Source organism: Onychomys torridus, chromosome 16, assembly GCF_903995425.1.
Source record: "Onychomys torridus chromosome 16, mOncTor1.1, whole genome shotgun sequence".
Lineage (NCBI taxonomy): Eukaryota > Metazoa > Chordata > Mammalia > Rodentia > Cricetidae > Onychomys > Onychomys torridus.
Window position 1 is genome coordinate 44,775,667 of NC_050458.1, and position 140,122 is coordinate 44,915,788.

At 49.3% G+C, this 140,122-nt stretch overlaps 6 protein-coding genes across 8 annotated transcripts in view; 3 read left to right on the forward strand and 3 right to left on the reverse strand.

Moving 5' to 3' along the window:
- Nucleotides 1-5,852: 5,852 nt before the first annotated feature.
- On the reverse strand, nt 5,853-63,052 carry Fam227a (family with sequence similarity 227 member A). The gene is made up of 18 exons (XM_036209115.1): nt 62,776-63,052; nt 53,439-53,598; nt 50,403-50,485; nt 44,804-44,873; nt 44,157-44,236; nt 41,874-42,020; nt 39,869-39,970; nt 38,503-38,607; nt 35,467-35,590; nt 33,204-33,311; nt 29,887-29,972; nt 26,596-26,716; nt 21,392-21,486; nt 18,209-18,366; nt 16,011-16,163; nt 14,511-14,651; nt 10,271-10,399; nt 5,853-6,119 (listed from the first exon to the last, which is right to left on the reverse strand). The coding sequence occupies exons 2-18, from the start codon at nt 53,578-53,580 to the stop codon at nt 6,047-6,049; spliced, it is 1,917 nt and encodes a 638-aa protein (XP_036065008.1). The 5' UTR covers nt 53,581-53,598; nt 62,776-63,052; the 3' UTR covers nt 5,853-6,046.
- A 234-nt stretch (nt 63,053-63,286) lies between these two features.
- Cby1 (chibby family member 1, beta catenin antagonist) lies at nt 63,287-69,316 on the forward strand. The gene is made up of 5 exons (XM_036209114.1): nt 63,287-63,377; nt 65,864-65,978; nt 67,286-67,391; nt 67,472-67,590; nt 68,646-69,316. The coding sequence occupies exons 1-5, from the start codon at nt 63,316-63,318 to the stop codon at nt 68,724-68,726; spliced, it is 483 nt and encodes a 160-aa protein (XP_036065007.1). The 5' UTR covers nt 63,287-63,315; the 3' UTR covers nt 68,727-69,316.
- A 6,198-nt stretch (nt 69,317-75,514) lies between these two features.
- Nucleotides 75,515-77,536, forward strand: Tomm22 (translocase of outer mitochondrial membrane 22). Its single transcript, XM_036208309.1, has 4 exons — nt 75,515-75,674; nt 75,839-75,957; nt 76,365-76,482; nt 76,842-77,536. Exons 1-4 carry the CDS (start codon nt 75,558-75,560, stop codon nt 76,914-76,916), a joined length of 429 nt encoding a protein of 142 aa, XP_036064202.1. The 5' UTR covers nt 75,515-75,557; the 3' UTR covers nt 76,917-77,536.
- Nucleotides 77,537-79,000: 1,464 nt separating this feature from the next.
- Nucleotides 79,001-93,125, reverse strand: Josd1 (Josephin domain containing 1). Of its 2 annotated transcripts, none has more exons than XM_036208945.1 (4): nt 91,955-93,125; nt 82,654-82,782; nt 82,363-82,557; nt 79,001-80,979 (listed from the first exon to the last, which is right to left on the reverse strand). In XM_036208945.1, the coding sequence occupies exons 1-4, from the start codon at nt 92,137-92,139 to the stop codon at nt 80,880-80,882; spliced, it is 609 nt and encodes a 202-aa protein (XP_036064838.1). In that variant the 5' UTR covers nt 92,140-93,125; the 3' UTR covers nt 79,001-80,879. The 2 variants fall into 2 exon arrangements, with proteins under 2 accessions (XP_036064838.1, XP_036064839.1); XM_036208946.1 differs by having other exon boundaries at nt 80,912-80,979; nt 82,373-82,557.
- A 7,758-nt stretch (nt 93,126-100,883) lies between these two features.
- Nucleotides 100,884-122,549, forward strand: Gtpbp1 (GTP binding protein 1). Its single transcript, XM_036208942.1, has 12 exons — nt 100,884-101,109; nt 104,136-104,247; nt 110,940-111,120; nt 111,645-111,993; nt 115,088-115,211; nt 115,926-116,040; nt 117,695-117,839; nt 117,938-118,120; nt 118,807-118,942; nt 119,440-119,618; nt 120,672-120,872; nt 121,716-122,549. Exons 1-12 carry the CDS (start codon nt 100,918-100,920, stop codon nt 121,806-121,808), a joined length of 2,010 nt encoding a protein of 669 aa, XP_036064835.1. The 5' UTR covers nt 100,884-100,917; the 3' UTR covers nt 121,809-122,549.
- Nucleotides 122,550-125,116: 2,567 nt separating this feature from the next.
- The window catches only part of Sun2 (Sad1 and UNC84 domain containing 2), a 17,425-nt gene continuing 2,419 nt past the window's right edge, over nt 125,117-140,122 (reverse strand). The window contains exons 2-18 of one of the 2 annotated variants that reach the window (XM_036208484.1): nt 139,812-139,967; nt 138,877-139,064; nt 138,621-138,761; nt 137,736-137,831; nt 137,329-137,422; nt 136,157-136,230; nt 134,121-134,248; nt 131,136-131,393; nt 130,529-130,606; nt 130,122-130,165; nt 129,521-129,686; nt 128,990-129,211; nt 128,634-128,718; nt 128,108-128,223; nt 127,833-128,000; nt 127,522-127,614; nt 125,117-126,594 (exon numbers count right to left, since the gene is read on the reverse strand). In XM_036208484.1, the coding sequence (XP_036064377.1) occupies nt 126,481-126,594; nt 127,522-127,614; nt 127,833-128,000; nt 128,108-128,223; nt 128,634-128,718; nt 128,990-129,211; nt 129,521-129,686; nt 130,122-130,165; nt 130,529-130,606; nt 131,136-131,393; nt 134,121-134,248; nt 136,157-136,230; nt 137,329-137,422; nt 137,736-137,831; nt 138,621-138,761; nt 138,877-139,064; nt 139,812-139,933 (2,187 nt within the window). In that variant the 5' untranslated portion in view covers nt 139,934-139,967 and the 3' untranslated portion in view covers nt 125,117-126,480. Of the gene's footprint in view, nt 126,595-127,521; nt 127,615-127,832; nt 128,001-128,107; nt 128,224-128,633; nt 128,719-128,989; nt 129,212-129,520; nt 129,687-130,121; nt 130,166-130,528; nt 130,607-131,135; nt 131,394-134,120; nt 134,249-136,156; nt 136,237-137,328; nt 137,423-137,735; nt 137,832-138,620; nt 138,762-138,876; nt 139,065-139,811; nt 139,968-140,122 lie in introns of both variants that reach the window. The other variant, XM_036208483.1, reaches the window with a different exon arrangement.

Sequence of the window (140,122 nt, forward strand, 5' to 3'; positions counted from 1 at the left end):
GGGCTTGGCTTACAGTTCAGAGGCTTAGTCCATTGTCAGCATGGCAGGAAGTAAGGTGGCATGCAGGCAGACATGGTGCTGAGGGAGGAGCTGAGAGTTATACATCAGGATCCACAGGCAGCAGGAAGAGAGAGCAGCTGGGGCTAGCTAGAGCATTTGAAGCCCCCAAGCCACTCCCAGTGACACACTTCCTCCAGCAAGGCCACACCTTCTAGCCCCTGTCAAGTAGTGCCACTCCCCAAGGACCAGACATTCAAATATAGGAGCCTTTGGGGACCATTCCTATTCAAACCACCACAGGCAGTAATTTGAAAATATAGTTGGGCATGGCGGTGTAAGCCTGTAATCCTGGCACTCAGGAGAGGGAGGCAGAAGTGGAAGTCTGAGCCCAGCCTGGGCTACCTAATAAGAGCCTGTTTGAAAAGCAACAACAAAAAGTTAGAGGGTTGGAGATTTAGCTCAGTGGTAGAGTGCTTGCCTAGCAAGCACAAGGCCCTGAGTTCGATCCTCAACTCAAAAAAAAAAAAAAAAGGTTAGGCAGTGGTGGCGCACGCCTTTAATGCCTTTAATCCCAGAACTCAGGAGGCAGAGGGGAATCTCTGAGTTCAAGGCCAGCTTGGTCTACAGAGTGAGTTCCAGGATAGCCAGGGCTACACAGAGATACCCTGTCTTCAAACACCTCCCCCCCAAAAGACCCCAGAAATATCAAAATGAAAATACTGAAAAAGGCCGGAGAGATGGCTCAGCAGTCAAGAGTCTTACTTAAGTCCTCTCACAGGAGACTAGAGTGGCGTTCAGCAGCCACAGATGGGACTGTGCCCAGCTCTCACAGCTCAGGCATAGGGATGAGAAGTTCCTCAAGGCTCCGGAAATTGAGAATAAAGTCCACAGGCTGGAAAGATGGCTCAGAGGTTAAGAACACTGACTGCTCACCTGGCCATGGTGGCGCACGCCTTTAACCCCAGCACTTGGGAGTCAGAAGCTCGTGGATCTCTGTGAGTTCAAGGCCAGCCTGGTGTTAATATTCTGACTTGCCCCTTGAAATCCTGCCCCAAGGTTGGGTATTTAGCTCAGTGGTAGAGCACTTGCCTAGCAAGCACAAGGCCCTGGGTTCGGTCCTCAGCTCTGAAAGAAAGAGAAAGAGAAAGAAAGAAAGAAAGAAAGAAAGAGAGAGAGAGAGAGAGAGAGAGAGAGAAAGAGAAAGAAAGAAAGAAAGAAAGAAAGAAAGAAAGAAAGAAAGAAAGAAAAAAAGAAAAGAAATCCTGCCCCTTGGTGCCATCCTGCATCCTGACATAAAAACCTCAGTTTGCCGGGCAGTGGTGGCACATACCTTTAATTCCTTTAATTCCAGCACTCGGGAGGCAGAGCCAGGCGGATCTCTGTGAGTTCGAGGCCAACCTGGGCTACCAAGTGAGTTCCAGGAAAGGTGCAAAGCTACACACAGAAACCCTGTCTCAAAAAAAAACCAAAACCAAAACCAAAACAAAACAAAAAAAACCCACCTCATTTTAAGGAAAAACCCCTCCCCTTCCTCCCTCTTCTGCTTTTCCTCCACAAGGTGTGCACCCTTGACCGCCTCTCTCTCTTCCTCTCTTTCTCTCTTCTCTCCCTCTTTCCTATCTTTCTCTTCGTCTATTATAATAAGCCATTTCCTCTCAGATGCAGCATCTGGGTTGTGAATTTGACTGTCAGCCGCTGCCCCACTGCCATGCCCACATGGCATGGGTCACCTGCCAGCCCAGTATGCCAGCATGTTTCCCTGCACACGAGGGATACCCTCAGGTCCCCCGTGCAATATATCGTAACTCCTGGTCTACAGAGTGAGTTCCAGGACAGCCAGAGCTGTTACACAGAGAAACTCTGTCTAGAAAAACAAAATAAAACAAGAACACTGACTGCTCTTCCAGAGGACCTGATTTCAATTCCCGGCATTCACATGGTGGCTAATAACTGTCTAACTTGAGCCCAGGGGATCTGACACCCTCTTCTGGCCTCTATGCACATGTAGTGCACTGAAATGCAGGGGAAACACTCAATACACATAAAAATAATCCGTAATTTTTTTTAAGTTTGGTTTTTCCAACAGGGTTTCTCTGTGTAGCCCTAGCTGTCCTGGAATTTGCTCTCAAACTCAGAAATCCATCTGCCTCTGCATACCAAGGGCTGGGCTTAAAGACACATACCACTATGCCCAGCCATAAAAAAAAAATGCCTTAAAAAGAATAAGGCACATATAAATAAATATCCCAAATGAGAAAGACATCTGGTGACAGCAGATCCTGGAGTGACACCATTAAGTTTACTGATAGGACTGGAGAGAGGGCTCTCCCAAGAGACTTGGGGGTTAAGCAGTACCTTAGAGAGCCATCTGGAGCCAGCTCATTGAGAACACTTGCTGCTCTTACACAGGACCCAGGTTTAGTTCCCAGTACCCACGTGACAACTTATAACCATCCTCAATGCCAATTCTATGGGATCTGACTCCCTCTTCTGGCTCCTCGTGCACCTGTGTATACATACAGACATGTCAGAAAGATACAGATACACATAAGTTTTTGAGACAGGGTCTTGTTGCAGAATATTTGTTTACTCTGTAAAGATGTGAGGGACCTGCCTCCACTTTTACCCTAGGTACTCTTGAGGAGAGAGGGATAAGAAAATATCAGGTAGAATGATAAGCCTAGCCGATGAGAGGAAAGACAGAAACACAGGATAGTTTTGGGAGGACCTGGGTCAATACCCAACAGCCCAGAACTTTATTCAAAGGTACTTTTTATAACAATGCCAAGGGGTGAGGCAAAAGACCTCCCCCTTGCTAGATACAGCCAAGTGTAGGCCCTTCCAAACACCCGGTAACCATACGCGTGGTCAAATCATCCCCTTATGCAACCCTGCTGGGTAAAGCAAGCTCAGATTCTCTGACCCTGAGTAATTTGGGCCTCTACATAAAGATGTCTCTGCCTAAGAGGCTAATAATAATAAAGGGCTAATAGCCAATAGCTAGGCAGGAGAGATAGCAAGATTTCCGGGAGGAGAGAGGAGGAAGAGATAATCAAGGCACACGAGACGCCATCAAGATGTGGAAGTGGAAGGAGTCTGACATGCAGAATGGAAGAGAGGTGAAAGTCACGTGATAGAATGTGGATTAATAAAAATATGGGTCAATTTAAGTTATGAGAGCTAGTGGGACAAGCCTAAGCTAATGGCCAAGCTTTTATAATTAATACGCCTGCATTGTTGTTATTTGCGGGCAGATGGTCTCAACAAGAAAGCGTATTACAATGTTTCACTATGTAGCTCTGACTGGCCTGGAGCTTGCTGTATAGACCAGACTGGCCTCAAACTCAAGAGATCCACCTGCTTGAGTACTGGGACTAAAGACATGTACCACTATACCTAGCATTCCATTTTTGAAAAATGTTTCTGAGGCTGGTGAGATGGCTCAGCAGGTAAAGGTACATGCTGCCCAGGCTGGTGACCTGGGTCAACCCCTGCGGCTCACATGGTGGGAGGAGAGAATCCACTCCCACAAGTTGTCCTCTCTATGCTGTTACTTGTGCTTGAATCCCCTCCCCCCACACTTGCATGTTAAAAACAATGTATCCAGCTTAAAGGAAATGTAAAATGTGTCATAAGATAATGTTAATTGGACAAGGTAGGGGAATTGAAAGCGGGTTTTGTGTAGCCCAGGCTATGCAGCTGAGACTGTTCTTGAACTCCTAATCATCCTACCTACTCCTCCTAAGTGCTGGTAACATTGTAGGTGTGGTCACCACTCACAGCTAAACATTAACTTTAATCAACTATCTAACATATGTACATTTTATACTCTAGTGTTTCAATAAAATCTGTTGCTCCCATTAGCCTTGAGGGACAATATGGTGAATAAAGGGGTAGAAGAAAACCTGTTCCCATCAGCCTCTGCAACAATGTCTAGAGAAATGTACTGTGCACCAGTGAGAACCAGGAGAAGGAGACAGATCCAGAGGCCTAAGGGGGAGTTAGGGAATATTACCGAACTTCCAAGGATAGTTTAGAAAGAGTGTGAAGATTTCCACTTTCCAGAATATACTATATAGTGAACATGGTGGTGCAGGCCCTTAATGTCAGCCTTCAGGAGGCAGAGGCCAGCAGATCTACATGAGTTTCAGAATAGCCAAGTCTACCTAGTGAGACCCCTGTCTCAAAAGCAAGCAAACAAACAAAAACATAAGACACACTAGGGGAAGCAAATTATTAATCAAGGGGGGATGTGGGCTGATTGTGTGTGTGGGTGGTTGTGTGCATGCACGTGTGTGTCTAGAACAGACTGTTACAGAGCAGTGGTTCTTAACCTGTGGGTCGAGACCCCTTTGGCAAACCCTTATCTTCAAAACTATTTACAGTTTGCAACGGTAGCAAAATTAGTTATGAAGTAGAAATAAAAATAATTTTGTGGTTAGGGGGTCACAACATGAGGAACTGTATTAAAGGGTCACAGGGTTGAGAACCTTAGTTGAGAACATCTAGAGCATCTCAGCCCTGGATCACCATACCTCAGTTCTTAATGGGTGACTGGTCACCTGTGCATAGTTTCTTCTTCTCTTCTTTTTGTTTGTTTACTGAAATAGGGTTTCTCTGTGTAGCCCTGGCTGTCCTAGAACTCACTTTGTAGACCAGGCTGGCCTTGAACTCAGAGACCCACCTGCCTCTGCCTCCCAAGTCCTGGGATTAAACGCGTGTGCCACTGCTGCAAGGCTACCTGTACATAGTTTCTACCACTAAAAGAACCTCAAAGGATGAGACCTGGAGTTCAGATAGCATAGCTGTGTCTGCCCTTCCTCCCCTCTGGACAGGAAGGACCCTGACTCTCTTAGGAGGGAATGAAAGGGCCTTTGCTTTCTCAGTCCTGGAACAGTAAGAGAAGAGTTTTTGATGGCTTTCTGTGTGCTAGCAAATGGCCTCAGAGAAAAGACATTTCTAAATTGCTCTCCAAAGTGACTCGATTTCTGGTTTCTAAAAATGCTTTTTAGTCACAAGGTTCACGTTCTGCAGAAAGATGAAACTATTCATGGAAAATTATGCAACAGAGAGGCAGACGAGGGTTATGTCCTACCGTAGCATCATGACTACATTCTTTTATCTCGGCCCTTAATAGTATTGATACCTTGTCCTTGAACCTCTACCACCAAATATCTAGTGCAGTGCCTGGCACACAATAGGAAATCAATGTCCACTATCTAAATGCATTAAGTGTTTAAGGGAAGATCTGCCTGGTCAGTTATTTGGGGTTATGTATGTGTGATGAACCTTTTTTCCTTAGTTCTTTATCAAAGTATTTCTCAAATTTGTGCTCTTGAAACTCCAAGAATATACATTCACAGACACCTGCTGTGAAGATCCCCAGATTGGAACCAGAGCCTCTATTTGGCTATAAGGTGATTGTCCACAGAGGGGCAGTACAGTGCAATGGTTTGAATCACAGGTCCTGCTCTGAATCCCATTGCCTGTTTTTCTTTCTTTTTTTTTGGGGGGGAGGGGGTTTCGAGGCAGGGTTTCTCTGTGTCGCTTTGCACCTTTCCTGGAACTCGCTTTGGAGACCAGGCTGGCCTTGAACTTACAAAGATCTGCCTGGCTCTGCCTCCCGAGTGCTGGGATTAAAGGTGTGCGTCACCATGGCCCGGCACCATTGCCTGTTTTCTTATTTCATTTCATTATTTTATTTCTTCTTCTCCTCCTCCTCCTCCTTTCTCTGTCTCTCTCTCTGTCTCTCTCTGTCTCTCTCTGTCTCTCTCTCTCTCTTTCCCCCTTTGTTTTTTTGAGACAGGATGTCTCCGTGTAGCCAAATCACATGTCTGAATGCATGAAGCGAATCACTTTCTCAGCCCTCACTTTGGCTCGTGGTAGATGTGACCTTTAATTGTCTTCGTCCTGTGGACTGGGGAAGACTCGGCATGCTCCTGGCTGCAGATGTGCTCTCGTTTGCCATCACTGACTCCATTTTCCATCCTATTCGACAACAGGCGCAGACACCCCCACTGCAGTCCGAGCCTGTGCTTGGGCAAGTTCACTCCATGGAAGACGGCGAGAGTCTAAAGAGCATGTCCTGTGTGGCTTTGGAAACCTTGGTAACGTGTTCACTGCGGAGGGATGAAAAGACACAGACAGAAATGATGGGAACTTTGAATGGCCAAGATGTCAGCAGGCTAGAATCAAGCACCTTAGGGAAGCAGATCGAAAGGCCAGCAAATGACAGGTGATGTGGAGGGTCTGAATGCGGAGGGGGGGGGCATGTATACAACCAAGGAAGAATCTGGGGGTGGACAGCAGTAAATACACAAGGGAAAACATATCAAGAAAACAAGCAGGCCGGGCGGTGGTGGTGCACGGCTGTAATCCCAGCACTCAGAGGCAGAGGCAGGTGGATCTCTGTGAGTTCGAGGCCAGCCTGGTCTACAGAGCTAGTCCAGGACAGGCTCCAAAGCTACAGAGAAACCCTGTCTCGAAAAACAAACAAACAAAAAGAAAACAAGCAAATTAAAATAGATATCTAAGCTTAGCTCTCAGGATAACCAAAGTGTTCTAGGGAACCACGAACAGAGTCCTGGCTCGTTGATAACAGTGTTGAATGAAACACAATCCTATTAGTTACCAGAGAAGTGACGGGATCAGCCCACAGGCATTGGAAAGATGAGGAAGTAGCCCCAGTAGCCTGCCCGCCCGCCCGATGTTGGATATTCCAGGGGGTAGGGCAACAAGCTGCTGGAAAATGGGAAAGGGGCACAGAGCAGCAGTGTCTTACAGTGAGCTGTGGACAACATTCACTGCTCACACTTCAGGAGCACTAGGGCAGAGCCCAGTGGCACACACTGTAATCCAGCACTCAGGAAGCCGAGGCAGCAGGCTCTTCAGTTTGAGACTACTCTGGGATACACAGTGAGACCCTGTCTCCAACAGCAATGTTAACAATGACGACGACGACGACGACGACGACGACGATGACACACTTCTGTTCTGTCTACTTCGCTTGTATCAGGCACTGTGTTCTGTGAGTTACAAAGAGCTGACCAGTCATTCTGCACATCAACCCTAAGCCATACACACTGTCATCATTCCCATTTTACAGAGGAAGAGGCCTCAAGATAAGAGCCACTAGGAACCTGCATGGGACCGAACTAGGCCCGCTGAATGTGGGTGACAGCTATGTGACTCGATCTGTTTGTGGGGTCCCTGGCAGCAGGACCAGGACTTATCCCAGGTGCATGAACTGGCTTTTTGGAGCCCATTCCCTGTGGTGGGATACCTTGCTCAGCCTTGATACAATGGAGAGGGGCTAGGCTCTCCTTCAACTGGTATGCCAGACTTTGTTGACTACCATGGGAGGCCTTACCCACTCTGAGGAGTGGATGGGGGCAGAGTGGGAGGGAGGTGAGGAGGCGGGAGAAGGGGAGGGAGGGGGAACTGGGGTTGGTATGTAAAATGAAAAAAATTTTAATGAATAAACATATTTAATAAAAAAAAAGAAAAAAAAAGAGCCACATAAGGCCACAGAACCAAGGGGTCCTGAGGGAGCTGATGTTAAAAGCTCAGTGATCAAGACTGCTGTCTCTATTTAGCCCTTAAAAGACGACTATGTCAAGCCTGGCAGTGGTGGCACACGCCTTTCATCCCAGCACTTGGGAGGCAGAGGCAGGCAGATCTCTGAGTTCGAGGCCAGCCTGGTCTCTAGAGCAAGTTCCAGCAGTCAGGGCTATACAGAGAAACCCTGTCTCAAAAAACCAAATAGACAGAGAGATGACTCAGCCTTGCTTCACCTTACTTCAATTAAAATAACAATTACATTTTCCTTTTCTTAGGCTTTATTTATTTTATGTGTGTGAGTGTTTTGCGGGCACATAGATAGCCAGAAGAGGGCATTCGATCCCCTGGAACTAGAATTACAGATGGCTATGAGCTGTCCTTGAGTTCTGAGAATTTAACCCAGGTGCAGGGCCCAGCAAAAAGGAGTCCTTTCGGGTGGAACCTGGCAGGACTCCCAGCCAGGCATGCTCCAGGCCTTCCTGACTTAAGGGGCACAGTAAGGACCACATAAGCAACAACAATGAAAGCTGATGATTACCTGTGGTTCTAACATTTCTACAGTTTCCAAACCTTGACCTTTTCTGTGGGGTAAACCAAAAGGGAGCCTGCTGGCTTGGTTAACCCTTACCTGGGGCCCCTAGGGAGCAGTCAGATGACGCAGGTGTTTATACCATCCTTTTGTGTGTGTGCACATGTGTATGATATTTGTGGGGTCACACGCGTACCATGGCGCATGTGAGTCCACCAGAGGACGACCTTGGGTGTCCTTGCTTCTACCTTCTGTTGTTGTTTACAAGATTAGCTAGCTCACAAGCTTGCAGGGCTCTCCCATCTCCACTTCCACAGCCCTCTCACTGCAGGATTACAGGTGCACATTGGGTCCTAGTCATCAGGTCCTCACGCCTGTGTGGCCTCAGTGTGTGTGTGTGTGTGTGTGTGTGTGTGTGTGTGTGTGTACACACGCGTGTGACGTGTGATCCTTTTATTTTATTTTTTTAAGCTTTTTTTTTTTTTTGGTTTTTTTTTTTTGTTTTGTTTTGTTTTGTTTTGTTTTTTGAGACAGGGTTTCTCTGTGTAGCTGTCCTGGACTAGCTCTGTAGACCAGGCTGGCCTCAAACTCACAGAGATCCACTTGGCTCTGTCTCCCGAGTGCTGGGATTAAAGGTGTTCGCCGCCACCACCACCTGGCTGTGTGTGATTCTTTTAAAATTCTGATTTCTTTTCCATATATTTCACAGCACACACAGTACACACACACACACACACACACACACACACACACACACACACACACACACGTTTCTTTGAGACCTCCAGAATTGTAAGCTAAATAAATCTCTTTTTGTCATGAACACTCACCCTTGGATGTTTCATTACGGCAACAAAAAGAACTAATTCACCAGTTAGATACCAAGGTACTTGTTCTTTTAAAATTGTTTTGCTAGGGTCTAGAGAGATGGCTCAGAGGTTAAGAGCACTGACTGCCTTTCCAGAGGTCCTGAGTTCAATTCCCAGCACCCACATGGTGGCTCACAACCATCTGTAATGAGATCTGGTGCCCTCTTCTGGCCTGCAGTCTTATATGCTGTATACATAATAAATAAATAAATCTTTAAAAAAAATCCTTTTGCCTCAGCCTCCTAAGTGCTGAGATTATAGCCCCATGCCATTTTCTGCTTGTAAATGGTTTCTTAATTAGTAACATGTTATTAAGGACTAGTTTCTGAAATATTTTTCTGAGCCAAGATTGAGACAGTCTGGGGATTCCTGACTGAGAGGTATAGACAGGTACCAAGTACAGACAAGGATTTGTGGGATCTTTTACAAGTTCTGCAGATGTGAACACCAAAACCTGCTATTGGCTTTCTGAAAAGCCAAATCTAATCTAATCAGTGATGCCCTTACTGACCACCTTCCAGCAGTCCCCATAACAGAAAACAAAGGGCTTCATAAAAACCTCGTTTGTCCAGTCTATGAGCATGCCCCCCCCCCCCCCACGTGGTGGCCTCTCCCCTCAACTCCCCTGGCTTCAGTTCACCCCTGACTCTGCCCTCCTCCCATGTGGTGCTCCCCACCATCTGAGCTTCTCCCCACCAGCGGCTCTGCCCTCCTCCCATGTGGTGCTCCCCACCATCAGAGCTTCTCACCACCCCTGGCTCTGCTCTCCTAGCTGCTACCTCTTTCACATCCCCCCTCCTTCTGCCAGGAAACTTTGTCATCTGTGCCACTCAGTGACATCACTCCTGGACCCCTGCTCCATCTTCCCAAGATCCCCGGTACTGCGGGCATTGAATTTGCCTATGTATTTGCTGCCCGGCACCAGCTGCTTGTCCACGGGGGCTGTGGGTGCCTACTCCTGCATCCCCACAGGTGCCTGCAGCAGTAGGCTTTAACCCGTGTCTATCCTTGGGATACTGTGTCTAGTTTCTGCCTCAGGAGAGCTTAACTTTCCTGTGAGGTCATGTTTGTGCCGGGCTTATTTTCTTCACGTTCAGCGCAGGATAAACCATTGGTAAATGGAGCTATCATGGTCACCACAATGAAGTACTATGATGGCAATACTTCAGATAGCGAGAAGTAAAATGTCTGAAAAGACGCAGTGGCCCTGTACAAAGCTCCCCAGCCAGGTCTCTCTGGCAAACCCTGAGGGAGCTGGGCTGGAGGGTGATGCTTCCTAGTTCCCGGTCCTCCCCCTCTTGGGCCACCTCACCTGCTACTGGAAGGAGACCCGATCCTGTAGGGGCTTTTCAGGCCCAGGGTATAGGTGTCCATGGGGCTCTGCAATGAGAAAGGGGACTGGAAAGCCTTCAGTTTCTCTTCTATCTCCCTCTTTTTCTTCCTGTGGGGAAGCAAAATGGATGTCGATGAAACCAGATCAGGAACTCGGTGTGGTTCCAGGGTTTTCTCCAGAAGCAGATATGAGTTGGCCAGGCCGGTGAAGGGACTGGAGGTAGAGGGCAGGCCAACACAAGGCCACTCCCTCTGATTAGTCTTCCAGTAGCAGCTCAAAGAGGGCCAAGACTGCAACTTCTCTGGAAATGACCCTGACCTTGAGGTTGAGCACACTGTGTTTAGGGTCAGGTGAAGAAACAAGGTAGTCAGGTCTGAGGGAGTTAGGCTGAGGTGATAAAGTCTGTTAAGCGATGCTCCCCCATGATCCCTACTGTCCACTGCTCAAGCTAAAACTGCTATAACTTTAAAAGTCAAAACCTTCTCTCTCTCTCTTTTTTAAGATTTATTTATTTATTATGTATACAGAAGAGGGCGCCAGATCTCATTACAGATGGTTGTGAGCCACTATGTGGGTGCTGGGAATTGAACTCAGGTCCTCTGGAAGAGCAGCTGGTGCTCTTAACCTCTGAGCCATCTCTCCAGCCCGCCTTTTCTCAATTCAGAGAAAAATTTAAATCCGAAGGTTTGATAAGATAGGCTGCCACTCTGGAGTCTGGGTAAGTGCTTTTCCTTCATCTCTAAAATAGAGACTGCCACTACCTGTCAGTGCTGGGGACGGTCACCAACCATCCCATCATTCACCCTGGCAATGGATCCAGTTTGGAGATGGAAATAGTCTTAATTTTAAAATCACATTTCCCAAGATCCTTTGCCATAATCACCATGTGACTATCAGGCCCCTGAAATAAAGTGGTAATATCATGGTATCTTCAGGAAAGGTCCTTTTAAAACACAGAAAGTAATGGGAATCTATTGTAAATGAGTGTGACAGACCTTCACAGAGGAGGAAAAAGTTAAAAAACTAGACTGTGGTCACTGGTGCTCATCCTTAAAATGACAGGTGTCATTCAAATCATCAAAATCATCAAATTTCAATGATTTTCGGAAACATTGAATTGTGCACCAAAGCAGTAAGGGAGAAAATGTTATATCCTTATTATACTACCAATGAGAATACGGGGAAGGCAACTGGGACCTCTGGGAAGAAGGCTAAAAATGAGTAAGATTAGCCTTCTTGGGTTGCTGGCTTGGAAGACAGACTTAATGAATACCTGCAACTCCAGCAGCAACGTGGGACCTTGAGGAACCCAAAGGACAAGGTGGTGGACCCTGGTCTCCTGAAGGCCCTGGAACCCCCACCAGGCCTAGACTGTCCACCTCCAGGGATTAAAGTGTACCACTGTTATTTATTTTTTCTGTGATGCACATCTAGATATAATCCTAATTTATATAGTGATTCAAACTGTCACGGGAATTAAAGGTTTTTATTTCCTAGAGAAACCCAAAAAAAGAGGCTGATGACACAAGACCAAAAGAAAATAAAGAGAACTGAGTGGTTATTTAAATGTAGGGGCGCCTGCTCCACCGCTTTTCCCATTTCTGGAATGCAGCCAGCCAGGCATCAGCCCATAAAGACAGGCTCTTCCCTCCCCAGGCTCAGGGTGGGCCTGAGAAAAGTGGCGGCTGATGCTTGGGGCCTCCCTCTGCAGATGGCTTGCTTCCCTGTCCCAAGGGAGGAGCCACAGCCACCAGGGAGCCTCTTGGAGCTTTCCCCGAACTATGAAGAGAGCCCAGGTCACAGGGACTATAGAGGCAAAAGATCAAAGAATGAAAACCAGCAAACAGAAGCCCGAGGACGACGCCTCAGGGAGACGGAAGCAGAATGAGATCAGAAGAAAACCAGCAGTGTGTGGAGGATGAATGAATAACCTCAGCAAGGGCTGGAAATATATCCATAAGAGGATGAGGATGCTATCTCATACTACCTTCTTTTAATCTCTTCCACCACTGGATTCTGCCTTAAAAATTATTATTTTGTATTTTATCACATTCTCAATATATAACCATCAGTATGTGGCTCCCCCCCCTCCAGATAAGAGTCTCACTATGTAGACCAGGCTGGCTTCAAACTCACAGAGATCCACCTGCCTCTGCCTCCCGAGTGATGGGATTAAAGGCGTGTGCATCTGTTTTTTTTTTTTGTTTTTGTTTTTTTTTGTTTGTTGTTGTTGTTGTTGTTTGGTTGGTTGGTTTTATTTTGTTTTGTTTTTAACAGTGCAAGGAATCACACTGCAGGGAATAAGTTATACAAGAACGGCTCTCCAGGAGTGAGCATAGCTGTAGCTTTCCTGGCTCTGGCCCTTTCTGGGACCATGGGTGAGTGCGACCATGTTATCATTATTTAGACTTTGTAGTTTCAATTTTGTAAAATTGATGTCTTTCATGATATATTCAAACAAAACTTTCTATGATGCGGGATCACAGCCACCTCCTACTGTAGGGCATCCAAAGGTTCATCTCCAACCAACAGAAAGATGGAGCTGCAAACTGCGGGGTTATTTTGTTTCTGATCTAACAAGTAAAGCTTGCCTGAAGGTCAGAGTGCAGAGCTAAGCCACTAGAGTTAGCCACAGAGGCAGACGGAGCTCTGAATTCAAGGTCACGCTGGGCTACACAAGACTGATCCAGTTTAAAAGAGAAACAGAATCAGCTGTGGCACACACCTTTAATCCCAGCACTTGGGATCTCACGCCTTTGCTGCCCTTACTTGGGAGACACACGCGCCTTTAATCCCAGCACTAGGAAGGTTGAGACAAGAAGTGATATGGCTGGGCAGAGAAAGGAATATAAGGCAGGAGGAGAAAGGAGCTCAGTCTCCTTCAGGCTGAAGATTCGGTAGAGGTAAGAACTCTAGTGGCTGGCTGCTCTGCTTCTCTGATCTTTCAGCTTTCACCCTGATATCTGACTCTAGGTTTTTAATATAAGTCCAATATTAGGATTCGTGTAACAGTAAACAACTGATCCCTGGGGCTGGAGAGATGGGTCAGCAGTCAAGAGCACTGGCTGCACTACAGAGGACCCGGGTTCAGTTCCCAGCACCCATATGACAGCTCACAATGGTCTGTAACTCCAGTTCCAGGGTTTCTGACACCCTCTTCTGACATTCTTGGGCTCCTGCATGAATGGGGTACACATATCTGCATGCAGTCACATACACACAGAATTAAAATTTTATTTTAGTCCCTCAACCTCCAATAAAACTTCTGGGACCAGGTTGGGGATTTAGCTCAGTGTTAGAGTGCTTGCCCAGCAAGCACAAGGCCCTGGGTTCGATCCTCAGCTCAAAAACAAAAACAAAACAAAACAAAACAACAACAACAAAAAACTTCTGGGACCACAAGTTCCAAGAAAAAGTTGTGGGGCTGGAGAGACGGCTCAGCAGTTAAGAGCACTGGCTGCTGTTCCAGAGGTCCTGAGTTCAATTCCCAGCAACCCACATGGTGGCTCACAACTGTCTGTAATGAGATCTGGCGCCCTCTTCTGGCCTGCAGGCATACATGCAGGCAGAACACGTATACATCATAAATAAATAAACCTTTTTTTTTAAAAAAAAGATGATTCGAGGCCAGCCTGGGCTACCAAGTGAGTTCCAGGAAAGGTGCAAAGCTACACAGAGAAACCCTGTCTCGAAAAACCAAAAAAAAGAAAAAAAAAAAAAAAAAGAAAAAGAAAAAGAAAAAGTTGTGGCAGGAGAGTGGGAGATAGAGAGAAGTATTGAGATGAATGATGAGGGGCTGGAGAGAGGGTGAGCAAGTGCATGAACAGACGAGGGAAGCCAGCACAAAGACTGGAAGACCCTCCTGACAACAGTCACAGGCAACAGAACAGAGCACACAGGAGAAGAGCCCCAGGATCCCTGGTGGAAGAAGGTGGCGCTGTGAGTGACCCCGAGTGACATCTGAGGCTTCTGCCTCTCAGCCCCGTCCTAGCTCTCCAGCCCACCTCCGCCTTCAGAATCGGCCTTTTTTTCTTAATAAACTTAATAAACTCACGATCCATGTATCCCTAGTCCAATTCTCTGTTCCAAGACACAGGAATGAGGAGAGTTCAGTGGGTGTCCTCTGGACCCAGACATCAACCTGCATACCTTCCCCACGTGGCGAGAATTTTCCCATCATTCACACTAGATATTTTCTACAGCTTCTGTTTGAACAAACCTTGAGAGAAAAGCTGTTTCTTTGTGGGGGGTTCCTCTGGACTTCTTGAAGAACAAGTCATCAAATAGTAATGAAGAAGAAACATGGTCATGGTTGGCCTTTCTTTTTTCTGCTACTTTTTGATCGATAATCTTCACCTCCCTGGGGATAAAATGACAAGAGACGTACTGAAAAAGGATGAGAGAGTCAATGTGATCTTTTATTTTTCTTTCTCTCTCCCTTTCTTTTTCTTTCTTTCTTTCTTTCTTTCTTTCTTTCTTTCTTTCTTTCTTTCTTTCTCTCTTTATTTCCTTTTATTTTTTACATAGGGTTTCTCTGTGTAGCCCTGGCTTTCCTGGAACTCACTCTATAGACCAGGCTGGCCTTGAACTCAGAGAGCCACCTGCCTCTGTATCCCACATACTGTGATTAAAGGCATGGGCCACTGCCATCGCCCAGCGCAATGTGATCTTGTCAGACAGACATCTACATTAGTCTGCCAGCCTGCAACATTGTCTGTGTAGCCCTGACCACACAGGAGTCACCACATCCCAGATGCAGACTCCTGGGGTTTTAGGATGGACATAAAATGTGTCCGCCATCTTAAAAGAGGGCTGGTGTATGTATAGTCTCAAAAGGAAGAGGAGTCCACTGGGGCTCTGCTGCTTGCTGTGTGACCTGGGGAAAATGACTTCACTTCTCTGTGCTAGTGTGTTCACATGATTCACTAGGTCTGTGGTGAGGTGTGAGTTAGTGTTGGTCAAATGCTTAACAGTGCCAGGTAGACAGGAAATGCTCAGGAAGTGTTGGCAGCTGGGCCACTGGAAGCTTTCAGTAGAGGTGTTCACAGGGGACACACCCAGTGCCTTGCTGAACTGGATAACCTTCAGTTGTCTTTTGAAATGCAAGTAGACAATTACTTGATGAGGAATCAGGTTATGAGTATTCAAGGTCAACAAAATGATCATTAATATATGTTTGTGTGAATTAAAATGTTGCCATGAGGAGCTAGATTTCAGCAGTTAAGTGGCTACTCCTGGAGAGGACCCACACCCAGTCCACAGCACCCACATGGCAGGTGGCTCACAACCATCTGGAATGCCAATTCCAGGAGATTCAACAACCTCTTTTGACTTCTATATAGGCACCAGGCATTAAGGTGTACACATACATACAGGCAGGCAAGACACTCACACACATAAAATAAAATAAAATAATTTTTTAAAAAAGATGATGCCATAAGCTGGGTTGGCAGTACATACTCAACTATTCAGCATGCTGATGCAGGAGGATAACACACACACACACACACACACACACACACACACACACACACACACACACAGAGGAAAGGAGCTAGGCTCTGTGAATGAGCTGTTTCTAATCTGGCCACAGGAAAGCTGATGGTGCTCAGTGAAGGTGGAGAGCGAGCTAGCCGCCCCAGCCCACTCCAGCTCACCCTTGCTGGCTGCTGCAGTGGACAGGTGTCCATGCGAGGCTTTCACCCGCCGCCCCTCCTACCTCTCGAAATTCTCTTGCAGTTCCGTTAGATAGCTGTTAAAATAGGCCCACTCGTTCTCATGCAGCCGGTCCAGCTGCCTGAGCCGTTTCTTCCGAGTCTCCATGTTCTTCGTGACCAGGTGGATAATGTCAGCATAGGTCATGACAGAGTCAGTGGATTCTGCGGTCAAGGAAAGGCCCCTGTGTTGCCCTCATGCACTGTTAGTGGCCGAGCCTTGACCATGGAAAGGGGAGGGGGGCGTGGACTGTACAAGGACAATGTTTGGTTCTCTGGGGTACTGGAGGTGGTACCCCAAATCCACACAGTGAGCTTCTGAGGCTGGCTAGGGCTAGCCTGGGAATAAAGACAGCTGTCCTCTCTGTGGCCAGGCAGTGTCCACCTTGTCATAAAGCCCCCTTTGGCCCTGTCCACAGTAGGGAGGCAGAAACTACTTCTTTAGACTGTCTGCAGGAGAAAGATGGCAGCATCCGCTGCTGGGCAGTGCTGTGCTGTTTCCAGAGGGTTCCCCAGCTTCACCACAGCACACCAGCTTAGCAGTTGGGCTTGGAGTCTTTCATCACAATGGGGAAGGGGATGGGACTCCAACATCCTTCTCCTTGTAGGCCTGATCTTACTGTGTAGGCCAGGCTGGCCTCGAACTCACAGAGATCCTCCTGCCTCTGCCTCCCGAGTGCTAGGACTAAAGGTGTGCACATCAAGCCCAGCTGGATTTGGTTTTCCGAAACAGGATACAGCAACGTAGTCTCAAGTTAATAGTCAGGCTCCTGCCCCACCCTCCTGAGTGCTGGCATTACAGGTATATAACAGCACACTCAGCTTCCTTTGTCCATTTCAAGTATAACACTGGGAAAAAGTATAACACTGAAACGGCCCCTCTTTCAGTCTTGTGTGGTGATGCACATCTGTGATCCAGGCACTTGGGAAATGGAACTAGGAGAATCAAGTTCAAGGACACAGGGAGTTCCAGGCCAGCCAGAGCTGCAGGAGACACTGTCTCAAAACACCAAACAAACACCACCTTTCTCTTCTGCTGTACTCCCACCCTTGGTTAGAACATTGGCTGTGTTTGTGACGAGCCATGGGACTTCCTCTGTCACCTACGACTCCACTTATCTATCCTTATTTATTTATTTATTTATTTATTGTTTTTTGAGACAGGGTTTCTCTGTGTAGCTTTTGTGCCTTTCCTGGAACTCACTTGGTAGACCAGGCTGGCCTCGAACTCACAGAGATCGCCTCGCTCTGACTCCCGAGTGCTGGGGTTAAAGGTGTGCGCCACTGCTGCCTGGCTCCACTTACCTATTTTCGAAAGGAAATAAAAGCCAGGCCTGGTGATTTAAACCTGTAATCTCAGCACGCATGAGGCCAAGGCAGGAGGATTGCCCTGAAAAGAAGAGATGCTCGTCCTTTAGGGGACGGTGACACAACAATGGTGGCTCTCTCTACAGTGGCAGTCATACCACCACAGCTCGGCAGGACAGCTTCACTTTGGGAGCTCAGGTGAGGCTGCCTGATCTACATACACAGTGAGTTCCAGGCCAGCCAGGGCTACACAGACAGACTTTGCCTCAGAAAACAAACAACACCCCTGAGGCAGAAACCCTAATTTTGATTTCACAGATGAAAGAAGTGATGCCTACAGAGACACTGGAATGTTCCCGAAGTCACTTGGCTGGTTACTGTGGCATTAGTTCCAGAGTCTGGAGCTATTTGGACAAACAGAGCAAACTGACTCCCAGTAGAACCCATGTTCTAGCTCCAAGGCATGTTGCTAAGGCTCAGGATACCAACACATGCTGCACCTGTTTCCCAAGAGCTGAGCTTTTTACCAACTCCAAATGGAGCTGGGGCAGAGGAGGTTAGATGAAACTCTCACATGGACGCCAAAACTGATGGTCCATACACTCTGGGGCCATGAGCATCAGGGAGGCCATGGTACCTAAGTTCATGCTCAAAGATGAGAGAAGGTGGTTCTGTACCTGGGGGATTTCAACATGCTCAGGGTCTACTGGCCAGTACCCCAGGCCTACACTTGAGGTTCCCCTTAGCACACGAGCAAGACTGGACCACTGAGGTACATACCATGGCTGCTCCTACCAAGTACCCACTGTGTGTCAGGCTATGCACTAAAGCCTGGATGATTCTCCTCAAGCCCCACTTCTGCAAAGAGGTGGCAGGAGCCTGGTGACAAGGATATGGGATGACCTTGGTCTTTTCTCTTCGGCTGATCAGCAGATCCTGGCCTTTAAGCGGCAGCTTGGAGTAGTTGAGGAAGTAGTACATAATTAGCGGACTCTTCCCATAAAGGTTGAATTGGCTTACAGTCAACTTGGGGCTTGTGCAGGCAGGGTGGGACTAAGTGGGAGAGAGAAGGAGAAAGAAAAGATGTTGTCATGAAGATGAGGAATGTCGTCAACTTGACAGGAATTAGACCCCTCAAGGAGTAAGTCTCCAAACATACGTGAGGGGTTCATTACTTAGCTTCTGGGCATAGCTATGGGGATATATTTTTTTTTCACCTTGATTGATTAAACATCTATCTTCACTGTGGGTGGGGCCATTCCTGTGTAGGGATCCTAGACTGTCTGGCTTGGAGACCAGGAGCTCAGAATCAGCATTTATGGCTCTCTGCTTCCTGAGTGCGGACACAATGTGACCGCCTGCCTCAGGCTCCTGCCGCTGGCACCTCCCTGCCTTGATGGTCTGTTACCATGAGACCAAACAAAGTCTCTCCCCCTTAGGTTTTTCTTCTCAGGTTATCTTACCACAGCAATAGGAAAGGTAACTGACACTCTGTTTCCAGCACCTATGCCTCTGACCCAGTAACTCCAGCTTTGTTTATTTATTTTTGAGCTGAGGATCAAACCCAGGGCCTTGTGCTTGCTAGGCAAGTGCTCTACCACTGAGCTAATCCCCATCCAATAACATTTTTTTTTTTTTTTTTTTTGAGACAGGGTTTCTCTGTGTAGCTTTGGAGCCTGTCCTGAAACTCACTTTGTAGACCAAGCTGGCCTCGAACTCACAGAGATCCACTGGCCTCTGTTTCCCGAGTGCTGGGATTGAAGGCGTGTGCCACCACCGCCTGGCTTGTACTATTTTCTTGTGGAACAATCTAAAATGTATTTTGCTCTAGTAATTTCATTTTTGTAAGTTTTCTCTCCATGTACATTTGTACATGTGTAAGCCAACACACACACACACACACACACACACACACACACACACACACACACACAATTTAACAAAAACTTTAAAGACTGTTTGAATTTTTCACCAAGGGCAAAGATTATCATTCTAATTAGTAAGCAGGCTGTTAGAAAAAGGAGCTCAGTGTGGTAGTGTGTGGTGATATTTTGTCCCCCAATATATTGTGTACCCTAATAAACTTATCTGGGTTCAGAGAACAGAACAGCCACTAGATAGACATAGAGGCCAAAAAATGGTGGCACACATGCCTTTAATCCTAGCCTTCTGGAGGCAGAGATCCATCTAGATCTCTGTGAGTTCAAAGCCACACTGGACACAACCAGGCATGGTGACACACACCTTCAATCCCAGGAAGTGATGGCAGGAAGCAGAAAGGTATATAAGGTGTGAGGACCAGGAACTAGAGGGTTTTAAGCTTTTAGGTTTTTAGCAGCAGTTCAGCTGAGATTCCTTCAGATGAGGACATAAGAGGTTTCAAGTTTGAGGAAACAAGACCAGCTGAGGAGTCGGTGAGGTGAGGTTGGATTTGGCTTGTTCTGTTCCTTTGATCTTTCAGCACCCTAATACCTGGCTCCAGGTTTGTTTGTTTGTTTGTTTGTTTGTTTTTAAAGGTTTATTTATTTATTATTTATACAGCATGTATGACCAGAAGAGGGCACCAGACCTTATTACAGATGGTTGTGAGCCACCCTGTGGTTGCTGGGAATTGAACTCAGGACTTGTGGAAGAGCAGTCAATGCTCTTAACCTCTAAGCCATTTCTCCAGCCGCCCCTCCCCCAAGGTTTGTTTTTCTTTTTCTTTTTTTTTTTTTTTTTTTAATGTGGAGCTGAGGATCAAACCCAGGGCCTTGCGCTTGCTAGGCAAGCATTCTACCACTGAGCTAAATCCCCAACCCCTGGTTTGTTTTTCTTAATAAGACTGTTTAAGATTCTTGTTACAGTGGTGCACAGTCAGCAGTTGGGAGGCTAAGTCAGGGGGATCTGCATTTCTTTCTTTTTTTTTTTTTTTTTTTTTTTTTTGAGATAGGGTTTCTCTGTAGCTTTGGAGCCTGTCCTGGACTAGCTCTTGTAGACCAGGCTGGGTCTCGAACTCACAGAGATCCACCTGCCTCTGCCTCCAGAGTGCTGGGATTAAAGGTGTGCACGACCACCATCCAGCAGCCACTGTATTTCTTAAAGTGATGAGATCACATGCCTCTTTGGCCACAACTACCCATCGAGACCTTTTGGCTGAGCCGGCTGGTTTCTGCACTTCTTCCCATCATGCCTGCAGGTTCTCAGGTGTCCCATTTGTCATCACTGTTAAGATCTGTCACTATCCAGTCTAACCCAGACAGTCTACAGAGTAGGTCATGATCGCTCCACTCCTTCCTTCCGTCTGTAGAGCAGATTCAGCAGCTCTTAGCACCAGGGACCAAAGATGTCCAGAACTGGTTTTCTGTTTTCCAGACAAAAGCCGTTGGCTTTAGGCTTGCACAGAAGTGAGGGGCAGCACCAAGGTCTGAACCACTGAGAAGGAGTATTTATTTATTTCCATAACAGAAAAGGAAGCAGGCTCACACAGCTCTCCTCCTGTTACACATGGGGGTCTGAGTTTTAAGTAGAAAAAAATACATTGTTTACGCCTTCAGAGAACAAGGTCTGACTCTGTAGCCCAGGATAGCCTAGAACTTGCTCTGTAGCTCAGGCTGGCTAGAATGCTTAGCAATCTTCCCACGTCAGCCTCCTAAGTGCTGGTATTACAGGTGTGAGCTACCACATCTGGTTCCAGCAGGGAATTTAAATACAGACAAAACACTCCGACAGTGGGTGTCCTCTTAACCCAGGAGTCATCCTTAGGAGATCTGCTGGCATCATCTGGCTGTAACCAGAAACACCCCAGCTCTTACCTGACACCTGCGTAAGATGAAGATGCTTTGGCTGCGTCTCCTTTAAATCACCTCTGCTCTTAAGTCACTGATCAGTTAAAAATGTTTGCTGCTCTTCCAGAGGATACAAATTTGGTTCCCAGTGACCATGTCAGGTGACTCACAACAGCCTATCTATAACTCCAGCTCCAGGGGATCAGACACCCACTTCTGGCCTCTGAGGACACCTGCACTCACATGCACACACACACTCACACAAATTAAAAACAATGAAATAGTTCTTAAATTTCCAATATTATGCTCACCTTTTTCAGTAACAAACTCATGCATGCTCTGGCTTCTGATATCCTCTTGACTTGCTGTGTGGGTTTCCTGGTGAACAGGGCTGTTACAGGGTGTTCTGTCAATGTGATATAGCAAAAAGGTGATCATGGGTATTTGCCCAGGGAAAAGGAAGAGTTTGGGGTGGGTCTCAGCTTCCTGCTAGAATGAAAATGCCCTAGTGTGTTGGTATTGGTGCAAGATGTCAGTCCTCTGGAGTCATCTGGCTCCGCTTGCTTTATAGCCAGGCAAATAGCTGTAAGCCATGTTGGCCCATCTATCTGTCTGTCCTTTGTTCTATGCCACAAATAGTCACTGAACATCTGTTCCATACCAGGTTCATGTTGGATGCTAGAATTAAGTTATCTTCAAGGGCCTCCCAGTTTACTGAGAAAAGAAAGAACATGTAAATAATAAGTGTCACACTAACCCAGGAACATCGTGGTCACAGAATAAGGAAAGACCCAAAGCTTTTTTTTTCCCCCTGAGACAGGGTTTCTCTGTGTAGCTTTGGAGCCTGTCCTGGATCTCGTTCTGTAGACCAGGCTAGCCTTGAACTCACAGAGATCCATCTGCCTCTGCCTCCAGAGTGTTGGAATTCCTGATAAAAAGCTGAATGGCCAGAAGGTAGGCAGGAGAGAGACAGGCAGGGCTGGCAGGCACAGAGAATAAATAGGAGACAGGGTTTCTCTGTGTAGCCTTAGCTGTTCTGGAACTCAATCTGTAGCCCAGGCTGGCCTCAAACTCAGAGATCCGCCTGCCTCTGCCTCCCAAGTGCTGGGATTAAAGGCATGTGCCACCACTGTCCGGCTTTCTCTCTCCCTTCTCATGTCCCTATAATTTGTCACCACCGGCCAGTGACCCAAAGCTTTTTAAAATGCCACACAGCAACAGAATGGATGTTGTAGCTATAAGACAAAAAAGCAATCCAGCTTCTGCACAGAACTGTGGTTTCCTGTAGGAGGTCGGCAGAGAATGCTTGAAGACAAGCAAAAACGTAACAGGTCACCCGAAAACAGACCAGTAGCATGGCTGCCATGCTCTCCATGGGAGCACTGGAAGGCAGGGAACAGTGGAACCAAATCACCAACACACCAAGAGAAACAGCCCATTAGTCTCGGGCGGGGATGTAGCTCAGTGGTAGAGCGCTTGACTAACATGCACTTGACTACCAAGGTCGTAGGTTTAGTCCCCAGCAGCAGAAAGGAAGAAAGGCTCAGGCTAGAGAGATGGTTCTTAGGTTAAGAACACATGTTGCTCTTCCAGAGGACCAGAGTTCCACAGCAGGAAGCTTATAATGGCCTTTAACTTCAGCTCCAGGGGATCTGATGGCCTCTTCTGGTCTCCATGGGTATCCAAAACCTGTGGCATGCACTTACAAAAATGTACACATATATACATAATATTGAATAAATATAAAAATAAATCCAGGGGCTGGAGAGATGGCTCAGCGGTTAAGAGCACTGACTGCTCTTCCAGAGGTCCTGAGTTCAATTCCCAGAGACCACATGGTGGCTCACAACCATCTGTAATGAGATCTGGCTCCCTCTTCTGGCCTGCAGGCTGAAAACTCACTGTATACATAATAAATAAATCTTTAAAAAAAAAAAAGAAAGAAAAAAGAAAAAAAAGCTATTTAAAATAAATAAATAAATAAACAAAAATAAATCCAGGACTGTAGAGAAGACTCAGTCAGCAGTTAAGAGCACTCACTGAGCTTGCAGAGGAACAGGGTTTGGTTCTGAGCACGCACATGGCAGCTCACGGCTGTCTATAATTCTAGTTCCAGGGGACCCAATATCCTCTTTTGGCTTGTCTAGGTACCAGGCACCCACATGGTGCACATGCACACTGCTTAATAGCAGTTAAGGCCTGAATGTTAAGGCAAAACACCCCCACACATAAAATAATAAGTAAAATCTTATATATATATATATTTCAAAGCTGTAAATTGAAGTAGGATAAGACAAATTATGGGGACATGAGAAGGGAGAGGAAGCTGAGCGGTGGGGGTGCATGCCTTTAATCCCAGCACTTGGGAGGCAGAGGCAGGCGGATCTCTGAGTTCGAGGCCAGCCTGGGCTACAGAGTGAGTTCCAGAACAGCCAGGGCTACACGGAGAAACCCTGTCTCGAAAACCTGGGTTGGGAGGGGGATTCCAATCAGACCCTGGGGTCTGATTAATATCTTGCCAGCTAAGAAGCAAGGAATCCGGCACAATTAACCACATCTGTGGGAAAGGCTGGTAACAGTAACCTTTCATATGCAGGCACTTTCTGTTAAAACAGCAGTTAAGGCCTGAATGGATATGACCCTGGGCAGGGCCTCATTCCCAGTAAAAAGCTGAACGGCCAATGAGTAGGCAGGAGAGGGACAGGCAGGGCTGGCGGGCAGAGAGAATACGTAGGAGGACTCTAGGCTCAGGAAGAAGAGAGGAAGGGCGAAGAGAATGAGGGAGGAAGAGAGGGACACACCGGGGCCAGAAGCCAGGCAGCTGCCAGCCAGGCAGCCAGGAGATGCCGTGAGAGTAAGCTGTACAGAGCAGGAAAGGTAAAAGCCCCAAGGCAAAAGGTAGATGAAGAGAAGCGGTTTAAGTGGAGAGGAGCGAGGCAGCAACGTGCCTCAGCAAGGCTGAGCACTCAAAACTAATCAGAAGTCTCCGTGGCATGATTTGGGAGCTGGTTGGTGGCCTGGAAGAAAAAGGCTGGTCCAGCACCTCACTTGGAGAAGCCCACACGCAGGCTCTCAGGTAGACTTCATTTTCCTCTGCGTCCCTCCTTTCTCCTGATCCTTGCACGTAAACCTGGTAAAATATCTGCAGTGGCTGGAGAGATGGCTCCATGATAAGAGTGTTGGCTGCTCTTCCAGAGGACCTGAGTTTGGTTCCCAGCACCTTTCTACAGTGGCTCACAACTGCCTGGAACTCCAGCTCCAGGGATCTGATGCTCTCTTCTGGGCCTCCGAGGGCATCTGCACATATGTGGCATACACACAGGTAAATAAAATAAAATAATCATGTGTGTGTGTGTGTGATGTGTGTGTGATGTGTGTGTGTGTGATGTGTGTGTGTGTGATGTGTGTGTTATGTGTGTGTGTGTGTGTGATGTGTGTGTGATGTGTTGTGTGTGATGTGTGTGTGTGATGTGTGTGTGTGATGTGTGTGATGTGTGTGATGTGTGTGTGTGTGTGATGTGTGTGTGTGTGATGTGTGTGATGTGTGTGTGTGTGTGTGTGTGTGTGATGTGTGTGTGTGATGTGTGTGTGATGTGTGTGTGTGTGATGTGTGTGTGATGTGTGTGATGTGTTGTGTGTGATGTGTGTGTGTGTGATGTGTGTGTGTGTGATGTGTGTGTGTGATGTTGTGATGTGTGTGATGTGTGTGTGTGTGATGTGTGTGATGTGTGTGTGTGATGTGTGTGATGTGTGTGTGTGTGTGTGTGTGTGTGTGTGTGTGTCTTTAATGAAATCTCTACCTCTGCTCTGCTCTACTGACGGGCCCTGGAATTCTTCTCAGCATGGAAGCCATGAATACTGGTTTGGATGGAGTAAAGGTCCCCGGAACTCTAGGGACCCCTCGGCTGCTAAGGATGGCAGTGTGGCGCTGCAGCCTGTGAAGCTGACGTAAGGAACAGGGTCAGGAGCCCTGGCACTCGTGGCCCTTGAGGGTTCTTTGCAGTAGACTATTATCTTAGGATGTGTCACTTTTTGTTCATGTTGTGTTTGTTTAACTCTGAGGCTGCGTTACTGTGCCTGTCTAAAGCACCTGATGGTCTAATAAAGACCTGAACAGCCAATGGCAAGGCAGGAGAGAGGATAGGCAGGGCTAGCAGGCAGAGAGACTCTATAGAAAGAGAAATCTGGGAGGAGAGAAGAAGTAACCAGAGGAGGAGGATGCTAGGGGCCAGCCACCCAGCCACCCAGCCACCCAGCCACTCAGCCACCCAGCCACACAGCCACCCAGCCACCCAGCCACCCAGCCACCCAGCCACACAGCCACCCAGCCACCCAGCCACACAGCCAGCCAGCCACCCAGCCACACAGCCACACAGCCACCCAGCCACCCAGCCACCCAGCCACCCAGCCACCCAGCCACCCAGCCACACAGCCACACAGCCACTCAGCCACCCAGCCACACAGCCAGCCAGCCACCCAGCCACACAGCCAGCCAGTCACCCAGCCACACAGCCACACAGCCACCCAGCCACCCAGCCACACAGCCAGCCAGTCACCCAGCCACACAGCCACACAGCCACACAGCCACACAGCCACACAGCCAGCCAGTCACCCAGTCACCCAGCCACACAGCCACACAGTCACCCAGCCACACAGCCAGCCAGTCACCCAGCCACACAGCCAGCCAGCCACACAGCCAGCCAGCCACACAGCCAGCCAGCCACACAGCCAGCCAGCCACCCAGCCACACAGCCAGCCAGCCACACAGCCAGCCAGCCACACAGCCAGCCAGCCAGCCAGCCAGCCAGCCAGCCACACAGCCAGCCAGCCACACAGCCAGCCAGCCACACAGCCAGCCAGCCACACAGCCAGCCAGCCACACAGCCACACAGCCACACAGCCACACAGCCAGCCACGGAGTAAGAGTGAAAGTAAGATTACAGAAGTAAGAAAAGGAAAAAGTCCAGAGGTGAAAGACAGACAGGATAATGTAAAGTGAAAAAAAGCTGGCAAGAAACAAGCCAAGCTAAACCAGGCATTCATAATTAAGAATAAGTCTCCACGGGCTGGAGAGATGGCTCAGAGGTTAAGAGCACTGACTGCTCTTCCAGAGGTCCTGAGTTCAATTCCCAGCAACCACATGGTGGCTCACAACCATCTGTAATGAGATCTGGCGCCCTCTTCTGGCCTGCGGGCATTCATGCTGTATACATAATAAATAAACAAATAAATAAATCTTAAAAACAAAAAAGAAGTCTCCAAGCATGATTTACTTGGGAGCTGGGGGGTGGGCTCCTCAAAAGAGCCAAAAACAACTAACAACAGCTCTTTGTCAGGAGAATGTCTTGTGCACTGAGGTGCTTACATTGACTGAGACAAAAATGCACCCTCTTCTAGCCATTTCTTGATGCCAAGACCCAGGTCAAACCCAAGGGTATGTTCAGATGGACCCATGCAATGTAGGGGTAATGACCGAGAAGCAAGCCTGCCTTGCTCTCCACAGCAGCCTGCTTACCTTTCATGTGGTAGCATCGTGAGCTTCTTTCCTCTGCAGTCAGCTTCCTCAGAAAGCCTTTCTCGTGGGTTGTAGAGAAACTAGAAGACTGCTTCAGTGATGAGGGATGTCCTTCTGCACGCTGCAAATATGTGTTGCTTTTATTGATTGATGAGTAAGGCTGCTTTGGCCTATGGCAGGGCAGAATATAGCTAGGTGGGAAAGCCAAACTGAATACAGAGAGAAAGAAGGGCAGAGTTGAGAGAGACACTGAGGGCCACAGGGGAGCAAGATGTAATGGGACACAGGTAAAGTCATGAGACATGTGGCGATACCAAACAGTTTGTAATTAATATAAGCCCCTGTGTGTTTATTTGGGACCGAGCAGCTGTGAACACAGGAAAACTTCCAGCTACACTTCAGGGGAGCTTTTTTTTTTTTTTTTTCCCCCGAGACAGGGTTTCCCTGTGTAGCTTTGTGCCTTTCCTGGAACTCACTTGGTAGCCCAGGCTGGCCTCGAACTCACAGAGATCCACCTGGCTCTGCCTCCTGAGTACTGGGATTACAGGCATGAGCCACCACCACCGGGCTGCATTTTTTTTAAAGAATAAAGTTAGTGGAACTGGTATGAGAGAGATACTCGCACCCTAGCTGCATCTCATCATTCTCAGTAAAGGAACATGTGTGAGCAGAGCTTTCTGGCCCAGCCTGACAATTTCAAGACAACAAATGATGGAGAGGATTTGAGGGCGAGGAGCCCTGAGTCGCTGCTGATGTGGGGTACAGATTAATACAACTTTTATGAAAGTCGGTTTAGAGGTTTTTCAAAAAATGAAAACCAAAACTACCATGTGACCCTCACTCCTGGGCAGACATTTGAGCACAGATATCCTCACACCTACCACCCAAATATGTTTACAGCTGCTCTGTTCACTTCAGCGGGGAAATGGAAGTTGCCCGGCTGTCCATCAACACATGAATGGTAATGAAAATCTAGTTCACCTCACAGTTCTGGGAATCAGCCAATCCATGTCCTCAGCTTTCACTCCTGCCTCAACTTACAAAGCTCTGTATCACCCACCACCTCTGTTCCCCAAGTAGCTCCCCTCCCCCTCCCGCTCTTCCTTCTGTCTCAGGGCCTTTGCTCAGGCTGTCCCTGCTTCCTAGAAGGCTCCCCAGTCATCCTCCCAATAACCCCTCAGAATCTGAGCTCCCAAGGCACTTCCTGGGAATACCACTCATCACATGCACACTCTTCCTCCCCACATCCCAGGGAAACACCCTCATACTGCTCTCTTCCTTCAACCCTTCCCATGCACCACACCTGCCTGAGATAAGACAGAAAAAGCCACGAGTCTGGTGTTATGGACTCGTGTCCAGAAGGCTGCTGATAGGAGCCAACTGCTTCCTGAAGGACACAGAGAACACCCAGGGCAGCCAGTCCCCAAGAACACTGTTTATGAGACAGAACCTCTCAGTGGCCTGGCACTCCATGGTTAGACTAACTGACTGGCCAACAATCGCTGGCCAGGGATCTGCCTGCCTCTGCCTACCCAGCAGTCAGATGACATGTACACACCACCATACCCAGCCTTTCTTACATGGGTTCGGGGGACTGAACTCAGGTCTTCATGCTTTTATCAACAGAGCTATCTCCCAACTCAAATTCCTCCTTATAGAGGCTGCCTTCCACCATCTTTAAAATCCACCGAAGGAATGGAAGACTCGACCGAGTCTTTGACAGGTTTCTGAGAGCTCTGATTTATAGCTGAGTCACAGAAGAAGCAGGTCTATTATAGGTCCTCAATGTGTGAGTGAGCAGGACAAGGGCAGGTGGCAGGTTGGTCTTGGAGAAACCACTGTTTGGTGTCCTGAATTCTGGACTCTCGGATAGTCTGAGCCCCTGCAATGCATGTTTGGAATGTAGCCAGCTGCATTCACTGAGCAGCTGCATTCACTCTGCTCATGGTTAGTGGCTCCATCACCAGCGCATCCAAACACCCCTTCAGTCCTGGTTTGCCATTCAAATTTCGGCTGCTTTCAAGATTCCAGTTTTCAATCATTCTGTTTCCAGGACAGACGATGGGATCTCTCAGCTGGGTTCTTGCAATAAATGTCAGAAGGCTTTCTGTGTTTCGGTACAAAGGAACCTATTTGTTTTAGGGCACTTTGGCTGGCAGTGCCCAAATACTGACTAATATTTTGATGCTGATCTCTGAGGGACAGTTGGCCTCAGCAATGCCCATTCTGTCTGTGCTTGGGGCAGGACTGATATTTATAGATATCCATCTCATGCTAGGCACAGGGCCTAGAGCTTACAAAGGAAGTCTATGACAGCCTTTGGATACCCTCTGGAGTGCCTTCTTGGTGGCAGGCCTACCTTTGAAGATGAAGGAGTTCAGACAGTGACAAGAGACAACCCTTCCCTCATGGAGTTTACATACTAGCTGAGGGAGAACTCCAACCAACAAAAACCCTCAGTGAGAATGGGAGACTGTTACAAGAGGCACAGAGGGCATGGAGGTGGGCTGCATCATCTCTGTGCTGAGGCCCAGCCTCTTCATACTGAGTGCTCCGAGGTAAACACATGGCATCTAACATGGCATCAGGCTTCCTGTGGTGTCAGATACGGGCACTCAGTCATCAGAAAAAGGCATGTGGACCTAGGGCTTCAAGATCAGTGTGGACGTGGCCAGATCACATGAATGCTCAGAAAGAAAAAGGATGGGGCTTGTTTCATCAGGAGCATCCTCTAGACAGGGCCAGGAAACGCAGCTCTGAGCAGGAGGGTGAAGGGGCCACGAGGGAAGTCACTGTACACTGCAGCTGTAGTGTAGTAGTAGAATGCTTGCCTAGCAGGGTCTGGATTCCACTCTCAGGAAGGGATGGGGGAGATGGGGAGAAGAAGAGGGTGGGGGGAGACAGAGACAGAAGGACTGTTCCCCAGATGTGAGCCTGGAGCCACAGGCCTGCCTATCTGAGGCTCCAGCCTGGACTCAGAGCCTGGGTCTGCTCCTCTCACGTTCCTGGGGCTCTCCCCCATGCTCCTTTCATACACGGATAATCTGGGGCCTAACAGGTCCCTCTATGAGAAAGTGGGGTAGAACAGGACAGGGAGATCCAGACAGGCACCAAAATACACAGAGAAACTCTGTCTCGAAAAACAAAACACAAAACAAAACAAAACAAAAAACAAGAACAGAACAGGGATGTGCCTTCCACAGAAGGCCACAGGTGCTCTAGGAAATCCGGGGTTTTAGCAGCTTCAGGGCCTTGTGAAGTTCAGGGTCCAGGTCTGTGCTCCCCACTTACCAGAAGGGGATGGAATTTCTTGTTTTTGTAGTGGTCTGTCTTTGGGAAGGAGGTTTTCATACAAGTGAAGAGGGTGAACTCTCTTCCTAGGAGAGAGAAAAGCTGCTCTGTAGTGTCTGGCCACTGCAGGTAAGATGGTAGGAGCCCTGGACGATCCTCCTGGAAGCACTGACAAGAGCAGAGGTGGCCACAGGCAAGCACGGGCCTCTGCTCAACAGGCAGAGCTGACGAGCTAGCACAGACTAATGTCTACAAGGCCACACGTGCAGGGCGCAGTGCACAGGACCGCAAAACAAGCCACAGCAGCTTCAGAAAACTAACCTGGACTCCTACAAAACCGAGCCGAGTACCAGGTAAAACGTTCCTTTGTTTGTTTCAGACAGCATTTCTCTGTGTAGTCCTGACTTGCCTGCTGGAGACAGGGTCTCTCTACTCTGTAACTCTGGCTATAGACCAGGCTGGCCTCAAACTCACAGAGATCCACCTGCCTCTGCCTCCCAAATGCTGGGATTAAAGGTGTGCACCATCACTGCCGGGCCTCCTGACTCCTCCTAAATGTGTTTTGTTTGTTTGCTTTTGAAACAGGGTCTTACTATCTAGCCCTGGCTGGCCTTGAACTCTCTCTAGAAACCAGGTTGGTCTCTAATTTGCAGTCCTCTTGCCTCAGCTTAGAAGTGTGTGCCACAGGCCTGGCTGGGTTAAAAGTTTGAAAAGGAAAGTCCAGAGCTACAGAGATGACTGGGTGGTTGAAGCACACTCTGCTCTTCCAGGGGACCTGGTGCCATTGTCAGCATCCACAGAGTGGCCACAAACACATGCAACTACAGTTCCTGGGAATCCAACGCCCTCTTCTGGCCTCTGTGGGCACCAAGCACACACATGTGGCGCACAGACATACATGCAGGCAAAATACTCATACACATAAGATAAATCTAAAAAAAAAATCTAGGGCTGGGGCATTGTAGTGTTAGAGTTAGGATTAGCATGTGCTAAGTAAGGCTCTGGGTTTGAGCCCTGAAACCACCAAAAACTAAAAGCCATCAATATGATAATAAAGTAAGTTGTTAAACTTTCGATGCATCAAAACGAAAAATAATGAGCATAGCTAATCCTTAAAGGCAAGGATAAAGACAATTTGAGGACTGGTTTCTTTCTCTTTTCTTTTTTTCTCCCCACTTAGAAAAACAAAATAAAACCCTGGTCTACAGAGGGAGTCCCAGGCCAGCCAGGGACACACAGAGAAACCCCATCTGTATCCACTGGCTAGGGAAAGCATGTCTGTTTGCTTAGGACAGTGACAGCAGAGGCAGGCTCTGGTCCTGGGAAAGGGGGCGTTGTCACCATTTCCAGAGCAACACTGCAGCCTGCTCTCTGCAAGGGGTACAGCCAGGCTCTTCCTTGGAACCCCAAATGGATACTTCAGCTTGTGGCTGCAGGTGGTGGGGCCTCGCTCAGCTGCAGGCTCCAATTGACTGAACCTCCACAGCTTCTACACCAGTGGGTTCCCCTCCACCCATTTGAAACATGAACCTTCACATGTCAGTGTGAATGCTCTGCACTGCACTGTTGGTGTCCTGGTACTGCTCCGTGTGACCGCTGCACCCTGTCCCCACCCAAGGTGGGTAAAATCCACATATGGCTGAAGAGCCTCCCATTGCCCTCGGATAGGGAGGAGAGGCAAGGCTCACATGCCCAATGATACTCTCAGCCCAGGACCTGGCTCATGGAGCTCATGACGTGACGTGACGTGACGTGACGTGACGTGACGTGACAACCACAGACTCTTAAACAAGCCGCCAAAGTGAAATGGCAATGGCAATGAGCTGTAGAGTACTCAGTGTAGTTGACATGTGAGCAGTAGAATTTTCCGTTCTGTAGTAGACCAGGTTGGTTGCTAACTTGAGAAAAGCCTCCTGTCTCAGCCTAAGTGCTTGGATTAGAGGTGTGTGACACCAATACATGTCTATGACATGACACGTTGAAGGAAATAAAAAAGTTGGTACTGTGCAAGTTACTCTTCTGACCACCAGTGTTCTCATCTGTGACGTGCACGTAGGGTCTCCTTAAGTTCACTTGGTTGTCATGGGGATGAAACAGTACACAGAGGTTCCAGCAAATCCCAGGAACCAGTAAACTCCTAGGTTCCTATTAACTAGCTTTCCATATTCTATAGTACAACATACAGACTGGATAGAGTATAGAACATGCAGGCCTCATAGACACTGCTAGAACATGCAGATTTGACAGAGTACAGAACACACAGGCCTCGTAGCTGATGCAAGAACACGCAGACCCAATAGGGTACAGAACACACAGGCCTCATAGATGATGCAGGAACATGCAGACCGGATAGAGTATAGAACATGCAGACCTCACATACAATACTAGAACATACAGACCCAATGGAGTATGAACACACAGGCCTCATAGATGTTACTAGAACATACAGACCTGATACAGTCTAGAATACACAGGCCTCATAAATGATACTAGAACATACAGACCTGATAGAGTCTAGAACACACAGGCCTAATAAATGATACTAGGTCATACAGACCTGATACACAGAACACACAGGCCTCATAGATGATACTAGAACATACAGACCTGATACACAGAACACACAGGCCTCATAGATGATACTAGAACATAACCGATACACAGAACACACAGGCCTTCATAGATGATACTAGAACATACAGACCCTATCACAGAACACACAGGCCTCATAGATGATACTAGAACATACAGACCTGATACACAGAACACACAGGCCTCATAGATGATACTAGAACATACAGACCTGATACACAGAACACACAGGCCTCATAGATGATACTAGAACATACAGACCTGATACACAGAACACACAGGCCTCATAGATGATACTAGAACATACAGACCTGATACACAGAACACACAGGCTCATAGATGATACTAGAACATACAGACCTGATACATAGAACACACAGGCCTCATAGATACTAGAACATACAGACCTGGTACAGTATGGGAGAACAGGCAGACAAGAGGGTAGATTTGCTTGTTTGCTTATAGCTCTGTGGATGGAACTCATGGTCTTGTACATACTAGGCAATCTCCGTGCCAGAACCGGGTGTCCCCAGCCTTTCTACCCAATGTAAAATTCTACTGCTCAAATTCATAAACACTGATATTGTATTCATTTGATGGACAGTTTGGAAGGCCATGAAAGAGAACCTGGCGGAGACATCAATGCCTCAGTACTCTGCCTCAGTTACATTGTGGCTGGGTTGTGTAAGGGAGCAGAAGAGACAGGGCCAGAGCTAGGAACTTACCCCTTATAAGTCGACTGCTCTGTAACATTAATTCTTCTCTCCGGAATCTCTCTGGATCCAGTTCTGAGTAGTCCCAACTGTCATAGCTCTGTGGGCAAGGATATGTCCCTAAAAGAAGCCAAGAGTGGTGATGGCCACTTCCACCAGTGAGAACAAAGTGAGGACAAAGGGAACCAGAGGCCTTGAGCCCCCTGCTGGTTACAGGGAACCGGAGAGCTGCTGGCAGCATTGTCCTGGCCTTGTCATGTCCTCTCTAGAGGGGTTCTTCACCTGCAGAATGGGGGCAATGCCACCCGCCCCACCTTCTTCTGGTGCCTGGGTGTGTGACTCTGTGACAAGTGTTAACGACGATACCACAGTCACCCACTTTCCTACTCGCCTCCCATCGTTCTTGCTGGACTACGAGCTCCCTTCCCCAGGAACAGGGGCTGGGGCGGCCATGTCTGGGTCCCCAGGGCCTCCTGCTGGACCCAGCAGCAGTAAATAAGTAAGTGCTCGGTGAAGGTTTCTTCAACACACTCTCAGGCTAAACTGAGCACCAGAAATGATGTTTCCAGGGGTCACTGGGGAAATCTGAGCCACTGTGCACTAGGAGTAGCCGGGAGGTTTATTTCTGGTGATTAGTTAGATGAACACAGGACCAGGGAGAAGGCGCAGCAGGAAGAAGGTGGGAAATGAGAGACCTAGCGAGCTCTGGAGGGGACAACCCTGGGTCAAGGACATGGCATTCAGTTGTTTGCTCTTGAACTTCTTTAACCCTTCACGTTCAGGGGCCGAAAGGGTACGCAGTGACGAGTTCATACAGCAGGCCCCAGGCTTCCGGCCTTAGAAAGGCCTGCAAGGCTAGGCCTTGGCTAGAGTCTGGGAACACAGCCGGCAAATTGTTCCTTGTTCTGACACAAAACTACTTTTTTTGTTTGTTTGTTTTTTTTGTTTGTTTGTTTTTTTGTTTTTTCGAGTCAGGGTTTCTCTGTAGCTTTTGGAGCCTGTCCTGGACTAGCTCTGTAGACCAGGCTGGCCTTGAACCCAGAGAAATCCACCTGCCTCTACCTCCTGAGTGCTGGGATTACAGGCGTGCACCACCACCGCCCGGCTACAAAACTACTTTTAATGAGTGAACTATTGTTCTTGGGCTGTCAGTATAGAATGTGACCTAGCTAAATGCCAGCCCTTCAGGACTGAGACACCAGATAGACACAGGTGTCTCCAAGAGGACCCTGAAAGAAACCTTGGCCACTGAATCTCTGATGTGCTTCTCCTGGGCAGAGACATCACACACTCGTAGCTACATCTCCCTAGCAGGTAGATAAATAGGCTCTGTGTGACTCCTTGAGGTAAGGATGGAGTGAGCCCTAGGAGGTCTGCACAGGGATCCTCCAAAGCAAGCTCCTCCTCCTCTACCATCCAGCTGTGCTTCCTACTGGACACTGGAACGCTTAGCCATGGTGACAAAGCTCCTTATGAGGAAGTGACCTTCTCATCCTTCTTGTTCCCAACCTAAAATGTCAAAGGTGCCTGTTTCATACAATATCTAGCCAGCAAAAATCTCATGATAAATAGCAGCATTCAACCATCTCAGGAAGGTTCTAGGCTGAGAAAAGGGAAGTGGGAAAGGAATAAAGTTGCTGGGAAGCCAACGTGGAGCTGGCCACATGGGTCATGTGCTCTGGGGTCACTGGAGCATGGATAACAGGGCTGAACCGATACCTGCTGCCTTGTTCCCTGCAGATGAGGTGAAGCACAGACTCCAGTCAGGCAGCCATGTTTCAGAACTGTCTACAAGGAAAGGGGACTAGCGACTGCAGCTCAACTCCCTCTGTCCCTCTGTCCCTCTCTCTCCCTCCCTTGCCACTTCCTTCCCTCTCTCTTCCTCTCTGGTGTTCCGAGATGGGTCTAAGCAACTCTGGTTGGCCTGGTACTTGCCACGTAGCCCAGGCTGACCCAAACTCATAGTAATCTTCCTGCCTCTACCTCCCAAGTGCCTAGACTGCACCAGCTTTAACTTTATGGTTCATTTTGGCTGCAATATTCATTGAGATTTTTAAGGCAGGGTCTTGCTATGAGTTCAGGCTAGCCTTGAACCCTCAAAATCCCTGCTATAGCCTCTCAAACACGAGGGATGAAGACACGCAGCACCAAGCTCAGACTCTTCACTGTCAAGGAGAGAACAGGAAAGCTGTGGTAATGCAGAGTGATGCCTCTGGTGGAAAACAGTTCTGAACTAACTTCCTTCCCTAGTCGGTAGGCACCCCTCCCCTCTCACCTGAGATCCACAGGCCCATGGTGTTACAAATCTCCGACTTGAATTCGTGGGTGTTGAACCAGGACTGGGGGAAGCAGCAGCAGAAGCTGGTGTATAGGGCTTTGCTCAGAAGCGACGGAAGCCTCTGGGGAGAAGCAGAGCTCAGCATGAGTCCCAGCGCCTCTGCTCTCAGTGAAGAGCCCGGGCTGAGCCAAGAACCTGTGACCAAATTCCTTCCCAACGCCAGGCTACCTTCCTTTCTGTCTTGGGCTGTCTCCCCATCCCCGGATGTCACTGAGGATGCTCCTCAGGAACTAGGCTCTGCTCAGCCAGCAACCTCCACCTTCCCCTGGCATGCCTCCACAGTGTTCTACCGCTCAGTGCATCTACACTCTGCTCAGAGCACAGGCCAGGAAACAGCACGACATGGAGATGTCTACACTAACATACACATGCATCTCCCTATCACTGTCTCCCCCAAATAATGAGGTGAACTCACTATGCAGCCCAAGAACTTATGAAAATCCTCTCTCAGCCTCCTGAATGCTGGAATTACAGGTGTGAACCACTATACAAAGTTTAAAGGGGGTCCTCTCCTCTCTTCTCAGTGTGATGCTGGAGACTGACCTTAGGACCTCACACATGCTGAGAAGTACTCTATTTCTGGTCAATTATTATTTCCATTTCCATTTTTTTTTTTCTGGAGCTGAGGATCGAACCCAGGGCCTTGTGCTTGCTAGGCATGTGCTCTACCACTGAGCTAAATCCCCAACCCATCATTTCCATTTTGTTTTGTGGCTAAATTTTTCTCCTATCCATACTTCTTTCTGGGTAAATTTCTCATTTTTGTACTTTTATCCATGGATCTATGAGATGTCCAATTTGTTAAAAATTTGTTTTAGACTTGAGGGTTTTGCCTACATATATATTCATGTACACATGTATGCTGGGTACGTGCAGAGGTCAGGAAAACATATAGGATCCCCTGGAACTGCAGCTAAAGATGGTTATAAGCTACCGTATGGGTGCTGGGAACTAAACCCATGTCTTCGTAAGAGCGACAAGAGCTATTCACTGCCAAGCCATCTCTCCAGGCCCAAGATGTTGAATTTTCCCACTGATTTGCAACAGTTCTTTATGCTGTGTGGCATGTACACCACCAGGTGCTGGAGAGTTGGTGCAGTGGTTAAGAACATTAGCTGTGGGTTGGGGATTTAGCTCAGTGGTAGAACGCTTGCCTAGTAAGTGCAAGGCCCTGGGTTGGGTCCTCAGCTGGGGGGGGGGGGTTGCAAGGGTGGGGGACATTAGCTGCTCTTGCAGAAGGGCCAGTTTCAACTTCCAGAACCCACAAGGCAACTCAGCCATCTGCAACTTTAGTTCCAGGGGGCCCAGTGCCACCTCCTGAACTCCACAGGCACCAGGCATGAACATGGTGCACAGACATACATGTAGGCAAAACACTCATACACATTCAAAAACAAATCTAAAAAGATGCCACCAGTATTTCTGTATAGATTGTTATTTACATCTTCATCTTGTGTGTAGTAGTTAAAAAAAACAAACAAACTACACAGTCAGTGGATAGGTGTAGTGACACAGGCTTATAATCCTGTCACTTGGATTGGAGGCAGGAGGATGGAGAATTTGAGGCTAGTCAAGACTACATAGTCAGTTTGAAGCTAGACTGGGTTAGAGTGATACCTTGTCTCATTATATATCTATATATCTGGCCAGGCAGTGGTGGCACATGCCTTTAATCCCAGCACTCGGAGGCAGAGGCAGGTGGATCTCTGTGAGTTTGAGGCCAGTCTGATATATATATACACCACACACACACACACACACACACACACACACACACACACACACATATGGTATGGATACATAGTTCAATCTATCAGCCTTTTGCTTTATGGCTATTTCTCCCGCATCCTGTTTACACTGTCTTTCCTCACCTGCAAATTATCTAAATATTGACACACTTCTTCCACAATCTCTTTAGGTCATATACACATCCACAGAAAACGTAGACACGTGTTTACACTTCTCATTCTCACATCACAAGCTTATTCAGATACTATAGAAACATGAAATAGAACAGCAAAGGGGACAGAAGAATGGTGGAGCAGTTAACAGCACCGGCTGCCCTTCCAGAGGACCCAGGTTCAATTCCCAGCACCCACACGGCAGCTCACAGACAACTGTAACTCCAGTTCCAGGGGATCCAAGGCCCCCTTCTGGCCTCTGCTGGCACTACGTGCACACGGCACATACAGATACATAGACAAAACACCCACATAGATACGTAAAGAGTTTTTAATTCTTAAAAAAAAAATAAGAAAAAAAAAAAAAAGAAATAGAGAGCTGCCAGGAGGTGGTGGCGCACACCTTTAATCCCAGCACTCGGAAGGCAGAGGCAGGAGAATCTCTGTGAGTTCAAGGCCAGCCTGGTCTACAGAGTGAGATCCAGGGCAGCCACCAAAACTACCCAGAGAAACCGTGTCTTAAAAAAAAAAAAAAAAGAGAGAGAAATGAAATCTCTCAGTACCTCACTCGCCATTGCTAAGAACTCGGCAGATATTTTCCAGATTTTTTTTCTATTCTTGGGTGTGCATGTGTGTGCATATACACACAGAATTGTATCACCATCTAATGGCAAGAATACATTAAGAACTGCATCAATAGGTGACTTCATCATTGTATACATACCACAGACCGTACTTACACAAATTATAACGGCTTGTCACCTTTGTGTAATATTAACTCATGGGGCCACTGCCAGAAATGCAATCTATCATGAACACAATTGTTTGTAACAAAGTGTGTGTTTGCTATATACACATTGGTTTAAAACATTGAATAACTTGCTTCCCCTCTCCCAACTCAAAACATATCGTTATGTCTTCCCCAGTGAGTGTAGGACTCAGTCATACTTCTTTGCAATCAATGGCTTAATTATAAGCTCAGGCACGGGTACTTATTACTCCTTTATGGAAAGCCTGTTTGGAGCATTCTCTTGCCAGCAGAGGGGTTTTCTAAGCAGCAGGTGACACTCACTTTGATGAGCGCCTCTTCATAGTGAGTCCGGACCATTTTGAACAGCAGGATGGCGTAATTTCGGGCTATTCGGTCAAACAGCTTGTGCTGGATTTCCTTGTTTGGCTGTCAGGTGAGAGACAGACAGTTACCAGCATGCCTGCTGCGGCTGCCAAGGGGCTGCCTTGCTTTCTATCTGTTGTTTTTGCAGGCATGGCCTCACCAGGTGACCCCAGGCTGGTCTTGAATTGCACCACCACAGCTGGCATGCATCTGCGATTCAGGCAAAGCACTGCTCTCAGGGTCAGAAACCTTACTCTCCAGAGCAATGGTTCTCAACCTAAGGCTGCAACCCTTTACTCCTGTCGCTCATGTTGTGGTGACCCCAACCATAAACTTACTTTCTTTTTCTTTTTTTTAAAAAAATATATTTATTAAATTTTTCCCATTTTGCATACCAACCCCAGTTCCCCCTCTCCCTCCCTTTCTCCCTCCTCCTCACCTCCCTCCCACTCTACCCCCATCCACTCTTCAGAGTGGGTAAAGCCTCCCATGGTAGTCAACAAAGTCTGGCATACCAAGTTGAAGGAGAGCCTAGCCCCTCCCCATTGTATCAAGGCTGAGCAAGGTATCCCATCACAGGGAATGGGCTCCAAAAAGCCAGGTTCATGCACCTGGGTAAGTCCTGGCCCTGCTGCCAGGGACCCCACAAACAGATCAAGCCACACAACTGTCACCCACATTCAGGGGGTCTAGTTCAGTCCCATGCAGGTTCCCGAGCTGTCAGTCCAGAGCCAGTGAGCTCCAACTAGCACCGGTCAGCTGTCTCTGTGGGTTTCCTCATCATGATCTTGACCCCATAAACTTATTTTCATTGTTACTTCATAGCTGTAATTTTGCTACTGTTATGAATTGTAATGTAAGTATCTGACATGTGACCCCTGTGAAAGGTCATTTGACACGCAGGCCCTCCCCCCATTCCCCCACCCTCCGCAAAGGGGTTGCAACCATGGGTTGAGAACCACTGACCTAGAGAGTTAGCTTCCATGCTTTGAGGAAGGAGCTGCTTGCCTGCTGTCCACATAAGCACACACAGAGTGTCAGGGAAAAAAACTCCCAACTCTGGGCCAGGAGGTCCCAAGCTCTCTCTCACCCCTGTCCTGGAGCCACGACTCAGCAGAGACTATCTGCGCAAGCTCAGGGGAGCTGCAGGGCACTGGGTAATAGCAAAAGTTTAGGTACATGGGCGGGGCCTGAGGAGGGAGGTGACAGGTTGTCTGCAGAGGTGACTCATGGGAACAGAGGGACTTGTTGCCCACGCTAAAGACAGGGCTCTGTTCCACAGGAAAGCAAGGTAAGCGAGGAGGAGACACGGATTCACATTTACCTGATACCGTTCATGAAATAACCACCAAAAGCTGTCCAGCCAGATGGCGCTGAAGGAGGGAGAAGACAGAAACTTCTCTAATTCTCTGTCTGAACAGTAAGACTGGAAAAGAAACAAAATTCCCATTAGTATTGTGGTCTTTGTTATTATTACTGCTATTGTTGCTCAAGATGCCTGGAGCTTGTGATTCTCCTGCCTCAGCCTCCTGAGGGCTGAGTCCCTAACCATGAAAACAAACAAAAAAAGGCCCCTAAGCTTTCACTGAGTCCTCATGGTTTTCATGGCCCTATGCTAAGTGACATGACATTTCCCTCTTAACCTGGCTGGAATCTTTGAGCCCACATTATTATCACGTACTAGGAAACTGAGACCCCACAGTTCAGGACACTGAGGACCACAGAGCTCAAAGGACTTACCCAAAGGAATATGACCAGCAAGTGGCAGAGCCAGTACTAGGAACCCACAACTCTAGATGGAGGCACCCAGGTACCCCTCCTTCTCACCGCTGGACAGCAACAGTTGCAAACCTGTGTGGTTACTACACAAATGTCAAGTGTAGAGCCTAGGAGTCTACTGAATCAGTCATAAACATACATAAGTCAAAAATGAAAACCACCGGGTGGTGGTGGCGCACACCTTTAATCCCAGCACTCGGGAGGCAGAGGCAGGCGGATCTCTGAGTTCCGTGGCTACTGGCTAAACATCTCTTCATCTCACTCAGGTGGGACTGACTCACCACAGCCGGGCTGCAGGAAGGAGCCAGGAAGAGGGGAGGAAGGGGAGGAGAAGAAAAGAAGGGAAGAAGAGAGATAAATAGAGACAGGGAGTGTGTGTCTGTGTGTGTGTGTGTGTGCGCAGCAGTGAGTACAGCTGACATGTGAGTCCCAGGAATGGAGGGTTGACCAGTTAAGAGCTAATGGATCCATGACCAATGACCAGAGAGCTGTTTGGGGGACAGAGATTATGTAACCATAAGAGATGAAGAGACCAGGCAGGCGGTGGTGGCACACACCTTTAATCCCAGCACTCAGGAGGCAGAGGCAGGCGGATCTCTGAGTTCGAGGCCAGCCTGGTCTACAGAGCGAGATCCAGGACAGACTCCAAAGCTACACAGAGAAACCCAGCTACCCGGTCACTGAGAGCACTCTGAGCGTTTTCCCTCTGCAGACCTCCACACAGCTGTCGCCTGCCTCTGGCACTGCCTCACACATGCACATGGCATCTTTGGGCATCAACACTCTTCCCTCCAAAGCTCTATGCACGCACAGTTCTCAAGGTGCCTAGCCTAAGCCTAGTTCCAGTCTACTGTCTGCTCTGTTTCCTATCTACTGCCATGTAAACAAGCAGCCACCACCTCCCACTGCCACAGACAGAGACAGATCCATTCGGCCTTGCCACCCCACCATGATGTACTAAAATTCTCTTTGACACCATGAGCTCTCAGAGACAGAAATAATAAATAAATAAACAAACAAAGCTTTCTTTCCTTAAGTCGTCTCCATCAGGTAGTCTGTCACAGTAGTGACAAAAGCAACTGACAGAATCCCCAATATGTCACCAAATGAGGACTTCATCAGTATGCCAGTGCTGAAGACGGAGCCCTCAGGGCCAGTCACTTCCCCAAAACCCTACCTCGGAACATCACACATGGGAACAAGCCTTTAGCACATGAGCTTTGTTAGGGGATACTTCGCACCAAAGCCATAACTGTTCTGACTAGAAAGAAACAGAAGTGAGGCTCACCAATGTGCCACAGAGCAGCTCACAGAACAGCAGATGGCCCCAGACAGACCCACACCTATGAAGGTGCATGCTCCAGCTCTTTTTTATTTTTTAAATAGGACACATGATCAAGGCACACTGCACGGGCTGGCACGATGGCTCAGGAGCTAAAAGCAAGTCTGCCAATACTGATGACCGGGTTCCATCACTCTCAGTGTCCTCTGACCTCAACACGAATGCGTGCACAGCCAGGGCAGAGCTGACTTCCTGCCCTCTTCCTTACCTTGCCACTAAGGGGGTTTTTCTCAGATCGGATCACATTGCCCACCATGTCACAGAAGTCCACGCCGTTGGGAAGCTTGTTGGGCCTAGTTTCGTCAAACTGGGGGTGCTGGTGCAGCTCTGCCAGCAGATTCTTATCTGCTGTTTTCTGAAGAAAAACAAAAGCACACTATGAAAATGGAGTCCATCATCTTGACAGTTTAAAGCAATAACATGCCTTCCCCTTCGACACACAGACAGTCCAACAGACTCATAGACAGGGAGCAAACAAGGGTTTCCCAACCCCAGCACCGCTCCCCAACATCTGCTTACCTTAGCTCTGTTTTCCATAAAGGCTCTGAGCAAAGATTTCCAAATACATTTGTTATTTTAATCCCCCCACACCTGTCTCTCCAACACATACACACTTTTATCTTCTACATTAGTCACCTAACCTCACTCTAGATTACTCCAGTCTGTGTGTGTGTGTGTATACTGTTCTCAAAATTTCCATTTAAACCAGGGGGTGGTGGCGCACGCCTTTAATCCCAGCACTCAGGAGGCAGAGGCAGGCGGATCTCTATGAGTTCAAGGCCAGCTTGGACTACAGAGTGAGTTCCAGGACAGGCGCAAAGCTGCACAGAGAAACCCTATCTCGAAAAAATAAACAAACAAACAAAAATACCATTTAAGCTGCTACAGTTTAATTGACTTCTCCCTGATTACTTTCAATATTACTGTCATTAATATCTTAGAGCACATACATACCTTCCCCTGTGGGTCATTTATTTAGCATGATTTTTGAGACAGAGTTTCAAGTGCTGGGATTAAAGGCGTGTGGTACTACTACCCAGCTAGCATGATTTTCTTAAAACAGTAATATTGTATCAAATGATGTAACTGTCTCAATATATCTCATTACTGAGTATGTATCATTACACCCTACTGCACCTACTGGATACCCTGTGAAGGGCTAGTTGTTCACTTTCTATAAACTGGCTATGGGAGGGGACCATGAGAGAGCAGCTTGCTGAATGACTGCTGATCCTGAATCAGAGGTCACTCTGCCATTTACTCCACATGCCACCTCAGGCAGGACCCACCCAGACCCCATCAATGGCATGTGAGGCAATTCACTACAGAGTCTACCACCAACAGGATCCATGCTGTTATGGAATTTATGAAGTTAAAAGTTATATTTAAAAAAAAAAAGCGGGGGGGGGGGGGGCGGGCTGGAGAGATGGCTCAGCGGTTAAGAGCACTGGCTGCTCTTCCAGAGGTCCTGAGTTCAATTCCCAGCATCCACACGGTGGCTCACAACCATCTGTAATGAGATCTGGCGCCCTCTTCTGGCCTGCAGTCATACATGCTATATACATAATAAATAAATAAAAATCCTTTAAAAAAAGTAATGGAAACAGAAGCAATCAAGACAGGTCAGTGAGTAAAGATGCCAGCTGCCAAGTCTGCCAACCCAAGTTCAAGCCCCGGGACTCACTATGTAGGAGAGAGAACTGACTTCTGCAAGTCGGCCTTAGGCTTCACATGTGTGCCATGGCATGTGCACCCCCCCAAAACAATACATATAGTAAAATTTTTTCAGAAAAGATAATGCATTGTTTCCTAAGGCTTTGGGTACAAGCGATCTGTATAGTTTAAATAACCAACTTTTGGGGGTTCTTTTTGCAATTAAAGAAAAATTAGCAATGCTGGAGGACAGAACCCGGGGGCTTTGTGCATGCTAGGCAAGCACTCTCCCTGAGCCACAACCCCAGCCTGTGGTAGTGAACCTTGACAAGGACAGCTGTAGATGGACTTGGTGGCAATAGAGGGGGTTGGCCCTGGGTTGGAGAACTGAGAGGAAAGCCATGCCTTTCCTCTGACAAGCTGCATGACCTGGGACAGTCATGTCAGCTTCCTGGCATGTCTGTAGTGATCACCAGCACCAGCCTGGCTGGTGAGGAGAGTGGAGACACGGGAACCTCTTGTGCAGAGGACACACGGAGTTGTGTGGCACCATCACGGTGAAGCTGGAGGACCCTGTTTCTAAGCGGAGATGCCTCAGATCTCACAGTCACAGACACAGGAATCTGCAACGCTCTTGTTGCCAGGGCTGGGTTCGGTTCGGCCCTTTCAAGAGTGACGTGAGCAATTCTAGTGTTAAAGTATCGCCAGATCTTTGAAAAAGCGAATGCTGCACTTTATGCATCACTGCCTAGGCAGCAAATCTTCCTTCCTGAGGAACGAAACCCGTTTTGTGCATGGTAGAAACCGCTGGGAAAGCAACAGAGCGCTGGCCTCTTACCCTCTTGCTCAGGATCAACTTGGCATTCCGGAGCTCTGAGCCTTTGCAGGTTATCGGCAGCTCTTCCTTTGGTGGCTTGACTAAAGAGGGAGGGAAGTCAGACATGAGGAGCGGTGGTTGCACCTGCTACTGAGAGCTAAGACGGCTGCTGGGGAGGGCTGCTGGGGGACCAGCAGCCTGCTAGGTCCTGGCCTATCTGTTTGGGAGCCGTGGGGAAGACAGGACACTGCACAGGCAAGTTCCTGTTCCTAGCAGGACTCTCCTGGTCAAATATATCTGATGGCGCCACCAGGTGGGCTGTATGAAGGGACAGGGATGGAAGCACCTGGTATGATGTGTCACCTAGCGGATAGTCAGTCCCACGTGACCCCATCCTTGTGCAATGTCCAGTTTGATGGAAGGATTCTACTGAAGAGGTCAAAAAACTACCCTCAGGTGGAACTCTGGATTCCTACTCAATTGCATTTCAAAGATTTAAAAAAGGGGGGGGGTCCACTTCAGTGGCAGAGCATGTGCTTGGCATGTACAGGCTCTGGGATCCATGCCTAGCACCACAAAACAAAAACGCTAAAAAGAATCTTTAAAAAACAAAATCAAAAATCAAACCCCACAAAAACACTTCTCAGGCTGAGAAAGGATTTTTTTGCCTTTGTCTCCTGGGCTGCTGTGAGTTCTCTCTTTTAAAGACTTCTTCTCCAACTCATAGTCCTCAATGGCCTTCAAAAACCAGAAGAAGAAGAAAAAAAGGAAGGAGAGGGGCGTTAGAGACTGATGTAATGCTAGGGAAGAGGACAGGGGTCAGGGATGGGAGGTTTCCCTTCCTGGCATCCAAAAGCCTGAAACAGAGTATGGAGCCAAGTACCTGTTTTCTTCCCCCTGGGTGGTAGGGACCTTGGCCTTCGCTGTCACTGACATGAGGCCAATGTACCCCTGCATTATGCTGTTCTTCTGGCTCCACTTCTGAGGAGCACAAGATGCAGACAGGGTTCTGACTGTAACCCACAGGTACACACGTGCAAAGAAGGTAATAATAGCTGGGTGGTGGTGGCGCATGCCTTTAATCCCAGCACTCGGGAGGCAGAGGCAGGCGGATCTCTGTGAGTTCGAGGCCAGCCTGGTCTCCAAAGCGAGTTCCAGGAAAGGCGCAAAGCTACACAGAGAAACCCTGTCTCGAAACAACCCCCCAACAAAAGAAGGTAATAATAATACCCACCTTCCATGGTCCCTCTAAGGACCTGAGAGAAAATATTCAGTGTGTTTTCACAACAGCACAGAGCTGTCGAACAGGTGCTTACTAGGGACTAACATTGTTATCAATCAGTATACCCTGGACCTCTCACCAGAGCCCATTGTATCTCTGATGCTCCCCACCCTCACCTTAGAAAAAGAAAGGAACGTGAATGTTAGTGGCCCTCACAATGCACTGACGGTCAGTGAGGGCTAGCTGTGCTTGGGTCGGGTTGTCTGTGGGAGTGCTGGCTGTGTCACCCGGCAGGACGGCTTCTGGGATGGTAGAAGTGACCTCACAGTCAAGTCAGGTACATAAAGGTAACAGCAGACAGACCTATGCAGACTTCCTTCATGTGCACTCAACAGACATGCACGGTCCCTGCTGTCACCAGGTCGGGCATGTGTTACAACTCATCCGATCCCTGTGAATGCCCTCAGGTAGGTGGATAGTGTCAGGCCTTTTACCGGATGTTGGGGGTCATTTCCCTCCAGTCAGAATTCAAGAGAACTGCTGGCAGGAATTTTAGGCCCTGCAGTCTGACTGGGAAGGTCACACACCTGGTGCTCCCTCCCCGCATGAGGATGTCCATGCACAGAGTCATTCCAGGGAGAGTGTCCACGTTCTCTACTGCTGTTCACAACTGAACTCCAATCCCAGAGGTGGGCTGGGAACTGATGCTAGTGGTCCCCTCCTCATTCATAAAGAACGGCTTCGCTTGTATGAAAAGAAGATTGGGGCCGGCCAGATGGCTCAGCACATAAAGGCGCCTGTCACAGAGCCTGATGACCTTAGTTTGGTTCCCAGGACCCACGTGATGGAAGGAGAGAACCGACTCCCACAAGCTGTTCTCTGACCTCCACATGTGTGCCATGGCAAGCATGCATGTTCTCTCTCTCTCTCTCTCTCTCTCTCTCTCACACACACACACACACACACACACACACACATTTAATTTTTTTTTTAAAGGAATTTGACTATATTTATTCCACTGAAAACTTTTACTTCCAGGTCTATATTCTGCAGACATATGCAAATGAGCCCTGTGGTGATTCACTTTTTGTCAACTTGGCACAAACTGGGAGCCATCTGGGAAGAGGGACCTCCATCAGACTGGCCTGTGGCCATATGTGTGGAATATTTTCCTGACTAATGGTTGATGTGGGCAGTGACACCCCTGGGCAGGTGTTCTGAGTTGTATAAGAAAGCAAGCCAATGGGCTGGAGAAATGGCTCAGTGCTTTAGAGAACTTGGTGCTCTTTCAGAGGACCCAGGTTCAATTCCCAGCAACTACATGGAGGCTCACAACCATCCATAATTCCAGTTCCAGGGGATCCAATGTCCTTTTCTGGCCTCCGATGGCACCAGGCACACATGGTACACATACATACATGCAGGCAAACAGTCATACATATAAAATAAAATAAATCTAAAAGAAAGGAAGGAAGCCAGGCAGCTGGGGGAGCCCTGAAAAGCAAGCCAGTAAGCAGCTCCAGTTCCTGCCTCCAGGCTCCTGCCTTGGCTTCCCTCAGTGATAGACTGTAGGTTATAAGAGAAAACAAACCCTTTCTCCCTTAGCTGCTTTTAGTAAGTGTTTAATCATAGCAACAAGAAGCACACTAGACCAAGCCCTAAAGCCCATGCCCAGAAACGTTCATATGTTCACTGTGCGCTAATGCTCACTATGCTCAATGCCAAAGAGGGGCTGGAGAGACGGCTCAGCAGTTCAGAGTCCTTCCGGAGGACGAGTTTAGAGCCCAGCACCTACCCAGCAGCTCACAGCTGCCTGTAACTCCAACTCCAGAGAGTCCAAAGTCCTCTTCTAGACTCCTTGGGCACCTGCACATACATGGCACACACACAGAAATAAAAAGATTTTAGGGGATAAAGAGGTGCCTCAATGGTTAAGAGCACTGGCTGCTCTTCCAAAGGATCCAGGTTCAATTCCCAGCACCCACATGACAGCTCACAACTGTCTGTAACTCCAGTTCCAGAAGATCTGGCACCCTCACACAGACAATATGCAGGCAAAACACCAACGCACATAAACTAAATAAATAGGCCCGGTGGTGGTAGTGGCGGCGGCGGCGGCACACGCCTGTAATCCCAGCACTCAGAAGGCAGAGACAGGTGGATCTCTGTGAGTTCGAGGCCAGCTTGGTCTACAAAGCAAGTACCAGGAAAGGCGCAAAGCTACACAGAGAAACCCTGTCTCAAAAAACAAAACAAACAAAAACAAAAACAAAAAACCTAAATAAATAATTTAAAAAATATTTTAAAATACCATTGAGATATTTATCATTAGAGAATCAATTGGTTATGCTGTATCCAACTTTTGGAATACTATGAAGCCACTAAAATAATGGGCAGGCCAATATCAAGAAGGTATTTATTTTAAAAATGAATAAATCAGTAAAACTGTAGAGCTGTAAAAACCAGCAGGCTGTAAGAGAGTATTTACAGCATGATCCTGCTTATATATATTTTTAACAGACAGAAAAAATAATAACCCAAAGGAATGTAGAACCTGTGAAAATAATAGCCTATAAAAGTTCTGGAAACAATCCATGGTGTAGGAAAAGCAATGGCTACCTCCAGGGAGGAGAGCTGTCAAGGAATGAGCGGCTCTCGCTTTTCACTTATAGACAGTCTGGATATTATGGAACAGCATATATTAACTGGCTAGTTAAATTTTTTAAACTATAAGACAGGTGTGTTGATACATGCCTGTAATCCCAGCACTGGGGAGGCAGAGCCAGGCGGATCTCTGAGTTCGAGGCCAGCCTGGTCTACAGAGTGAGATCCAGGAAAGGCGCAAAGCTACACAGAGAAACCCTGTCTCAAAAAAACAAAAAACAAACAAACAACAACAACAACAACAACAAAAAAAAAAAAACACACAGTGAAACAGGCAAAGATAACATGTGCAGGAGCCCCTGCACTGACCAGCAAGCCACAGGTATGTTTGAGAATTATGGAAGGTCTTTAGATTTAAAAGTAAAATACGAAACCAAGTTAGTCTGCAGACTTCTGGTTTCCAGGCATCAAGTAAGGGACCCACAGTCACCACTCTGCCCTTGCAAGAAAAGTCTGAACACGCTGAAACATCAACGGCTCTTCTCAAAACTGTGGAAACTGCAGCCACAGAGCAGGTGGCTGCCCCAAACTGAAAAGGTGGGCAGAGAGACAGGGGATCAACTCCCCGAAGCAGGATCCCCGAGGCAGCAACTTTGGGGTACCCCTGGAGACCCTACCCCATTACTGATGCGCTGCTGGGAGCTCAGCATGGGTGAACAGAGGTAAAAACTGCAGGAGTCAAGTCACAAAAACCACCTCAAGACGGGCGACCGTCCTAAATGTAAAAGGTAAAACTCTAGAACCACAGAGGGTAGAGTCAGAGCTCCCAAATGGTCCTGGGACAGACAATGACTTTCGACATGACACCAACGGCCAAGGACGAAGTGGAAAGTCATTGACATTTTTAATATCTGTTCTTCCAAAGACACTGTCAAAACAATTAAATGGCAAGCTACAGACTGGGGTAAAATATCTGCAAAAGGCACATCCAATAAAAGATTTCTCCAAGTCGGGAAGTGGTGGTGCAGGCCTTTAGTCCCAGCACTTGAAGGCAGAGGCAGGAGGATCTCTGAGTTGAAGGCCAGCCTGATCTACAGAGTAAGTTCCAGGACAGCCAGGGATACACAGAGAAACCCTGTCTCGAAAAACCAAAAAGAAGGAGAAGAAGATACAGAGATGGTGAACAAGCAATGAAAAGATGCCACACAGCCGGTGTGGTCGAATCAACACGTGAAACACTACCACACACCCATCAGAACAGCCATGTTCAGAACACTGGTACCACCAGATGCTGGGGGGGATCCCGAGCACAGGAACCCCGGACCTCACCGGTGGAAGGGCAACACCTTGGAAGCGGCTTTGATGTTGTGTTCTTTGGTATTTACCCAAAAGGCCTGAAAACTCACAGGGACACAAAAGCTAACACAGGGATGCCCGGCTTTATTCTTAGTTACCAGAGCACAGGCGCAACCAAAACGCCCCTGAAGAGGGGAGTAGACCAACAAGCTGCGGTACATTCAGAGAGTGGGAGTAACAGCCAATGCTGAAAAGGAACGAGCTATCCATGGAAGCCCAAGGAAGAACCTTCGATGCACATTCTAGGAACCTGCACGGCATGATTCCAACGTCATGCTTTCCTTAGAGGTGAAACCACACAGACAGTAGTGAGTGGCAGCCAGAGGTTAGGAGGTGAGGAGAGACACAGGGCAGAGTGCAGTAGCTGAGGCAGTGAAGCTGTTCTGTTTGGCACCGCAGAGACAGACATCAGTATGCACTGTCCATACTCCGCATGCGCATCAGGAGGGACGCCCACGATAAACTAGGAGGTGGGCGGTAATGCCCTGACAGGGTGGCTTTGTGGATTGTAACTGCAGTGTGGAGAGAGAGAGGTTGATGGACAGGCTATACATGTGTGGGGGTTGGGCATATGGTATACATTTCACTGTGAACTTAAAACTTCTCTTAAGAAGCAGCCTGCTGGAGCTGGAGAGATGGCTCAGCAGTTAAGAGCACTGGCTGCTCTTCCAGAGGACCCGAGCTCAGTGTCCATCCTCCACACTGGCTCAGAACCACCTGTAACCCCAGCTCCAGGGTATCCAATGCCCTCTCCTGGCCTCCAAAAGCACCCACACACATATGGCATACACACACACACACATTTTTTTAAAGTTCGTTAACTTTTCCTTTTTTTTTTTTTTTTTTTTGGTGGAGCTGAGGATCGAACCCAGGGCCTTGCGCTTGCTAGGCAAGCGCTCTACCACTGAGCTAAATCCCCCAACTCCAAGTTTGTTAATTTTTAAAAAGTGAACTTTGAAATCTCAACTGTACAAACGTGCCTTAGGAGATGTGCAGGGCCCTCAGGGCAACACTTCGATGACCCTCCCTAGTACCCTTTGTTCCTAAAGGCCTTTGCCTCAGCTCTGGCATCTGCGTTAACTCACGGAGGTGCTGGTCCACAGGCTGGATCTCAGGTCTATTTCAGTAATCCTCTGGTTCACCTGGCTCATGGAGCCAACAATGCATGCTGGGAGGCAAGCTGCTAAGGAAACTCTCCAGGAAGCAGTCACCACCGCAGAAGGGTCTCTCGGCCAGGAGGGTGGTCCAGGCTACACCATCTCTGATTCATTCCCTCTGCCAACATTCATGGCTTCCTCTTGTTTAAGTGAGTCGCTCTCATGAATGAAAATCGATGGACTGGTATGAGCTCTCCTCTGTAATTCCAGCACTTTAGAGGCTGAGGCAGGAGGACTGCCTTGAGTTTGAGGCCAGCCTGCACTTCATAGTGATCTCCTGGCTAGCCTATAGTGTATATCTAGACTGTCTAAAATAAAAACAAAAAGAGAGGGGTTGGGGATTTAGCTCAGTGGTAGAGCACTTGCCTAGCAAGCGCAAGGCCCTGGGTTCGATCCTCAGCTCTGGAAAAATGAAGAAAAAGAAAAAAAAAAAAAACAGAAAAAAAGCAAGCACACAAACAAAAACAAGAAAGAGGAGGAAGAGAAAGAAAGCGGAGGCAGAGGCGGAAAGTGAGTTTCCTGTGTTAGTCACCTTGGGAAGTGCAAACCAAGGAAAAGGCATCCACACTGCCTCAGCCTCTCTGTCAGTCTTGGGGACGTTCCTTCTGGGTATTTGTTTCAGTTTTTGACAGGGGAAGACAGGATGTCTATGCAGTGATCTTCCTGCCTCAGGTGTGTGCCCTGCACCAGCTTGCCTTCCAGTGTCCTGTGCAAGCACAACTACAATGTCAGTGGGAGCCTGGTTCACCTCCATGACTCCTTTCCACAAGAACTTACAGGCCGGATAATGTTCACAATATCGATTAGTAACACCACACGAGCCACTTAGAACATATACCGGAGGGCTGGGCTGTTGCTCTGTAAGCCACTTACACCTCTCACGACGATAAAAAATGCTGTGGTGAGTGAGCATGGCCATGGGGAAGTTTCAAAGTTTGGAATATTTCTTTCTTTCTCCTTCCTTCCTTCCTTCCTTCCTTCCTTCCTTCCTTCCTTCCTTCCTTCCTTCCTTCCTTCCTTTTTTATTTTTCTTTTTTTCTAAGGACCGAACCCAGGGCCTTGCGCTTATTAGGCAAGTGCTCTACCACTGAGCTAAATCCCCAACCCCCTCTTTCTTTTTTTTTTTTAAAAGATGTTTTGTCAGGCAGCGGTAGCACACGCCTTTAATCTCAGCACTTGGGAGGCAGAGCCAGGCGGAGCTCTGTGAGTTCGAGACCAGCCTGGGCTACACAGTGAGTTCCAGGACAGGCTCCAAAACTACACGGAGAAACCATCTCCAGACAAAAAAAAAAAGAGAAAAAAAAAGAAAAGATGTTTTACTTTTCTATATATGTATGTGTCTGAGTGCATGTATGTGCAACATGTGCATGCCAATGCCAGTGGATCCCCTGGGGTGACAGACACAGGTGGCTGTGAACAGCTTGATGTGGGCGCTGGTAACTGAATTGAAATATCAAGCACTTTTGACAGTGGAGGCATCTCTCCAGCCCCTGGGATATTTCTTTAAGAGAGCTTTTCGGTTGTGGGATGACGGGCCCAGGGCACCTGCTGTCATCCCTCGCAGTTGAATCTCTCCTGGAATCTCATCAGTTCCACCCAATCTGTTACCTTTTCACCTTCACACTTCACGTCGTAGCCTCAGGGTCTCCCAGGACTCGGCCTCTGTAAGCCTCATAATCCTGCCGCCCGACTGCACTCCTGCATAAAGCAGGCTCCTTCTCCCTTCCATTACCCTCAAGTGTTCTTACCGTGGGGAAGGCGCGTGGAAAGCCAGGACACCGAGAGGGACATGTGCTGCAGACAGGGCCAAGTTCAGTGTGGGATTAAGAAGGGCCTTAGAAAGAGGCCCAAGAAGGTAAGACTCGAGAGAGTCAGATGGGCTCACTCTAGCTGCTGTTCTGAGAAAAGCTTGGGAGAGGAATGTGGAAAGGGAGAGGCAGTGGAGGACGCAGTCTGCCTGGTGTGGCAGCAAGGCTTAAAGGCCTGGGGTTGTTTATAACCTGAGAGGTCTGTTTGCTGGATGGACTGAGATGGGGTTTGGTGATGCAGGGATGCAGTTGAGTGGAGAGATAAGGTTCAGTGAAGGTGGGACCAGGGAGAGAGCAGGGGTAGGTAGAGCCTGGGGGATGCCAGAGGGGCAGGGCAGACTGAGCCTGAGTAAGAGGGCTAGCAGGTGAGGAGAGGTGAGGTCAACCAGAGGAAATGGAGAATCTGGGTGGTGAGCTCACCTCTCTGGGGACAGAGGGCTAGCTCCTGACTTCCTAGTTGCTGTCTATTATGTTCACAGCCCCAATTCTTAGAAAGGCACAAGTAAGGGGAGTCAATCAAAAGCTTTTTCCCTCTTTCAACAGACACAACCTGGGCAACTGTGTTTTGAGTTCCTTCTGCTTAAAAAATAAACCTCAGCCGGGCGGTGGGGGCACACGCCTGTAATCCCAGCACTCGGGAGGCAGAGGCAGGTGGATCTCTGGGAGTTCGAAGCCAACCTGGTCTACAAAGCAAGTTCCAGGACAGCCTCCAAAGCTACAGAGAAATCCTGTCTGGAAAAACCAAAATAAATAAATAAATAAACCTCAGCCAGGAGGTGATAGCACACACCTTTATCCCAGCACTTGGGATGTAAAGGCAGGAGGATCTCTCTAAGTTCAAGGCCAGCCTGGTCTACAAAGTGAGTTCCAGGACAGCCATGGCTGTTACACGGAGAAACCCTGTCTACAAAAACCAAATATATATATATATATATATATATATATATATATATATATATCACCTCAAGTTGGACAACCCTTCAAAACATCACATTCCTTTAGAGGCAACACAGGACTTAAGGACTCAGAGAAAATTACCATGGCATGTAGCGTGGGCTAACAGGTAACATATATGAACCTAAGCCCTCATCACACCACTGGTAAGGCTCAGTTAGATGTTCGTGGTCTGACTGTGGGTGACAACATTGAAGGATACTGGGTGGATGGTCTTGTAACTGCTTCCTCAAAGCATTCTCCAGTACTTTCCGTGAATTGGCAGAGACCACCAGGCGCTCGTCCAATGGGATCATTGGCAAGGCGGTGATATTGATGACGTCCATTCTCTTGACAAAGTCCATTTTCCAATTTTATGTGAACTGAAAGACAAGAAGTTTCCTCTCTTTTCCCACTCCAACCTTGTTCTGTATTCAGTCAGCCTTCTGGGATAAAAAATGGCATAAAACCATCTCAGAAAACGAAAGCACAAAGACCACACAACAGCCTGCTGAGCAGGGACCGTAAGACGCGTAACACACAATTAAGCAGGAAGAAAGGCTTTTGTTCGGGAAGTCCTTTTTTTTTCCCCAACTGATACAAAATATTTATTCAAAGTTATCTGTTTTATGAAGTCGTCTTCCCCCTCAGTAGCCTTGCTATAACTATATCCTTTACATCTGCATCATGTCATCAAAGTAATCTTCTCCCTTGAAATCGCCATTTTTTTAACATATGCATAAGTGACGCACGTGTGGAATGGCACTGGATAGCTCTTCTGTCACTTGCCACCCTATTTTTAGAGGCAAGATCTTCTATTCAATCCGAAGCTCACCTTTTAGCTAGTCTGACTGACCGAAAAGCTCCCGGGTTCCAGTGTCTCTGCCCCCAAATGCTAGGGTCACAGGCACTGGAGGCTTTTTTTATTTTATTTTATTTTATTTTTTTGACACACGGCCACCATTGCATGACCCATGTATAGGATCCATTTTATTTTCTATAAATGAGTATTTCCTTGCATACATGTCTGTGTAGCAACTGAGTGCCTGGTTCCTGTGGAGGCATCAGGAACAGAAACCCTTGGAACTGGAGTTACAGGTGGTTGTGAACCACCATGTGAAAGATGTAGTTTCCATGGTGGCAGCATAGCTTAAAAACATAACATGGAGGGGCTGGAGAGATGGTGCAGCAGTTGACTGCTCTTCCAAAGGACCCAGGTTCAATTCCTAGCTCCCACATGGCAGCTCACAACTGCCTATAACTCCAGTTTCAGAGGATCTGACACTCTCACACAGACATAGATGCAGGCAAAACACCAATGTATATACAATAAAAATAAAGAAATCACTTAAAAAGTTAAAAGTATATATAACATGGAAAGCCCGGGGTTATTTATAACCTGTGAGAGGGTTATTTGTTGGGTGGGGTCTGAGGTCGTCCTTAGAGACAGGGTTTTGTGATGCAGGGATACAGTTCAGCAACAAGATGAGAACTGATGAGGACAGGACCAGGTAGAGCCTGGGGGTGCCAGAAGGGCAGACTGAGTCGGCGCAGGAGGGCTAGCCAGTGAGGAGAGGTGACGTCCTCTGCCAGAACGGTGATCGCTCTTATCCACCCAGACATGTACCCAGTCCACCAAATTCATACTTTACAATCCACCCTGAGTATCAAGACTGCAAGAATAGCACATTTCCTATATACAAGTATCTTACAGCTGTACCTAAAAAAGGAAAGAAAAAGACACACATACTTGGTTAAGAGCTAAGATATCAGAACAACGCAAAATCAAACAAAATATCCACATTTGACAGCATTAATTCAACACATTGAGCACAGTCCCGAGTCTCCAATGGCTGAGAGCAGAAACTGCTAAGCAGACACCCCAGTGTCTCCTCCTCTGCACCCCCACACCGACAGTTCCCACAATACACTGCTGCACATGGTCAGGTGTGGTGGTGAACCCCTTTAACTCCAGCACGAGGGAGGCAGAGGCGGGTGGATCTTTGAGTTCAAGGCCAGTCCTGGCTATAGTAAGTAAGTTCCAGGGCCACCAGGGATACACAGAGAAACCCCGTCTTTAAAGGGGGGGGGGGGGGGGGGGGGGGGGGGATGGCTCGGAGGCACAGGACACTTGCTGCCAAGTCTGATGACCAGAGTTTGATTCCCACAACCTTGATTCCTAAACGGTGGAAACAAAGAACTCATTCCCTCACCCCCTGACATATATGCCATGGTACACTCACTTCCTCCATTCCAATAGATAAATAAACAAATAAATGTAATGCATTTAAGGGAAAAGAATGTGGATGTAGCCGGGCCAGCAGCATGCTGTGCAAGCCAGTATAAAGAAGGCCTGTTCCATGTGCTCACTGAGTCCCCGAAACTGCTCAGCCTCCACTGCCCAGATCCCAACCATTTCCAAAAGGGGAAGGGGGGGAGGGGAAAGCAGACAGTAAAAAGGGAAGGGAGGTGTAAAAATCAACAGACATGGTGGCCACCTCATTACCTTCCCTGAGCAGTGGCAGTGTGGTGCTGCCTAAATTGATGAATCCTATTTGTAAAGTCCTAGCTGGGGAGGACAGGTGGCCGGCCACAGGCTTGGACAAGGAATGCCATCAAGGCAATGGATGTAAAATAGGTAGTATCAATGCACTACAAAAAAGTCTTCCAAGCAGTCAACCGCAGTAGCAAAATATCCGGAAGACAAAGTCCTTAAAACACAAATATCCTTCTTTTCTTGTTTGTTTGTTTTTTACAAATATTATTCTTAAACAATTGTCCAAGCCACCAGGCAGGGGCTGGCAATGACTCAGTAGGAAAAGGTGACCTGCCCTTGATTCCTGGGATTCACATGGTACACACAGAGACCTGACTCCCACAGGTGTCTTTGGCCTTTATATGTGCGCTGTGGCACACATACACCCGATCACAATGACTAAAGAAATCTAATTTAAAATAAAAAAACAAAAAACGAACGGGGGGCTGGAGAGATGGCTCAGAGGTTAAGAGCACCAACTGCTCTTCCAGAGGTCCTGAGTTCAATTCCCAGCAACCACATGGTGGCTCACAACCATCTGTAATGAGATCTGGCGCCCTCTTCTGTATACAAAATAAATACATAAATCTTAAAACAAACAAACAAACGAACGAACCAACAGCAAGGGCTGGGAAAACGGCTCAGGGCTTGCTGCTCTTGTAGAGAACCTGCCTTTGTGTCTGAGCACCGAGGTTGGGTGGCTCACACCCATGATTTGATGCCCTCTTCCAGCCTCTTCTCAATCTGCATGTGGGCATGTGCCCACACATACATAAAAATAAAACTAATCTTTAAGACAACTAAGCATGGGGCTGGACAGATGGTTCACAGGTTGAGTACTGGCTATTCCTCCAAAGGTCCTGAATTCAATTCCCAGCAACCACATGGTGGCTCACAACATTCTGTAATTCAATCTGGTGCCCACTTCTGGCATGTAGGCAGGACACTGTATACATAATAAATAAATAAATCTTTGGAAAAAAAATCTCGGTGCTGGAGAGATGGCTCAGTGGTTAAGAGCACTGGCTGCTTTCCCAAAGGACCTGGGTTCAACTCCCAGTACCTACATGGCAGCTCACAACAGTCTTTAACACCAGTTCCAGGGATCTGACACCCTCATACAGACAAACGTGCAGGCAGAATACCAATGTACGCAGAATAAAAATAAATAATTTTTAAAAGGTCACATAGGACTAAAGTTCTCGTGAGTTCAGGCTGTGTAGAATCCCAAGAACAAGCTGCAATGGCAAAACCATGTTTTTCCATAGAGGCATTTACTTGAATAACACCAGCAAGCAATAATGAGGAATCTGAAATAAACTATCCACTACACCCGGGGAAGAGCATGAAAAAGCATTCCAAGAACAGTTCTGTGTTTGAAGAGACTGAGGTCACAAGGCTCGTCTTGTTTTCTTGGAGTGTCCTCTCAAGCTCTCAGAAGTCTCACAAGATTCCATTTCTGGACTATGTTCTAGCACAAGTGCACACCACCAAGACTGACTTTATTTCCATGGATTTAGGGGTTCCAGACTTTTGGGAGTTTCAGACTCAGGCCCTCATGTTTGCACAGTAAGCAACCTACCCACGGAGCTAACTCCCCAGCCAGCCCCACCTCCACGGCAGGTGTTTCAACTAAGAGCTTCAGACATGCTAGGCAAACTCCCTACCACTGGGCTCTAGCCTCAGTCCTGTATTGTTTTTCCAGACAGGATTTCTCTGTGTGGCTCTGGCTATCCTGAAATTTGCTGTAGACCAGGCTGGCCTCGAACTCACAGAGACCTGCCTGCCTCTGCATCCTGAATGCCAGGATTAAAGGCATGCATCACCACCACCACCACCACCGCCTGGCTTTGTACTTACTCTTTTAACTTGAGGATGCCTGCCTTTCTCCACACCTATGATAGAAACTTTTAGCTTTTCTTTTCTTTTTTTTTGGGGGGGGTGGGGTGGGATGGGGTTGAGACAGGGTTTCTCTGTGCAGCTTTGCATCTTTCTGGAACTCACTCGGTAGCCCAGGCTGGCCTCAAACTCACAGAGATCCGCCTGGCTCTGCCTTCCGAGTGCTGGGATTACAGGCTAGCTTTTCTTTATGTTGTTTGTTTGTTTTTAATTTTGTGAGTGCTCATGCATGTGAGTTCACATGCTCCGGTATGTGTGGAGATCAAAAGACTATGTGTGGGAGACTTGTCTCTTTCCACTGAGCAGGCTCCAGAGACCAAACTTGAGTCCTCAATCTTGGCTGCACATTATCTGTAGAGCCATATGACAGCCCTGACTTAGTCTTTAGAGGCAGAGACAGGATCTCTGTGAATTCTTGGCCACAGAGTGAGTTGCAGGACAGCCAAAGTAACATAGAGAAACCCTGTCTTGCAACTACTCGGCAAGTCAGCATCCCAACTAGAAAGGACACCAAATCTCTTTGCCTTTCTGGGCCTCAGTTGTAGAGAAGGTTTGGAGTAGTTGTGTTACAGGGAACCCACCAGAAAGGACCACACAGGCACAGTTTATAGCCAATTGAATGTCTTTATTCCAGCCAGTTGGGACCACACCCAGGCATTCAAGGACCTAGGTGTGGCCTCGAGTGTCCAGAACATGGAGATTTTAAAAGCAGAATCCTGGTATCTTGCCCAGCAGCTGCAGGGGGCTTTTCAGAAGCAATTTTAATAGAAGCTATGGTAAGCAGTTAGCGGGAGGGAGTTCCGTACAGGCAGACAATTTAACAGAAGCTAAATTAGCTAGGACATCCCAACGTTGGGTTCCAAGAACAGGGCTGGGTAATTTTCCATGAGATTCTCTGTCAAGGAGATCAAATTCTAGTTAAACCTGAAATGGCTTCAGCAAGACCACGAGATGGAGGAAGCTCTGCACTGTCTCGCCCTGTCACATGTGACCCCATGACTCTTTGCACCTCTTTTTTTTTTTTTTTTTTAAATAATTTATTTAACTTTATTTTATGTGTGTTGGTATGAAGGTGTCAGATCCCCTGGAACTGGAGTTAGAGACAGTTGTGAGCTGCCATGTGGGTGCTGGGAATTGAACCGAGGTCCTCTGGGAGAGCAGCCAGTGTTCTTCACCACTGAGCCATCTCTCCAGCCCCCTTTCCACCTCTTGAGAGTTGTAATCGCAGGACACTAGTCCTCAGCACAAGCCTTCTAGGGCTTTGTGTATCCTCAGAAAACTGCACCACTCCTTGGCCCTAGCTTTAGGATGCTCTGGCCTGTCTCCTGGGTCCAGCCCTCTACCCTCTATCTCCCTCCATACCCAGATCTAATGGCTAAAGACCTGTGATGAGTCCTAGATCTTGTCCTCAAGCAGCTCAGACAGAATGAAAGGAGGGAGCTAAGGTCACGGAGAAACTAACCAACCCGGGGCTCCTTTACCACACTCCTTCCTGCATCCTGTCCCCCCAATTCAGTCTCCCTCTCCACTCTTCTCCCCAGCTATGCACCCCAGAGGCCTGGCCCATGGACTTCTCCCTCGTTCCCAATCATGCTATGAATATCTTTATTAATGGGGGCAGGGATACACACACCAATGGAGCACATGTGGAGATCAGAAGACCACCTCATGGAGTCAGTTTCCTCCTTCCACCTGGGTAACAGGGGTAGCATTCAGGTCATTGGGCTTGCGTGATGAGCACTGTACCTGCTGAACCGGGTCATGCCATGCTCTTGATGCCCCATCTATGTCTCTGCACTTGAGTTCTCATCTGTGGACTTGTCCCCGGGTGATACATCATCTTTAGAAAGACCTGGAATTATTCCGGGCCACCAGAACCATGACTCTTTTATGTATCTTACGTTCATCTGTTAACAGCACTTAATATATAAAACTGGTAGCTGGCTATGGTGGCACTTGCTAAAAATCCCAGCGAAGTGGGGGATGGGACTCAGGCAGGAGGATCAAGAGTTCAAGGCCAGCTTTGGCTACCTCGACAAACTTTGTCTCAAAAAAGGAAACCTGAGCTGGAATGACTTCCTTCTATGTCTTTTTCCAGTAGGAGAATAACTCACTAGCATTGGAGTAATCACTCAATATTTGGTTTCTTTGAAGAAGTTGTCTATCACAGACCGCTCTGTAGGAGGCATGGAAGTCCTTGTGCTCACAGATCAGCACCAGGGGAAAGCAGGAAGGTTAAACACACCGGGCTGCTGGGCAGTGGTGGCACACTCCTTTAATCCCAGCACTCAATCGGCAGAGCCAAGTGGATCTCTGTGAGTTTGAGGCCAGCCTGGGCTACAGCGTGAGATCCAGGACAGGCACCAAAAACTGCACAGAGAAACCCTGTCTCAAAAAACCAAAAAACAAACAAACAAACAAACAAAAACAAAACAGGGCTGTCTCTTCAAAGAGAGAGATATACAACCCGTTTTCCTACCCAGAAGGCACTGACACAGTTAACAGCCTGGTGACCTCTGCGCTATCAGTGTGGCTAGTCTGTCTCAGTCCATCTACAGCACTGTCCTCCTCCAAACCCTTATCACGCTTGTTTATCTTGAACTTTCTTCTCCGTTTTCTTTAGAGCCCATCTTTCTGGAAGACGGCACTTTAGCTTTACAAAGAGTGTTGATGCAGTCCCAGCTTAAGCTTTGTTGTGCACATGGAATTGAGTTAATTATCACCAGGAAACTTCTTTTTGCTAATTGTGCTTAAACATGCCGAAAATAAACTACTCAGGGTCAGACTCTCAAAGTTTGAATCAACACCAGCTACTGAGTCCTGTTGAACAGAACTACCTTCTTATCTCCCTCCGATCATGACTCCGCTGGCCTGGTGGCTGCAGGGATCCCTCCACATCACCCCATCCCCCTGCCCAAGCCCACTGGATGGAAGGAAAGACTGACCCGGGCCCAGGCTGGTACTGTTTCTTGCCCTCCGCTCCTAGTCTTTAGCCTCACAGGCCAAACAGGGAGAGGTAAGAGGAGGCAGGTGCAGTTTAAGGCTTCTCGTTGTCCTCCTACCCATTCCCCAGAATGGCTGGAAAATTACACTATGTTCTCTGAGAAGCTAGGCTCAGATGACTCTGTCGGAAGCTTCCAGCTTTAGCCTAACGCTATTACTCATGCCTAATGTGAGAACTGAGTAGCATGTTTCTAAAGAGGAATGTTTAAAATACACACACTGCTCCAGGATGAAGTCTTCCTCATACCATTTAAGGATACGTATGCTCAGGAGCACAGTAAGGTTTTACTGTCGTTACCTGAAGAGGAGTAAGGAGAGCCAGCTTCATTGAAAGCTGCGCTATGCCAAGCACTGTGCCAGGTGCTGGGGGTGGATGAGTGGGAGCTGAGGAACCTTTCCCCTCGGGGCACTCTGGCAGCTGGGATTTGAATACCTCCACTTAGAGTTAACATTTGATAGCATGTAAAATGCAGACTGTGGAGTCAGACTTGGGTTCCCTGTTAACTTTCAGCCACTCAGTGACTATTTACTAAGGAGCTCCCACAGATCAGCGAGTGTGCTCCAACTGGGCATAAGATGGTGAGCTAAGCCAGACTGGATCCATGAACCCTAGTGGGGCTGACGACTGGGGTAGACTTGCAAAATTAAAATAAGTGCAAAACTATACCTTTATTTATTGATTTATTTATTATGTATACAGTGCTCTGTCTGCACATATCCCTGCAGGCCAGAAGAGGGCACCAGATGTCATTACAGATGGTTGTGAGCCACCATGTGGGTGCTGGGAATTGAACTCAGGACCTCTGGAAGAGCAGTTGGTGCTCTTAACCTCTGAGCCATCTCTCCAGCCCAAAACTATACATTTATAAAAGTTATGCATATAACGAATTAAAACCCACTACTGCTTCCAAAGGAGGCTCACAGGGCGGAGATGAGACGACATAGTGTGGTTTGTTCAGTTTATTTTGAGACAGGGTCTCACTGTGTAGCCCTGGCTGGCCTGGCACTTCCTATGTAGCCCAGGCTGGCCTCCAACTGACAGAGATCCACCTGCCTCTGCCTCTCAAGTGCTGCAACAGTTTGTCGACTAGTTAACTACAGGGGTGAAGGCGCTGAAGGAAGTGTGGGAGGTGACCAGCTAAAGGGGAGAGGAGGAGACAACATGTCTGGAGGGAGGCTCCATGGGCGCTGCCCATCCGAGCAGCCACTAGCCACACGGAAACAAAGGTCTGAAATTTAGTCCGTGGGACTGAAGAAGGTCCATTTTATTTTAAAATTAAAAACCAAAGCAAGGTAAATTTTAAAATATTTATGTTTAAGGATATTTTGGACAAACCGAGTTAAATGAAACAGTAGTCGAGTTAAGTTAATCTGTTTTGATTTTACTTTTAACAGTGTAGGGTCAAGTGCAGGCGCGGTAGCACTAGCCTTCAATCCCAGCACTCTGGAGACAAAGGCAGGGGATTTCTGTGAGTTGGAGATCAGTCAGAACTACATAGTGAGCCCCAATCTCAAAACCCCAGGGCAGTCTCAGCTACCCAGTGAGACCGTATCTCCAACAAACAAACAAACAAACAAACAAACAAACAAACAAAAACCCGAAAGGTGCTTTGGGTATAGCTCATCGGGAAAGCATGGGATCAGCGTGCACAAGGATCACTCAGGCAGGGTTCAACATCAAAAACCTGCTAGAATGACCGCAAGTTACAAAGGTGGTCTGTTTTATGTTTCTGTTGAACATAAAGCTAGATATGGTTAATTTTGAACGTAAATTTTCACTCTCTTGAAATGCACTGTGGCAAAGGTGGAGGTAAAGAAAACTGCTTGGAGACAGACCGCTTGGTTCTGTCCCTTACGGCTGGGATGACACCTAATGTACCCAGTAGGCCGCCAGGAAACATCTCCTGGATGGCCTATTTTTTCATTTACCAAACAGAGCACAATACACGCCGTTGGGACTTGAGGAATTTTGGAGGGGCTTCTCCAGTCCTCCGCCCCTTGTTCACTGGGCGACCTTCCTGGACCTCGGTTTCCCTTGCTCGTGGGCATACGAAGGAGGCAGGCCTGGCAGGAGCCAGTTTGCTACTTGGCCAGGAGTCCTCTGTCTGTTCGTCTGTCTTACCTGAAAGCTGCGGCGGAATCCCAAAGCCTCAGGGCGGGTTCCACCACGGGTCCCTCCGGGGACCCGACCAAGCTCTGGATGGCCGCCGGCACCCGCGGCCCCAAACCACCGGGAAGGGGCGCGCTTTGCTTTGTGGCCGGGGCGGGGGAGCCTGAGACCAGGCCATTTTGCTACTGTGAGTCAGGTCTGGGTCACTACACACTCCTTTCCCACAACAATACAGCCGTGAACTGGCCCAGCGGCGGCTGCACGCGGTTACCATGGCGACGGCGGCGCTACCCGGGGGCCGGACCAACACGTTTAGGGGGGCACGCCTCTCCTTGACTATGCCACTTGGCGTGTGAGCAGCTCCAGAAGACGTTCCCGAGGCCTTCCTCGCTTCGTGAACCGGAGGGAACCCGCGGGGGTCCCGCTGATCCGCGGAAGCTCGTCTGGGAGGTGGCTCCCCCTCCGTTCTCAGTAGTAGAGGCCATAGCACCGGCGCACGCGCGCGCTGGGCCCCCGGCGCCCGCCAATTGCAGTCGCGACGGTTGACGCGGCATGGGCGGATCCTTGCAGAAGGTTGGGGATAGCGCTGGACTCCGGCTTCGCAGACGCGCAAGGTACGTCTGGGAGCGCGGGGCGAAGGCCCGGGGCCAGACGGGGTGGGTGGATGCCGGGTACCCCTGGAGAGGGGTGGCGGGCTGGCCGGGTGGTGGCGTGCTCCGTGGGCGCATTTTGCGACGGTGACTCGGGACGGTGGTTTTGATCCATCACTTGAAGGGTTTCTCCTAACCGGTACCGAACTCCTATGGTCCTGTGGCCCTTGCGCCTGCAGACACGCAACTGGCTGACGCTTAACTCTTTCCAGACACTTTTGAGAACGCAGTGAAAACCAAAGATGCTTCCTTGTCTTTCTTGTCGGAATGAAGATAATGTGTTTTATAGCCTGATGCAAACTAAAGCTTTGCACATTAAGTACAGTTCCCTGTAGAGGGAGGGGCACAGCTTGATTTGCTTTCCAGGGTTATGGTGAGCATCAAACGTCCCAACAACTTGTAAACACGAAAGCACTCCTCATCTACAAACTGGATGCTGTTCTTATTCCTGGTTATAAATAAGAGACTAGAGGGCTGGAGAGATGGCTCATCTAAGAGCACTGGTTGCTATTGCAGAGAATCCCGATTCAGTTCCCAGCTCATGACCGCCTGTAACTCCAGTTCCAGGAATCTGCAAACCCAAGGCATGCGGTACACAGACTTACACACAGGCAAAACACCCATACACATCGAATCAATAACAACAGATAAAGCAGTTGAGGCTCTCAGGGGATAAAATGCTGAGGTCCCATTGAGGGTGAGCAGTGGTGTTGGTTGGAAGCCAAGTACAGTCCCTTCACTTTCTTGATCCTGAGCCTTCCCTATGAGAGGCTTCACTAAAGAACCCTAGTATTAAAGATGATTAATCAAAGGCCAGTGTGACTCTGTGAGTTCAAGGCCAGCCTAGTCTACAGAGTGAGTTCCAGGACAGCCAGGGGTACACAGAGAAATCTTGTCTCGGAAAAACAAAAACCAAACAAAAACAGAACCCCAGGATCTCAGTGGAGCTGCTTATAAAGTCATCCAGAGTCTTGCAGGGTGCTGATATGGCCTGTACTCTGATCTAGAAGGATGTGTGTGCATGTTAAAATTTTGTGACGGACTGGGGAAAAGGCTCAGTGAGTGTGGGTGCTTGCACAAGCATGCAGGCCTGAACTCAAGTCCCCAACACCCCAGTCAAAAGCCTACCGTGGACTCTATCTAACACCTGTGCTCCCAGCGCTGTAGGGAGCAGGGACAGAGCTTGGACTTGCTGGCCACCAGTCTAGCTCCAGGTTCGGGGAGAGACCCTGTCTAAAGCAACACGACAGAAAGTGATAGAGCAGCACACCTGGTGTCCTCTTCTGGACTCTGTTCCTGCACACATGCACACACACACACACCTCTGCAGGTCCACATGCATACTGCACATAAACACATACATTAAAAAATGACCATGAGCTGGGCGGTGGTGGCGCACGCCTGTAATCCCAGCACTCGGGAGGCAGAGGCAGGTGGATCTCTGTGAGTTCGAGGCCAGTGTGGTCTACAAAGCTAGTCCAGGACAGGCTCCAAAGTTACAGAGAAACCCTGTCTCGAAAAACCAAAAAGACCATGAAGGCTTGTGGTTTTAAAGCATCTCTTTATTTGTTATTCTTAAATTAAAAAGATGCCAGGTGGTGATGGTGCACACCTTTAATCCCAGCATTTGGGAGGCAAAGGCAGGCAGATCTCTGAGTTTGAGGCCAGCCTGGGCTACAAAGAGAGTTCATGACAGTTCTAAGACAGCCTGGGCTGTTACACAGAGAAACACTGTCTTGAAAAGCCAGAAATAAAAAAGTTGACCTCTTCCCTGAACCTAAATGATGTTAGCGATTCATGAGCACTGCAGGAGGTTGTGATCAAAGCTGGTGTGATGGTGACAGTGTCATCGTCAGCTCTACCATGTTCTGGCTCTCTCCTTTTCTCGAGACACCTTCCCTCTCATAACCGGCCAGGTGACTTGACACATGGAGCACTGCTGTCACTCTGGGAATGAAATGCCAGCGTAGCTTTGAGGCTTCAGAAGGGCGTAGATGTGGAAGTTAGTGTTCCTGGTGCTGCTCTTACTGGCTTACAGGGATAGAACTGTCAGCCCTTGGTTCACACTCTAATGCTGATGATGCCAGCTTGGCACAGGTTTGCCTGAGGCTCACTGTGAAGCCACAAAGACTGGTTCAAATGCGCGTTCCCACTGAAGACCTTAGCTTTCTAGATGTCACCAATAAAATGGGGGTGAGTAGGAGGGGCTTTGTCAAGGGGTAATTGTGAGTTCAATGAGATTATGCAAAGGCATTAGCATACTGCCTGGCACATAGAAAGCATCCAGTGCATGGGGGTTCTCCTACCAGGACTTCTAGGACCTCAGGCTTTTCCTTTGCTGTTCCTTCCAAAAGGACAACTTCCCAGTAGATATTGCCAGTCGTCAATGACTGAAATGTTTTCATGGTTTGAGAACAATGAGAGAGAGTAACTGACCTGTTTGACCCTAGGAGAAGGAAGTATCGGTGTTTCCTCATCAAGTCAGTAATGCCTCTCTTTGGGAGCATATTCAGCCCAAAGAAGACCCCTCCTCGGAAGTCTGCCTCCCTCTCCAACCTGCATTCTGTGAGTGGAGATCGGGGTGCCACGAGTGGTCTCTGGGTGGAGAGGCAACACTGTGGGAGGACATCCTTTTAGTTTCTGTTATTAAGTTGGAATTCCTGTGTGAGTGTGAGAGTTTATTCAAGAACCCACTAAGACAGCTAGCCTCATTCTGATTTTGGTCCCAGGTGATGATGTCCAATCTGACTTACATTTTAGTTCCAAAACCTGTCCAAGAATTAATTTCAGTTATGTTTAAAGACCAAATTCAAGCCTGGCCTTGAACTCGCAGAGATCCACCTGCCTCTGCCTCCTCAGTGCTGGGATTAAAGATATGTGTCACCATGCCTGGCCTGATTTTTTTTCTTTTTTTTGAAATGTGGTGGTGTGTTGTAGAATATTATTTTAGGGTGTGTTACTTTTGTTCATGTTGCATTTGTTCAACTCTGTGAAGCTGTGTTACTGTGCCTGTCTAAAACCCCTGATGATCTAATGAAAGCTGGATGGCCATAGTGAGGCAGGAGAAAGGATGGGCAGGGCTGGCAGGCAGAGAGAATAAATAGAAGGAGAGGAGGACTCCAGGGGCCAGCCACCCAGCTACACAGCAAGCTATGGAGTAAGAGTAAGATTGACGGAAGAGATCGGGAAAAGCCCAGAGGCAAAAGGTAGATGGGATAATTTAAGTTAAGGAAAGCTGGCAAGAAAGAAACCAATCTAAGGCCGGGCATTTATAAGTAAGAATAAGCCTCCGTGTATGATAATAATCAAGTCCCAATAGCAAAAATAAATAATAAAGGCAGTGAACAGATACCTTAATGAGGAGTAGCGTGGGAACAAAGTTGTCCCTTTAGATAGGGTGGTCAAGGGAGTTCCGACTGAAGAACAGACATTTCAGCACAGGCCTGAAGGGCTTCTTTCCTCTCTCTTTGTGTGTTCTCTGGCTATGTGTGTGTGTGTGGGGGGGGGGGTGTTCTCTGTGTGTGTGTGCATGCTCTTGGCACCCTGGACCTGCTTCTTGAGCTGCTCATGTCTCCCTCACAGGGGCAAAAGCTCCTCTCTGGCAGAGCTGGTCACACTCATCTCTGAATGCTTGGGAACCAGGCCTGACTTAGGCAGTGTTTGAGGAGTTCTGTCAACGAATACAGAAATTGGACTGTCACACATTAAACAAGCCCTAGCAGGAACTGTTAAGGATTTTATGCTTCTTCATAACCGTGTGCTTCTATATTAAGCAAATTACAAGTTACCTTATTATAAATGTACAGTGGGAGAAGCTGGGATGTGAGCTCTTGTTCTGTGGCTCCCTGAGTCATCATAGTGTCTTACCACAGTTAGATCGGTCAACTCGGGAGTTGGAGCTGGGCCTCGACTATGGAACTCCCACCATGAACCTGGCGGGACAAAACCTGAAGTTTGAAAATGGCCAGTGGGTGGCAGGTGAGTGGCCCTGCCGGCTGCTTTGTCAATCAAGATGGTAGAAGGAACCCCCTTTCACCCCTGCACTGTGCTTCCTTTAGACACAGTGATTAGTGGGGGTGTGGATCGGAGAGAGACTCAGCGCCTGCGCAAACGGAACCAGCAGTTGGAAGAAGAGAACAATCTCTTGCGGCTGAAAGTGGACATTCTGCTGGACATGGTGAGGAATGGAATTGACGCCTAGGTTTCCCCTTCAAGGAAGCTCTCCTCCCTTTAGTCAAGACACCCAACTGATTTCCCCAGGGCTTATTTGCCAGATTCATTTCCTGTGTATCCAATTACAAATATAAAAGTCAACCTTGCCGCCAAAGGCTGGAGCAGGAATGTTTAGTAACAATACCCACAATTGCCGTGTCTGTGGAAGGGTGTCCTTTAGTCTAAGTGGAGGCTGGCATTGGCACAGGAGAAGAGGTCTGTACAGTGGAGTTTCTCGGATGAAGCAGTATGTGAGCTGAACGCCCCAGGATAATGGCAGGAATGGAGGTTAGGATAAAGGCATCTCAGATGGTGGGGAGGTACGCTGTCTCAGACTGAATCAGTGCCCAGCGCAGACCTGCCAAGTGCACATACCCAATTAACCTCAGTCTCTTGTGTCTTCTGGGCCTGGAGGTGCATGTGCACGGTGATGACAGACGTGATGGCACCAATGAGAAGCCTTTCTCCCCGCTGGCTAACTACTCAGCTTCATCTCCCGGCAAGACAGCTGGCATTAGAGTAGTTCATGGAACTAATACAAGCCACACACTAGCTCTGCAGTAGAGACCGCCCACCCGCCCTCCCTCCCTCCCTCCCGCCCGCTCTCTGTCTTTGTGTTCAGTGTCAGCTACATTGTGCTGTACGGCCCATTCAAAGTTCCTGATGAGGAAAGGAACGTTACTTTAGAGTGTCCCATTCGAGATTTGTTTGTTTACAGTGTCGCTCCCTAAGTGCCGTTATGTGAGCTATACAACTCCAAGTGATTTGTAATCCCTTCCCTGTAGAGTACCCAGTGTCTGTCCTTGTCATCCTCCACATGGCATGGCATGCAGCCGTAATGATGGGAAGTGCTGAGGGCTTGAATTATGAGTAATTCCTTGGACTGCCAGGCTTTCCTGTCAAAGAGGGCCAGCTAGGTGAGGGATGGCAGGCCTGTCCCTGGTGCAGAGCAGCTGTGCAAGCCTGCGGCATGGCCTGCACATAAGCTCGCTTTGTAACAGTCTCACGCTCTCCTTCCAGCTTTCAGAGACCACTGCAGAGTCCAACTTGAAGGACAAAGAATTGGATGAGCTGAAGATTAGCAACCGCAGGAGGAAGTGACGTGCCTGGGAAGGCTCGCTAGGAGATTAGCAAGTGTCCCACTGACTGGGGATGTGGCAGAGCCCTTTGATTTGTAGTCACATTAATAGACTTGCCCTAGGAGAGAGCATTAACAGACCCCCAGCTCCCTTGGACTCGGGGTAGGGAGGTGGCATGGGATGAAAGAAACCAAGGTTCCAACCAGGGCCATAGCTTGGGAGGCACCACAGACACACCACCCACAGTGTCAATCTAAAGCAGGCCCCAGATGGACTTCACTTGCTGTCTGCAGGTGACAGCATATAACTAACTATCCATGTCTCAGAGTCACCGTGTTCAGACAACTGGCAGTTCACCTCTGAACACGGGTGGCTGGGGTTTGCCACTAGTTCCAGAGAGCACTTCATGTGAGGGTGTACGGTAAGTGGGTCTGGGTTCTCTGTCCCCTCCAGCCAATGCTCTCTCTGCCTTCAAAGAATCCTCCTCCCCAGTCCACAGTCTCTTCTGGCATCAGCCTCCCAGCAGCAAGCCCCCACCTTCCCTAGCACATTGTAATCTACTCTGCTTTCCTGTTTTGACTATTTTTATTTTTATTAAATGGTGTTCAGTAATCTCTGTGTAGCAAAATAGGTAAAGGAAAACAGAAACAAAACCAGTGTGGCTTCCCCAAGAAGTAAGCAGAGCCTGGCTTCTAAGTCCCAAAAGAATTTTCCGGGTTAGGAAAACAGCACAGGGGCTGGAGAGATGGCTCAGTGGTTAACAGCACTGGCTGCTCTTCCAGAGGACCTGGGTTCAATTCCTAGCACCCACACGGCAGCTCACAACTGTCTGTAACTCCAGTTCCAGGGGATCTGACACCTTCATACCAATTCATATAAATAAGTTAAATAAATCTAAAAAAGAAAACAGCACCTTGAAGTGGGAAACCACCCTAGAAGAGAAATAATGACTTCATGCTCAAATTCCTCTGCTCTCCTGGTGAGAAGTGGATGGCGTGGGAATCGGTGCCCAAGCTAGTATGATCTAGCCAGAGGGGAATCTGGTCATGAAAGTCAAGCAGGAGACACTGGTTGAGGCCTGGAGCCCAGGGCCTTAAGCTGGGACTGCCTCAGTGGTTCCCTCCTGGGCTGGTGTGGAGGCTGGCAGTGTGCTCAGTGCTTTGCAATTGCTCCCCACCCCCTTAGTTCAGCCCTGTCAGCATGTACACAAGGAGACAATGTTCAGAGGCCAGTTTGGAAACTGTCTTAGACAACACGGTAAGAGCTGGAGGCCTCTGAGTTATCCCGACCCATAGTGACTACCTACACTGAGGCTGTAGCATATGTCTCTCCTAATGGCCAGCAGAACACTGCAGGCGGATGAACAGAGGCAGGCATATCAGCCTACAGCTCCCACCTCACTTCCGGATCCTTGAGCAAATGCCTAACCTGGAAGTCTACTCTGCCCCCAATCCCGCTTGTGTTTGTGTTTTTCCAGACAGGGTTTCTCTGTGTAGACCAGGCTGCCCTTGAACTCATAAAGATCCACCTCTCTGTGCCCTCACTTCCTGGGATTAAAGGCGTGCGCCACCACCGCCCAGCTCCGAGCACTATTTCCCTTAAGAAAACTATTTTTTGCTTCCCTCCACCCCCTTTGGAGGCTGTTTGTTTTTGTTTTGTTTTGTTTTGTTTTTTTCGAGACAGGGTTTCTCTGTGTAGCTTTGCATCTTTCCTGGAACTCACTCTGTAGACCAGGCTGGCCTTGAACTCACAGAGATCCACCTGCCTCTGCCTCCCTCCCGAGTGCTGGGATTAAAGGCGTGTGCCACCACCGCCCAGCTGTTTTAAGACAGAATCTCCCTGGTAGTCCTGGCTGGCCTGGAAATTGATATATAGACCAGGCTAACCTCCAACTTATTCCTAATTGGTCTTTATAATAAAAACATGGAGCCAGATATCAGGGGTAAATGCTGCAAGATCAGAGACAAAGGAGCAAGCCACAGCTACCTCTTACCTCGCCAACTCCTCAGCCTGAAAGTGGGGATGAGCTCCTGTCTCCTGCCTTCTATTCCTCTCTCTGCACAGCCATATCACTTCCTGTCTCCACTTCCCTAGTGCTGGGAATTAAAGGTGTGTGCCGCCACCACGGCATGACCTCTATGGCTAACTAGTGGCTGGCTCTGCACTCTGATCTCCAGGCAAGCTTTGTTAGGGCATAAACAAAATAGCACCACAATCCTACTCCATATCCACCCCTGGAGCAGGAATCTTAAAGAGTTTTATTAATGAAATCAAACTTGGAGCCAGGTATTGGTGTGAATACTGGAAGATCAGAGAAGCAGAACAAGCCACAGCCACCTTACCTCGCCAATTCCTCAGCTGATCCTATTTCCTCAGACTGGAAGCCTCTGAATGAATGAATCTCAGCTGAACTGCTGCTCAAAAGCCTGAAAGCTTAACCAGCCTGTAGTTTCTGGTCCTCTCGCCTTATTTACCTTTCTGCTTTCTGCCCTCACTTCCTGGGATTAAAGGCGTGAGTCACCATGCCTGGCTATTTCCAGTGTGGCTTTGAACTCACAGAGATCCAAAGGGACCTCTGCCTCCCAAGTGATAGAATTAAAGGCATGAGTGCCACCATTTTCTGGCCTCTATATCTAGTGGCTGTTTTGTTCTCTGACCCCAGATAAGTTTATTAAGGTACATAATATTTTGGGGAACACAATATCACCACACACTCCTTACCCTGGTAGTATCCTCCCAAAAAGAAAATAAAAAAAAAAAATCGTTCAAAACAAAATAACCACTTGGCTCCTCCATTTTTCCTGGCTTTCCATAATACCTCTTCATTTGTCTTAGCGCCCTTGCGAGCTGCGGTGTGTCATGCAGTCTACCCTTTTGTCCATTCAGCTTTACTTGCACATGTCCATTGCAATGAGTAGCTGGTCTGGTTCACGGCCTCGGGTTTCGGCTACACTCAATACTGGACCCTCACCAAGACTCCTCTGACAATCCTCCTGTTGAGTCGTGGAGATCTGCAGCTATGGTTCCACAGGACCAGTCATTTCACAAACTCCAGCAGGTCATAGCTGGAGTAGATGGTGGGACGGGCTGATTTGGTCATTCCAGGCTGCTGGGACCGCCCTCCTCAGTGGAGAGACGGAGCCCGCTCTTCTATGCCCATGCCATCGGGGTCCATGTAGTTCTTTTGCTGCAGTGGCCAACAAAGGGTGGTGCCTGCTCAGCACAGCCCTCAGATTTCAGCATACACGGTTCCTGTGGCCCCCTGTGGTAACATGGGCCATGGAAATCAACACTCCAGCTGCAGTGGACCCAGACATGGTCCTCATCAGGAGCTTGGGCCCAGATGTCACCATGGCCCCCTGCATGGCAACACAAACCACTCAGATCGGTAGGGCCTTGGCGGCAGCATGGCCCACAAATACCAACATGGCCACAGGGGATGGCCCAGGACTTTGGCATCTGTGTGGCCTTTGGTGGCAACATAGGCCACAGACATCAACACAGATCCCGGCTGCAGTAGGACCATGGACCCAGACATGGTCCTCAGCAGCAGCCCAGGCGGGATATCAGCATGGCCCCAGGTGCCAGCTCAGGCCACCTCAGATCAGCAGCATGGGTCTCAAGACACCAACATGGCTCCAGTTATTGAGAGTTTGCTTTTCGGAGCCAGGCAGTGGTGGCGCACACCTTTGATCCCAGTACTCGGAAGGCAGAAGCAGGTAGATCTCCGAGTTCGAGGCCAGCCTGCTCTACAGAACAAGTTCCAGGACAGAAGGGTTACACAGAGGAAACCCTGTCTTGAGGGGAAAAAAAAGTTTCCTTTTTTGGGATAGATATCTCCTTCAGGTTCTGGCTAAAATTCTCCCTCAAAGCCTTTCTTAGTCAAACTGGAAACTGGCTAGGCTGGCCCCTGGCATTATTTCTTGCCATTATGGCAACAGCTGGTGAGGATTTGTGCTGAGCTGGATTAGGGGAGGGTTGCCACTAAAGCTGAAATAGAAAGTTCTGTGGGTATGAGGCAGTATTAGAGGCAATAATCGGGAAAGTCCACCCTTGGGCTTGCTGGTATGGCTGACTTTTACAGTTGTTAGCTTCCCCAAGAGACCCATGTGGAGGTTCACCTCCAGCTTCAAATCCTGTCAGGACACAGACAGCGATGGCAGTTACTGTAGCCTTGAGGGAAGAGACTGAACAGGCAGGACCCGAGGGACACCCTCCTCCACCCCAGGTAGAGCACTGTCACTCACTGGAACTCTTATAAGTCCTTTTTGTCTATGTGACCGCTGACCTGGATTCCACTTGCCACGTGTGGCCCTTGCTGCTGGGCATTTGTCCTGGAAGCAGAAAGTGCTCACCACACTCCCCAATTCTGGAACTCTGTCCTCTGCTCCTGGCTCAGGCTTCTTCGGGTCATCTTGTCCACCCCCAAGTGGTCTGAAAGTGACACTGCATGACCCCACTGTTTCCGACCACTTGGCAATTTCACAGTTATTGAAGACACTTAAAAAAAAAAAAAAAAAAAAAAAAAGGATGCCGGGCGGTGGTGGCGCACGCCTTTAATCCCAGCACTCAGGAGGCAGAGGCAGGCGGATCTCTATGAGGTGGAGGCCAGCCTGGTCTACAAAGCGAGTTCCAGGACAGGCAGGTCTACACAGAGAAACCCTGTCTTAATAAACAAACAAACAAAAAAACAAAACCCTTTACTATTAGATGTGTTTTAGTTGCTGTGAAGAAACACCATCACCATGGCAACTCATATAAAGGAAACATTTAATTGGGGTGGCTCACTTACAGTTTCAGAGGTTCAGTTCATTATCATCATGAAAGGGAGCATTTTTGTTTGGTTGGGTTTTTGTTTTTGTTTTGTTTTTTTGTTTTTCAAGACAGGGTTTCTCTGTGTAGCTTTGCGCCTTTTCCTGGAACTCACTCTGTAGACCAGGCTGGCCTTGAACTCGCAGAGATCCGCCTGGCTCTGCCTCCCGAGTGCTGGGATTAAAGGTGTGTGCCACCACGCCTGGCTTGTTCCTTTTCTTTATATATTTTTACTAGAGTTACCATTAATATCCATGTGGAAGGGGCCCCAAACAGCTTGACCACACAGCTGCCATGACAGGCTTAGAGGCCCAGACACAGATTCTGTGACAGGCTTACTGGCAGGCAACACCTGGATCCAGGAAAAGCTATAAACTGAGCCCACCCAGGGAGCATCTACATCTAAGGGGAAGTACCTGACATCCCAAACACTCCAACCATTAGATAAGGTAGCCAGATGTCCCTAAGTCTAGCACACATCTATTTTTTGTCTTACAGATACCCCTAGACAAGTGTCAGCCAATCAGGGTCCTGAACCCTGGAAAATCCCAACCACTGCTATGATAAAAACTCTACCCTGCCTGGGCTCAGGGTTCTCTGCTCTCACCGCTGCATTGTACAGACAGACAGACCAAGCCCCAGAGCTTGAAGATAATAAAGGTTCTGCTTTTACATATGAGATTCGGTCTCCATGGTGGTCTTTTGGGGGTCCCTGCGATCTGGGCACAACAATCCACACGACAGAGTCTATACTAGGCTGTTTTGAGATTTCTTCTGCCAACAGAATTAATCCTAAACTCTTCACTCTAGCTCAGACTCTTCAGACAAGGGCAAGAGGCAGCCAATTCCATCACCAAAATATCACAAGAACAAGTTCTGAGGCAGCATACTAAAATTCTTCTCCTTTGAAACATCTTGAGTGAGCACCCCAAATAACTCTTAGCACACTGTCTTCCATGCTCCTAGTAGTATGGCTCCTTAAGCAGAGAGTAACACATTCCACTGCTTCCCAAACCCAAAGTACCAAAGTCCAAATTCCTCCAAACAAACCATGGTCAGGCCTATCATAGCAATACCCTAGTCCCTGGTACCAACTTCTCTGTCTTAGGTTTTTATTGCTATGAAGAGACACCATGACCATGGTGACTTTTTTTTTTCCCAGAGCTGAGGACTGAACCCAGGGCCTTGTGCTTGCTAGGCAAGCACTCTACCACTGAGCTAAATCCCCAACCCTCAATTATATGTTGTTGGGCCTGGAGAGATGGCTTAGCATTTAAGATCACTTACTGCTCTTCCAAAGGACTCAAGTTCAGGACCCAGTATCCATGTCAGGTGGCTCCTCATGACTGCCTGTAGCTCCAGCTCTGGCCTCCAAGGGTACCTACACTGGTGCACATACACATAATTTAAAATAAAAAATTTAAAGCATTCATTGTTGTTGAGTGAATGGCACAGACTTGTAATCCTTACACTTGGGAGACTGAGGCAAGAGAAGTCTGAGGCCAGGCTAGGCTACCAAGACAAAACCTTGTCTCAATTAGACAAGCAGAGCAGGGTGTGGTAATGCACACCTTTACTGTGAGTTTGAAGCCAGCCGGGGCTACACAGGAAAATCTACCTATGAGAGAAGTCTCGTTCACCCAGCGGTAGTGGCTCTGGTCTTTAAACCCAGCACTCAGGAGACGAGAGGTAGGTGGATCTCTGAGTTCGAGACCAGCGGGTTCTACAAAGCGGGTTCCAGGACAGTCAGGGCTGTACATGGAAATCCTGTCTCTAAAAGACAAAGAATTTTTTTTTTTTCTTTTAAACACGCAGGTTTCTGGGCCCAGCCCAGGCTCAACGGCACAGAATAGCTGCGAAGCACCTATTGAACAAGCTCGGGGGTTCTTGCATAGCTGAAGTGGCTGGCTACACCTAGGGGGCGGGCCAGAGGACCCGCTGCCGCTCTCTCTCCAGCCAGCCCGGCTCGCTTCCGGAAGACGCTCTGTCCAGCGGCCGGCCGCTCTCGCCGGCTCCCTTCCGCTTCCGGTGTCCTACAGCCATGGCCGCCGCCGTCGCTGCAGCCGGTGCTGGGGAACCTCTGTCCCCGGACGAATTGCTCCCGAAAGCCGAGGCGGAGAAGGCCGAGGAGGAGCTGGAAGAGGACGACGACGACGAGGTGCCTGGGCCTGCGGGGAGCGGGGCGGGAGCGGGCCGTCGGGGAGTGGGCGCCGCAAGCCGGGAGGGCTGCTGCTCCGCGCGGCAGGGAAGGGCCCGGGCCGGGGCTCGGCGGCTCCGGTGCTGCTGCCGCTTCGCCAACGACCCCCACCTCTTCCACCACAGCTAGATGAGACCCTGTCGGAGAGACTCTGGGGTCTGACGGAGATGTTTCCGGAGAGGGTCCGGTCTGCCGCCGGAGCCACCTTTGATCTCTCGCTCTTCGTGGCTCAGAAGATGTACAGGTAAGAGACGAATGTAGAAATACCGGGAGTGTGCATGGAGGGACTGGTGCTATGGAAGGACACCGGGCATCGGAAACCACAGACGGGAGCTCGAGTGACCTTGGATTCATTGTCATACCCCGACCGTGGGTCGTCTTCTGCAGAGAGGAGTTTTTACCTGGCAGGGTGGTTGTGGGAATTCTTTCATGTTATCTAAAGATTCTGTATGCGAGGCCTGTAAGAATGTTAACTGTCATCACTAGGTAATCACTGTCTTGCCTCTGCCAGGAGTTTGGTGCAAGGATTGGGTAGAGTACACTTGCAGAAACATCGAGGGGAGGGATACTGGAAGTTGTCATTGGTTCGGTAGAGGCTAGGTTGCCTGCTTTTCTTGGCATGACACAAAGACACACACTCTCCCTCTGCAGATTTTCCAGGGCAGCTTTGTGGATTGGGACCACTTCCTTTATGATCCTGGTTCTTCCTGTTGTCTTTGAGACTGAGAAGTTGCAAATGGAGCAACAGCAGCAACTGCAGCAGCGGCAGGTGAGCGCGTGTTCCGGGCTCGGGGCCAGCATGGAGGCCCCAGGAGTAGATTGGCATCAAACCCCGAGTGGGAGTAGGTGCCCGACTGTTCAGCAGCGTAGGATTTGTCTACCTTGCATGTGTGACAAAAGACCTATTGAGTCCGGCGATGGTGGAGCACGCCTTTAGTCCCAGCACTCGGGAGGGGGAGGCAGAGGCAGGCGGATCTCTGTGAGTTCAAGGCCAGCATGGTCTACAGAGTGAGTTCCAGGAAAGGCACGAAGCTACACAGAGAAACCCTGTCTCGAGAAAAAAAAAAAAAAAAAAAAAGACCTATTGAATGGGTACAGCGTCTTAACACTTATTTTTTTCTTTTCCAGATACTTTTGGGGCCTAACACAGGGCTCTCAGGAGGAATGCCAGGGGCTCTACCTCCACTTCCTGGAAAGATCTAATTGTTACTTCGGCATTTGTCTTCGGTGGGAGAACTTTGAAATTCAGTCGTGTTTGAACTGCTGGTTGTTTGGACTTTTTAGTCTTTTTTTTTTTTAAACTTTGGCACATCGATCTATTTTAAACCTGGTGGGAACTTCCTCCGTTTCTCATGGAGAGACTCCACTTGCACCTGTGCCCTTTATAATGCTCTCATTCACTTCCTGTCCTCAATCTGATGCTAGAGTACAGCCGTGGGAAAGGTACACACGTTATCCCTTTAGAAAATTGCTCCTATTGAAGTTCCCACAGACCCCTTATGGGGAAGAAGTAAGCACCCCTGACCATTAAGGACTTTTTTTTTTTTTAAAGACTGGATATGTCTGGGACATGTAAACAATGTGAAGCTGACAAATTCCAAAAATCCATTACAGCTGCCATTAAAAACAGTCCCCAGGAATCACTGTATGTTGGAGAGAAGGGAGGCTGGCCGTAGCTTTAGCCAGGTGGGGACTGAGAACAGAGCAGGCGCCCATTTCCTCTGCACATGTGGCTATTAGAGACCTGTGTGTTGTGTAAAAAAAGAAGTCAGTGCTCACTTTTTTGTATTTAAATATTAAAAGAACTCCAACTGAAAGTGTCATTGCTGTGTTTGTGATAAGTAAGTATTTCAAACTTAGGCCATTTTAGAGAGCCAGGGCACTGCCTACCAGATTTCCTTTGCTTAAGCCTCTATTTCAGATGTCTAAGTTTTCAAAAAGGAGGAGGAACATTTATTTTTTAATTTTGTATCGATTATTGCCCCGAATCCAAGTATCACTTGAGACTCCCTCATGAAAAGTGAAGGACCAGCTCTTGTGGATGTACAGTCTACACAGTATAAACTGTTGAAAGTATGTAGTGCCTGCTACTCTTGAGAGAGGGGAAGTTTGCAGTTAGAGCTTGTTATCTAATTCTTGTTTTTCTTGGGGGTGGAGTCTCTCCATAGCCCAGGCTAGCCTTCAACTCAGTCCTCCTGGATGCGGAGGGATTATGGGCATGCATACCTGGTAAGACTGATGTTTGTTTGTTTGAATTTTCCAGACAGGGTTCCCTGGCTGTTCTGGAACTTACTCTATAGACCAAGCTGGCCTCCAACTCAGAGATCCTCTGCCTTCTGGAGTGATTAAAGATGTGCACCACCACTGTTTGTTTGTTTGAAGTGAGCCTGGTAATTGATAAAGATATCTTCCTGTCTTTGAACCTTGCAGTTTTTCCATTCTATGTTGGTCTTTTGTTTTTCTCTTGAAATGGTCTATATGATCAGGTTGGCTTCCAACTCAAGATTGCCTCTGCCTCCTGAGTGATGGATCAAATGTGTACACACCACACCTAGCTTGATTCTAATTTATTGTGCAGGTTTTCTAGTCCTACTCTGTGATTGAGGAGGTTGTGCTCTTCCCATGGGTTAAGGAATCTGCACAAGGCCTGTCTGTCACTGTAGGGTCTGGATTCAAAGCCAGCCTTCCAACTAGACCACTGTTGCGTGCTCTCCAAGCAGTGGCACCAGTGTGTTTGGCTTTTCTCTTGATAATTAGAGAAGCACTAATAGAAGACAGTCAACAAGGCACAAATTCCAACAGAAGTCTCATTTTAAAGTTACAGTAAAATTCTGGCCGGGTGGTGGTGGCGCACGTCTTTAATCCCAGCACTCGGGAGGCAGAGGCAGGAGGATCTCTGTGAGTTAGAGGCCAGCTTGGGCTACCAAGTGAATTCCAGGAAAGGCGCAAAGCTACACAGAGAAACCCTGTCTCGAGAGAGAAAAAAAAAAAAAAAAAAAAAAAGTTACAGTAAAATTCAAATGCCTCGAGGGCAGTTGTGGTTTTTGAGGCAGGGTATAGCTAGCTGGATCCCAGACTGACCTTGAACACCTCTTGCCTCAGCCTTCCCACTGCTAGGACATCAGGGTAGTTGGGGGCACCTCTGAACTAAATCCCACTAAGTAAATACTTTATCTTGGTTTTCAGGTGAGAGATTTGATCAAAGTGTCTCCGAGTGGTGACAAAACCCCTTTTATGTCAGAATCATACCAAAGGTGTTTACATAATCAGTTGGGCAACAAGTAGACTTGTGTTCAGTTTTTCATTTTTAATATTTGGTTAAACAAAATACATCTTTGTAAACAAACCCAGCACAAGGCCAACAAAAAGAAAAAGGGAATAAAGCAAGAAAAACAAAGCCTAGGGCTGCCCCTTGCAGGGCATCAGGGTCAGGATGCCCCTTCCTTAAAAGGAGTGGGGCTTTTTGCCCTTGGGCATCACATGGGTCCCTGTTCCTAAGCACCAGAATTGGATATGAACAGAACCAGCCCTGAAATGCTTAAGCGTCTTTTGTCCATCCCACTGGCTCATGGACTCCACGTGCATGGGACTCCTTTGCAGTGCCATTTGCACAGGCCCAAGCGCATCTGGAGGGAGGAGTCTGCTCTTCCCAGGAAATGGCTTACTACCACCGACAGTGCCAATGGACCCAAGGTCCTGCTTGTGACAATCAGCAAGGTCGGCTGTTGACTTCTGGCTGGTCGTGATTGGAATGTCATTGTGCAGGGTCAGAGCTCCCCATGGTGCCAAGCAGATCCGGTGTAGAAAATGGTACAGACGACCGTGTTTGAGTGTAATGCAGTAGCCACCTGGGGCCTCTGCTACGCGAATAAAAAACGGCCTTGATGGATTGAAGATAACATGTGCAGAAAAAGTGCTGGTGTAAACATGCACTCCAGTCACAGTGGGGAGATAGCCCCTGCTTCACCCCAATATGCTTGCTCAGGATGGACATGCAAGCCTAGGCTAGCTCTGCTGCCAAGGGAGAAGCCTGGCCAGTGGGGCAGCCCTCAGACCTGCAGAGTCCATGGCTCCCTAAGGGCTGGCCAGGTCACCTGCCTTGAAGGCCACCGCAACCACATTGGTGTGTGGTATGATTTTTATTTCCTCTGCTTACTTTCTAAAATTACAGGAGAAAAAAATGGTCTAGAACTACTTGAAGTGGGGGTGAGCCAACCCTCAGTTTGTAAAGGAAACTACACCAAGATGCCAAGCCCAGAGCCTCTAGCATGATGCACACAAGCAACCTGAGACTCCTATGTCACAGCGCTGGAGCCCAGGATGTGCCTACCAGTTCTCACTCTCAAACTGTGAGGCTCACCTTCATGGCAGTTTCCTCATCCAACTCTGTCCCCAACTTTGGAGTTTGAGGCCAGTGGTAGATGTGCTTCTGACTTGGCTAAAATGGGCCAACCAGGAGTGCTGTCCCTCTTTATTGTCTTTGCCCCAGAGCTTCCTGAGTCAATGGAGTGAAATGGTAGGGACATCATCGGAGTGAAAAGCTACCCATGACTGTCCTAATGTGGCTTTAGCCCCACAATATTAGGCATCTTTTACACCACTGTCTTGCTGGAATATCAAAATCCAAGGCTGGCCAGGATTAAAAATGGGATAAGAGGTGGCATTATGGATGTTGATGGCATGCGATGCCACCACTAGGGGCTTGACAGTTTCCTGAGACGCTTATGCTCTGGGTCCTCTGAGCTAGTCACTGGGCTCTGTGTGTACTGTGTCCTTGAACATCCTGGTGCCACAGGAAAGAAAGGAGGCGGCCCCCCTGTGAGCCTGGAGCATCAGTGACAACTACCAGAACCTGTGTCAAGTCCTCATAGAAAGGGGGAAATAAGCAAGCGCCCCCAAGGACCCCTCCTCCACCCCCCTCTCTGAAATAGAAAAGGGTGTTCAATGGCTTGCCCTAAGTGTTCAGAGCTCCTACCTTCTTCCCCTAGGCACAGACAGTGCTTGGTGGCTCTGTGACAGTCCACACACCCGTCCTATTGCACTGGCAAACCTGAGGGGAAACCCAATGAGATGTTTGGGGAAGTGGCTGGACAGACCCACTATAGAGGCCACAGCACATCAAAGAGGGCTGGAGGGTTGAGGCGAAGAGTGGGTCCGGCAGAACTGTCACACATCCACCCTCCAGCTCTGATGGGCTTCCACTTCTTCTGGTACCACCAGTAGGAGTTCACAGTTTTTTCCTCGCAAATGGTATTTTAGGAATTTCCTATGGAAGAGGGAATAGGCAACAAGAAATGAGATGCCATTGAGTTGCAGATTGCAGTCTTGGGGTCACCCATTCACCAGAATAGAAACCTCCCCACTTAATACCCATGGCAATCTTTTTTTTGTTTGTGACAAGGTTTCTCTGTGTAGCTCTGGCTGTTCTAGAACTCACTCTGTAGGCCAGGTGGCCTCAAATTCAGAGATCCACCTGCCTCTGCCCACTGAGTGCTGGGAAAAAGGGGCGCACCACCACCACCACTAGGCTATCCCTATGGCAATCTTTTTTTTTTTTTTGGAGCTGAGGATCAAACCCAGGGCCTCAAGCGCTCTACCACTGAGCTAAATCCCCAACCCCCCTATGGCAATCTTAAAACTCCAGGGGTCAGGGGCTGGAGAGATGGCTCAGAGGTTAATAGCACTAAGCTCAAAAGCTTCAAAAGGTCCTGAGTTCAATTCCCAGCAACCATATGGTGGCTCACAACCATCTATAATGAGATCTGGTGCCCTCTTCTGGCCTGAAGGAATATGTACACTTTCTACATAATAAATAAATTTTACAAAACAAAACAAAAACTCCAGGGGTCTTAGAGGTCCATGCTTGGTTACTCCTCCATTCCTGTTAGAACTCCAGTCTCAATTTCTGCTCCTCCTCAGGTATCACTGCCATTAGTGTGCTGCTGTGAGTTCTAGAACACAGCATATTCTAATGGTCACTAGATGTCTAACAAACAAAATAGCATAAAACGTAGGCTAGCTCAAGGAAAACACTTGCCAAGCAGGCCTGACAACCTGACCGAGATCCCAGGAACCCACAGTGGAAGAAGATTAACACCTGAAAATTGTCCTCTGGCTTCCATATATGCCCAGGAGCACACACACCTACCTGCACACATACAATAAAAAAAAGAAAAACTTCAGTTACAGGGCTGGGTGTGATGGTGGCGTGTGCCTTTAATCCCAGCACTCAAGAGGCAAGGGCAGACAGAAGGTAGATCTGAGTTCAAGGCCAGCCTAGTCTACATAAGGAGTTCCAGGACAGCCGGGACTACATAGAGTCTCTAAAACAAAACAACAAAAACGTTTGGTCATAGAGAAACTTAACCTTGTCTGAACTATATCATCTTCCTCTCTTAACTGGCAGTTGTCTAAATGGAGAAGTAGCTGTCAGCTCCCCCAGACCAAAAAGCTAGAATCATGGATGTGAAACCTGTTCATCAAAGAGATGGAGTCCTAACTGAGTCTTCAATCTAAGACCCTGTGATTCCAAGAAGGCAGCAGGTCAAGGATCGAAGGACATAGTAATTTCCTTTGTCAAATAATCAGATGAGCTTGACTTCCCAGCACCCCAAGCTAAAAGCACGAAAGCCCAGCCTTTGGGGGTCACCTGAGCTCACTCTCGCCTCCAATCCACTCCGGCATCTTGAGTTTGGAGTCAAGGTTGTAGTAGGCCCCTCCCACCTCACGAACGCAGATCCAGTGCTGCCTTTTGAGAGGCAACTTGAGGGGACCCCAGCAGAGGCTGGAGGGCAGGTTCATGATGAAGCCCATGACGTTACTGAGAGCAATGACACCCACGTCCCTGCAGGAGAGAAAAGGTGTCAGGCTCTGGGGCAGCCACTCTCCTTGGGGTTGGCACCAGAACCAGCCCTTGTTGGCAGATCGTTTGGTTCTCTACCTGCGCTTGTCCCACCAAACGGCCTCATAGCCTTTGGTCTGAAGTGCTGCCATGATGACATTCACGTCATAGTTCCCATTTCCCAGCATGCTCTTCTTGTGGGGCGTCACCATCGTGTTTGGAGACAACCTACAAATGTAAAAGGAAAAGCTTAGGCTTGCTGACCAGCCTCCCCAGCCTTGTACTACCAGAAAAGCATTTTGCAGCACTGCCCTGGAAGCTGGTTCCCCCGGCAGAATGTCTCTCGAGTTTCTACCTAAGCACTGCATGCCTGGCTCCTGCTAGCCTAGAGATTTCCTCTCCCAGTGCAAGCCAATTCAGGAAGGTTGAGACCTAGCTGGCCTTTTGGGGAGGTGTGTTACAGTGAAGGGAGTGACCACAAGAAACGATCTGCAGGCCGGGCGGTGGTAACCCACCCCTGTAATCCCAGCACCTGGGAGGCAGAGGCAGGCAGATCTCTGTGAGTTCGAGGCCAGCCTGGTCTACAAAGTGAGTTCCAGGACAGCCAGGGCTACACAGAGAAAGCTTGTCTCATAAACAAAACAAACAAGAAATGCTCCATGGAAGTACTGGTCTTCTTTATGAGCTCCTGTCACCACGGCCTTCCTACTGCTGTTCTTTCTCCTGGAATACAAACCTTTCTAAAAACACTGACAAAGCTGGGTCTTGGGGGGGGGGGGGCGGTTAGTGGTGGTGGTGGTGGTGGTGGTGGTGGCGGTGGCAGCAGAACACATCTTTAATTCTGGCACTCAGGAGCCAGAAGCAGGATAGTCTCTGTGAGTTCAAGTCCAGCCTCATCTACTTAGTGAGTTGTAGGCCAGTCAGACACTGTGAGACCTTCACTATGAAAGTAAAAGGCCACTAGTAAGTGATATGTGATACTTTAAATGGCACAGGTCGTTAACTGTTACTCCTGCCTTTTGCAATTTAAGTACTCTATTTAAGACTTGTACTTCAGTAATCATTACATATTCAAAGGTGTGTAGTAGTTGAGACAGGCAGCATAACTGCATGAACTGGAGCCAAGTGAAGGGCAATAAAAACTAACGAGGTCTATAATAAACTGGAACAGAACTCATCTACAGACAGTGTGTGTGTGTGTGTGTGTGTGTGTGTGTGTGTGTGTGTGTGTGTCCGTCCATGCATGAGTGCCTACGTGTATCCTGAAAAACAAAAATTAAAAGCACAAAGAATCAATTGAAAAAAAAACAAAAACAAAAACAAACAAACCTTATAGGCAGAGGCAGGTGAATCTCTGAGTTTGAGGCCAGCCTGATCTACATACAGACTGAGTTCCAGGACAGCCAGGGCTACACAGAGAAGCCCTGTCTTGGAAACAAACAAAAAACCTTATACCAGATAAACAAAACTCAACTGTAGCTCTGGTGGCCTACCCAGCCTTCAACTAAGGTCTCCATACTAGCTCAGGCTGGCCCTGAAATCAGGATCCTCTTGCCTCAGCTCCAAAGTGCCAGGATTATAGGTATGCACCACCCCACCTATTTCAAGCCCTTTTCTTTTCTTTCTTTTTTTTTTTTTTTGTTGTTGTTGTTTTGTTTTGTTCTTTGAGACAGGGTTTCTCTGTGTAGCTTTGCGCCTTTCCTGGATCTCGCTCTGTAGACCAGGCTGGCCTTGAACTCACAAAGATCCACCTGCTTCTGCCACTGTCTCATAAAACAAAAGTGGGGTGGAGGGGCTGGAGGATGACCCGGTCCTCACACAGTGGCTCAAAACCATCTGTAACTCCAGTTCCAGGGGATCTGAAGCCCTTTCCTGGCCTCCATGAGCAATGGACGGACACAAGTGAGGCACAAACATACATACAGTCAAAATAACCATACCCATAAAATAAAAATAAATAAATCTTTCTAAAAACAACATGAGCAGTCAGTCTCTCTTGAAATCCTGGGACTCTATAGCTTGAACTATCACAGTGATTTATTTTACTTTGTTTTGTTTTGCAGGGCCTCACTATGTAACTAGCTGGAGCTCACCAGGTAGACCAGGTTGGCACTGAACTCAGAGATCTTCCTGCCTATGCCTCCCAAGTGCTGGGATTAAAGGCATGTGCCACCATACTGGGTATCACAGGGATTTAGGGCTGGAGAGTTGACTCTGATTAAGGGCACTTAACTCTTATAGAAGACCCAGGTTTGATTTCTAGCACCCACATAATGGCTCATAACAACCTGGAATTCCAGTTTCTGGGGAAAAGGGCTCACTTGCTCATCTCCAGAGCAAAGGCACCAATTCCTCATGCTGCAACCAAATGGCATACTCTGATGCTTATCACTTGCTCAATACTAGGACTACTGCTTTAGTAAATGCCTCATTTCCTCCTCACACCAGGAAGTATGAATTCATTCCATTTAAGTAAAAAATCCTGAGCTGTGGAGCTGAAAAAATGGCTCATTGGCTAGGAGTGTTTGCTCTTCTGGAGGCCCTGAGTAGTTCCCAAAATCCATATCAGGCAGCAGCTCACAGCCATCCAAGTCCAGCTTCTAGGGATCTGGTGCCTCTAGGTTCTGCAGGTACCTGCACTCATGGGCACATACTCATACATAATTTTGTTGTTGTTGTTGTTGTTGTTGTTGTTGGTTTTTTCGAGACAGGGTTTCTCTGTGTAGCTTTGGAGCCTTTTCTGGAACTCACTCTGTAGACCAGGCTGGCCTCAAACTCACAGAGATCCACCTGCCTCTGCCGCCTCTCATATATAATTTTTTATGTGCCATTTTCTTTCAATATATTTTCTGCTTCAAGCCCCCAACCCCAATTACCCAGAATGCCCAGGACTGGGCACTTAAACAGGAGACCTCAAAAAGCCAAGGCAAACTAGCTAAGATTAGCAGGCTCCCTCCAACAGGCCCCACAGTCTTGACGATATAGTCTCCACTCAGAGCCTGGTAGTAAAAGCTGGTGTGGAATAAAGCAGTTGTAGAAGCTAGCTCCTACAGGGGCTTTCTGCAATAGGGTACCCACCCTTACAGGGCCAGGCTGTGTGAGGCTTTTTTTCTTTTTTAATTACCTTTTTCTTTTAATTTCTTTTCTGATAATTTTTAAATAATAAAAATAAATTTTTTTTTCTAAAGTTAGGTGATTTTTTTTCCTTTTCTATTTATAAAAAGTATCAATGGGTGGTGGTGTTACACACCTTTATTCCCAGCAGGGAGGCAGAGGCAGATGGATCTGTGAGTTCAAGGCCAGCCTGGGCTACAGAGCCAGTTCCAGGACAACCAGGGCTGTTACAGAGAGAAACCTGTTTTGAACCCTCCAACTACCCAAAAAACAGGTCTCATGTAGCCTAGGCTAACTTCAGAGTCACTATGTAGCCGAGGATAACTTCCAACTCCTAATCTTCCTGATTCCAACTCCTAGGTGCTGGGAATGCTAGGCTTGTGCCACGCCAGCACGTGAAGTCGGGAGATTTTCACTGTCCATGAGCACTAACAGCTGACAGAACTAAGCTCAAACCTAGGTTCATGAGAATCCAGTTGTCCTGCTTACAGTGGAGACCCAAGAGTCAGGGTGGGATGGGAGGTGGTAACCGGCTGCTGAGCAGAAAGGTCTGTTGAGTCCTGAGTCTCGAGGCTGAAACATGAGCACTAGGGCAAAGGTTCTCCTGGCAGTGGGAGAAAGCAGTGGAGAGGAGGCCACGCTTCGGTGGTAATGATTCTTTCCCTCTACCCACTCTTCAGGAACCTATTGTGTGGCTTCCATCTTTCCTGGGGAGTCTCTGACCAATACAAGAAAGATGACCACCGGAGCCCGCTAAAACTTCAACCTCCCATTGGCTACCACCCTGCAGGTTCACGCCCAGAGCAGTGCTCTCCTGAGTCTCCCAATTCCATGCTCATTATTGGAGGCTCTGAGAGGCATCTAATATTTCAATACAGTAACAACAGGATGAGCCAGCAAGTAAAGCGGCTTCCTATAGGAATTCCATAAGTCCCTAGCATACAGTCTCCATCCTGAGTCTCAAGGGAAGGCTACACATCGTGCTTCTGCCCTCAACACCAAGGACTACACAGACATCTGTTCTGAAGGCTTCTTCTCAAGACTGCTATCCAAGGATCTCTCATCCTGCTCTCATCTCTTAAAACTCTTGTTAAGATTCAGACTCCTTTCCAGGGAGCTTGGTGTACTATTGGCCTTTAGTACGTTATCCTCCTTCTGACTATAAACCAACTCCCACAGCTTCTTCTGGCTCAACCTCACATCCCCCTCTCTTCCACAGAATCCCTCCAGACTCTGAAAATGGAGGGAGACTCAGAGGACCACACATATTCCAAATTTATCCAAACACCATCAATACTAATTTATTGAAGAAGACATTTGGCAAGCATTCAAACAGTGAGTCCCTGGAACTCTTTAATGTTACCTCTCAGCCAAGCATTGGCATCTAATAACCATGTCTGAACTGATCAATTATAGGGAGAGATGACACAGGACTGTTATCTAGCACTTGGGAAGTGGAGGGCCGAGGATCAGAAGCTCAGTGTCATCTTATATAAAACAAGTTCCAGATCAGTCTGGGCTACATGAGATCTCCTTTCAAAGACAAATCTGAACTGATCAATATAGGAAATGCTAACAGTTTCCATTCCATTCTACAGGGCTGGTCATCTGTAGAAGAGGGACTGTCTACCCCTAATTCTCCCCCTGTGTCCCAGAAGTCCTTTCTTTTACTTTTAAGGATAATTGACTGCCCACGGGTTAGCTGCTTCATGGGGCTTTATCGTTTAATCCTTCTACAATCTTTACTGTAAATAAGGAAGCGAGGTGTAAAGGTTACAGCGGCTTGCACAGTCACACACAGCTGCTGGGTAAGTGGCACAGTGAGGAGGTAGCCTCTAAGAGGACACCGAACTGCGCAGGGTTACTTCCCCACAATGGTCCAGCAGCACTCCACCAGTGCTCTTGGGTACGGTGTCTGCTGCCCAGACCACCTTGCTGATTTCTACAGAAATGCTGGGGCTTACAGCAAACCTCTGGTGTTTGCTGCTGCAGCCAGAAGTGGGTCATATTCCAAAAGCTCTAAGGTGAGCTCTAGTCCAGGTTACCTCTCCAAAGTCACGACTACGCCTGCAATGGTAGTGATTTTGGATTTTGTTTTGTTTTTTGTTTTTGTGAAACTGAGGATCGAACCCAGGGCCTTACGCTTGCTAGGCAAGTAAGTGCTCTACCACTGAGCTAAATCCTCAATCCTTTTGGATTTTAATGATGAGGAAAAGGAGGGAGGGAGGGAGAGGGAGAATCAATCAACTTTTTTCTCCCTTAATTCTTTCTTTCATCAGAATTTCCTAGTATGTTTCTAAATAAAACACAGCTCATGGGAGTAGGTATGTGTCAGCTCTTCCCATCACAGGTTTGGATGAGCTACTCCAATCCCTAGAGGTTAATACTCAGCAACTTAGCCAGGCAGTGGCAGGCAGATCTCTGAGTTTGAGGCCAGCCTGATCTACAGAACGAGTTCCATGACAGCCAGGGCTACACAGAGAAACCCTGTCTTGAAAAGCCAAAACAAACAAACACAAACCCTCAGCACTTTTCTTAGTTTCTCACCTTCTCAGACTTTTAAATGTGGCTCCTCCCATCTCTCATGACTGAATGGTGAAGAAACCAGAGTGCTCACTTACCCTTTATGACCATTCACCAACATGCCTAACCTTCTGGTTCCTTTTTTCATTACAAAGTTCCCCTGTCACCAGGCTAGCTTCTGTCTAATCAGATTTTAATAGCTATTCTATTTAGGAGGGAATGCAGAGCTAGTTGCAAGAACATCTGATCACTAAAACAATGAGAAAGGGCCAGACAAAATGTTTTAGGCCTAAGCATTTCCAAAGTAGCCAAGCCAAGCCAAGCCAAGCCAAGCCAAAAAAAAAAAAAAAAAAAAAAAAAAAAAGTAGCCTCTAGCTACTACAGGGGCTGGAGAGATAGTTAAGTGGTTAGAGCATTGGTTATCCTTCAAAAGACCCAGGTTTGGTTCCCAGTATGCACATGGCTGCTGACAACTATCTGTAACTCCAGTTCCAGAGAATCCAACACATGTGGTGCAAAGACATTCACCAGGCAAACCCACACACACATAAAACACAGTGAATAGGATCAAATAAATGCTACTACAAGATGATGTGTACAGTGGCACAACCCTGGCCTAGCATGCATAAGGCCAGAAATTCAATCCCTAGCACCATAAAGGTAAAAAAACGATTCTGAGTTAACCTCTGAACCCTTCCTTTCAAAGTTTAGATATACATATACATTTACATATGAAATACACACTGATAGCACATGCCCACAGTCTGAGGTATATTCTCCGAGATCAAGCCTCAGTTATACCTGACCCCCCCCCCACCTGCTGCTAATCAGCATTAGCTCTGTTCTAAATTCTTACTCATTTCTATTCCAAGCATGAGTCACGTCATCTCCACAACTCTATTAAAACCCCACCCTGCTTTTGTATTTCTCCTCCTTCAACTGGCTAAAACTCAATTGCTAGGATGAACTTCCCCTCCACAAATGGCTCTTACCAACACCTTCCTTCCATTTCCACTATATGAGCCACACTTTTAAACCAGCATGGGTTAATCTCATCAGCTTTCTCAGCTTTCTTCTCTGAATACCAGTTTCTTTTCTTTTCTTTCTTTCTTTCTTTCTTTTTTTTTAAAGAGAGAAAGAGAGTGTGTGTGCATTGGTGTTTTTATTTTTTTTACCTATATGCATTTGTATGAGGTTGCCAGATCCCTTGGAACTGGAGTTACAGACAATTGTAAGCTGAGCATGGGTGCTGGGAATTGAACTTGGGCCCTCTGGAAGAGCAGCCAGTGTTCTGCTGAGCCATCTCTCCAGCCCCATGAATGCCAGTTTCTAAAGAGACTATCTATTCATTTTTAAACCACTCCACTGTCCATGGCTCTCTCTACACCTCAGTTTCTTAGACCTGTCCCACGAAGAGCCCTGAGGTGCGCTGCTCAGCTTGTTTTCTCTACGATGTCTCCTGGCACACTCAAGTGGCTCATCTTTCCCTCACCTTTTTCCTTTGTACTTTCTTCTGGATTCCTTCCACACATGGGCTAGGAGGGGACGTCCCTACTTACCCACAATAAAAATGCTCTAGAACAGAACTCCTTCTCTGGAATTCTCTTACTGGTCAGCCTGTACTGTGTTGAGTAGGAACACAGAAATATACCACAATTTGCAAAAGCTTCAAAGGGAACAGAGCCCTGGCCCCTTGTGGGTGCTCAGCAGATATTTACCATCTTTCACTCAGGAAGAGGTATCTAAAAGACTCCCACTGTTATCCACAAACATTTGATGATATGGCCCGGACTCCCAGTCCAGCCGGCTTACTAGCTGGAAAGACAGCCACTGAAGTTCCTGCTTCTCTGATGAGCTTTACCAGTCTGCAGCAAGCAGCCAGGCAGAGAACTTTGGAGGCAGGCCCCAGAGCTGTAAAGCTTGGGCCCAAATCAGGCCATTAGCAACTACGAACTCCACGTCCTGATTTCTTCTTCTGGAATAATGGGAAACAACAGAGCCTACCTCCTAAGCTGGGTGTGAGGACTCAGCTGTCTGAACAAAGTGTTGGTTTGTTACTGGTCTCAAGATGATTAACTCCTCTGTCAGTCCAGGAGCCAAACTAATAGAAGTCAAAATCTGTCAACCTGAGTACAACTAACTACATAATACCACTAACTAGCTGGTAAATAATCTGACATTTACTTACTGGTGGGTAAAACTAGGCAAACTCCATAAACTCTGTCCTGGTTCATTGCTAAGGTTGCTCTGAGATTGTTACTACACACCAAAGTACCAAGCACACTCAGGTACTCATGGTGAGTCATTTCCTTCTCCCTGGTTATAGATTAGGAAACAATTCAGAGCTGCCCAGAAGAAATATGAACAGTTGCCCAAAAGGAAGAAATTCAGAAGCCTGGGTCCTCCTTTCTGTCACATGACTGGGTGGTGGAAGACACATTTTTCTTACCTCCTAGAGCTTCAATTCCTGAGGGGTGCACTGTACTTGTAGACAGCGGTCATGAAGCAGACAGCACATCTGCCCTGCTAAGGCCAAGGCTTTCCTCTGGTCTTTATTGGCACTGGGAAATAAGCACTCTCATGTGGAGCTCTGAGAGCACTCTGGCTGGAGTGCTTTTCAGGATAAGTGGTCCACACCTCTGCTTCACAAGTCTCCCCAAACAGGCTGATTCTATCCCTAATTCCTGTCTGTGCGGCAGCTATTTCATCTCCCATTGAGGACATCAGAGAGGTCCTCTGGGGCCTCAAAGCATCCGTGAGCCTTCTCTGCCCTGAGGTCGGGGTATTCCAAACCTTTTCCAGCAATCCTGGGGATAAGACAGGCTCACCGTCAAAGCTGCTCTGGACTGCAATCATGCTGCTGGGTCCGGCAAGACACTACTCAACTCTTCAAAAGCCGAAGCAATGGGCATAAAGCTGAACTCTGACCACTTGTGGAGTGATAGGTTTGTTCTAAAGGGTCCAAAAGGCAATCATTTTTCTTTTGAGGAGACAGTGCCAGGGATTGTACCTAGGACCTCCTGCATAATGTGCAAAGGCACCATCACCGAATTTCTCACTAGTCCCAGAAGGCCATCACATAGCAGCGGGAAGAGAGGCCTGGAATCAGCTCCTCTCGAAGCGCTGCTGTTCAGAAGCTGCTTTGGACAAATTACTTGATCTTTCTGTCCCTTGCTCTATTAGTAAAACGACTGTGAAGAGAGCCATACAAAACAACATATGAAGAGCACAGTGGCCAACACCTGGCCTCAGAAAAGCTAAGCATTGTGGATACACTTTTCTTGTGGTGCCCAGCATGTCTCACCTTCGGTGACAGTTGACTGTGGATGTATCGTGTCTCCCTTCTAGACTGTAAATTCCTTTGTGGCAGGGTCTGGAAGGGAGGCACTATAGCAGTGACCACCACCCGGAGATACGAACTTGAACTCAACCCTGAGTCCTTGGCTGTTCAGGTTATTAGGAGGAAATTAAGGATCTCTACAGAGCTCTGTCTCCATCACAAAATGGGAAAATGCATCACACACGCAACATGGAGTCCCCTGTCTGGCCAGATCCGTGGTATCAACACAACTGAAGCTACTTCACAAGAGATGGACCAGAGATGGTGAGTTATCTCCCATTCCTGTGCTCCTTATAGCGGCCAACAGCATCTAATTCCAAACCTGTAGGTTTGAAGGTTTACGTGCCTGAGGCAATGCACCACCCACACAAATTCAGAAATACCAAGAAGTGGGGATCAAGATGCCAAGCAGGACAGCCTTACCTCTGGAAAATCTCCTGCAGCGTTTCCCGAGTGAAGGCATTGCTGTCCTGGAAGACGTTGTTGAGGGCGTGAAGGGCACAGAGCTCCCTGCGCTGCTTCTCATGGTAGATTTGTGGGGGTGCTGCCTGGGGAAGCTCCAAGGATTCAGATTTGGACTTGTCCCCTTTCCATGGCATGCAACTCATGTTTTTCGGTTTAGGTTCCAGACAGAGCCGATAAACACCCCCACTCCTTCCCTCCTGAATCAGAAGGTCTAGGCTTCTCTGTCTTCAGATTCCTGAGGTTTCACCTTATTCTCTGGTGTCCATGATTTATGCTTTGTCACTGGGAGAAAAGGTTGGAATCAAAAGGGACCAAAAAAAAAAAAAAAAATCCACCTCTTCTGTCTTCTCGGTAGGAAAAAAAAAAACTTTTGGATTAGTTTATTTAGCCACCACTTTCAAAGTGCAGAATTAAAAAGAACACATAAAACGTAAGATTCCTCCCTTTCACTACCTCCCCTCCCACCCCCTTTGGGGGGGGAAAAAAAAACCACGCTTCCCTGGCTGTGTTTTCCTCTCTGCAGATGCCAACTAGGCCTCAATGCAGGAGGGCAAAGCCGAATGGGTCACATCGCTCCTTTTCTTCCATTTCGTCCGAATCTCAACGCCACAGACTCCGGAGACTCGGTGGGATGGTGAAGAAAACGCCCGAAGCCAACAGCTAGCGGGGGCCGGCGGGCGTGCGGTCGCGGGCCGCGCGGGGGCTTCGGGGACAGTTCTCCATGCCCGCCGGCAAGCTGGCGGACTCGGCCGAGCGGAGGAGACGCTTGGCCTCGGCGCGGGCGGAGAAGCGGGAGGGCCGGAGAAGGGGAGCGGCGGCCGGGCCGCCGCCGCCGCCGCCGCCGCCGCAGGGAGGTCCCCGCCGGGCCCGCGAGGGTGCGGCCGGACGCCTGCCTCGCCCCGCGCAGCCCCGGCCCACCCGCCGGGACCTCCGGCCGTCACGTGAGGCGAGCCCTGGCGCCCTCCCGTTGCCAGCCCCGCGGGGACCGCTCGTCGCCCCCTGGGCCTCCACCGGGAGAGCGGGCGGGCCACCACCTGGGCCGCGCGCGGGCGAGCGGGAGGCAGGGCGGGCGGGCACGCGCACCTGAGCCCGACGTCAGCGGCGCTCACCCGGCGCGCGCCCCAGACACGCCCCCGCGTTGGCCCCGCCCACCAACCTGGCGTCACCCCTGACGTCCGCATGAAGCGGTCTGCGCCCGCAGAAGGGGGCGGGCGGGAGGCGGGGGAAGGAGGGGGAATCTCCGCCGGGCTTGTGGTTCCGGGAGCGGGCCGGCGGGGCGGAGGAGCCCCGCAGTAGCGGGGAAGGTCGATCTGTAGCTTTTCCGCCGCTCCGCCCCCCGGCGCCGGCTCCCTCCTGGACGCCGCAGGGCCCTTCTCCGGGCGGAGTGCTTTCTTGAGCCTGGAGAGCGGCTGCTGATGCCGCCGCCCTGGCCCACTTAGGTTCACCAGATTTCCAAACACTTTGCCAACGCGATCCGGCACAATGCTTGGTCGGTTGGTGAACCCGACCGCCTCCCGTTTTCTTGGAGCGCTGAGGGCAGGAGCCTCGCCAGGAGTCATATTTCAAATGGAAAGGAGAGTTCTATTTCAGATCCTTGGTGTCGTATTCACGCTCACGCCACACAAACCACTGTCCTTTTGCTCTGCAGCCTCCTCTTGGTGGCTGTCACTACATCTCCTTTCTGTGTTTTCTTTTTCCCTTCCCGTCCTGCTTTTAGTCTCTGTCTCTGTCCGTCTGTCTGTCTGTCTCTGTGTGTGTGTGTGTGTGTGTGTGTGTGTGTGTCCCCTCTAGCCCAGCTGGCCTCGAACTCATTAAATAACCAAGAATGTCTAGTTTCTGCAGGGCCTGGTACTCTATCAACTAGGGCTCCCTATTTTCTGACTTTAGAGCTGGGTACATTGTGTCAAAAGGCAGACTATTTGAAGTTTCCCGTGGATTTAAATTGTCATTGTCTCTAGCTCCCTTCCTTTCGGGTTTTGGTTCGGAAATCAACAGATTCGTACTTTCAAAGCAGTGGCTCCTCCAGTCCTCAAGACGATTCCAATCCACAGTGTTACACAACGCGTCTGAGTGATCGTCACAGGGTAGGGAGTCCTCTGACTCTACCTAGACTACTTAATTCAATCTTAAAGGTTTGTGTGATTTGTAAAGCACCAAACAGTTACGGTGTATTTACATAGGATTTAGCTCCTAGGGGCTTGCTGTACTGCCAGCATTATTGTAAACACTTTACCTATATAAATTAACTTGTTTGCTGCCAAGTGTCAGATCAGGCATTTCTCTCTTCTAGGGAGAACACTGATGCACAGAGAAGGTGATCCAGTTGTTTGAAATCACTGTATCTGTAGTGAATTAAGGGTTTGAACTTGGGCTCAATTGTTTTCAGAAAGAGAACCTAAAGATGGATAGGGAATTACCTCTAAAGTGTCACTTTTTATACTTATTCTCCCTTTCAATTAAAAAAAGGGAGTGTTCCATGTATCCTTTCTACACAAAATGCTACAGTGAGAAGGACATGTTTTTTTTCAGTCAGGTATCAAGGTATTCTGAAACTGACCTCGTCCTGGTCATAAGATGCTAAATATTAACCCAAACCATAGAGTTAGTACAAGTGACAGCTCTGCTCACACCCTCAGACAAGCAGTGAGCAACCACCAACTGAATTCTGAGCACCTGGAGATACTGTCAGAACCCACAAATACGGTGGTCTACAAGGCTGCCTCTCACTTCAGATGCCACTTCGGAGTCTCAACCTCTGGGATTTCTGGCCTACTTACTCTATAAACATTCTCATGGCCTTTCCTTGATCCAACTTAATCTGCTACAATAACTCACTCAAGCCAAGGATGCACTATACTTGTATTTCCCAGTTTATTACAAAGAATAACACCAAGTGTAGAGAAGAACAGTCAAGTGAGAGAGAGAGATACAGTAAAGTATGTAGGAAGGGGGCTTCCATGCCCATTCTGGGTGAGACAGCCTCAGAAACCTTCGTAGGGCTTGAGAATCGTTTCAGTCACTGAATTGCTCACAGCATAAGTGAGGACCTGAGTTTGGCTCTCCAGCACCCACGTAAAAAACCAGGCAGGAGGGTATATGCCTTGTAATCCCAGAAGAAGCAGAGGCATGACGATTGCTTAGGGTTTCCTGGACAGCTTGTCTAGTCAAATCAGTAAGATGAAAGACTTGTCTCAAAAATAAGACAGAGGGGCCTGGAGAGATTGTCCAATAGTTAAGAGCACAATGCTCTTTCAGAGTCCTCAGTTCCCACCTGGCACTCACAGCCACCTGCAATTCCAGTTCCAGGGGATCTGATGCCCTCTTTCAGCATCTGTGGGCACCAGGCATGCACATGGTACACATACATAAACAGGCAAAACAGCCATATACATAAAATAAAAATAAATCTTTTTAACAGTGGCATGATGATCCATGCCTTTAATCCCAGCACTCAGTAGAAGAGGCAGATGGATAGCTGTGAGTTGAGGATAAGATGATGATATATATATATATATATATATATATATATATATATATATATATATATATATATATATACACACACACACACACACACACACACACACACACAAATACACACACACACATATATATATATGATGGAGATGGGGCTGGCAAGATGGCTCATGTAGTAGTAAAGGTGTTTGCTATGAAAGCACCAAAACCTGAGTTTGGTCACCAGAACCTGTATAATCACGGAAGGAGGGAGCCAACTCCACAAAGTTGTCTTCAAAGTGCCATATGTATGCATGGCATATGTGCCCACCACACATCATACACACAACAATGGATAACTTAAAAAAAAGAAAAAAAAGGAAGAATGGTTGAGGAGGCACCCAGCATGAATTTCTGGCCTCCACACATATAAGTACACATGTGCATGCATGCACAACACACACACACACACACACACACAAAACCTTCCTGTATCCAGTTCTCTGGAACCCAAGTTAGACTTTGTCCTTTAGAGGAAGGTTGTCGTTTTTATTTTATTTTTGTGTATGAGTGTTTTGTCTGCATGTATGTTTTTGTACCACAGGGATGCCTGGTGCCCTAGAATGCCAGAACGGGAGTTATAGATGATTATGAGCAACCCTGTGAGTACTGAGAACCAAACCCCTTCCCTCTGGAACAGCAGCCAGTGCTCTTAACTACTGAACCATCTCTCTAGTCCCCTGTCTTAGTTAGGGTTTCTATTGCTGTGAAGAGACAACATAACCATGGAAACTTTTTTTGTTGTTGTTTTTGTTTTTGAAGACAGGGTTTCTCTGTGTAGCTCTGTGCCTTTCCTGGAACTCACTTTGTAGACCAGGCTGGCCTCAAACTCACAGAGTCCGCCTGCCTCTGCCTCCCGAGTGCTGGAACTAAAGGCATGCACCACCACCGCCCGGCTCTCTCTCTCTCTTTCTTCTTTTTTTTTTTTTAAGTCATCTTTTTTTATAATCTATTTATTTTTATTTTATATACATTGGTGTTTTGCCTGCATATATGACTGTGCAAGGGTGTCAGATCCCCTGGAACAGGAGTTATAGACAGTTGTGAGCTGCCATATGGGTGCTGGGAATTGAACTTAGATCCTCTGGAAGAGCAGTCAGTGCTCTTAACCGCTGAGCCATCTCTCTAGCCCCATGGCAATTCTTATAGAGGAAAACATTTAATTGGGGTGGCTCACTTACAGTTCAGAGGTTCAGTCCATTATCATCATGGCGGGGAGCATGGCGGCATGCAGGGAGACATGGTACTGGAGCAGGAGCTGAGAGCCCTACATCTTGCAGGCAACAGGAAGTCAACTGAGACACTGGGTGGTATCCTGAGCATAGGAAACCTCAAAGCCCGCCCCCACAGTGACACACTTCCGCCAACAAGACCATACCTGCTCTAACCAAGTCACACTTCCTAATAGTGCCACTCCTTATGAGATTATGGGGCCAATTACATTCAAACTACTACACCTCGTTTCAGGGAGGGATTTTATGGAAGCTTCATTACATAAGTATCATAGATGAAATCATTAGCCATGGGTGACGAACTTAAGCTGCAGTCTTTTCTTTCCCCAAAGAGTGGGTCATAGGACCAAACTCTCTTTTTAAATCTTTCATTTTAATCTGTCTGTGAAAACTCTCTGTCAGCTGACTTGCTGGTATGCAGAAAGAAAATGTCACTCTGGAGATTCCAATAGTTTAAGGAACTGTTTGTTTATTTATTTATTTATTTATTTATTTAATTTTATTTTATTTTCGAGATAGGGTTTCTCTGTGTAGCTTTGCGCCTTTCCTGGAACTCACTTGGTAGCCCAGGCTGGCCTCAAATTCACAGATATCCGCCTGGCTCTGCCTCCCAAGTGCGGGGATTAAAGGCATGTGCCACCACTGCCTGACAAAATTCTAATATTTTAACTACATCATGGGATCAGATAAAAGAGTACATAGGTTGAGTAATGAGCAATTTACCCAGGAAAAAAGGGGAGCATCAAAATAACTTATCAGAACTCCTTCAGTAAAGTGGCAGGATACAAGATCAACTCAAAAAAATCAGTAGCCCTCCTATACACAAATGATAAAAGGGCTGAGAAAGAAATCAGAGAAACATCACCCTTTACAATAGCCACAAATAATACAAAATACCTTGGGATAGCACTAACTAAACAAGTGAAGGACCTGTTTGGTAAAAACTTTAAGTCTCTAAAGAAAGAAATTGAAGAAGATATCAGAAAATGGAAGGATCTCCCATGCTCATGGATAGGTAGGATTAACAAAGTAAAACTGGCAATCTTACCAAAAGCAATCTACAGATTCAATGCAATCTCCATCAAAATTCCAACACAATTCTTCATAGACTTGGAAAGAAAAATACTCAACTTCATATGGAAAAACAAAAGACCCAGGATAGCTAAAAGAATCCTGTATAATAAAGCAACCTCTGGAGGCATCACTATCCCTGACCTCAAGCTCTACTATAGAGCTATAGTAATAAAAACAGCTTGGTACTGGTATAAAAACCGACATACAGACCAATGGAATCGAATTGAAGACCCCAATATTAATCCACATACATATGAACACCTGATTTTTGACAAAGAAGCAAAAACTATACAATGGAAAAAAGAGAGTATCTTCAAGAAATGGTGCCGGCATAACTGGATGTCAATATGTAAAAGATTACAAATAGATCCATATCTATCACCATGCACAAAACTCAAGTCTAAGTGGATCAAAGACCTCAACATAAATCCAGTTACACTAAACTTGATAGAAGAGAAAGTAAGAAATATTCTTGAATGCACTGGCACAGGAGACCACTTCTTAAATATAACACCAGCAGCACAGACACTGAGAACAACAATTAAATGGGACCTCTTGAAACTGAGAAGCTTTTGTAGGGCAAAAGACACGGTCAATAAGACAAAAAGACCTTTACCAACCCCACATCTGACAGAGGACTCATGTCCAAAGTATATAAAGAACTCAAGAAACTAGACATCAAAATACTGAACAATCCAATTAAAAAATGGGCTAAAGAGCTAAACAGAGAATTCTCAAAAGAAGAATCTCAAATGGTTGAAAGCCATTTAAGGAAATGCTCAACATCCTTAATCATCAGAGAAATGGAAATCAAAACGACTCTGAGCTACCACCTTACACCTGTCAGAATGGCTATGATCAAAAACACTAATGACAGTCTATGTTGGAAAGGATGTGGAGCAAGAGGAACACTCCTCCACTGTTGGTGGGAGTGCAAACTTGTACAACCACTGAGGAAATCAGTATGGTGGTTTCTAAGAAAACTGGGAATCGATCTACCTCAAGACCCAGCCATACCACTCTTGGGCATATACCTAAGGAATGTTCAATCGTATCACAAAGAAACATGCTCAACTATGTTCATAGCAGCACTATTTGTAATAGCCAGAACCTGGAAACAACCTAGATGCCCGTCAACTGAAGAATGGATTAAGAAAATGTGGTACATACACTCAATGGAGTACTACTCAGCAGAGAAAAACAATGACAGCATGAAATTTGCAGGCAAATGGATGGAACTAGAAAATATCATCCTGAGTGAGGTAACTCAAACCCAGAAGGACAAACATGGTATGTACTCACTCATAAGTGGATTCTAGATATAAAACAAAGAACAATCAGACTGTAACCCAGAGAACCAGGGAGGCTATATAGCAGGGGACTCTAGGATGACTGTGGCTTATAATAAGTTTTGGTTTTACTCAATCATTAGGCAAGCTTCACTGAAACATTTCACTATTAGGATAAGAATTTGTACTGTATCAAGCTGATAATAGAAATAAAATAATAAAAATAAAACAACAAAATACCTTATCAGGCAGGAGATGTAGTTCAGTTGGTGAAGTGGTTGCCTACTGATCTCTGGGGTTCCACCTCCAACCCTGCTACTGGGACACACCTGCTTTCCCAGCATCTAGGAGGTGGGAGACAGGAAAATCAGGGGTTCAAGGACATTTTCATGGACATAATGAGTTTTAAGGCCAGCCTGGGTTGCCTGAGACTCTGGAGAGATGGCTCAGGCGTTAAGAGCACTGACTGTTTTTCCAGAAGACCTGGGTTCAATTCCCTCCACCTAAATGGAGGCTATCAACCATCTGTAACTCAAAGGGTTCCAGCACCCCACCTGGACTCCACAGGCACAGGCAAACATTCATACCCATAAAACAAAAATAACAAACAAATCTCAACCAACAACAACAAGCCTAAGACCAGGTTTCCAGCAGTGTCTGTACAGAGGTTTAGCGGTACCTGGTTGAAAATGAGACCAAGATTCTGCTGTTTCAGACTCCCCGAATTTACCCGACGGCTATTTTGAACTCTTTTTCTTGCTAACTACACCCTATGTTCCGAACCCTAAATCTTCCGTACTTTCTCAGGTTGCTGCTATTTTTTTCTCTACTCACCTAACAAAGTCAAGGTTTTTCAGACATTCGAAACAGGAACTTCAGGCACATGGACAGCGTTTTGGGCTGGGACTTTCTACAAGGGACTACACTCAAAAAATAATCCGCAGGAAACTACCTTCACAGATCCTAGACCTTTGGCTCAATATTCACCGCAAACGTGGTGAGTGAGGAGTTTTACGCTGGTATTTGGGCTGCCATCCTCCCCTTTCTGTTCACTTAATTGATCTCCAAGGAGTCAATGAATGGAGCTCCCTAAGGCCAGTGTTTAATTGATTGCGTTGGTCTGGCTGCTATAATATTATAACTCTTGGGATACAACAGCATCGATTCTACTATAAAATTTGCCTTACGCATGCCAGTACGCCGGACATCGTATTCCAGCGACTGCTTTCAGTCATTTGGAGTGCCAGGCGGTGCAGTTTACTATCTGGGTGAGCGCGGGACCTAGGGAGGACAAGATTGGGCCCGGCTCTTGTCCATCATCCTGAGGCTCAAGGCGGGACTGTTTGGCAGTGCGATTTGGAAGCTGGCCCCACCTCTGGAAAATGAGGGGGCGGTACGGGAAAAAAAAAAAAAAAACCCACAGCATTGATGTCTCTTTTCATTGGATCGCTGTCAAGTCAGTCAAACCTCTGCTTTGCTCCGGTTGGCGAGAAGGCGCCAGGCAGGTAGCGTGCCCTCCGTGTTGGCCCCTCCCGAGGTGGGACCACGGCTCCCGACGCCTCCGACAGTTGTTGTTGGGGTTTGGGCCTCATTAATTATTCATTAAGGCACTTGAGAGCTCTGCAGCGATTGGTGGCCGAGAGACCGGGTCGCTTGCGTCTCTGCTGGAGATTCGTGCGGCCCTCGCGAGGCGGGAGAAGCTGCGCATAAATTATCCCAACGAGGAGGGGCGGGGCCGGGCATACATTAGTTAAATGAGCCAGGGAGGGAGGGCGGGCGGCCGGCGGCGAATTAGCCTAAGTTCTTAAAGATGGCGGCGGAGCGGAGTCGCTCCCCGGTGGACTCGCCGGTGCCGGCCTCGATGTTCGCCCCCGAGCCCAGCTCTCCGGGGGCGGCCCGGGCCGCGGCGGCTGCGGCACGACTCCACGGCGGCTTCGACTCGGACTGCAGCGAGGACGGCGAGGCGCTCAACGGCGAGCCGGAGCTGGATCTCACCAGCAAGGTAGGCCCGGGAGGCGGCGGCGGCGGCGGCGGCGGCGGCGGGGCCAGGGGTACCCGAGCGGGCCGGACGGTCTCCGAGGCGACGGCGGGCAGCCGGCCGTCCAGTTGGCGCGGCTCGCTGGGACGCGGGAAGGACGCAGCCCGCCCACCTGCCGCGCTCCGGGACGTGCGGGGCCCGGGCCCACTCTCCGCACCCGGCAGCTTCCACCCGGCCTCCCGCGCTCTCCGCTGCCGCCTCGATCGCTGGCTGCCCCTTGGCTCCGCCACGTGGAATGGGGCTCCCAGCACCGGCCGCGCGCCCTGCATCCCTGTCCCTGTGTGGGCCAGCCGGCCCTCCCCAGGAGGAGTCCCCGAGACACAGGGTCTTCTTCCTCTTCCTCGAGCGTCCGGGACGACCGAGGGTCAAGGTGGCTCGGGCAGGGGGCGGGATGCTCTCGAAGACAGGTAGGTAGCCGCTTCCCTTCCTGGTCTCGGGAAAGGAAACAGAAAGTAGTTGCTCAGGCGGCGAGAATGATGTCCGAGGAGTGCCCACTTTTCCGTGTCCACCCAAACAAAATAAAGAGATGGGGCTGACGAGATGGCTCAGCTGGTAAAGGCGCTTGCCTCTTAAGTTTGAGGACCTTAGTTTGATCCCCTGGACCTACCTACTTAGAGAACTGATGCCCACAGGTTGCCCTCCGATGTCCACACGAACGCTGTGGCACGCTCCCCCCGCCATGTAATATAATTTGGAAAATAGAAAGACAGACAATGGGCATGACCCACAGTCTTGCCACCTAGGAGTGGAGCCATCTCTTGTATGCATGGGATAAGGAAGGGGTTTTAAATAGTTCCTCTGAGTTGTTGAGAAGGTAGGCAGAAATTAAGGTCTCACTCACCATCTACTTGGCATTGTGAAAAATAGAAATGTAAGTATAAGATGTAACTGGTGTTTAGAAAGTGTTTAACGTCACTAAAGAAACTAGTGACCACTTGGAGAGACAGGGAGGACCGGGATTCCCTTCCAACTCTTGCCATTAAAGAGGTTCTGTGACCTTGGGAAAGTTTCTTAACCTCTCAATCCCCAGCTATTCCATCAAGAAACTATGGATGCGTTGCAAAAATTAGAAGTGTATGTTAAGACACCCATTATAGTACCAGATCCATATCAGAGACTCAGTAAGTATTTGGACTAGATAGATGATAATTCCCCATGAGGATTAAAAAGCAGCTGATGAAAGATAGAACAACCCCACTCCCTGCCCTTTGTAGGATAATTACTATAGAGATTTTTATGGCGCTTTGATGTCCATGGCCATACTATGCTGAACGAGCTTGATCTCAGAAGCTAAGCAGGGTCTGGTCTGATTATTACTTTGATGGGAGATTTTATGGAGCTTTGAAAATGTTTGTGACATCTCATGGTGGCACAACTACATAAAACTTAGCTCCAAACTGGAAAGAACCTTTTCCTGAAACCTAAGGAAGTGATTCCCAATTGTCCTTTCTCCTTCTAGTCTCTGCTGGGCACTTGGAAGCCAGTTAGCTTCTTTTTGTCATGGTGGTCCTGTCTAGATCCTCTAATACCATAATGAGGGTGGCCAAGCTCAGGGAGACCTCCATCCAGAATGTAGGACACGGTGTAACCCTGGCGGCATCCGGATTATGACTAGAAGCTCTGATGAGTTAAATGGGCACGTTAGAAGTCGACTGGCAGGATGTTGGTACATGGTCAGGGAGCTGAAGAAACCTGGAAACACAGTGGGAAATTGGGACAGAGTGAGAGGGTGGTGCCCTTTTGACTATTTTATTTAATTGCCATGAGTAAGAAACTTCATCAGAGGGCTGGGGAAATCCTCGGGACTTTGAAATTAAGAGAGAGAGAGACAGAGACAGAGAGAGAGAGAGAGAGAGAGAGAGAGAGTGTGTGTGTGTGTGTGTGTGTGTGTGTGTGTGTGTGTGTGTGTAAAAGAAAAGCTGACCATGTGGAGGAGAGAAGAGGTGGATTGAATAGATTTAAGCCCTGGAAAGAATAGTCTCTAGATGTTTATACCTCACTATTAATAAAAATGTGGGGAGCTAAGGCTCGGAGAGCTTCCAGCAAGAAAAAACAATGATCAATGGTGGCAAGATTCATGCAGTTTTTTGTAGAAATGTCTGAGTAAAGATAACTTTGTACTGAGTGTTAGCCTAGACGCTTTTGTTTTTGTTTTATTTTGTTTTGTTTTGAGTCAGGATCTCACTCTATAGCCCAGGCTGGCTTCAAACTCAGCAGTTCCCTTGCCTCAGCTACGCTAGTGCTGGTATCACAGACATGAGCCATCCCAAATGCTTTATGTTGTTCTATAGACTAGAAAATTGAGGTTCAGAGAGGTTAAGTTCTTTGTCCAAGGTCACATAGGAGTGGCTAGGGAATGAAACCTGGCATGCCTGATAGCAATGACCTCCTGAATGAGTGGTTGATACTTTGTTATTGGCAGGATTTACATAGCCCATGGTAAAATAATACTAACCTTAGTGGCGGTAGGGTTTTGTTGACAAAGAAGGCCTTTTGCAGGCAGTTTCACTGTAGTAATCAAGACAGCTTAGATGAGGTAGAGCAGAATTCTTTTGTTATTATGGGAGCACTGGCCTGTGGGTGGAGGACATGGCTGTAAGTGAGTGGTCTGCCCTTGAACTCCCCGATGCACACTGTAGGCAGAAGATGGTGGGGAGGTACAGAGCCGCACTGCTCGGGCGCTGTCCCGCTGGGTCAGACTGTCCTCTCCTTGTTTGGGACCTAACCCTCTTGTGAGCTGGAGGCTGGCTGTGCACACCGCTCCTCCTGTGGGTTGTGTTGCAGACATATTTCACTTAGTATATCATCTGGGTTGCATAAGGCTGTTTCAGGAGAGGCAGAAAGCGTGGTGGGGTGGGGGCGAGTTGCACATCTGTGTTCCATTAGAGTGCTCTGGGGTTTGGTCAGGGTCTTTGGTCAGGCTGTTGATCAGCTTGGGCTGTGGAACTCTCTAGTGAGTGTGGTTCTAAGGCTGTTGGTTTCTCTTCTAGCTGGTTCTAGTGAGCCCTACATCAGAGCAGTATGACAGTCTACTTCGGCAGATGTGGGAGAGGATGGACGAGGGATGCGGAGAGACCATATATGTCATTGGGCAGGGATCAGGTGAGCATAGTTTTCCTTTCCTTTATTTTAAACAATTATTTAGAGCACATTTCCCCACCACCGCCTTTTCGACTCCTGTCTCCTGTGCAGCCACACTGTAGTACCTGCAGAACTGTCTGGAGAGGAGGCGAGCAACTGATATCAGCTCCTACCTTAGTGGTCAGGACAAGTTTGGGGTCAAGGTTCTTTGTCGGGGGCCCTTACAGATGTTTCTTCTCCACCTCAGGACTCCTCCTTTACATTCAGGGAATTGAAGCTTTAGGCAAGGAAACCTCTTATCTAAGGTAAGCAAGCAAGTCCTAGCTAGGTCTAGAATTAACCCAGCTTTGGGCCTGTTAATGGATCCCGTTGCTTTCTGTTTCCTACTTAGCTGAGAATCTCTGTGGTTCTTCTTAAAGCCACCAAGGAAAAGACACTCAATTCCTCTCTTTCACCGAGGTGCTTTGGCCCAGACCACACTAACCACTCGGTCTGGATAGTTGTGATAACAGAAGTCCTTCCTGGCGCCCACTCTATCTTGCCAGGCTTGTAGTCATGTGACCATTCTGGTTGTTGCCCTGCAACCTACTTACTCATCATAATGGAGCCTCCAGTTTTAGAGAAAGGCAGACCCCACGTCAGAGTCCCCGAAAGGATCGTGGAATTGGTTTGTCCACGCCCCCCCACCTTCTAGTCATCCCTTATTTACACCCTTAGTGCCATAACCTACTTCCTACCTTCATCTTCATTACAATATTATCTTTGCTGAAATGAAAACTGAAATTATTGAGGATCACTTGCAAAAAACCCAGGCTGGGCCTGTGTGCATCATTGGGGCAGTTTTCTTTTCTTAGTAGACTTGTGGAAAGGTACATAACAGTCTGTCTCAGTTAAGGAGCTCTCACAGGAGCTTCTACCAAGGCCTGTGATCCTAGAATCAGGAGGCTGAGGCAGAAGGATGGCCAACTCCAAGCCATCCTAAAACACTGTCTCAAGATAAAAAATATAAAAAAGGCCGGAGGTATAGTTCAGGAGCAATGCTTCATTGCCTGACTTATACAAGGCCTGATTGAATCCTCAGTACTGGAAAAAAAATTGTTCTTCAACTATTTGACACATATGTTATGGATCTTCTCAATCTTGATAGTTTTCAAAGCTCTTTTAGATACTTAAAATTTGGTTCCCTGGGCTGGGCTTGTAGCTTATCAGCAGAATGCTCACTTTCTGTGTACAAGGCCCTGCACTCTATCCCCAGCAATGGAAAGCCAAACAAAACAGAATAGAGCTGGTTCTGGCCCCCAAGGAGGAAAAATGGCATGTACACAAATAATCTCAGAGAAAACAGTGTTTAAAAATGCCTCAAGATGACAACCAGGGACAATGGCTTGGTCTCTAAATCCTGCCATGGCCGCCTCTGAAACTGCTCTCCTCTGTGCCTGTCCTTCCCACCCCGGCTACCCCTCAGCTGTGGCGCCGATTGATAGATCACCTTAGAGAAGACATGGTCAGAGACAGACTAAGAGGTCACCTGTCAAAGAAGGGAGGGAGTGTGTCAGCATTGCCAAGTGCTGCTAGGCAGCGGGTTCAGAAAAGGCCATTCTGTTTGGTGATAACTCATGGATGCCTTGTGCCAGCTTGTCAGGTATGTCTCTGTCCTACCTCAAGAAGGGAAACCACATAAAGGTCAGTTTTGACAAGGGGTAGGACTAGTCTTTAAAAATCCAGACTCTTATTTGTGTATTTATGTATTTTAATAGGGTCTTGCTTTGTAATCCAGGCTGGCCTTAAATTCTTGATGCTCCTGTCTCTGCCTTCTCCAAAGACTCAGACTCTCCTTTCCTCACCTCCTTTAATGCAGTCTGAACTGTTCCATATCCCAACAACTAATTAACTCTCCTTTGGAAGGTAAGATGTATATTCATTTGCCCATCTCCCACACACCAGCATTAGCCTCTCATCATCCTGGTGACTCGGTTTGCTGGATTCTTTGGAGGCAGAGAGAGATTGGAACTGGTTAAACAAGTTGAACATCAGACAGCACTGAGTCCATTGCAAGGCCCCCAGAGGTCAGCTTTGTCTCCAGCTTCTTCTGTGTCTTGGTGTTTCATTCCTCCACCAGGACCTTCCACTGTAGCATGGTGAAAAGGAGACCTTCTTCAGAGAAATGGGTTTTTGTTGTTGTTGTTTTGAGACAGGGTTTCTCTGTGTGACAGCGTTAGTTGTCCTGGAACTAGTTCTGTAGACCAGGCTGGCTTTGAACTCACAGAGATCCACCTTCCTCTACCTCCTGAGTGCTGGGTTTAAAGGTGTGGGCCATCACTGCCCAGCCCTTGGAAAAATGTTACATGAATAAATACATTGAAACCTTGTATACAGTCCAGGAGGACTCTGTTCTATACCTGTATGCTTCTCATTTAAGGTTGGTTTTTAGGAAGCAAGTCAGTGATTGTCTAGTAATTTGTGGGTTGGAGCCTGGAAGGTCTGGGTTTACCAGCTGATTTGTTTCCTTGTCTGAAGGTGCGGGTAATATTGGCCTGGAGGGTATGTACTGCTCTCCAGAGGAGCTGGGTTTGGTTCTTATGCGTGTTAGGAGGCTCACAGCCATCTACGACTCCAGCTCCTAGAGATTGGACACCCTATTCTGGCCTCTTTGGACGTCCGCACTCAGGTGCATATTCCCACACACATACATACAATTAAAAATAAGATCTTTCAGCCGGGTAGTGGTGGTGCACACCTTTGATCCAGCTGAGGCACGTAGATCTCTGAATTCAAGGCAAGCCTGGTCTACAGAGTGAGTTTCAGGACAGCCAGAACCACACACACAAACCCTGTCCTGAAAAACTAAAAATAAATAAATAAATGAAATCTTTCAGAATAAATGGACAGTAAGAAAATATGAGTACTGACCAACCATCTCATGGTGTCCGAGTGAGTTACATGGGCGTTCAAGGAGTGCACTTGGCCCAGAAATGCTACGTTAGCAGTGGTAGTTTTCAGGGTCCTAGGTTTGTAGTTGGTTTATTATGGGACTGCTTTGCAAAAAGAACCTCGACTGTTTCTGTAATACTAAGCTGTGACTTGAGTGCTCATTTGGGGGCTCCAGCAGGGGAACACAGTTGCTTCATATACCTAACACGAAGAATGGTTCTCTGTCAAGGAAGATCATCATCTTCAGCTGAGCAGCACAACTTCTGGAAAGACACAGATGGAGCTTTGGGAGAGGGAGGGAATACCTGCCTAGCCAGCCAGATCAGCCTAATCAACCCTCGTGATCAGCAGAGTGACAGATGGCACAGCAGGGTTTGTATTTGTAGGAGTCAGGAACAGCCACACAGAGGATCCTCCTCTGTGAGCAGTGGCAAGTGGACAGGGAAGCCACATGCACAGAGACGTGAAAGCACTGGAGATGCACATTTGGAGGGCCAAATGGACTCTAGTGAGGAGAGGAGAGTGTGGGGTCAGGAGGGTCTGGACAGGTAGGCAGGATCCTTTTATGGTCCTTGAATGCCATGCCAAGAGTTGAGACTTAGTCCCCAAAGCCTGGGAAGCTAGCATGGCACCTTGAGTAGAGCAATGCTCGTGGGAAAGGCAAGCGAGCTGGCAGGGCAGAAATCTGATGAGGGCTGCTGTGGTCTGTAGTGACTGCACTCTGGCTTTTCTCCTTGGCTTTTGTCTACTTTTGATATGACGGAAGTGGTGCATGTTAGACAAGAGCAATGTGACCACCTGAGAGTTCTGATGGTCAAGGTGACTTTGGTGTTGGCCCCTATGAAGACCAGCAAGGGAGGAAGATTGTCCAGTGAGGATGACAGCCTTCCCCGGCTCAGAAGAGAGCAGAGCCCATTCAGCGGTTCATTTAGAACCTTCTACCCTGTGATGAGCTGCTCTACCTTGGTTCAGTTTGACATTTTCCAAACAGTTGAGGACTCGAGGTAGGAAAGCTATTCCCCGCAGAATGGTTAAGATACAGTTCCCATCCTCAAGATGTTTTATGTAGTCAGGAGCATGTGCACAAGGGCGGGGCAGGGCAGATGCTGTACGGAAGGCAGGTGTTTGCCGAGCCTCTGAGCAGAACTTATAGGATCTTGCCAAGAGGAGATGTGCTGATGGGCTGGGGTGAGAAATGAGGGTAGAGCTAGGACTGGGGGATCGGGGGTGGGAGGGGGAGCTCATGGGTCACTTGCACTGGAATAGAGCTGACTGGCGTGGAGGAGTGAGGAGTGTGGAAGGGCGGAGGGGATGGGGCAGTGACCTAAAGGAGTTGGAGCGGACAGGAGTACTGTTGGTTCTGGAAGGTCATTCGGAGGTCTTGGTGTGAAAGTGGTCAAGTTAGAACTATGGTTTCCTTGGGAGCTTAAGTTGGTAGGGATGTGCTAGATGGGCTGTGGAGAGTGGTACAGGTCAAGACACATAGACTAGATTCACTGAGACCCCGAGTCAGGCAGCAAAGACACCATAAAGAACTGGAATCAGGCCGGGCGGTGGTGGCGCACGCCTTTAATCCCAGCACTCGGGAGGTAGAGCCAGGCGGATCTCTGTGAGTTCGAGGCTAGCCTGGTCTACAGAGCAAGTTTCCAGGAAAGGTGCAAAGCTACATAGAGAAACCCTGTCTCAAAAAACCAAAAAAAAAAGAACTGGAATCAGCAGGACTGGGCTGATGACAGGGTTATGCTTAGGTGACCAGAAGCAAAGTATTGTCTTTATTAGACTGGGAAAGCAAGAGAAGGAACAACCAGGCAGAGAGAGGGACCGTAAGGGAGGGAAAGCAGCTACGTTTGGAGTTGGAACTCCGGTTTACACTATGGCCCCTCTGCAGCTCCCCAGTTTGGAAGTATCTGGTTTCTTGCTCTTCTATCCCCGCTTCCCTCTTTTTTCTGTTTGAGGGGAACTTGCACTTTTGACCCTCCTGCCTCATCCTTTCTAGTGCTGGAATTGTCAAGTGGTTTACTCCACTCTTCGAAGGCAATGGCACTGCCTGTGTCTTGGTTACAGGAGTGTCCGGTGCTTTATTATGCTGATCGTGTGTGTGCCACTGTTGACGGGGTGAGTGGGTGAGTCTGCATATCAGGCTTCTAGGAGTTTTCATCTAGGCCACTGGATTCCCTGTGGAGCCTGGCAAGGTGGCCGGTGCTAGATGAGAATGTCTTCAGAGTCATGACAGTGGCAGTTGATGCTGTAGAACAGTAGCTAAGGGGAAAGTTTGGAGGAAGAAGGGGGCCTTTGGTGGGTGGACTGGCAGAGGCTGGCATTCCAGCACTCTAGCTGGATGGGCAGGGCTGTAGCTGGTTATGATGATGGGGGGCCACTGGTGATGTTTAGCAGTGGCAGCTCCTCTAGGAGTGCTCAGCTCAGAGCACTGGGGATGAATGTCAGCAAGGGTTGGCTAATCTCAGTTCCTTGGTATTCAGAAGAATTGGTAGCTCAGGTGAGCAGAGACAATGAGAGCATGTGGTTTTCCTTCTTGAAGGTCACGAGCTTGCTTTAGGGAACTTGAGGAGGAGGAGGAGGGGGGACAGGCTTGGCCTGGCAAGTTTTCCAGGTGGTGAAAAGGAAGAGGTGCTACAGGGTATACTTAGGAGGGACTGAGGGGCTGAGGGAGTGGTGGGCACTGGACTCCACGTCACACAGAAACACCTGGAGCATTGTTGTTCTTAGACTCTAGGAAGCTAGTTCCTCAGCCTTTCCCTGCCCACCTCCACAGCCTGGGCTCAACTTCTTTTTTTTTTTCAAGACGGGGTTTCTCTGTGTAGCTTTGGAGCCTGCCCTGGAACTCGTTCTGTAGACCAGGCTAGCCTTGAACTTAGAGATCCACCTGCCTCTGCCACCCAAGTTCTGGGATTAAAAGCGTGTGCCACCACCACCTGGCTGGGCTCAAATTCTTTTTCCAGGTGTTGACTGGATATGGTACCTGAGCTATCCTAGTTACAAACTGTCTTTAAGATAACCTGGACCCCCCCCCCCCCCCCCCCCATCTTCCTCTTCCTGTCTTCCTTGCTTGCCTAGGGCATTGGAGTTTCTCCCTTGCTGGGCTCCTGCGTCTGGCCTCTTGCTTATTGCCTAGAAGGTCTTCTGGCCTACCTTGCTCTGCCCATGTCATTGTCCTGCCTGACCCCGGCCTTAGTGCAGAGCATTGGCTGTTGTCTGGTGTCATACCAGCTTCCACTTCCCCACTGTCCCTGACGCCATCGGGCGCCCCCACGCAGAGCTGCTTCTCTCTTCTTGCTCCTGCCTGGTCATTGTCTGCCATGCTTTCAGCTTTACTTCTCTGCTGTGACATCTTTCTCAACTTCTGAAGACCGAGTTTGGGGTCAGCACCCCCAAAGCTGCCCTCCTCATCCCTGGGCTGTGCTTTGCATTCTCCTCCTTCGGCTCTACAGGGTAATGCTCAAATCCTGTTGACATTAATTAATTTCTGTGTCTCTCCCTTGGGGCCGTGAGCTCACTGAGGGCACTTACATTCCCAGCACCCAGTATGAAGCTTGGCATAAGTTCAAGGAGAATCTCGGTGACTTGTGAATGAACTACCCAGTGCCCTGGTAGGAGGGGAGGCTGAGGCACTGTCGTACATTAACTCGGTGTGTGCCTGAGTTCTCACTGTTTTTCTGCAGTACCAGGAGGGAGTCTGTTTAGATAGCGTTGACTGGCTGCCTCATTGGCAGGCTGGTTGGTCAGGCTCCCTTTCCTGCTGATGTCTGCGCTCTTGTCTCCAGATGGGACTGAGTACGGGCTGAGTGAAGCTGACATGGAGGCCTCCTACGCCACAGTGAAGAGCATGGCAGAACAGATAGAGGCTGATGTCATCTTACTGCGCGAGCGTCAAGAAGCTGGTGGCCGAGTGCGTGATTACTTAGTCAGGAAACGAGTTGGAGACAATGACTTCCTGGAGGTCAGGTGAGGAGGCCACAAAACACTTGCAGGGGTCCTGCTGCATGACTTTTGGGGGGGGTTCACAGAGAATGTGATAGAGCCTGCGCTACTTGGGGAGTCAAGCTGCGCTGCCTCTCCCTCCTTCCTAAGGTAGGAGAGTATGGGGACTCGTGGTCTTCCCAGTGCCCGCTTTGTCTGAGTCCCATTCCTTGGGACTCCATCTGGGACATGGGAGAGAAGACCAGCCGTGCATCTGTGGCAACCCTTTGCTTGTGTTCACTTTACCATCAGCTTGGGAGGCTAGAGACCAGGAGCTAGGGAGATACTTTGTGGCTTTTATAACTTGGGGGTCCTCCCAGCAGTGTGATTAGGCTTGTAGGCCTTGAAGGAGCCAGGACTCCTGACTTTGTGCTCCCTGGGTACAGCTCCAGGATCACCCACTCTATGCTCATCTAGGAATAGGGACAGCCTGAGTCAGGGTGCTGACCCAGTCTCTGGTTGAATAGTCTCTTCAGGACTCGTTCTCACACTGGGTCGTGTCCATGCAGGGTGGCAGTGGTGGGCAACGTGGATGCCGGCAAAAGCACGCTCCTGGGAGTCCTAACACACGGAGAGCTGGACAATGGCCGTGGCTTTGCCCGCCAGAAACTCTTCCGCCACAAACATGAGATTGAATCTGGTCGAACCAGCAGCGTGGGCAATGACATTCTGGGCTTTGACAGTGAAGGCAACGTAGTGAACAAGCCAGATAGCCATGGTGGCAGCCTCGAATGGACAAAGATCTGTGAAAAGTCCACTAAAGTGATTACTTTCATAGACCTGGCTGGCCACGAGAAGTACCTTAAGACCACTGTTTTTGGCATGACTGGCCATTTGCCTGACTTCTGTATGCTCATGGTAAGTGTGACATTTCCCTCAGGAGGGACCTGGGGCATGCTATGCAAAGGTTCAGGATCATTCTGAGCCTGGGTCCTTCTGGGTGGGGTAAGGATGGCAAGTTTGGAATCTTGGGGAACTCAGCCTTCAGCTCTGTGGTCTTCTCCACAGGTGAACCTTGACCTTTCTCCTGCATTTAGATCAGGGAGGGGACCTCCTGGTATAAAGCAAAGTATTACTTGCAGATCAGGAATGTTTTTCTCTAGCACCTTAGAGTACTTTGAGAGAGTGGCCCCAGGTGGCACCCTCGAGATCAGCCTGGGGAGGAAAGGAGAAGAGCACCTCACATCTGGAGCCAAGGGCAGCAGGCAGGAGGGCCTCAGGTATTGTCTTCAGTGCCTGGGAGAGAGATGTGGCAGCCATTTTGTACAGCCCTTTTTAAAGGGCAGCTAATGTGGGCTGGCCCTGGGCTCACCTGGTGGCTCGCACAGGGGAAGTAGGCCTTCCTGGTCCTAGGGCTCCCAGAGAGCATGTTCAAGCAGCTCATCATGTAACATCACAAAAAGGAGGGGGCAGAGGGTTCAGCTTTGCTCATGTGTGTGTATGTGTGTTCTGCTGAGCTTCCTGTACTTTATGCAAGCTCTAAGGGGAGAGGGAGGGAGGAAGAGGCTGCACACATGGGCAGTGAGTGAGTTTTTCAAGTCCTTCCAAAGCCCCTCCACCCTCCTGGTTCTTCAGCTGCCTGTGCTAATAAGTGTGGTAAACACAGGCATCTGTTCCTACAAAACATGCTCACGTTGCCCCACAAACAGGTTCTCAGGCCAACCCTCAAACTGGAGAGGGAGGGAGCAGTGTGTGCTGTGGGGATGCCTATCCCCTCTGCCTGCGCTGCTTGGGCATCAGTTGCCCTCAGTTTGAACCTTGCAAAGGGCTGTCACTCCTCTTGACTGAGGAAAGCTGCCATACCAGAAGGCATCTCTGTGGAAGTCCATGGGGGCCCCTGGGCCTTTGGCCCTCAAGAAGGATTTGGAGGGTGAGAAAGATGGCTTAGTGGGTAAAGGTGTTTGCCAAGCAAGCCTGGTGGCCTGAGTTTGATCCCCAGTACCCACATAAAGGTAGGAGAAAACTGACTCCATCTGCTTGTCTTCTGACCGTTAGATGTGTGCACACTAATAATAATTTTTCAAATTTAATTTTTGTTTAATTTTATGTGCCTGTGTTTTGCCTGCATGTATGTCTGTGCACCACATGTGTGCCCAGTACTCAGAGAGGTCAGAAGAGAGTTGTAGCAGGCTTTCTTGGACCACCAACCAGCTCCCAACTCACGACATGAAGCCTTCTTATCAGTTCTGAATGCTTGGCCTTACCTGATGCTTGTTCCACTGGCACTTATTACTCAATTTAACCAGGTTCTCTTCATCTACATTTTGCCTTGGGGCTTTTTAATCTTTCTTTCCTTATGTTTGTCCTACTCTGCGTCTGTCTGTCTGGCCCCTGAGGTCTTTCTCTCTTTCTCCTCGATTCCTATTTATTCTCTCTGCCTGCCAGCCTTGCCTATCCCTCTACTGTGTAGCTATTGGCTGGTCAGCTTTTTATTAGACCAATCAGGTGCCTTAGGCAGGCAAGGCAAAACAGCAACACACCTTCACATAACTAAACAAATGCATCATATCTTTACATAATTAAACAAATGTAACACTGTTACATAATTAAACATATTCCATAACAGAAGGTGTCAGATTCCCCATAGTCTAGAATTACAGACAGTTGTGAGCTGCCATGTGGGTGCTGGGAATTGAACCTGGGTCCTCTAGAAGAGCAGCCAGTGCTCTTTAACAGCTAAACCATCTCTCCAGCCTCTAATAATAATAATTTAAAAAAAATTCTACCCTTGAATGTAGTTTTTTAAACATGAAGTTGGAAACCAACTTAACATAAGCACATTTTTTTTTCTGTTTGTGTTGTAATCGACTGACCTGTGTAATAATTGTACCACTTATGAGGTCCAGTACATTTCAGTGTGTGCACACAGTGTGTGTGAACCACACTAGCTAGTTAGCAGCTTCTCTTCATTTTTCTGTGGTCGGCATTCACTTGCATGGCACAAAAACAAAAGGTGATGAAGAGCGCCAGTGTGCTCTGCCACGCCTGGCCACCCGAATTGGGTCCCTGAAGAACTAGCTTCCACAGGTCGTCCTCCAATCTCCAAACACCACCGTGGCGTGACTCCCTCTCCACACACACACACACACACACACACACACACACACACACACACTAAACTTTTTTTGTTTGTTTGTTTGTTTGTTTGTTTTGAGATAGTCTCACTATGTAGACCTTGCTGAAACTTGTTGTGTAGACCAGGTTGGCTTCAAACTCATAGAGATCCACTTGCCTCTCTCTCCCAAGAGCTGGGATCAAAGGCATGTGCTACCACACCCAGAGTTAATTTTTTTTTTTCCTGAGACAGGGTTTCTCTGTGTAGTTTTTGTGCCTGTCCTGGATCTCACTCTGTAGACCAGGCTGGCCTTGAACCCATAGAGATCTGCCTGGCTCTGCCTACCAAGGGCTGGGGTTAAAGGGGTGCGCCACCACCCCCCGGCTCCAGCTTTTCTTAGATTATCCTTTTGCCTCTGGGCTTTCTACCTTCTCTAACTTTTAACAGCTTACTTTCTCTCTTGCTCCATGGTAGCTGGCCTCCAGCATCCTCCTCCTCCCTCTCCCCTTCCTTCTTGAGTTTTTGTTTGTTGGTTTATGTTTTATAGTACTAAGAACTGAACCTCGGGTCTTGTGATGCTGGGCAAAGTCTGTCTCTTAAGTTACACCCCCAGCCCTTTGTTTACTTTTTTTTTCTTCATACAGGGTGTCACTAAGTTTCCCAGGCTATCTCTAAAAGTTCTCTGTAGTCCAGGCAGGCCTCATGGCTCAGGCTTCTGAGTAGCTGGGGTTGCAGGCTTTGTTGCCACAGCCTGCTTTTCAGGTGTAAGTCCTCATTACCAGAGCTTGGTTAAATGAACTTCACCCAGCCCAGCTTTCGCCAGCAGGCTGGAGTCCCTGCCCACCAAGCAGCAATCTCTGTCTTCCTTGTCCTGACAGTTCATTTCTGTTGGGGCAGGTGGGCAGTAATGCTGGCATCGTGGGGATGACCAAGGAGCACTTGGGATTGGCATTGGCACTCAATGTACCTGTCTTTGTGGTTGTCACCAAGATTGACATGTGTCCTGCCAACATCCTTCAAGGTAAGTGAAGCCCCCAGCTGCATCAGCCTCCGGGGTTGTTGGTGCTGCATTTCATGGCTGTCTGCTCCAGAGCCTCAGCCCAGCACCTCCTGCATCCTCGTCTGTGCTAGACCTTGGCCTCAATTTCCATCAGCCTGAGTCTTCTACTTCTTCCTCTCCTGTTTAACTCTTGATTTAGGAGAAGTCTAGAATTTCCCTCTGTTCTTTTTCTTTCCTGGTTCCAAGCACAGGATCTATGAAATCCCTAGTCTGCCATTTTACCCCCAGTGGCCCCCTCAGTAGGCATTGGGCTGTACTGTTGAAGCAGATGTGTATGGAGGAGTTTGGGCAGAGGGTCTTCTGGTCTTTAGCCACCAAAGCTTCTACCCAGGCCTTAGGACTAGGCCTCTGCACCTCTGGTGCTGCTGCAAGTTGAACAGCATTGTCCCCATTGGAAGGTCCCATAAGAAGGGTCCCTGCAGATTTGTAACCCAAGGCACTTATCTGTCTGTCCAGATTCATGGCCTTAGAAAAGAGGCCCATCTTGCTCTCTGTACACTATAAGCATGTTCCCACCCAGCTTTGATCTTCCTTTTTGCTTCTCCAGGCATTGTGGCATTTAACACTGGTCCGTCTGTCTGTCTGTCTCCAGTATTGAGTGCACCCGTCTTACCCTGGAAGTCTGGCCAGAGAGAAGCCTGTGTCCCCTAATTCTGTTCCATTTCACCCTTTAAGAAACCCTGAAGCTGCTACAGCGCCTGCTGAAGTCCCCAGGCTGCCGGAAGATCCCTGTCTTGGTGCAGAGCAAAGACGATGTGATTGTCACAGCCTCCAACTTCAGCTCTGAGAGGTAATGGGGGCAAGGCTAGAGGGAGGGGAAGCATGGCTTCTAAGCAGGTGCCCTTGCCAGCAGGGTCACAGCGAGCCATAGGCCTGAAACGGCCAGTAGTCAAGCACCAGGTCTCGTGGACATGGCTGGAGGAAGTAGAAGGTTCTGTCTTTGCATGAGTCTCTTAGGTCAGCAATGTTGTTCAGAGTCTGTATCAGGTAGTTCCTGTTCTGAGTTACTGATCTCTCTCTCTGACATTGGAATCCCAGATGGGACATGACATCCTCACCTGGGAAATGGGGATGCTGTTAACCTCCTGGATTAGCCAGGGTTCTCTAGAAGCACAGAACCAATGGAATGAATATGTATCACATGGGGTATATTAGATTGGCCTACACAATACAGGCAGAGTAGTCCAACAGTGGCTGTCTGCTTCATGGAGAGGCAGAGAACTCCATAGTTGCTTCATCCACAAGGCTGGTCTAATGCCTCATTAGTTCCAGTCTGGAGCTGAAGTCCTCAAGGATACCTGGAGAGCTGCTGGTCTTTAGTCCATGTTGCAAGGCCAAAGAAACTGGGCTGTGATGTCAGTCAAGGCAGGCGGTTACAGCAGCAGTACCAGTAGGCACACTGGTCGACAAGAAGTGAAGGAAGGCAGGCAGGCAGCGTGGCTTCTCCCCCGAACCTCTGTTTATATTATTTTATGTTGTTTGTTTGCTTTTTTGACAAGGTCTCTCTACATAGCCCTGACTGTCTTGGAACTCATTTTGTAGACCGCGCTGGCCTCGAACTCAGAGAGCTGTGCCTGCCTTTGCCTCCAGGGTGCTAGAATTGAAGGCGTGCACCACCATGCCCAGCCTTCTTTCTCGGACTTCTTTGTATCTGGCCCAGTGCTCTGAACTGAGGACTCCGAGAAACTGGCATCGCCAAACATTACAAGGGGCCTCCCAGCATTCTACACAAATATAGCCCTGCCCACCTTGGGGGAGGGGCTTCCTTACTCAATTGCTCCTCCCAGAAGAACCTCTTAGTTGATTCTAGATCCACTCAAGCTGGCGACCAAGATTAACCTTCACTCCCCCAGAGAGGGCGATTGGTTGCTGGAATGGAAGTCATGAGCATAGAAGGCACCAGCCTGTGCACAGTCTGTGAAACGCTGTCTTTTTTTTAAATCACCCACTGACTTGTACTATTTCTCAAAAGCCCCCTAATCACGGGTCAGTTTGGCGTTAGTCAATGAGTCTTTTCATTGTATACATGTTTATTGGAGGTTCATTCTGCCAGACTCTTCCTCCAGATGTTATGCATCTAGATTCTAGGTGCTGACCTGAGCACAGTCCAAGGCTCTTTAGCTCATTGGTGCAAGGTCATTTTTGATAACTGTTCCTTTCCTTTCGTTTGTCCGGAGCCAGGGCCTTGTTGGGAGCCACCTGTCCCCTGACTTCTCCTCTTCAGAGCAGCCCGGCATTTGTCCTGTGTCTCTAACCTGGTGCTGTCTTTAGTACCACCAGTTGTCCAACAAGGGGCCCTATTTCGGGGCTCCAGCTCCCTGGAGTCCCTAGCCTGTGGAGGTCCTCGGGAATGTGGTGAAGAGTGGAGCCAGAGGGACTAGGTGGCTGAGGGGAGGTCTTGGCTGCCCAAGGCCTTCCTTCCTTATGTCTTCTCCTCCATTTAGGATGTGCCCGATATTCCAGATCTCCAATGTCACAGGCGAGAACCTCGATCTGCTCAAGATGTTCCTCAACCTCCTGTCCCCCCGCACCAGCTGCAGGGAGGAAGAACCTGCCGAGTTCCAGATAGATGACACCTATTCTGTCCCCGTGAGTGCCTCCGGGTGGCAGGCACTTCCTGCTCTGTCCTCAGTGAATGAGTCTGTGATGGGAATAAGCTTAATAGGCTGGGGTCTTCTTCTTGGCAGGGTGTGGGGACAGTGGTGTCCGGGACCACGCTGAGGGGCCTGATCAAGCTGAATGACACACTGCTGCTGGGCCCAGACCCCTTGGGTAACTTCCTGTCCATTGCTGTCAAGTCGATCCATCGCAAGCGCATGCCTGTCAAGGAGGTGAGGGGGGGCCAGACAGCCTCCTTTGCACTGAAGAAGGTGAGTGAGGATAGTTCCAGAAACTCTCCTTGAGTTCTACTAAGTCCATTTCTGGGCTGCATTGCCAGGTTACTGACCCCTTTTTCACAGAGAAGGAGACTGAGGTCACAGCCTAGTAACCTTTCCAAGCCGGGGCTCATCCGGGACTGTTTGTCTCTGAGCTCTGCTCCTGCCTTTGTGGCCTGGGCAGTTGTCACTGTTCACAGTACAGTCGGATGGGGGTGTCCCTCCTGTGCGCAGTGCCGCCCTCTTAAGCTTAGGATGGGTGGGATCTGTGCCCCGTACTCTTCCATGTCCTGGGGTTTGGGGTGAGTACCAGCTCTGGAGTTAGCTCCCTTCCTGTAAGCCAGAATGACCAGGAAAAGTGGGATATGGTTTGTCTTCTCCAGTGGTGAGGTTTGCCCTGGTTTCTTCCACCTGAATGCTGGCTTGCCTACCTGTGCTCCTGGCTCCGTCAGGGCCCAGCAGCTGGAAAGCTGAGTTCCTGAGCAGTCTTTGCTGCTTCCTGGCAGCAGTGTTGAGCTTGCTACCCAGCATCGAGGCTGCTTGTCTGTCTGCATTAGATGGTGGTGAGAGGCAGGGTGAGTGCTTTCACTCCTAGAGAGACAGCGTGATCGTTAGGCCCAGGCTGGGTAACCTGAAGGGAACCGTGGCCTTGAGCTCTGCGTGCTCCTTTTTCCTTTCAGATAAAGCGCTCATCCATCCGGAAAGGCATGGTGATGGTTTCCCCACGCCTGAATCCCCAAGCCTCCTGGGAATTTGAGGCTGAGATTCTTGTCCTCCACCATCCCACCACAATTAGTCCACGTTACCAAGCCATGGGTAGGTGTCCAAGGTCCTGCCACCCTCAGAGGTTCTGTACTAGGGCTCTCCCAAAGGAGCTTCACAATCTAAGCCCAAGGCTTCCAGCTTCAGGCAAGGCAGTTCCCTATCCTGTTTAGCCAAGCCATTCCATTCCTTTAGTTCAACCCCTGGGCAGCACTAATTGTTCAGTCCTACAGATGCTCTGAGACCAAGACCTCAGGGACCACCTGCCAAAATTTATTCAGCCAAGATGGTTGAACACAGCTGTGTGCCTGGTGGGATCATCAAGGTGCCAGAAACAGTCCTATGGGAAGGCATGTGTACACACAGAGGCACTCAGGCTCTATCACATAGACCTGGGGAGGGGAGAGCTGGGAGGAGGCAGGATCAGATCTGAAAGTAGGCCACACTGATGTATCTGGCTCTCAAGAGTTCTTGTCCTGTCTTAGAGAAACAGCCCTAGCCTGAGGTCACAGGGCAGGTCATGCCTGTCCTGACCCTGGTTCTCTTGGCAGTACATTGTGGGAGCATTCGGCAGACAGCTACCATTCTGAGCATGGATAAAGACTGTCTGCGCACAGGAGACAAGGCCACTGTCCACTTTCGTTTCATCAAGACCCCCGAGTACCTGCACATAGACCAGCGGCTGGTGTTCCGGGAAGGTCGCACCAAGGCTGTTGGCACCATCACCAAGGTATGATTGGCATAACCTTACCTGCCCAAGGAAGCTTCAGTATGCTCTAGTCCAGTCCCCAGGAGCCAAGCTCCTCTTAAGAACCCAGAAGTCATCTCATTCTGGGACAGAGGCATGGTTACTGCTCTAGCAGAGCTGAGCCAGTACTAGATGGCTCTGGTGATGTCTTTGCTTCCCCGGGAGTTGTCCTTAGGCCTCCTGTCTTGGGCTTTGGAGGCTGTCTTGAAGGAGAGAAGGTGGCATTGGGGATGGTGCTCCCCCATAGGGACAGTGTCTGGGGAGCCAAGCTAGACCTCTGGGTCCTGGGGCTTGCTCGGGTCTATGCCTGAAGGCTTCCCACAGCATGGGAGATCCATTTGCAGTGAGTGCTGGGTTTCATGGGGACATGGTTGGAAGGTCCCATGGTGTTTCAGTTGTTTTTCCTGCAGCCCACCTTTTGCCTGCTGTAGACCTCATCCGTAGTCTTGGGTAGGACATTAGGTAGAGGATTTGACCCCTGCCTATATAGAGGAAGACAGGGTTTCCGTGTCTGAGATTGGAATGAACCTCAGACTGGCTTTTCTTCCTGAGAAGCTTCCCTCAGGCCTGTCTTGTTGCCAGTGTGGTCGGGGCCACAGCACCCACTGTGGTGTCCCACTGTGGGGTCCCACTGTGGTGTCCCACTGTGGTGTCCTGTGGGACCCAGCCAGTCTTCTTTCCTGCTGTGTTTGAGATTGAACTTGGGCCACGAGGAAAATGCTGAGTCAGTTGCTCCTAGATGGTGGCTTTTATGATTCCTGATGGGCATTTCTTTGGTTTCTTCAGGGGCCTGAAGTTAAAGCATGGTCCAAAGCAGTGCTGGGCAGCCCAGCCCCTAGCACAGTAGGACGGCAGAAGTCCAGAGGGCTGGAGCCTTCCTAGGCAGGGAGAAGCAGGACATGAGCTGTCTGTACCAGTGCTGTGGTAGTCCTGGCCTCAGTGGGAGTGGGAAGGCCTCTTTGCCTTCCTGTCATCTGCTTCGCTCAGAACTGGGCTGGCAACTCTGACATCATGCTATCCACTTGGCCTCCACAGCTCCTCCAGACAACCAACAACTCCCCCATGAACTCCAAGCCCCAGCAGATTAAAATGCAATCCACAAAAAAGGGTCCCCTGAGCAAACGAGAAGAAGGAGGTCCATCTGGCGTGCCAGCGGCAGGGGGCCCCCCCACTGGAGATGAAGCTTCCTCTCTAGGGACTGCACAGGCTGCTACATCCAGTGGTCTCCAGCCACAGGTAAGCAGGGCCTCTTATGGTCTCCAGCATTGTGGTGGGAGGGCAGGACTGATAATCCAGTTGGTCCTGATTGGCGTTTGGTTTTAATGAAATAAAGAATAGAAAAATGTCAAGGTTCCCCTTTTTGTTGTTTTGTTTTTTTGTTTTTGTTTTTGTTTTTTTAAAGACAGGATCTCACTCTGTCGGGCAGACTGGCCTGAAATTGGCCTTGAACCTAAGGCTCTGTCTTCCTCAGCTTTTCCGGTGCTGAGATCCCAGGCCTGAGCCACCGCACCCGGCCAAGGCTTCCCTTTGATAATACGAACAGACTCGGGTTCTAGTGCTGTGTGTGGCTGAGATCCAACACACCTGAGAGACACTGCCTTAGAGCCCCTTCTGCGCCTCTCCTAGCATGAGGGCCTTTGCCGGGTCGTCCTTGTCCCAGCTGGGCGTCAGACTGTTGGCTCACCTGCCCGATCCTCCTTTCTTGGCTGACCTGACAGGCCCAGTCCCTCTCCTGTGCCTGTCCCGTGTCCTTCTCTCTGGTCTTGTTGGAGCGGGCTTGAGTCTGGTACTATCGCACAGTCCCAGTGTTAACTCTCCTCCCCCCCCCCCATGCGCTCCTCCCCCGCTCCTTGTAGGCCCCATTCTGTGGTTTCTGAGCCCCTCTCCCAGTGAGCATGTGGACTCCTGTCCCCTCTGTGCTCCTGACCAGCGCCCCGCCATCCCCACACAGAGCCACACGACCAGGAAGACTCCCGTTTCCCCTGGGAACTCCTGACTAGGTTAGGGCTACTCATGGTCACTGCCTGGCCCTGCTTTAGCGGACCACCACTTCTCAAGTGCCTGCTTTCTTTCTTGTAGCCCAAGCCCAGCAGTGGGGGCCGGCGACGAGGGGGCCAGCGCCACAAGGTGAAGTCCCAGGGGGCCTGTGTGACTCCTGCCAGCGGCTGCTGAATATCCCCGGTCCACTTAACCACCCACGGGTCCTCACTCTGGCTGCTGCTCACCAGCTGGGCAGAGCAGCTTTGACCACCACCCGCCCACTCCAGCCCACAGCCAGAGCATCCTTGTTACCACAGCTCCATTTTCCAGGGGGCGACTGTAATTTATAAGATGAGGGTGGACCAGATGTCTGAGGACTGACCGTCATCCCCCACCTGCCTCCTCCCTTACTCATGTCTTTCGTACATCTGGGCCCTTAATTTCTATTTTCTATTCTATATCTGTGTCTCGTGTGTGTGCGTGTGCGTGTGTGCGTATAGGGGTGTGTGCAGGGGTGCAGCTGACCCTGTCGGTCTCCGTTTTAGTCCTGGCTGACCACTAGCCTTCAAGAGCTGCCCCCGGTCCTTCCATCCATCTGTGTCTGTCTCAGTGAGATCCTCAGAGCCTTTAGGGAACCTTAGGAGCCCAAGGCACCTCTCTTCCCTGGCCAATCGCCCCTCTTGGATGGAAGCTCTCCTTTGGCTTAATAGCTTCTGCCAGAGCAGGGATCCCCAATCTAAGATTTGGGGAGTTTAATGGAAAGTGGTGGCCTCCCGTCTCTCCTTTCCCCTCCTAAGCTCCCAAGCAGGTAATGCCGAAAGCTCTTCAGTGGCACCTGTGGTCTGTGGAGGGCATGGTGACTGCGTTAGAGGATTGCCCATCCTGACTTTTTTGTTGTTTTCTTGAGACAGGGTTTCTCTGTGTAGCCCTGGCTGTCCTGGAACTCACCCTGTAGACCAGGCTGGTCTTGAACTCACAGAGATCTGACTGCCTCTGCCTCCTGAGTGCTGGGATTAAAGGCGTGTGCCACCACCACCTGGCTGCCCACCCTGACTCTTGACCCTTGCCATGGATCCAAAGAACTGGGTGGGCCTACCCCTGGAGACAATCCTGGGCTTGCCTGGCTGGCCCTGGCTGCTCTGGCTTCTGTACCCGCTGGAGGCTCTTCCCATTTCCACTTAGATCTCTGGCTAAACCGCAGAGCGTGGGGTACTAGACTGGGTCTGGGCCGCCTTTGAATCGGGTTTTATGGTGCCTCCTTTTGGTGGGGGAGGGGAGGTACTTCTCTGAGTTGAGCCAGGACTAGAAGCCCTCCTTCCCCACGTCACCCCAACCTAGCTGCTACAGCCATGGCATCACAGCAGTGAGATACCTGAGCCCAGATGTCCCACTGGGGTGTGTAAGGGCAGGTGGCGGTGGAGAGTCTTCTAGGCCACCCAAAGCACTGCTGCTGGGGGAGGGTGGGTGAGCCCTGTACCCTGACCTCAGGCTGGGGTGCTCCTTCTCAGCCAGAACACACCCAGCTGGCTGGGTCCCTCTTCCGCCCACCTCCCCTCCCAAGCTGTCTTGTCCTTTGCTCCTGACTGCTCTTACCGCCCTGCCCTTCCTCCCAGCTCTTTCCAGTTACCACTGCCCCGTGGCCATGGACTGACCAGACCAGCATCCACAATAAAAGTTTGTTCTAAGTTGACAGCGTCACGTTCCCTGCCCGGCCCTCCAGGTGGAGGTGCTGCAACAGGATGCTGGTTCCACCTGCCCTGGGCACCTGCTGGCAGTCGAGGGGAATAGGGCCTCCAGGATCCCTGCTTGTGCAGGTGTAAATGCTCCACCAGCTATCTCTGAGAGTTTTTTTTTTGGTTTGTTTTTTGTTTTGAGCTGAGGATCGAACCCAGGGCCTTGTGCTTGCTAGGCAAGTGCTATTCCACTGAGCTAAATCCCCAACCTGCTACCAGCTATCTTTGAACCCCACTTTCCTCCTCACACAGACCCCCTGCCTCCAGGTTGTGTGGATTTGTTGAGAGTATGAGGGGGACAGGTGTTCTGGACAGGCTGAACGCTGTGTGGTGCTGCTGTGGGTGGCCTTGCTCACTTCCCACCTGGGCGGTCTCCGTGGTGGACAGCGCTGAAGCTCAGGGAAGGGAAGGGCTGTCTGTCTCCAGTGGCTTAGTTCCTACTCACCCTACAGCTTTTCCCAGACAGCTGAGGCCACTCCTCTGACTCCAGCTGTTCTTACCTGTTCGTGGCTCTGGCTCACTTAGGCTGTGCCCGTGTAGTAGTGGGACTATAGCATGGTGGCGCATGGCACAGTGGAGGTGTGACTTCCTGCAGCACTGGGCCACAGTAGAACCTCATTTCATCCTGACTGTACCCCTGTAAGCAGTAGTGGTCACGAGAACTGTGTTCAGGAGCCATAACTACCACTCAGGCCTCAGCCCCTCAGGGAGGTAGGTCTGGGTATGGCCTGAGAAGCTGACCGAATTCAGTGTTAACTGTCATTAACAGGGACTACAAAGTCCCTGCAGAACTTGGTCCTCTCAGCTCTCCATTTACAGAAAACACCAGCCCATTTGTAGTCAATACAGAATAAAGTTATTAATCTGTTAGTCTCGTAAAGACCAGACCCAGCCTTCTGTATGTGCAACTTGAGTGTGCAGCAGCTTTTCTAGGACTCGGTCTGTAGGGTGGGGTGGGATGGAGGTAGTAGCCAGGTCCTCACATCACATGCAGCAGCTGTCCGGGCTCATTGGTGCCTGGCACTGAGATGATGGTACAGGAATGTGCCATGGTGCAGGGGTGCATCTGGCTGGGTTGGGGTTAGGGAGACAATGTTGTGAGGTCAGTGTGAGAGGCCCAGAGGATTTGAATGTGTTCAGGTGGCAGAGGCACTGAGCCCTGATGGTGTGTGGCAAGTTACTGGACTGTTTGTTGGGGCCCTTCCTGCCCAGTGGTGTCTGTTTTGTTGGAAGGAGTTAGTACAGATCGTGTCCCTGGGCTCTGGGCCAACATGTACCCCAGCCAGCACCCTCCTGCCTGCTGACCAGTTCTTGTTTTTATTTTCTCAGCTATGGCGAGAACCAGCTCTGGGCAAGATGCCATGGTCAGTAGAAGGCACCTCAGGCCTGGTGAAGTACCACCCTGAGCTGAATCTAGGCAGTCATCAGGGCCTCTCCCCTGGGCCCTGGCAGATCCTGGCAGACCCTTCAGGAGACCCCTTTTTAAGCCTGAGGCCCTCTGCCTTTGTTTAAGCAGAGACAGGGAAGTCCTCCTCCTCAGGGTACTCTTGATGACATCACTTAAAGTCCTCATACTCCCTCCTGCCAGCCCGCAAATCCAGAAACACTGGAGTGGACCTTAGCTGGGGTTCCAAGTTCATCCCAGTGGATTTCAACCAAAGGCCTGGGTTTCTGCGCATTAGGACCAAGTCTTTAGGTACAGAGCTTTGGCTAAGAATTCAGTCCCTTGTATCTCCAAGAGCAGCTGAGTTGCTGTGACAACCAGAAAAAAAGCATGATCCGTTGATCCTGGGCATCCTTTATTTTTGCATAGGCATAAATTAGTCTGGAGAGGGTTTTGTTTGTTTAAAAAGGAACCAGCAGTGCAGCATCTGTCACAGGAGAGTGAGTGAGACAAGCCCCGCAGGCAGGGCTGTGCAGGCTATCCCTTCCCAGAACACCTAACGGCTCCTGCTTGCCCCCGCCTGGCATCTCCCCCTGGCCCTTCCCATAGGCCAGGAACTGGGAACTGAGTAGCAGCTGGTGCCCCTCAGAGTGGGGCTAGCAATCAAGGCTGGAGCTTTTCAGTTAAACCAGACCTTGAGAATTCTGTATATAGTACAGCGGGCCGTTCAGTCTAAGGCCTCTTCCTCCTCCTCACACAAGGGAACTTCTGCCAGCCTCCCCCCCTACACACAGCCCCTGCCTAACTGCCCCCATAGAGAAGGAGTCAGAAAGGAAACTAAGAAAGAGCTGAGAGCCCAAGGGAGTTGCTTTAGAGTGGGCAGGACCCTCACTAGGGTCTCATTAGCTGGGATAGCCTAGTGTAACCTGACACCTTGAGCCACACCGTGGCTATTGGCACTGGACCAGGAGAACCCACAAAGTGGTGTCTCCTCTCTTCTAGGCTACCCTGATGGAATGGCCCCAAAGAGCCTAGGTCCTCCCTTGGGGGAATGGAAAGCTTGCTCTGGAGCACAGGCAGGATGCAGCAGGAATGAAGTAGGGCAGACCCTCATCCCACAGAAGAAGAAAAAGCAATGGTCCCCAGCACTGGGGACCTTCTAGGTTGGCACAGACAGCAGTCCTCAGAGGCACACAGGAGCTGGTACCCCCAGGATACAAGAAACCCTAGGGGCCCTGTGGGCCACGGTACCTGCCATGCTGGAAGAGCACAGCAGCCTCTGAGTCCTTTACCAGGCCCTGGTCTGCAGAGACAATCCCCGCTGCAGAGTGCTGAGCACTGCCCTAAAAGGCCACGAGACCCCCCAGCTCACCCCACTGGGGCTCTGGCTTAGTGTGCCCATGGCTTTGGCACCTACCAGGAGCTCCCTGGGGCCAAGCCCTCCACCAAATAGTCTCACTTCCTGACCCCCAGTCCTCCGAAGTACGCTACATGTCTGCACCCCGGCGGGCGCCTAGCTCAGGAGGAAGGACTGAGGCGCGGAGCCGGCTGGCAAGCTGAAGCTGCTGGCTGTGCAGAGAGCCCGTTCATGTGCCGCCTCTTCCTTCTTGCTCTGGAAGTCAGCGCTATCAAGCGTGTGCGGGCAGGTGGTGCGGTGCTGGGCACCTACTCTCGGCGGGCGCGGGGGTCGACGCTGGGAAGGGTGAGCCTCCCAGGTGGCTAGCGGCAGGCACGAGGTCTCAGAGGGCTAGTGGGCGGGCTCTCCGTGCACCCGGAAGCGGTAGATGCACGTGTACTCAGGGTGGCCCCAGTTGGTCAGGATCCGGAGCTCCACGACTTGGTATGTGGCCATCTTAGAGGCCTAGGTGGAGAGGAGGGATTCAATGTCACGGGGGTCTCTTGACACCTCACCAACAGAAGGGGCTGAAGCGGGGAGTCACTCCAGCAGCTAGGAGTCTGCTCCCCTGGGGCTCAAATTAAAAACAAAAAAACCCCTGAATTTCTAAAGTTTCTATTTCCTCGAACAAAGTTTCTAGGCCAAAGTCCCTGGGGGACTTCAGGGTTCCTAGGGCTACTACGCATGTGAGCGGGCCCTTGGGCCATATGTGAACAGTCTGAGTACCAAAGGCCAGCACAGTTCATCTGAGACTGATGAATTCATTCCCAGTCACAGTTAGCATTATTGTGCATAGAACTTTCATAGGAAGCTTGTGAACAGGGTTTGCTTTTTTTCTGGTGTCTAGCCTGTACTTTGTTCTTTTTTAAAAATTAATTAATTTATTTATTATTATTATTTTTGGCCAGAGCTGAGGACTGAACCCAGGGCCTTGTGCTTGCTAGGCAAGTGCTCTACCACTGAGCTAAATCCCCAACCCTGTACTTTGTTCTTAAAAGCCATAGTGTTATAGGGCTGAGAGCTGGGCCAGCAGTTAAGAGCACTGGCTACTCTTCCATGTGATCCAGGTTCAATTCCCAGCACCTGCAGGGCAACTTCTAGTTGTCTGTAACTCTGGTTCCAGGGCATCCAAAGTCCTCTTCTGGCCTCCTAGGGCACCAGGCAAACAAACGGTGCATACACACACACACACACACACACACACACACACACACACACACACACACGCACGCAGAGGAAAAAACACCAACCAAAGAATTGAAATGAACTGAGCCCCATCCCTCACACCAGAACCTGCCTCTGTCCTAGAAGATCGGAAGCTCACTATTTAGGTCACATGCCCTGTCCAAAACTCTGGCTGAGTGCACATCCCATAAGCACACAGTCCTGTACCTGGAAATAGAAGGTCTGGATGGGCTCCCCATCCTGGTCATAGGCAAATGTGCCAAGAAGTGTCCCTTCCTGCTGGAGGTCTTCATCAAAGCCCTGCAGAGAAGCATGCAGGATGGGGATCAGGGAGGGCCACTGTACTCTCACAGCTGGTGTCTCCACTGCAGCCTCAGACAGCTACACCAAAGGGCCAGGTCTCAAACTGGCTCTCCTTTTAAATGCTGCATTAACCCCCTCACTGCCAGAGCCACCTAAATGTGACTCTCAGCCAAGACACCCTCCCCCTTTTATCCTCATACAGAGCAGGTACTCACGAAGATGGCGAAGTCCTTGGGAGCACTGGAGATGGTGCTGTTGGGGGACAAGGCCTTGGGCACATGTTCTAAGGTGACCGCTGTGGGGCGGATGCGGGCAGAGAGGCGGACCACAGCAAAGCCCTGAGGCCCCTGGAAGGCCCAGCAGTTGCCTGGGTGCACATCTGGCTGGAGAGGGTGGAAGGCATGTCAGCTAAGGGCTTTAATACAGGCCTGGCTGAGATGGGGCTCCCCCGCTGCGTTCAGAGTGCACTGGGCCCTCACTGGTTACTCACCTGGAGGATGACTCGGGGTGACTGGGAGTGGTACCACAGGGGGATGCCGAAGAGGCTGAGGAGGGCGGTCTTTGTCTCGTACGTCTCAGAGCACCGGGTACTGATGACACTGGCTCCTGTCACAGCAAAGGGGTCTGTTTGTGTTTTCCCCCCCGGAGCTGAGGACCGAACCCGGGGCCTCACGCTTGCTAAATCCCCAACCCCAAAAGAAAGGTTTTTAAACTCATAATGGGGAGGCCCAATAAGCTCTGGGGGTTCCAAGAAGGAAGAGCATGGAGACAAGTACCTAAGCCCAGCCCTTAGTTCTAACCTAGATTCACAAGACCTCTCCCAGCCAGGGATGCCACTCAGTGCCTCACGGCTTCCCTCAGCTGTCTCTGGCCTTGGTTGGGGGTCCAGGTTGGGTGGGTGTCTGGTTGGTACTGGCCCCAAACCCTGGCTGCTTAGCTCTGTGCTGCCTGGCAGACTCGGGCCTAGCCATGGTAAGGCCCAAGAGAAGGCCAAGCAGTGGAGGCAGCAGACACACCTCCCGATTCCAGGGCGTAGTCCACCATTCCGATACGGTCCTCACTGTAGCGCTGCAGGGCCTGCTTGACGATCCGGTGCACTTGCTAAAACAAGTCCCGGGGAACAGAGATGTGGATGGGCACAGACATTGCATGCATACCCATGGGCTGACCCTACTAGACTAGCACCAGTGGTACCCAAGCCGGTCTTGCACCTCCACCACCCACACTTGGCCTGGAACATACACCCAAACCTCCAGCCAGGAGGGTCCATCACTTATGTCCTAGGACGGATGAGGAGCTGGCAATGTAGGAGTGTTCAGGTCTACAGCTTCCAGGGGAGAAAGCAGTGTGCTGGGAGGGTGGTCACCCTTACCTCCTCTGTCACCCCAACCACGCCTTCTTTCTGCAGGGTCCGTCCCAGAGAAGCTGCCGCCTCCCTGGCTGACTTGCCCTGCATCTCAGCCATGCTGGCAAGGATTTTGCTCTCCAGCTCCTGCAGCTGAGCATGCATCTCATCTCTCTGTAGGAGTCCGCTACGGGCACCCTTATCTCGGAGAAGGAACTGACTGACCCAGTCAGGGAACTGGGATTCCACCTAGGGACAGAGGCAGGATCACTAAGAAGCTTGTAGGAACGGCAGGGCTATGGCAGGGCTGGTGGACTATCACTCAGGGAGGGAGCAAAGCCAGAAGGGAAGGAGACCCTGGGAGAGAGGTTAGAGTTAGGAACTACTTTTCTGGGAACAGTGACCAGGCACGGATAGCATTTCCCCCAGAGTCCAGGTCTGCACTGAGCCTCCAGAACAGCTGGCCGGGGTACTGCCTTGGCTGATGGACCCCGCCCCCAGGTGGGTGGTCTCAGAGGGGAGGGTGTTCCACAGGGCTTTGAGTAATTCCCAACTCACATCAGCTCTGGCAGCCTGGATTTTCTGTGGCAACAGTCCCACTTCATCTGCCACCGAGTTCTGCCTCAGAGTCAGGGCAGCCAGCTCCTGCCGCAGGCTGGCCAGCTGGGCTTCCAGCCGTGCCAGCTCCTTCATAGAGCTCTCCTGGAAGGCCTCCTGGGTCATCCTAATCCCAGAGGGAGGGAAGCGAGGGAAGGCCATGCTGAGGAAGGCAGAGGACCCCTGGCTGACTCCTGTCATAAGGTGTATCCCATTGCTCACTGTGTGTGAAGGAGCAGGGCTGCCTGTGCAGTCTGGCAGCAGAACCCAGCACAGGAGCTTGGGAACCAGCTGGCCTGATTCCCTCTAAGCTTGGAGTACACAATTCACAATGCCATGGCTTCCCATGCCTTCACAACCTGGTCCCAAGAGCATAAGCCACCGAGAAGAGACCAGCTCCAGTTTCACCCAGTGCCTGTCCCTGCCACCCCCAGTCCTTACCAACCTGCCCTGTACCTTAGAGGCTGCGGGCAGGGCCTAAACTAAGTCTCAACCAGCCTTCCTCAAGGGAGCAGACCGAGCACTAACGGGGTGGCAGAGCAGGCCGGATGGCAACTATTACCTTTGCCATTCTGTCTTCAGCTGCTGGACACGAGCCGCAGACTCCTGGGAGCGGGAAGGACAAGGACAAGAAATCTGAAGACCTGTTCTGTGGGGGAGTCTTTGCTTAACCACACCCCTGCCTCGGGGTCTCCCGGCTCTTTCAGCAGAGACCAAACCAGTTGAAGTCCTTCTGTGAGTCCCCCAGACTCCTTCCCACCTAGGTAAGTTTACGGTCACTGAGCACAGACACACCCGGCACAACTGCCGTCCTTGCCCCATGCACGTTCCAGGGGGCACCGTGGAGCTTCTATCTGAGGCAAGTCAGCCCTGGAGAAGGCTACTCAACATCCTAGCAGTGTCTGTGGAAGAACCACGGACAGGTCTAAGTTTGGGTGAGATCCCAGCGCACGGCTCCATGCCACTGACCTGAGAGGCCTGGACAATCTTCTTGAAGAGGTCTTCTGAGTCTTGGTGATGCTCTGCCCTCAGGGCGGCCAGTTCTTCCTGCCAGATATGAGGAGGAAGCTGGCCTTAGTGTTCACTCTGTTTTGTTTTAGACTGTCTGTGTAGCCCTGGCTGTCCTGGACTCACTCTGTAGACCAGGCTGGCCTCAAACTCAGAGATCCGCCTGCCTCTGCCTCCTGAGTGCTGGGACTAGAGGTGTGTGCCACCATGTCCCGACAGACTGAGGTCTGACAGCTAGCATTGGAGGAACACATGTGACTAGGATGTGGTCTGACTGGGTTCGTTCTGGGACTCTTAACTCCAGGGTTTCAGCTCCTGGCCTTATGCTACAAGGCTCTGAAACCAAGGACTACACACATTACTGGTGTCAGGCACTATGCTGGGCACCCACCATGGGAAATGGAGCATCATCTGGACAGGGTTCCTGGCAAGTGACTCTATATTACACACTACTGTCTACCTCACGCCCTGTGGGGCCTCCTGCACCAAACATGTGTCTTTCAGGGTTTTCTATGGCAGCACCCTCAGGGATGTGTGGTCCCACACCCAGGCAATGCTGTCCCCTCACCTGCATACGAGCCACTGTGTCCCTGCGCAAGTCCTCCTTCAAGGCAGCCTCACGGCGGCTCACCAACCCTTCCAGGAGAGACAGGGTATCCTCGTGGCTCAGGCCACTGCTGCCGCCTCCGTGGCCAGTGGCCCCTTGCCGCAGCTCCAGCCGTTCCAGCCGTATGGCCTCCTTCTGCCAGTTGGAAGAGAACTCGGCAGCAAGAGCCTCCAGGCGCCGCTCCAGGGAGTGCACCCGGGAAAGAATCCGCTGCTCAGCCTAGTGGGGCCAGGGGGAAGAAGAGAGGTTGAGGGGCCAGGGGAGCCTACCACAAGGCTTTCTGGGATGGCCACTGAAACAGCTGGCAGAGAGAAGAGAATTTGAGGGGCTTCTGACTCAGCACAGTTGGGACATGGCAGCTAGGTGTAGTAGTGCACACCTTTAATCCCAGCACTCAGGAGGCAGGGGCAGGTGGATCTCTGTGAGTTCGAGGCCAGCCTGGTCTATAGAGTGAGTTCCAGGACAGCCAGAGATATCTAGTAAGACTCTCACTTGAAAAAACAAAAACAAAGAAACAAAGTCTGGGACATGGCTAGCAGCTGTAGCATATGCCAGGAGATACAGGGTGCACACTACGGGTGCGGCCAAGGCTCCCTAAACATCGGAGCCCAATGTGGAGGGAAAGGTGGCTGGGAGACGGGTCTGAACACAGGGACTAGCCACGAAAATTCCGTGAAGTTGGAGGATGGCCACAGGGACCCAGCAGGGCAGCCCATGAGCTGTTTAAAATTGGGAGGGGGCCAGGCGGTGGTGGCGCATGCCTGTAATCCCAGCACTCGGGAGGCAGAGGCAGGTGGATCTCTGTGAGTTCGAGGCCAGCCTGGTCTCCAAAGCAAGTTCCAGGACAGCCTCCAAAGCTACAGAGAGAAACCCTGTCTCGGAAAAAAAAAACAAAAATAAATAAATAAAATAAAATTGGGAGGGGGCAGCTCTCGACTTTCAAGTGCTTTTGCTCTTCCCTAGATAACGACACCAAAGGATGTATGGTTTGAAAGCTTTGCATTTCCCTCATTTAAATGAATGTCCTACAGAGAAGATACAGTAATAGCCATTTGGACCAAGGGTGGTATCTGATAGTGTGTCATGAATTCTGAAGACTGGTTGGCCAAACAACAAAATCTTTGCCAAGAGAAATTACAAAATGCAATCTAACAGTCGGCCCTTAAAGAGTAAAGGACTTTGGGGCAGAGGTCTCAGGTTTTAGAAATTCTGTTTCACACATATGCTCGCATGACTCAAAAGGCAGCAAGCAGACTCCCATCCCAGCCTGCCCTGCCCTGTCCTGCCATCACTGCTCTAAATCAGCCGTCTTCACTGGTGTCTTCACACTGGCGGAAGCCAGGCCAAGCTCTGCTGGCTTTACTTCCCCTTTCCACATGAAAAGAGGCCCAAGACTGCGTTGCTCCTCATCTCTTCAAAGGGTAATTTTAAAAGGAGTTTGCAGATGGCGGGAGATGCCATCATTTTAAGAAGTAAGATCAGCCAGGCGTTGGTGGCGCACACCTTTAATCCCAGCACTCAGGAGGCAGAGGCAGGCAGATCTCTGTGAGTTCGAGGCCAGCCTGGGCTACAGAGTGAGTTCCAGGACAGGCACCAAAACTACACAGAGAAACCCTGTCTCAAAAAAACAAAAACAACAACAAAAAAGGTCATACTCAGAAAAAGTACCATGCTGGAACGTATGATTTAAAATGTGGCAAGCCTAACTCTTCAGGTACAAGCAAAGTTCAAATCACTAGAGGACAAAGAGTTTGGGGGGTTATTTTCTTGAGAAAGGGTCTCACTCTTAGTCCAGACTGTCCTGCAGGTTGCTATGTAGTCCAGGCTAACTGCAAATTCACGGGATTCTCCTGCCTCAGCCTCTCAAGTGCTATGACTACAGATGTGAGCCACCATGCCCTGCTGAGACAGAGATTTGTGTGTGTGTGCCATGCTCCCATGTGTGTATGCATATGTGTGTGCACATGTATATAAAGATGTACTCGCTTGTGCACCAGGGGAGGCCAGAGGCTGACATTAGCTGTTTCTCTCTATGGCTCTCCATCTATTTTGTGAGACAGGCTCCCTCACTGAACCCGGAGCTGCTCACCATTTCGGCTAGCTGATTAGCCAACAAGCCCTTGAGATCCACCTGACTCCACTGCCACCCCCAGCACCAGGGTTATAGGTGTGACTAGTCATCCTGGGGACCTGAACTCAGGCCTCACACTCACACAGCAAGCACGCTGTGCCTTGAGCCAGCCCCTCTAGCCCTGGGACAGTGTTGGGTGTCCTGTATTTCTACTTCATTCTGGTTATATCCACTTGTTACCACAAGTAGCTGCAGCCCCTGAGAGCAAGACCTGAGCAGATTATAAACTGACCACTGTCTCTTACTCCCTCGTCCGCAGCCCCTGCAGAGTGGCCTGGCAGCTGCTTGCTGGAGAGGCTTCCCTCTCCTTACCTCCCCCTCCTTGAATCTGGTCTGTCCCTGATACTCACTTCTGCAGGTCCCAACTTATCTGGCTTGTTTTCCCCCTCCTAGAACACAGCTGAACTGCTGTGGGAGCCCAGGCTAGCCTACCAGGTGAACACTAAGCAACTAGCACAGTCTGTCCTGGTTCAGCCCAGAAGGGCCCCCCTGGGCCTTCCAGACCTACAGCCACTGCATACTTAAAGTCTTAAGCCACACGTTTAAGTTGGGGAAGGGGGGAGGTGCCTGATGGGGATGTTGCACACAGAAGCCGTGGCAACATGGAGAAATCACACCAAAAGACCACAAGACCGTTGGCCAGCCCCTTCCTTCTGCTTTCTGAGCACGCACGTAACTTGAGCTGTGTTTAGGGGTCAGTTAGCTCCCCCATGACCTCCACCTCACACAGCCAGGGAAAGGGTGTGAGCTGCGGTACCACTTGGAAAGTCAGGCTGGAGAAGTCTGCTCACCGCCCTCAGCACCCCTGGACTCACCTGGAAGTGCGGGGAGGCATCTCTGGATTCCCACACCTCCGGCTGCCTCCTGTTCTCCTTTGCTGCCCACCAGGAGGCCAAGGTGGGTTGCAATGTATGCAGCCCAAAGGGGTAAAAATACCAAGCACCTAGGCACAGGGAGAGCGTGCTTAGAACCTGTCATACGGCCTGTGTCACCCATTGTGAGTCCTGTGCTACCAGGGGTGGAAACGACACCCCATGACCTCACAGCACATGCATGCTAACATCACCCGGGTTCCTTCGCTCATTCCACAGACAGTGAGACTTTTGTGAGAGCACCTTCCTTGCCCAGCTCCAGATTTCCAGGGGTGGAACCCAGCCCCGACGGGAGCATACACCTCTCAGTGCACAGTCCTCTGGGGAGCTTTGACAACTACCACTGGCTGCCCTGTCCAGAAGAAGGATTCAATGGCTCAAGTGGCCATTTGTGAGGGGGCTCAGCAGCTCTCCAGCTCCATGGGCTGCTGACACTGAACATCACTCAAGAGAACACAGCACCCACCGGCTTCAAGGTAGGACACTGAGGCCCCAGGATCAGGACCCAAGACTGCAGTCACAGAGAAATGGAGCACCGGAAAAAAACATCTGTCTGCCACTTAGTTACAAACCTTGAGCAGGGAAGGGAAGGGAGTCTACACAGTCGCTAGGTGTGTAGACAACACACACACACACACACACACACACACACACACTCCCTGAGCAGCCACGTGAACTGGCTGTGACATCAGCTCTGTCAACCCCATGAGGAAAGGGTGACACTCAGGCTGAGCTGTGCTTCACGCCTGGGAAAGTGCTGACAGAACAGACACCACACTATCGTGAGTAATAAGAGAATTATTATTTTAAGGGTGATGCCCAGTTTCCACTAGGTACGAACAAGTTGTTCTTGTAATAGGAAACAAAAAGGAAACCAACATTTGGAAAAATGTCCTGCCCTCTTATTAATAAAAGTACGCCGAGCGCTTCTGGTGGTGGTGGCACTTCTTTAATCCCAGCACTCGGGAGTTCAAGGCCAGCCTGCTCTTCAGAGAGTTCTAGGACAGCCAGGGCTACACAGAAAAACCTTGTCTCAAAAAAAAAAAAAAAAAAAAAAAGTACAAGACTATAAACCAACTTTCTACAAGCTACTGCAGTCACTGAGAGTGAGCCTGGGACTACACAGCTCAATCACACGAAACCGGAAACTCAGTGAGACTGTCCTGTGAGAAGCGGAACACAGGAGGCAAAGACGCCAAGAAGGTTCTGTGACAGGCAGAATGAGACAGAGCCGTGGGTAAGTGGCTCTGAGTGTCCCAGCCAGTTCTCTTACTGCTGTTTCACGGCTTCTAGCTTAAAGGCAGCCAAAGGTTTCACTTGATCTTGTAAAAACAATCCACTTGCACAGACTGTCCTGATTTGGAATAGAGGGAAGGAAAATAGCTGCTCCTAATAATAGCTCAGAGTTCCTGCTTGCTACCCACAGAGTAGCTGTCCAGGGGCGTGTACTCCAGAGGCACCCTGTACTACAGCAAGGTCAGATGAGGCATATCCCCTCAGCCCTGGGATACTCTCAGACAGGGCAGCCTGGGTCTGTTGGTGGGGTTGGGGAGTGGCAAAGTCTAGCCCAGGGCTCTGCCTGGGATCCAGCCCACTGGATCACTGTTATCCAGTGTCTACCACACCCCACCCCTGGATCACTGTTATCCAGTGTCTACCACACCTCACCCCTGGATCACTGTTATCCCCCACACCACACCACACCCCTGGATCACTGTTATCCCAGTGTCTACCACACCTCACCCCTGGATCATTGTTATCCCCCACACCACACCCCTGGATCACTGTTATCCCCCACACCACACCACACCCCTGGATCACTGTTATCCCCCACACCCTACCCCTGGATCACTGTTATCCCTCACACCCCACCCCTGGATCACTGTTATTCCCCACACCACACCCCTGGATCACTGTTATCCAGTGCCTGCCACACCACACCCCTGCCTCTAGCTTCCCTCTCTTCCACCCCTGCTCACCATAAGTCAGACCAGTCAGGAACAGCAGGAACAGGAGGAACCACAGGAAAGTCTTCAGGTTCAGTGGGAAGTGCCTGGACCTCAGGAGGCAGACAGAAGGCAGACATCAGACCGGGCTTCACCCAGTCCCTGGGGGCTTTCCTAGAACTCTACACTAGAGTTAAAGCATGTACCCTTGAGCTTCCCGTGGGACAAGGGCTGGACTAGTCCACTAGAATGGGACCTGTAGGTCCTAAGGGAAATTTTGGCTCTATGTATTTTAAATCTTATTTTTAATTATGTGTATTATGTGTGTAGACATATATGTAGGTGAGTGTAGATGCTTTCAGAGTCCAAAAGAAGGTATTGGATCCCCTGGAACTGGAGTTACAGACGGCTGTGAGCCACCTTGTGGGTGCTGGGAATTGAACTCAGTTCTCTGGAAGAGCTACCAGTGCTCTAACCACTGGGCCATCTCTCCAGCCTCCCCACACACCCACCACACATATATTTTGAAGATATGTCTTTATATTTGAAAGAAGGTCTTGATAGGTAGCCCAGGCTGATCTGGACTCCCTATGTAGGTAGGTCAGGCTGGTTTCAGACTCAGTCCTGACTGAGTCTCGATTCTCTCAGGTTCTTTGGTGACTCTCCCTCTTTCCAGCAGCACTAGTCACGCTCCAGGACCTGGGCTTGGCCACAAGCGCCCTCATCTCCTGGTCTAACCTTTGTTCTCCGCCCAAGGGATATGGCCCTAAACCTCTGTTCTGCTGGTTTGGGAACTTGCGGAATAACCCCACAGCATCCTCAGACAATGCCTCTTCATGGCTTCTGACCATGAGCAGAAATCTGGAATGCAGCCTGTCCTAGGCCTAAGGAGTCAGAACTTTCTACCCCGCTTTTGAATTAGTGCCTTACAGCTTGCCAGTGGGCGCAAAGCCACCCTTTCTCTGAGGATGGGAAGTGGCTGGGCTGGGTGGCACTTGGTTCTTAGGAAGGACCCAGGTGAAGCACAAACCTGTGTCCCAGAGTGTGGCTGGAAGAGTTATTAACTAGGGAGGAAAACCTGCCTATACCAAAGGCTACATGTGGACTGGGAACCTTCAGGGAACAGTGGACCACATTCCAGCTCAGATGCTCTGTCAGGCCCTGTGGTACCAGGTCGTGCTGGTTCATCATCAAGTCTCGCTCACCTGGTTAAGACGAAGACGTCCAGGAGGGAGGCAGCAGTCGTCAGACGGTACCAGGTGGTGCCAACCCACCAGTAGAGAAGACCAAAGAGCCGGCCTGAAAAGCGGCCAGTAAGCCTAAGACTTGGTCATACTTAACACACCACCTTTCCCCATCTGTGTGCCCCTGCCCCAACCCTCACCAGGCCCCCTTTGTCTCACTCCACAGTGACCCCTTTCCAAGTCCACCTGCCCAGTCTTCCTATCCCCAACCTGCTCTGCAATGGTTCTGCTAGGGGTCTCCCACAGCTCTTGGCTTCCAGAGATGATTTCACAGCGAGCCTTCCCGACTCCACCTGGGTGCCCAATCACACAGGAAGGACTGACCGCCGCAGAGTGTGGAAGTGGCCTGGCACACGGTGAGCACCCACCTGGGAAAGTGACCAGTGTCCAGACAAATGAGCCTGCCCGAGATGCTGCACTCCTTAACCCTGACCCTGAACTGTGCTGGTCAGAGTCCGCGTAGCCTGTAGGGGAAAGGGAGGAAGGAAACTCAGCTCCTCACCGTCACTGTGAGCCCCGGATGTGGAACCTGTTTTCTCCTTGAGGTGAAGCCTCTCATCCTCCTCCCAGAGTGTCAGACTGGCCCAGCACACAGTAGGTCAAGGAATGTTTGTGAGCTGATGAGATGGGAAAACTCCAACATCTTTTTCCTGGTCCTGGGGACTGACTCTAGGACCCGTGCTCGCTGGAGGACTGTGCCTCTGAGCCATGTCCCCAGACCCTGACATCTTATTTCCCTTTGCAGCCCTCTCCTTGCTGACAGTCTCTAGTTCCTTAGAACCAGACAAGAGCATCACTCCTGCATGTAACGGAAATTACTGAGTATTGGCCATGCTTGAGTCCCAGGTTAAACTGCCCAAACACAGTGGTGCAGTTCTGGGTCACTCACAGACTAGTGGAGGAGGAGCCTACAGACGCACAAAGTCCTGGGTGAGAGGCTGCTTGGGCCAGGAGGAAGAGCTTTGGTGTAGATGCCCAGTAAGGAAGGTGTGCACATGTACAAACACACACACACACACACACACACACACACACACACACACACACACGCGCACGTGCGCGCGCGCGCACACACCAGAGACAAGGTTGCAAGCTTGCTAGGCAAATTCTCTACCACTGACACTCTATCCCCAGCTCTCAGTGAAGCTGTGAAGTGTCCATAACATGTGAGGTTATCTCACACTGTCAGGGTGCCCCCTGTCCTCGGTCCCCTGTAGCCCTAGAATCCACTCACACGGGCTAACGGCACCTACCTGCAAAGTCATCCTCTGAAGAGTAGCCTGAGGAAGAGCCGAAAAAGTCCTCTGAGGCCTTGCTCTCCGTGGCGAGCCCATTGGCTTTGCTGCTCTCCGAACCACCTGTTCCTCTCCTCCTCCTCCCCCGCAGGTCCCCGCCTGGCAGGGGACAGGGCCTCTGTCAAGCTCCCACAGCCTCCACCTCGGTGGGCCTGGGGCTGAGATGGGAGGGATTTGGAGGCCAGGTCTTAGGAGGGAGGTCTGGACTACTCACTCCAGTACGGCTCACTGTGGAGACGGTCATCCAGGAGGGCACTCCTGGCAAGGGATGCGGCCCGGGGGCTGCCTATGTAGGACTCTCGGACCACAGACTCGCTGTAGTAGGAGGTGTGAGAGTCAGAGGGGCCGAGCTGTGGAGCTGGGGACAGGCGCTTCATGTTGCTGGATTTCCTCTTCAAAGTCCTGCGGGACAGCCATGAGGGGAGAGGCGGAAAGTGAGCCAACAGCCCTGGCAAGCTCACTTTGCGTGGGTAGGCCTTGTTGCCAGGCGACCAACAACCCATCTACTTCTGACTACTCCCCAGCACAGGTACTTAGGTCTCTGCTCCTAGTACCTATCACTGAATCTCACCAGAGAAGGGGGAGTTCGTTGGTTAGAGACAGAGTCATCATTCAATTCAGGTTTCTAACTTCAAAGCCAAACAAACGTTTTCCCCATGCTTCCTAGTAGGACAAGGAGTTTCCACAACCTACTGAAAACCTGGACTAACCTGACCTGGCTTCCCAGACCTAACCAGAGCCTCAGGGGCCTCATGGCTACAAGGAGGCAGGATAACAAGGCGTTGCTGCCCTGAGTCACGCACGGGCCAGCTACACTGAGGCCCGAAGATGGTGAAATGGGAGGTGTGAGCCTGGGGAAGGCGGCTGGACTGCCACACTCGCCCATAGTAGACTTGCTGCTGTGAGCCCAGCTTACAGCTTTGGTGTTTCCTGCCTGGCTTTTGTGTGAAGCTGCCTCTCCCCACTTCCTGTTCGCTAAACCTGAGGCTGGGTGGCCCCTGCTCACAGTGGGTGCAAAAGGCACCATCCTGGGTCCTGGTATCCTTAAAGATGTGAAGAGAGGCAGGACCCTTTTGATCAAACAGACACAGGCATCTCATCTCCATCTACGACATGGGCAGAAGGAATTGCTGCCTGCCCTGTTCCTACCTGAGAGGACTGTCTTTAAACAGTGCGCTCTGGCTCCCTGCCACAGAGCTGGCACCGCTGCTGCTGCTGCCATCATTATCATCCTGGGAGTAGCGGGTGAGGCGCTGGCTCCGTCTTGACATGATGGGGCAGGGACTCTTCTCCTGAAGAAAGAAACTTGGGGGAGACAGGACAACATCTAAGGTGTGGGGCTCCCCAGAGGGGAGACTCTGGCACCACCTCCCTGAAGAGAAGAGATGCCCTGCACACCCAGGCAATACAGCCCTGGGCTGTGTGTGTACATCTCTCTCCTCTCACCCCTGGCTACTACC

Bases quoted from the DNA above. Each gene is read 5' to 3' on its own strand.
- Tomm22 (XM_036208309.1), top strand. From the start codon at position 75,558: ATGGCCGCCGCCGTCGCTGCAGCCGGTGCTGGGGAACCTCTGTCCCCG. The intron at 75,675-75,838 runs GTGCCTGGGCCT...CTTCCACCACAG, and splicing joins AAGAGGACGACGACGACGAG to CTAGATGAGACCCTGTCGGA. The intron at 76,483-76,841 runs GTGAGCGCGTGT...TTTCTTTTCCAG, and splicing joins AGCAACTGCAGCAGCGGCAG to ATACTTTTGGGGCCTAACAC.
- Fam227a (XM_036209115.1), bottom strand. From the start codon at position 53,580: ATGGACTTTGTCAAGAGAATGGACGTCATCAATATCACCGCCTTGCCA. The intron at 21,487-26,595 runs GTAAGCAGGCTG...TCACATTGACAG, and splicing joins ACGATGCTACCACATGAAAG to AACACCCTGTAACAGCCCTG. The intron at 16,164-18,208 runs ATATCCTTGTCA...CGCAGAATCCAC, and splicing joins GAAAAGACCAAGGTCATCCC to TGACTCTGTCATGACCTATG.
- Cby1 (XM_036209114.1), top strand. From the start codon at position 63,316: ATGGGCGGATCCTTGCAGAAGGTTGGGGATAGCGCTGGACTCCGGCTT. The intron at 65,979-67,285 runs GTGAGTGGAGAT...GTCTTACCACAG, and splicing joins CCCTCTCCAACCTGCATTCT to TTAGATCGGTCAACTCGGGA. The intron at 67,591-68,645 runs GTGAGGAATGGA...CTCTCCTTCCAG, and splicing joins TGGACATTCTGCTGGACATG to CTTTCAGAGACCACTGCAGA.
- Gtpbp1 (XM_036208942.1), top strand. From the start codon at position 100,918: ATGGCGGCGGAGCGGAGTCGCTCCCCGGTGGACTCGCCGGTGCCGGCC. The intron at 104,248-110,939 runs GTGAGCATAGTT...TCTTGTCTCCAG, and splicing joins TGTCATTGGGCAGGGATCAG to ATGGGACTGAGTACGGGCTG. The intron at 118,121-118,806 runs GTGAGTGAGGAT...TTTTCCTTTCAG, and splicing joins CCTCCTTTGCACTGAAGAAG to ATAAAGCGCTCATCCATCCG.
- Josd1 (XM_036208945.1), bottom strand. From the start codon at position 92,139: ATGAGTTGCATGCCATGGAAAGGGGACAAGTCCAAATCTGAATCCTTG. The intron at 82,783-91,954 runs GTAAGGCTGTCC...TTACATTTGTAG, and splicing joins CTGCAGGAGATTTTCCAGAG to GTTGTCTCCAAACACGATGG. The intron at 82,558-82,653 runs GTAGAGAACCAA...TCTCTCCTGCAG, and splicing joins GTTTGGTGGGACAAGCGCAG to GGACGTGGGTGTCATTGCTC.